This window comes from Eschscholzia californica, unplaced genomic scaffold, assembly GCF_041429995.1.
Source record: "Eschscholzia californica isolate CP2 unplaced genomic scaffold, dmEscCali1.0.p SCAF_1, whole genome shotgun sequence".
Lineage (NCBI taxonomy): Eukaryota > Viridiplantae > Streptophyta > Magnoliopsida > Ranunculales > Papaveraceae > Eschscholzia > Eschscholzia californica.
In genome coordinates, this window is record NW_028238198.1 from 11,012,961 (window position 1) to 11,154,810 (window position 141,850).

The 141,850-nt window shown below is 35.8% G+C and overlaps 13 protein-coding genes, 1 long non-coding RNA gene and 4 pseudogenes across 45 annotated transcripts; 6 read left to right on the forward strand and 12 right to left on the reverse strand.

Moving 5' to 3' along the window:
* Window positions 1-8,223: 8,223 nt before the first annotated feature.
* Window positions 8,224-13,026, forward strand: LOC147564072 (protein indeterminate-domain 4, chloroplastic-like). Its single transcript, XM_086643167.1, has 3 exons — window positions 8,224-9,040; window positions 9,313-9,709; window positions 11,321-13,026. Exons 1-3 carry the CDS (start codon window positions 8,920-8,922, stop codon window positions 12,732-12,734), a joined length of 1,932 nt encoding a protein of 643 aa, XP_086499293.1. The 5' UTR covers window positions 8,224-8,919; the 3' UTR covers window positions 12,735-13,026.
* Window positions 13,027-17,521: 4,495 nt separating this feature from the next.
* Window positions 17,522-22,209, reverse strand: LOC147564073 (uncharacterized protein At4g15970-like). Its single transcript, XM_086664649.1, has 4 exons — window positions 22,120-22,209; window positions 21,148-21,204; window positions 18,121-18,483; window positions 17,522-18,031 (listed from the first exon to the last, which is right to left on the reverse strand). The coding sequence occupies exons 1-4, from the start codon at window positions 22,207-22,209 to the stop codon at window positions 17,522-17,524; spliced, it is 1,020 nt and encodes a 339-aa protein (XP_086520775.1).
* Window positions 22,082-36,502, reverse strand: LOC147564074 (CCA tRNA nucleotidyltransferase, mitochondrial-like). 26 transcript variants are annotated; one of them, XM_086643086.1, is made up of 11 exons: window positions 36,299-36,496; window positions 36,045-36,137; window positions 32,473-32,605; window positions 31,980-32,098; window positions 31,688-31,740; window positions 31,433-31,482; window positions 31,253-31,351; window positions 27,411-27,455; window positions 26,905-26,988; window positions 26,638-26,771; window positions 22,082-22,640 (listed from the first exon to the last, which is right to left on the reverse strand). In XM_086643086.1, exons 3-9 carry the CDS (start codon window positions 32,528-32,530, stop codon window positions 26,984-26,986), a joined length of 429 nt encoding a protein of 142 aa, XP_086499212.1. In that variant the 5' UTR covers window positions 32,531-32,605; window positions 36,045-36,137; window positions 36,299-36,496; the 3' UTR covers window positions 22,082-22,640; window positions 26,638-26,771; window positions 26,905-26,983. The 26 variants fall into 26 exon arrangements, with proteins under 26 accessions (XP_086499212.1, XP_086499202.1, XP_086499189.1 ...); XM_086643076.1 differs by having other exon boundaries at window positions 32,473-34,355; XM_086643063.1 differs by having other exon boundaries at window positions 32,473-34,517.
* A 2,529-nt stretch (window positions 36,503-39,031) lies between these two features.
* LOC147564075 (uncharacterized protein At4g15970-like) lies at window positions 39,032-40,900 on the reverse strand. Its single transcript, XM_086643052.1, has 4 exons — window positions 40,561-40,900; window positions 39,965-40,330; window positions 39,358-39,842; window positions 39,032-39,245 (listed from the first exon to the last, which is right to left on the reverse strand). The coding sequence occupies exons 1-4, from the start codon at window positions 40,771-40,773 to the stop codon at window positions 39,188-39,190; spliced, it is 1,122 nt and encodes a 373-aa protein (XP_086499178.1). The 5' UTR covers window positions 40,774-40,900; the 3' UTR covers window positions 39,032-39,187.
* Window positions 40,901-46,361: 5,461 nt separating this feature from the next.
* GSTF12 (glutathione S-transferase phi 12) lies at window positions 46,362-47,676 on the forward strand. Its single transcript, XM_086643057.1, has 3 exons — window positions 46,362-46,616; window positions 46,976-47,024; window positions 47,128-47,676. The coding sequence occupies exons 1-3, from the start codon at window positions 46,470-46,472 to the stop codon at window positions 47,574-47,576; spliced, it is 645 nt and encodes a 214-aa protein (XP_086499183.1). The 5' UTR covers window positions 46,362-46,469; the 3' UTR covers window positions 47,577-47,676.
* A 2,612-nt stretch (window positions 47,677-50,288) lies between these two features.
* LOC147564077 (uncharacterized) lies at window positions 50,289-53,414 on the reverse strand. The gene is made up of 6 exons (XM_086643161.1): window positions 52,878-53,414; window positions 52,705-52,781; window positions 52,567-52,603; window positions 51,752-51,929; window positions 51,253-51,595; window positions 50,289-50,664 (listed from the first exon to the last, which is right to left on the reverse strand). The coding sequence occupies exons 1-6, from the start codon at window positions 53,002-53,004 to the stop codon at window positions 50,350-50,352; spliced, it is 1,077 nt and encodes a 358-aa protein (XP_086499287.1). The 5' UTR covers window positions 53,005-53,414; the 3' UTR covers window positions 50,289-50,349.
* A 12,877-nt stretch (window positions 53,415-66,291) lies between these two features.
* LOC147564078 (uncharacterized) lies at window positions 66,292-71,513 on the reverse strand. The gene is made up of 2 exons (XR_015225904.1): window positions 71,372-71,513; window positions 66,292-66,549 (listed from the first exon to the last, which is right to left on the reverse strand). It is a non-coding gene; the product is annotated as an uncharacterized LOC147564078 (long non-coding RNA).
* SDG40 (SET domain group 40) lies at window positions 71,333-76,167 on the forward strand. 3 transcript variants are annotated; one of them, XM_086643174.1, is made up of 9 exons: window positions 71,333-71,919; window positions 72,447-72,585; window positions 72,736-72,817; window positions 72,906-73,145; window positions 73,260-73,410; window positions 73,622-73,753; window positions 73,855-73,995; window positions 74,880-75,116; window positions 75,499-76,167. In XM_086643174.1, the coding sequence occupies exons 4-9, from the start codon at window positions 72,973-72,975 to the stop codon at window positions 76,153-76,155; spliced, it is 1,491 nt and encodes a 496-aa protein (XP_086499300.1). In that variant the 5' UTR covers window positions 71,333-71,919; window positions 72,447-72,585; window positions 72,736-72,817; window positions 72,906-72,972; the 3' UTR covers window positions 76,156-76,167. The 3 variants fall into 3 exon arrangements, with proteins under 3 accessions (XP_086499300.1, XP_086499305.1, XP_086499308.1); XM_086643179.1 differs by having other exon boundaries at window positions 71,346-71,919; window positions 72,913-73,145; XM_086643182.1 differs by lacking the exons at window positions 71,333-71,919; window positions 72,447-72,585 and having other exon boundaries at window positions 72,651-72,817; window positions 72,913-73,145.
* A 4,122-nt stretch (window positions 76,168-80,289) lies between these two features.
* Window positions 80,290-83,863, forward strand: LOC147564080 (sucrose synthase 7-like). Its single transcript, XM_086664669.1, has 13 exons — window positions 80,290-80,393; window positions 80,470-80,602; window positions 80,693-80,847; window positions 80,943-81,135; window positions 81,222-81,340; window positions 81,431-81,647; window positions 81,748-81,843; window positions 81,939-82,112; window positions 82,208-82,324; window positions 82,401-82,567; window positions 82,670-82,894; window positions 82,989-83,558; window positions 83,671-83,863. Exons 1-13 carry the CDS (start codon window positions 80,296-80,298, stop codon window positions 83,861-83,863), a joined length of 2,457 nt encoding a protein of 818 aa, XP_086520795.1. The 5' UTR covers window positions 80,290-80,295.
* Window positions 83,864-84,472: 609 nt separating this feature from the next.
* LOC147564081 (sucrose synthase 7-like) lies at window positions 84,473-89,368 on the forward strand. 2 transcript variants are annotated; one of them, XM_086643192.1, is made up of 16 exons: window positions 84,473-85,116; window positions 85,219-85,351; window positions 85,442-85,596; window positions 85,713-85,905; window positions 86,008-86,126; window positions 86,219-86,435; window positions 86,523-86,618; window positions 86,701-86,874; window positions 86,974-87,090; window positions 87,173-87,339; window positions 87,447-87,671; window positions 87,740-88,306; window positions 88,445-88,583; window positions 88,680-88,756; window positions 88,866-88,889; window positions 88,986-89,368. In XM_086643192.1, exons 1-16 carry the CDS (start codon window positions 85,019-85,021, stop codon window positions 88,996-88,998), a joined length of 2,514 nt encoding a protein of 837 aa, XP_086499318.1. In that variant the 5' UTR covers window positions 84,473-85,018; the 3' UTR covers window positions 88,999-89,368. The 2 variants fall into 2 exon arrangements, with proteins under 2 accessions (XP_086499318.1, XP_086499314.1); XM_086643188.1 differs by having other exon boundaries at window positions 89,057-89,368.
* A 461-nt stretch (window positions 89,369-89,829) lies between these two features.
* Window positions 89,830-90,432, reverse strand: LOC147564082 (histone H4). The gene has a single exon (XM_086643197.1). It carries the CDS (start codon window positions 90,334-90,336, stop codon window positions 90,025-90,027), a length of 312 nt encoding a protein of 103 aa, XP_086499323.1. The 5' UTR covers window positions 90,337-90,432; the 3' UTR covers window positions 89,830-90,024.
* A 732-nt stretch (window positions 90,433-91,164) lies between these two features.
* LOC147564083 (ALA-interacting subunit 5-like) lies at window positions 91,165-98,040 on the forward strand. The gene is made up of 9 exons (XM_086643213.1): window positions 91,165-91,741; window positions 93,868-94,025; window positions 95,030-95,088; window positions 95,218-95,292; window positions 95,373-95,489; window positions 95,597-95,667; window positions 96,345-96,642; window positions 97,130-97,419; window positions 97,788-98,040. Exons 2-9 carry the CDS (start codon window positions 93,950-93,952, stop codon window positions 97,852-97,854), a joined length of 1,053 nt encoding a protein of 350 aa, XP_086499339.1. The 5' UTR covers window positions 91,165-91,741; window positions 93,868-93,949; the 3' UTR covers window positions 97,855-98,040.
* Window positions 98,041-98,738: 698 nt separating this feature from the next.
* LOC147564084 (beta-1,3-galactosyltransferase pvg3-like) lies at window positions 98,739-99,723 on the reverse strand. The gene has a single exon (XM_086643217.1). The coding sequence runs from the start codon at window positions 99,647-99,649 to the stop codon at window positions 98,771-98,773; it is 879 nt and encodes a 292-aa protein (XP_086499343.1). The 5' UTR covers window positions 99,650-99,723; the 3' UTR covers window positions 98,739-98,770.
* Window positions 99,724-99,958: 235 nt separating this feature from the next.
* On the reverse strand, window positions 99,959-101,068 carry LOC147564085 (short-chain dehydrogenase reductase ATA1 pseudogene; annotated as a pseudogene).
* A 466-nt stretch (window positions 101,069-101,534) lies between these two features.
* Window positions 101,535-109,955, reverse strand: LOC147564086 (uncharacterized; annotated as a pseudogene). The gene is made up of 8 exons (XR_015225913.1): window positions 109,632-109,955; window positions 109,373-109,444; window positions 109,162-109,251; window positions 109,040-109,078; window positions 102,731-102,835; window positions 102,472-102,649; window positions 102,246-102,355; window positions 101,535-101,627 (listed from the first exon to the last, which is right to left on the reverse strand). The product of XR_015225913.1 is annotated as an uncharacterized LOC147564086 (transcript).
* A 4,350-nt stretch (window positions 109,956-114,305) lies between these two features.
* LOC147564087 (uncharacterized) lies at window positions 114,306-118,613 on the reverse strand (annotated as a pseudogene). The gene is made up of 8 exons (XR_015225909.1): window positions 118,271-118,613; window positions 117,735-117,806; window positions 117,524-117,613; window positions 117,402-117,440; window positions 116,700-116,804; window positions 116,441-116,618; window positions 116,150-116,364; window positions 114,306-115,867 (listed from the first exon to the last, which is right to left on the reverse strand). The product of XR_015225909.1 is annotated as an uncharacterized LOC147564087 (transcript).
* A 6,494-nt stretch (window positions 118,614-125,107) lies between these two features.
* LOC147564088 (uncharacterized) lies at window positions 125,108-127,085 on the reverse strand (annotated as a pseudogene). The gene is made up of 7 exons (XR_015225912.1): window positions 126,791-127,085; window positions 126,532-126,603; window positions 126,321-126,410; window positions 126,199-126,237; window positions 125,497-125,601; window positions 125,238-125,415; window positions 125,108-125,161 (listed from the first exon to the last, which is right to left on the reverse strand). The product of XR_015225912.1 is annotated as an uncharacterized LOC147564088 (transcript).
* A 12,953-nt stretch (window positions 127,086-140,038) lies between these two features.
* On the reverse strand, window positions 140,039-140,560 carry LOC147564089 (uncharacterized). Its single transcript, XM_086664682.1, has one exon. It carries the CDS (start codon window positions 140,558-140,560, stop codon window positions 140,039-140,041), a length of 522 nt encoding a protein of 173 aa, XP_086520808.1.
* Between the last annotated feature and the right edge of the window lie 1,290 nt (window positions 140,561-141,850).

Here is a 141,850-nt window from a genome sequence, read left to right on the forward strand (position 1 = left end):
GTTGTTGGGCTTTAAGCCTCTTTCATTAGTGGTTGAACTTAGGCAGTTATCGTGTCTATCACATCTTCATAATATATCAATGCCTTGTAACTACTAATGTAGATCTTAGTCGATATCTCAAAAAAAAAATTTATCATCCCATTGGAAAACACGACAACCCATTGCAAACCCCAATGCAATATACACATTTTTGAAATTGACTGTTGTCATGCAACCCACTACAACCTATTGCAAGCCCGCAACCAATTGCAAATCCATCAATAGATAATCAAATTTATCTTATCATTTACGCATCCTATAAAACATCTTGTCGCCATCTTAAAACTATTACTAGAAATGAAACCCTCATCATTTATTTTACGAGAATTGGAATAAGAAACTGAAAAACTAATAATATATTATTGGCTAATTCCAGTGCGAACAACAACATACGTCTCACTAAAATCTTTTGGAATCATGTTTATCTCTCTTTCATTTTTTATCAATCAAAGTTTGAAATGACCTAGAATTTCTCCTCGATTGCAATAGATGGTAATTGTCTTTATGAGAAAATGATGTTGGTTATTTTCCTTTATGTTTTTTTCTTCCTCTCAAAATTTGGGGGTTTAAGGTTAATGTTGCAGCTTTTATCGTAAGATCCGATTACTTAATTGATTATGGGTTTTTATTTTAGTTTATGTGAATGAAATTAAAAGAAATATCTTGAGGTCAATTAAACCTTTCTTTATTTTATGTTTAAGTATTCCAAGCCCAACTAATCCCTTTCACGGCAACACTTGGTTGCCAAAGTGGTTGATAGTGTTGACACAAACTCTAAAAATTTTGGAGGTCTCGTGTTCGATTCCCAGAGGAGGTGGAATCCATAATTATTGAATTTGGATTGTTAAAAGTATAAATAATAATAATAATAATAAGTTTGTCGATCTTTAGGCCCCTCTCATTCTTAGTTTAACTTAGGTGGTTATCGTGCTTATCACATCTTGTTGATGTAGCAATGCCTTATAACGACTAACGTAGACAGTAGCTGATTTTTCAAAAACAAAAAAAAAAAAACTAATCCCTTTCACTTAAAGATCTTTAAGTGAAGAAAATAATTCACTTATATTCACAATCAACGTATTTATTTTTAGATTACTTTATGTTCAGCAAAAAATCTTTTCATGACTAACAAAATCGAAATAAAACCGTAACTTTAAATGTTTCCAACTTCCAAATGGTTGTTAAATTAAATTTTCAATGCTTCAATTTAATGTTATATTTATTATTTGCACGAAATTTCATTGTCCTTCTATTTTTCACTAATAAAAAAAGAGGGAAAAACAGCCACAAAGTTTTTAAACCACTGAATCTGAAAACTACTCTACCGGTAATTTTTTTTTTGAGGAGGCAAAAGAGTATCATCCATCAAGAAACTCAAAGCGGGGGTGGAAGCCAAGATGGCTAACCAACCCCTACAACCAACAATACAAAACAAATATCATTTACAAATGACTTAAAGCCTACATATGGCATCCCCATCTCCAGTTAATTGACTAAAGAGAGTATTTTTAAGACAGATTTGAGAAATAATCCAGTACTCTAGTAGTAGATGAGACTTTTAACAAAACAATTAGTTTCTATCTGGTAACTTTACGCTGTTATCACTCCATTAGAAGATGACGGATTAAAATGGTATTGTTATGAATATTAAAGTTTAAGTAGATAGCTTCCCAAACCTTGGCAGTAAAGAGGCACTTGAGGAAAAGATGAGTTGAAGTCTCACATTTATCTTGCAAAGGGAGCATTTGTTGGGGCAGCAAATCCTCTTCTTATAAGCCCATTGTAGGAACACCTTCACCAATCAAAGCCCAAAGGAGGAGTGAGACTTTCGTAGGAAATTCCTTGTGACAAGGTTGTTTGTGGACTTTTATTTGAGAGAATGTCGATTATTTTTTGAGTTCTTGATAGATAGCAGAAAATTCTCGACAATCAGGGAGTCAAACTCGAGAATGTGAGTTTGATTTGAGTCAGATAGTAGCTCCAGATGTATCAGTAAGGAGAGTTTACAATTTTCAAATCTTTGAATTCTTGATAGGACGAGAGAAGTGGAAGTTCCATGCATCATCACTGAAAGAATCCCCTACATTTTTTCTATGATTGTATATATTTTCCTAGTTACTCTCTATCAAGTGGGAAATATAGGTTAGACTCCACTTTAATAGCTTCTCAAAATCCTCACATCATAAACTCGAGGAGCCTGTGTAGCCAAGAGACAAATTTAGGACTCCATTTTAATAGCTTTGGAGGTTATCGACTCCATTCCCAAATCAAAATCTCCGGGTCTGATTCTCAAGTTGGATATTGAAAAAGCTTTTGACGATAAATAGATAAAATACTCGATAAGATGGGGTTCAAATTGAGATGGAGAATATGGGTCAAACAAGACTCAGTTTCAACTCATTTTTAGTGCTTCTTAATGGAGAACAACTAGATTCTTTAAAAGCTACAATGGGCTAGGCTGGGAGAAATCTTTTCAGAACTAATCTATGAAGCTCTTGCCTCTAATAACATTCATGTTGCCAAGGTCAATGAGCAATGTATGGAGATATCTCACCTGCAATTCGCAGACGATACAGTTATGTTCCTGCAAGCTAACACAGATCAGATTAATGCTTTGTATTTAATATTATTACAGTTTTAAGTTCTCACTGGATTGGGAATCAATTGAATAAAGCATCGATATTGAATTAACTTTGCTTAATGATATCCAGTACTTAAAAAGAATTGCCTATCACCTACTTTGGCCTTTATTCGTATAAGTCTTTGATAAGAACCTTTAGGTCTTACTTAAGGTCAGCCAAAGACAAACATAATATTAATAGAAAACTTTATTAATTCCTTCAAGATTCACTTTATTTCTAGTGACAGATTCAATTTGAGAGAAAGTTGAGTGCATTATTCGTAACTTCCGATTGAGAACAACTTTTAACAAGAGGAAGCATCATTGGGTGGTCTAGTCAAAAATCAAATTGAGCAAGAAGTCAGAAGGTTTGGGTATAAAGAACATGAAATTGATGAACATAGCTCTCATTGACAAATGGACGTAGAGATATGATAATGAGCCCCTAAGGCTATGGAGAAAAATCATTGATGATAAGTATAAGATCACGACATCTTCTTGGTTCCCTAAAAAACAGAAAACATCAAAGCATAAAGATTCATGGAAAGCCATAACTTTTATAATTCTTGAAGTTAAAAAAAACACCTATAGCTTGAGATTAACGAAGGAGACAAAATTAATGTTTACATTGATAATTGGACTATCAAATTGAAGTCCCTTCAAAACCCGTAAATTTTTTTTGATAGGTAATAAGGGTTTTATTATATTATGATGATTTCTATATGTTTTTAATTGCTTAGATCTTATTATGGTTAAATACTTTTAAATTACTAGTTTATCATTTTACGGTTAAAAAAAATTAGTTTTAAGTTATTATATAAAGGACTCCAAATAAAATTGAGTTTTTTGAGGTTATTCCCTCAATACTAACAGGTAATTGAGTTTGTCCCCGTGGACATGCTATTTTTGTTAAAACACAAAAAAATATATGTCGCGTGGAAAAAGAATATGACTACCAAGAATATTGATTGCATAACGTGATTTTATTAATTGTAATACATTACTTTAGTGTGAGGTTTAGTCAAAAACATAATTCTTAAAAAAAAATTGTCCCTAAATTATCTAATTTAAAATTAATTCGAGTACATTTATATCAAACATGACTCTAGTATTTTACTAAAAATAATAAGTCTAAAGAGATAAACTCAATTATCAATTATTGAGGAGGATAAACTTAATTACCAATTAGTGTTGAGAAAATACCGTAAAAAAAAACATTTAATTTGACAATTCAAAATTCTAGCAACCAACCTGATTACAACTTCATGAAAGAGCGTTTCACATTTTAGAAGTAAATCTCGTCTACAATATTAGGTCCCATCCAGTTTTATTTTCATATATAATTCATATTATATGCGTTGAGAAAAAGTATACAGGGATTATATATGGATTTGGTAAAATTAGTAAATTCTGTTCACTGTTGGTGGGGAATGGTGATGAAGGTGGGTTTGTCTTGACATGGATGAGAAGATACGATATTAGTGAAGATAGAGAGAGAGAGAGAGAGAGAGGGGAGAGGGTAAGGCCTACAGGTCGGTGGCCCCAATCAGTCGCACATAACGACATACTAGCCTGCGTGAGAGTAGCATGAATACCCAACACCCTTCTCTCTCCACCCCTTCTGCCCCATCACCACTCCTCTCTCTCTCTCTCTCTTACCAATTGATATGGCTATTGTTATTTATAGAGCTCACTCTTACACTCGGGGAGCTAAACGAGTTCACGTACTTTTTGTTTTAACGATTGTTTGTCGGAATCGGAGCCGATTTTGGCTCGACCTGACTCGTCAAACTCAAGAGGCATACCATTGCGTTTGTCTCGTCGAGCTCTTCAATTTAGAGCCAAAAATCACTCGAACCCCATTCCAGATGAATGAGAAATTCAAGTCTAAAGTTTGGAAGATGATCGGTTAAGTTAGAAACTAAAACGTCAAAGGAGACAAGTTAGATTGGGGGTCATCTGGACGAAATGAGCACGTCCAGATCTGGACGTCTCGCGCTCAACCCGCGCGTTAGAAGAAAATCTAACGGATGCGCGCTGATAGCTTCAGGATTTCCTCAGACGGTGCGAAGAGCGTTCGATCAGCAAGTATCCAACGGCCCGCGTCATGCCTGCTTCGAGATAAGAGTTGGTTTCATTACATTTCAATCTAACGGTTGTTTCCTTCATCTGTTGGGCTCTATTTAGTATAGATCTAAGGGCAGGCGTTCCACCCGAGTTACTGAGCCGAATCCGTTGTTTCAGATTGCCACCCACTCTAATATGGGCAGTTATTTCAAGTTAAGTCCACCATTTTAAAGAGATATGTCCATTGACCCCAAAAGACACATGTACCTATTCAAATTCTATTTAAACAACCCAAACCCACTTCATTTTTCATTCAATTCATTCTCTTCTGAGATCAGTATTCTACTGTGTCTGGAATTCCGAAGAGAGAAGTATCCGAGTGAAGTTATAACATCCAAGTGTCTAGAAGATTTATTCACATCAGGCAAAGAGTTCATATTATTTATGAAGGTTCGTCCGCTTTCAGAATATAGAAGTACCAGCTTAAATTCTGAAAGGATAGTCGTTGTATCCCGAATACATACACCCTAACTATTGGTACCATTACGGGGGTGTAAAATGTCTTATGGAAAGAGAATTTATTCTCGCCCCGACTCCATAAATTCTTCTTCTTACCCTCCATTAATTTTGTCTATATCGGTTAATCTGAAAGAAGGATTACTGATAAGTCAGTATTTGCTTATTGTCCCTCTCTATATAGCTTAGAGAAAGAGAAGTTCCCTAATTCAACCCAGACTTTGTCTTAATTAAGACAAGACAGGGATAAAGTGAACTCGACTCATAAGCAGATGAACAAATTTGTTTCGATAAAAATTGTTATTCGAAGATCTAATGTAGAGGCCTTTGCTGCTTGAACAAATACTTAATAAAAAAAATCTTCTATAGGTTTCTCTTTTTACATTTGGATTTAATCTTTTTAAAATCCTCATCACATTCGTTAAGATCATTTAAACTCTCAAATTCCACTATCTTTTGGATTACTGTTATCAGAAGAGTAACACGTCTACTAAGCGCATTTGGGGTTTGATCAAAATTCAGAGCATCACCATCAACTTTATCGTTTTAAGGCCATATTATATCGTTTAGACCTTCCAAAATGATATTTTTATGATAATTAATATTATTGTTAGTCTCCTATTCTTTTTTTTTTTAGGCTCTGCTATATTTCATTTCTTTAAAAGTTAATAGAAGTTGTTCGGATTGGCGAATCCAAATAACATATAAAGAGAGTCCTCTAGTAGTTTTGTTCATTCAATTCAGTTAATAAAATTCAATAGTTTCTCTGTATTTGAGTCAGTTTTCGAGTTTTAGCTAACGTTCTAAATTTTTTTTAAGTTTTTCCTATGTCCATATCAACAAAGAGGCTAGAGTAAGAATGTGAAGGGCAAACCCAAATTCTAATCGAACCTCATTTGTATAACTTGCTAGTCAGGGAAGTCATCAGAGTCCTTTTCCTCCTAGTTTTTTTTTTTCTTTTTCTCCCTCCGCCCTCCCTTCATCTTCACCTAATAAAAGAAACCTTAACGAAGAATTCCTTCCATCTACTTCTAGAAGAAGAAAATCGTTACGGGAGAAGAAAATAAAAAAGGTTTTTTCTTTTTCCAGGTAGACAAAGGAACGATTTGCCTTTTAGTCATCAAAGGCAAATAGAGAAATTGAGATAGGCAAAAAGAAAGCCAGAAGAGATCATGATTGAAATTATTGATGATGTCTAAAAATGGCTAGGTTATCATTCAGGATAAAAAAAAAAAAGATTGTTGCTTATGAACTTCGAACTGCTTCGTGTAATTCAGGGACAAAACCTACAAGGAACTCGAAACCCTCTGAAATTTTATCCAGTTAAGGGTTCTTGCAGTTAAATAACTGAATTGAAGTTAAGCCCGAAGTTAGAGTTTTAACCTTTTATTGATTGCTTACCAGTTTAAGGTGAACCTGTTTCTTTATATAGACTCGTTTAGCCTACTGAAGATGAGTGGCTGTGATGAGGTGGTGAAGATCCACCATCTTATGATGAAATTACTATTTAGTAGTCGTGGTAAAATAACTTTCTTTGTTTGAAGATGTCTCGTATTTTTGATAGATTGTGATGATCCAAAAGTGGTCATCTGTAGACTACAGTCAATAAGTCAAGAAAGACCTAGAGCCTAACGGGTCAACCAGTATCAAGTTAACAAGGATGTTGAATCCGAACGAGCTATGTCACTCAAGCCAAGAACTGGGGGGTCGGTATGATCATCCTAGGCGCCTAAGTCGTGCCTTGACTCAAATAAAACCAGATCTGCCCTAGGATTTAAGAGAAGACTAGGTGGGTCATCGTAAGTGGGGTCGATACCCCAATTTCGAAACATGGAGAGCATAAACGTGCTTAATGGTTTACCGACTTAGTCTTGAATCTTATCAAAGATCTCAGGCGGTGAGGATCGGATCTTAAGTATTTATTAAACTTGGACTTCCAAAGCCCCGTAAGGTAGAAACTTCTTCTAAAAATCTACAAGCTCGGAAACACAATCTATCAAGTATCCTTGAACAAGGTAACTTCTATAACTAAACATACAGAATAATCCGAAAGAGGAAATTTAATATCTGAAGACTATGAAATATTACTTTCAATCCAACATAGTGGATCTCAACCGTCTCATCAACATCGCCTATCAACAGTCGGTCAAAGAAGCCTATAAAAGGAATCGAATCATCTCAAAGCAGACACACAACGAGTAAGTCACAACTCCTTAACTCGAGTTCACTCAATAGTCAATATTTTTTTTGCATAGAAATAGTCAATATTTTAACTGCAAGGAAAATCTGATTGTCTTGAGCGTCGGAGAGGTTTCCGAGTTCCTTTCAGGTTTCACCCCCCAGATTGTGAGGAGCTAAGCGGCATTCAACATAGCAGTCTCAACACCTTGACTGATTCCAAGAAGACAAATTTTGACATCAGTAAATCATATTGATGTTCTTGTAGATTTCGTGGGAAAAATTTCTTCCTATGGGCTTCTTGTGTCCCAAGTTACTTAAGGTACTTTCCGTCTTGAATCTTGGATCGAATTCAGGCTCAGGATGGGAAAGTATTAGACATGCTTCTGTCCCCATATTTCGGGATTAAGGAATCGGCCCCACTTTCGCATACTTCCCTTACTTCTCCAAAATCCAGGATAAACCTGATTATATTTAAAGTCAAGGTAAGGCTTAGGCGCCTAGGATACTCATACTCACTCCTAGTCATGGGATTAAGTGCAGAGTTCTTTCAAGTTCACCTCTCTGGTGACTTGACGCGGATTGATCCGTTTGACTTTTGGTCTTTTCTTGACTTATTGACTTAGTCGACTGGTGACCAATATTTCGATCATCAATTATCACCTGTGAAAGAGACAAAACTTTAGGTTTGTAGGATTGTTGTTACATCCCTAGGGTAATGAGGCCATTTATTCTCATTGGTAAATACTTTTAGGTTCATTTGGAAGAGATCTTTAAATATTTGTATATAAGGAGTTCTCCAAATACAAGAAGGAGCTCTGTAGATACCTACTGCCATTAATATTAATATATTTTTTTTCATCTTAATTTATGGCTGAAAGGATAGCTGATATATGAAAATTAAGAAAGAAAAAGGTAATTTTTAAAATGAAAGCTGCTAAGTGAATATACATCTAAATTAGCAACACATGGTATGTATATCAATTCATTTTATGTATGTATGGTTACCAAACCATAGATGAAGAGAAGATGCTCTAACACATCAACAACAACCCTCTAGTTTGCTTCTCCTTACAACAAACAAGAGAGAGAGAGAGAGAGAGAGAGAGAGAGAGAGAGAGAGAGGACTACACAGAGGATTGAGGTAACTGCAGGTCTTCTGACTAATTATAGTGTATATCTAAGCTAGCACATCCTCATGATGCTTTTGTGATCATCAATCAACTGTACTTTCCCTTGGATTTTCATCACATATCAACTTTTTTTGGTTGAGAGAAGAAGTTTGGAGGTTTTCTTATAAGAGGGAAAGAAATTACTTTAACAGCAGTATTGAGTTAATACCCTAGATATATAGTCATATAAGCAATATACAAATTTCAATTCTTCTCAAGAGGAAGATAAGGTCAGAAACAAGAAGAGATTTCTTTTGGTTGATTCAAGATTTGAGATAGAGAAAGAAAGATAAAGATTGAGAAAAACCCAAGGGAAGATAATAGAAAATGGAAGATCAGAATAACCAGATGATTAGACAACAACAGTCTTCAACTACACCAACTTCATCAACAGCTCCAACCACAACAGCACCTCAGAAGAAAAAGAGGAATCTCCCAGGAACACCAAGCAAGTAGCTATAACTCTTCATGATAATATGACCAACCATAAAAGGAAAAAAAATGTCAACTTATTATAAAAAAAAAAACAAGTACCTTAGTCTTTTTCTTCCATAATCCACTCAAAAAAGGGTTTTAATTTTGGAACTTAAGTGATAGATAGAGATGAGTAGAAATGGGTATTTGTTTTTTCCTAAATTTTAATTTTTTCTTCAAACTTTTTAATAAATTTTTTTTGTTTTTCTTTGGCTTCTTGTTTGAATTATAATTTTTTAAAAACAGATCCGGATGCAGAAGTGATAGCACTATCTCCCAAGACTCTAATGGCTACAAACAGATTCATATGTGAGGTATGCAACAAAGGGTTTCAAAGGGAGCAAAATTTACAGCTTCACAGAAGAGGACATAACCTACCTTGGAAGCTAAAGCAGAAGACAACAAAAGAGGTGAAGAGAAGAGTTTATTTGTGTCCTGAACCTACTTGTGTACATCATGACCCATCTAGGGCACTTGGAGATCTCACTGGTATTAAGAAACATTTCTCTAGAAAACATGGTGAGAAGAAATGGAAGTGTGATAAGTGTTCTAAGAGATATGCTGTTCAATCTGATTGGAAAGCTCACTCTAAAACTTGTGGTACTAGAGAATACAGATGTGATTGTGGTACTCTCTTCTCAAGGTAATTCTATTCATCTTCTAACCCTATCTTTTTCTTCTTCTTAAACCCAATTTCCAATATTCCATTCATTTCTCAAAATTCAATCATTCATTATCAAAATTCAATCATTCATTTCTCAAAGTTCAATCATTCATTCATAATTACTACTCTTTACTCAGATGTAGTACATGAGTTTTCACCTAGCTAGCTAAGTTTTTTTTTTGAATTGTTCAGCGTGTCTCGAACCCTTGACGTCCTAGCTAGCTAGGTTTAATTTAATTAGTTTGTTGATTGTTGTTGTTGGGTTGTGTTTAGAATTCTTAGATTCTCATCTTACTTACCCATAGAAAGAGAAAAAAAATTGGAGTGAGGGGAAGCCATGAAAGTTAGAGGTTTTTTTTTTAATTTTATGTGTGTTTTTGTTTGGATTCATCATAAAGAGGAGAGGAGTTATATTTTCTTCTTCTTCTTGATGACTTTAAGTTAGCTTTTCAAGATTCTTCCACTAGTAAGTACTATATCTAGGGCTAGTAGTATATACAAGGGGAACTACAAGTTTTATACGTGTAAGTGAGTATCAATAAGACTGCTCACACGTGAATCATTTCTGAAACTTGTAAGGTTAATAGAGGTAGAAAGAAAGAAAGAAAGAAAAAGAGATAAAAATAGGGTACAGTTTTTTCTTTGTTTCTTCTTGGAACTACCGCCCTAATTTATACTATTATTTTTACCCTTCCTCCTCTTCACGTGGTTCCATTAGGTTAACGAAAGGTGGTGGTTGTTTTAGCAGAAGCAGGTTTCATTTGTTCTCTTGTGAATTGGCTAGATGTGATCAGGGCTGAGTTCCTGCAGGTTCCCCTCTTTGATTATATAAGTTTCTAGGGTTATGGATTTTGGTAAAAACAACATGCATAGTGGGGTTACAATTTAAAAATGGGTCATCTTCAAAAATCTGAAACAAAGAACATGGATTCTCTCTATTGCATTACAAGTAAATAAAATATTCTACTAGGGTTTTGGATTAAGTCAAGAAGATGGTTCTAAATTTGGGTTCAAGCTTTGTTTTTCATGGTTTTGGTAAAAAAAAAAATCATGGGTTTTTCTTTTTTGCATTTAATGAAGCAAGTCCTAGAATCTGGGTTGTTTTATTGATGGGTTTACTTTCATCAATTTTGATAAAATTCTTCTGTTACATTTAATGTTGAGTCAGTTCTCTAAATAGGAATTTTTGATTGATTGATTGATACTATATGGTTTTCAAATTCAAGAAAAATTATTATTTTTTCTCTTATTTCTTCTCTCTCTTATTCCCATAATATTCCTTCTTCTTGGTAAGGTAAATTAACCTTATGAACTGTATTTTAATTGTTTCCTACTTATGTATCTAGTATTCTAGGTTTTCATTTTATGTTCTTCCCTCTTTAGTCAATAATTTCTTCCACAAGTTGATATAAAATTTAATAATTTTTCTAAATTTAAGTAATTTCTAAATTTTGATTTAATCTTTAATTAACATATGATTATTCTATTTTCACATTAATATCTTCCTCTACTTTCCTTAAGTAATGTTAGTATTAAATTCTTCTTTATAAATAGTGAAACTAATCATCTCATGTTTTTCGGGTTTTTCAGGCGCGATAGTTTCATAACCCATAGAGCTTTTTGTGATGCATTGGCTCAAGAGAGTGCTAGGCTTCCAACCGGTTTAAGCACCATAGGAAGCCATCTATATGGAAGTAATAGCAACATGGGGTTAGGGTTATCTCAAGTTGGGTCTCAATTGTCTTCATTACAAGATCATAACCAACCTTCAAGTGATCTTTTACGACTTGGAGGTGCCGGGGGAACTCAATTTGATCATCTCATGTCCTCCTCCGCTCCTTCACCGTTTCGAGCTTCACAAACCGGACCCTCATCAGCTTTCTTCCTCCCCAACTCAAACCAAGATTTTCTTGATCAAGAAACTCATCAATCACACCATGGGTTACTCCAAAACAAACCATTCCATGGATTAATGCAACTACCTGAACTCCAAAACCCTAATCCGAACAACTCTTCCACCTCAGCTACCAATGCTGCTGCTAATCTCTTCAATCTCAGCTTCTTCTCGAACAGCAGCACAACTAGCACAAATGCTAATAACAACAACACCCATATCTCCTCTTCTAGTTTGTTATTACCAGCTGATCAGTATAACAATAGTCCAAGCAACCCTAGTGGTGATCATCAAGGAACTACCATATTTACAGGAAATATGATGGGTGATCACCATAACCTAGCTGGTTCAAATGTTTCTTCACTATACAATGCTTCAGTGCAAAATGATAATGTAATCCCTCAAATGTCAGCCACTGCATTACTTCAAAAAGCTGCTCAAATGGGTTCAACTACAAGTGGCAATACTTCTTTGTTGAGAGGCTTTGGCAGTTCGTCTTCGACGAGTGGAAGATCAGATAATAGGCCACATCTGTCTACTAACTTTCATGGAAGTTTTGGTGGTGGTGGTGGTTCTGGTAGTAACGGTGGTGGAGATAGTTTAAGATCACAGATTGAAAATGAAAATAATCTTCAAGACCTAATGAATTCTCTTGCAAATGGGAATTCTTCAATTTTTGGTGGCAACAACTCTACTACTGGGATCAACACATTTGGAGGAAATGGTACTAGCACTGGTATATCTCATGGTCAAGAAACAAACAACTTTGGTGGATTCAATACGAACCGAATTTCTTTGGAACAACAACACCATAATAATAGTAAGCCAAATAACTTATCGAACATGGATGATCAAACTAAATTGCAACAAAATCAGTTTACTATGAGCATTGGTGGATCAGATAGATTAACAAGAGACTTTCTTGGTGTTGGCGGGACGGTAAGAAATACGATGGGTAGTAGTGGTATATCACAGAGAGATCAACAACAACAGCAGCAACAACAACAACAACATCAACAACAACACCACGGTATCGATATTGGTTCTATGGATTCGGATATGAAGTCTGTTACGGCGAATAGGTCGTTTGGAGGAGGGAATTTGCAGTAGTAAGGTTGCAGGAAGAAATTATCTTGATAATGAAGGAGAAACAATGAATGAAATTTCATTAATTAGGTATGTAACCTGATCAACTTGGATTTGACCTACTTTGCTAGTTGTGGTTTCTTTTTTATTTACCTTCATGTGTTTTAATTATTAAGGTTTTCATCATATCTCTCGTATATGTTATGGGAGTTTTATTTAAATTGAATTTTAATTAGTTTTTTTGTGGGTAGGTGTTTTGGTTTTGTAGTAGAATTAATGAAGACTATAAACTAAACTTAAAACAATACTTTATTTATCTTTCTCTCTCTCTCTCTATCTCTCTCATGCATAAATATACATACATGTGTGGTTGCATGCAAGATCATAGTTTCATATATACATGTGTGTGGTTGCATGTTTTGAGAATATGTTTATAGTACAAGTGTGGTCACTCTTGCCATCCCACACTAATTGTAATGCATGTGATTATTGCATGTTAAATTAAAATTATTTTTCAACTAATTAATTTTATGTAGTTTTTTGTCATTTGCGGTTCGGTGACCAGAACCAGCAGAAACAAAATCTCTGCCTAGAGTCTGTCTATTTTTTCTTAGTTCCTATCATTTTTCATAGTTTATTACTATTATATGTTATATAACAATAACTTTATGAAGTTATTTTTATGTTATTTATGGTCTTATTGGTTTTCTCTTCTAGCTCAATTATGAGTATTATTTTGTGATAATTGTGAGAAATAGTTGGACACAGAGAAGACACATAGAGGGAGAAGAGAGAGAAAGAGAGAGAGACAGGGGAGAGGGAGAGTTTAAATGAGGAATTATTTACTGTGATTTATTTCATGAGTTCTGTATGTCTCTTCTGTTGGTGTCTTCTATTGTTTGTCGTGAGACAAGCGGGCCTTACTGGGGATGCATCCCCTCTTGGTCCTCTTCATCTTATCTTTTCACAATACTATATTTTAGAGTTAATTCTATTTTCGTCCCTAAAGATAACAAGTTTACCAAAAATGGTCTCTTAAAGTTGACTACTTTCAATGTGCTGACCTTTTATTTTATTTTTTGGTTAGTGAATAGTAGTCTAACTTTAATAGTTAACGGTTTTTTACGTTCCAATCCTTCCTTTCAAAAAACTTGTCATCCATACCTTTTCTCGTCCCATCGCGGAGAAATGTCATCGGTGACGCCCAACTTACACCTTGCCGACGACCCATCACTAATATTTTTTAAAAAGAATATATATTTCATTCATCTTCCTTTCTCCCCTTCCAACACCACCACCATCATCTCTCTCTCTCTCTCGTATTCTTTCTAATTCTCATTGTCTTTTCTTCTTCCTCATCCGATATCTCTCTCTCTCTCTCTTTTCCTATTCTCTGATTTCGGCGAAGGGGATTTACCATTTGTCGGAACCTCCAAAATCCCAAAGCAGTACGGGATTTGTGAGGTAAACCTAGACCAACAATTCATTTTATATCTAGCTAGATACCCAAACAAACTAGACATTTGAGTTTAAATCCCAGATGAACTAGTTGTCTGGGTTTAAATCGAAGACAGAATGTCTGTTTGAGATAAAAAAAAATTCCAAACAAACATTTCATCTGAGATCTAGAAACCTAGGCAAATTCTTCATCTGGATCTAAACCTTGATGACCAGTTCGTCTAGGTTTACCTCCCAAATCTCAAACTCGTCTAATATTCTGACGAAGAGATAGAAAAGGAGGAAGAGGCAGGGAGAGAAAGAAAGAAGGGAGGAAGAAGAAGAGAAAGATTATCTCAATAGAAGAGAGAAAACATTCGCCACCGAACTAGTTTTTATTTAATATCTTTTTACCCTATATATACTTTAACGCAAGAGAAATGCTAAATGACGTACAAAAAAGGGGGCCACTACAGGTCGATGTTGATGTGGTGGACTGTCGTTGGACAAATTTAGAGAGAGAAACAGTTTGTTCAATAGGGGCTAGACACACCGATTCAGGATATGTTCAACTTCATTTTTTCGAGTCAAATAATATTATCGATTATCAAAATTTACATTACAAAACTTTTAGCAACATAACCTGAGTAAGATAGGTGAGAGATGGAATAAAATTGAGAGATACGGAGTAACTACTATGTAAAAATTTGGAGAGTAGGTGAACTAAACACAATAATGAGGACATTTTCCTCAAGGTCGGGGTGGAATTATGGACTGCGGCCTGAAACCTAACTAAGCCTGAAATCTGCCCACGTTCGAAGGGTCCGTCGGCGCCCAGTAATCGAGCTGGTCAAAATCTGCCCGCCCGATATACTTTAGCGGACGGACGCGGGCAATGGGGCCTACCCGTCGTACCACCATAGTCCGTCATGTTAGGTTGTTTGTTTACTCGTCTGTAATACCCACCCAGAAGTTAGAATCATTATGAACCATTAGATGTTTAGGGTAAGATGGTAGTGTTAGATTAGATTAGGCTATGATATAACCCTCAAATCAAAAGAAGCCCAACCTTTTTTTTCCTCTTTTCTTCGACTATCTTCCACTCTTGTCTTTTTTAGTTTTCAACGATGAAATCTTAACCTTTAATCATAATCGATGTTTCCCTCTCTTCTGATTTTTCTCTAAGATGTTCCTCTCATTGGAAGTGTTGAATCATTTGTTTACGTGACTCTCTACCTCCCTAACTCTAAAATGTTGACACCGTGCATTTTTATCATCACCAAAGGATTTTATAATTGATGATCTTTTTATTTATGATTTTTTTAATTCTGTTGTTAGTGTTCCCTAAGGTCATGAAATTGATGATTTTTCTTGCATTTTGTTATCAAATTATGGGTATACTTCAATACTTGGTACATGACCAATCAATGTCCAACATGTCTGACAAGATAAACGAACATGATCATGCACCTCCACATAGAAAACCTAAAATGTATGTCCGACTATGCAAGCGGACAAGTCTGAATTGTATCCGTTCCGACGGACCAGATGGATAGTTGTTCCAAGACTCTGTTTGGATGAATTCCAACCTTATCGAGGGTGATAAGTTGAAAAAAAAAAACTCTAATGATTAGTATATAAAGTTTAGATTCAACAAAAAAAAAAAGTATATAAAGTTTAGAATACCCCTGACGGCCAAATGACTTTCTCTTTGCTTTTCTCCAAGTTTATTGCTCCAATTTTAAGTAGATATTCTGAATAATTTGAGTATTTGACCATGAATGGATATACTTCAACAACTTTCATTCTTTCTCTTTTTTACTCAAATATCCTTGATGAAGTTAACTTTTCACCAAAACCACCTTCATCTTGAAAGTGATTTAACTTTTCAAAATAGTCAAAGTCAACCTCAATTTTTTATCTAAGGATATTATAAATTGATAAAGGAGGCCCCTAATTTTATACCATAGTAATAAACTCCTTAGGTCAGACATAATTTACTCCTAAGTTCACTATCTATCAAGTTATCTCAAATGAAAATTATACTATTTGTTAATAATTGAGACCTGACAGTATAAAACAATTCTGTCAACCAGTATCAATAAATTATATATTTTATCTGATTAACTAAGCAATTAGATTATCTAAATGAATTGTGAAATCATTTATTTTATTTATTATTCCCAAAAATTAAAATAAAGTTAGAAGAATCTGATCCTCATGAATCAAAACAACCACTAGAAACAAAATTTGATCGATCACAATCTAATTTGGGCTTTTTATAAGTAGAGGAAGTCATAAAAGTGCTTAATTGGGAGTCGTAAAGTATGTTATATTAATTTATAAAACTTATTTACGTGCGTATGTCGCTAATTAAGCATATTTTACGCTGAATTTTTTATTTAAATAGACGACAGCAAGAAGTTTGTTTTTAGTTTTGTTTTCATTAATTTTGGATTATTTCGTGAAGTAAGTATTCCCCAATTTAATTATATATAAAAGAATTGAAGCTTAAAATTTCTTTCGCTCCTATTCTAGATCTACAAATATTTATTTGAGGACATAAAAGTCCAGGAATTATATTAAAATTGTCATGTTCCAAAAACCAAAATCAATGGGTTACAAAAGGGAACCATGAGGCTCTTCTTACTTTACATTATTCATCCCCATTAACAGAATGTGCTATAACAATTTAGAAAAATGACACTATGCCCGACCACTCTCGTGGGTGAATTCGTTTCAGGTGACATGATCGGGCGAGATTTAGAGAGATAATAAATCTTGCCCAGATACGTCATCCGGCTGGGATTCATCTGCGAGTGTGGCCTTGTATCATGGTTGAACATTTATCATTTTACTTAGGATTTTTTCAATTTCAATGTTTCTATTTAATGTTTTTATCCTCTCTTTTCCTAACTTCTTTTTCTCTCTAATTATTTCTTGTACATTGTATAAGAAGAAAAAGAAATGAAGTGACTTACAAATGGGAAGAGGAGGAGGGGCAAAGCTGATTTAATGGGCCGGGCCAAATTATAGACTCCAAATCTGTACATATTTGTAGGCACCACTAATACCATTTGTTTGTTGAATCTAGTCCACCCTAATTTTTCCGGGAGAGTGAGTTTTACCTTAACAGATATTGTAGTAGAAGAAACAGAACTATACCCTCAAGTTTCTTCCTTTGAAGTCGAAAACTCTGCAAGGAATTGAAGCTCATAAGCTTATAAATTAATAATATAAGAAAGAAGAAAAATACCAATGAACAAAATTGAACTTTTACTTGTTAAAAATTAAAAAAAAAACATTGTAAACATAAAAGAACATGACACAAAAGAAATATATAAATTACATAGAATAAAATAAATCGAGCATATTCAATTCAGTTTCCACTTAATATCGTCTTGCTTGCACTTTTGTGGTATGCTCGATGTCGATGGTCCCTTAAAAGACGGTTTTAATGACAAATATTTTCGCCAATCTTGGAGCAAAACCTTAAGATCATGAAGCTTATTATCTAGACCGAAACAACAATTTACGTGCATGGTATATACTTCTGTCAACTTAGGTACTGGGAGGCTGCATAATCCGCCAAAGTAAGCAGTATCGAGATATCTCATTTTCACACCAATTGTTTTGAAGATTCTGCCGTGTCTTATAATATCAAGTACATCTTGCTCATTCAAACTAGGGAAGAGTTCTTTCGAGGAACACCAATAATTGTAGAATTCTTTAGTTCTGTTGTTGGATTTAGCATAAAAGAACCCTGCATTTGGCTTGTTGTTTATATCATCAGATTTGCCGTAGTAAGCATCACAAGCAATTTGAAAATCTGCCTCCTCAAGAAATCTTTTGAATGGATCTCGAAGCCACATTATATCGGCATCCTATACATTAAAACAAAAACGAGAACAAATAATATTTTAGCTTGAGCTGAAAATCTTTAATTTTATGTGAGAATATAAAATAAAATTACCGTAAAAACAAAGCTAAATCCCATATGAAGAACACTTCGAAGAAATTCGGTTCTTGTCCACATCATCTTGAAGTAACGGTCGGACATAAAAGATGCCTCGGCAGTAAAATTGACACCTTCTGTGGTAAGTCGAAAGCAATGAGGATGAATTTCTGAGCAACGATTATATGCTTTTGGATCCACTGCTATTATCACTAAATGCTTTAGCAACTTCTCAGTGTCATTTCCAATTCGAAAGCTTTCAAGAAACACATCAAATATTGAATTAGGGGCTGCCCATGCTTCATTTAATGTTGTTAATATAACAGTATTATCTTTCATGGCTGCCTCCTTCAAAACCCTCTTCAATTTAACTTCATTTTCCTACAATAGGGGTATTATAGTTTAGTAATAAAATCGAATTAATATACAGTATGTTTTTCTTTGTTTGGTATATTCCCATAGTCGGCCCAGGTGTTTGGGGTCTCTAAAGTGGGTATTTTTTTATAAAATGTGTCCCGACGAATATTTGGTAATAACTGTGATGTTCTGCCCGACCAATATCCTTCGACTTTGAACAAAAAATATCTTAGACGTATATATAACAAAAATGGTGGGTGCACTTAAACTTTCCCAGGATATGCCCGAATGAAGTAGAGATTTGGGCCTTGAGTCTTTCTCTAAAACAAAACTTACACTATGAAAGTTCTATGGGCACTTCACTCTGGTGTTAAAGGCGTCTTCCGCTCCCAATTTGTGTGAGTTGAGTGCGTGAAAGAGGCGCCTTTTAACAATAACTGGGGCAACTATAAGCCCTGTAGCCTATCCTGATCCCATCGGAACAGACAGAAATCGAAAAGATCACAGAGAAGAAACATAGGACTTACTGGTGAAGAAAGAGAAGAGAGAAATACAGAAGAATATTTCGTGTTGTATAAGACCAGAAAATGCAATACTATAACGGCGAATAACACAAAGAACGTCAGAACACGGCGCCTATATATATGTCTTTGTTGATCGGAAAGCTTTTTGGAGGTACTTTCGGTGCCACCCAACATAACTATTTGATTTTAATCTTATTTTTGGTCTTCTTCTCTAGATCAATCAAAACATATTAGAGGGGAGGAAGAGATAAAATCTGTTTCCAGCCGAGGGATTTTAGGGGTTGGTGGCGCAACCTCCTAATTCCTCTCCCGGAGCAGTTATTGGCTGTTTTTCGTTTGAATCTTTGATTTTTTCCCTACAATTCCTCAAACCGACTCCAGAATCTATCCCTGGTCTTCCATTTCTATACATCTTCTCAGTTAATATTCACTTTAAACTTCATGATTCGACAGAAATAAGTTCCAAATCGACAACTCTCCATCAAAAGTTAGATCCATTAAAAGAGAATCGATTTTTGCATCAGTGTTGAACGAAGATGAAGATGAACTTTAGAAGATTGTGGTAAATCTCTCTAATTGAAAATTGAGATTGTACTCCTAGAGAGAGAAAATAGATCTATCAAAAGAGGCACATATTGTGTATAAAAAATAACGAAGATCTGTGTTTCAAGTATAAAATCACTAGAAGATAATCGACATCATAATCTCTATGTTGGATGGCATTCATTCTAGTATCGTCATATTACTACTTATTTAGTATAATTTTATTATTGTTGATCTTATATGATCCTTAATTTGTGACCTTTAGGGTCCTTGATTCGTAACCTTTAGAGTTTTGTTACTTTATTGTTGCTATCTTGTAATTCTTAGAATCTCTTTTCTTTTCTATTGAACTCCAAAATTCTGTGGAGTTTGGGGTTAGATTTAAAATAGGATCAAGGAATTCAAAAGATATTTTGAAGTCTGATTCCAAAGATTTGGTATTTTCTTCCTCGGACGGCATATACAACATCCCTCGGAGATAACGGAATGAAACCAAGCGTTGAGAATCTAGGCCTTCAATTACCATTCAATTCACCAGAAGAGCAAGCACCACTGACGCGTTTTGATTTAGCGCATTCAACATAAGTCCAAAATATCGGCAACATGTGTTTTTGCCCCTTTCAAGTTCAATTATTATGTAATCCTTCATGTAATGTTACTAATTGTGGACATTGTTCTTTGATGAATGAAAGGTTTATTCAAAAAAAAAAAAAATCTGTTTCCAAATTGGTTTATTTGATTCTGAAAGAGATGGAAGGAGGTTTCGGATTTGAATGCAAGTAAATGCTTCTCTCTTATGTTACAAAAGAACTTGCATGTTTATTGAGTTCGTTTCTCGAATTATTTAGTTATATAAATAAGGGGAAATGCTACTAGGCCCAGGGGCACGTTTGAGGGGGTGCCGCCGTTGCACCGGATCCCTCAAATTACAAAAATTTTCTCAAAGAGCAATGGGCTCCTAAATATCAAATAATTTAACATACTAAAATGTTTTAGGATAAGAATTTCTTTTACATAAACTACAAAAGTCATTATAAGGCAATGATACATACTGAAGAAATAATACAAGGTACCTCAAGATTCATGAGTTGGATAAGCAATTTAACAACCTGATTTAAAACATCTTGAGCACCTAAAGGTCATATAACAACTCTTAAACGTCATCCTAAGGGATATAAAATATGTGATCCAAATGGACGTGGTATTCATAAAAAAAAAATAAAAAGCCTCCATTTGTTTACCCATATATATATTACTTCAAGAGATTTTTACAAACAATATTATTGTGTTTCAATAGCTTGTTTGGCCACGCTAGGTGAAAAGTGTTTTTACAAGTGTTTTTACATCTCAAGAAACTAGAATATAGTCCTTACTCCATAGTAGAAAAAAGTTTATTTTCAATTGTTCGTGTTGTGGTAGTGGACGTTTGTTAGTGCATGGTCGAGGTGGTGGTTAGGGTGGTGGAGTCGGGACCATGACATGTGTCAACGGAAGTGTAGTGAAGGTAGTATAGGGGTTGTCGTAGAGGTCGTGTTGGTTTTGTGGTGGTGGCGTGGTCGACAGAAGATATATTTTAAGAAGTAACAATAAAATTATCATTATGAAAGTGTGTAAAACATACCTTTGATATTAAAGGAATAGCAAGTAAGTTCACTTGCCAATTACACAGAAGGCAGACCTAGTAATTCATTTATGGCAGAGGTTCAGTAATCATCATTGAATGCTGCGACTTTGAGGCATCCAAAATATTTTTTTGAGCTATAAAGACTTTAGTCAATCAAATTTGACTTAAGGACAACCTACTACATAGTAATTGAGTAGTTGTTTGTTGATCAATTCTATAACAAAACGTCGTACATAGAAAATTGAAGATTATTGCGAACATAACAGAATTGACAAATGAATTTTTTTACATTATCAATCCTTTGCTTCTGTGATTTTCTTGGGTCGGTAATGATGGTCAATTTGCAAGAACTATTGTAAGACAAAAGAAACAAGAATTGGAAGAGAAATCTGCATTAGAAGCTTAATGATCTTCTGTCAAGGTTCTTGAATAAAAATGAGTTGAATGATGATTTTGTGATAGATATTGTTATTAGTTTTATATTAGTAGGTCAGGACACAACTTCAGCAGCTTTGACATGGTTTTTCTGGTAAATTTCTTGCCACCCGAAAGCAGAAGAAGAGACAATAAAGGAGATAGAACATATATCAGAAGAACAAGACGGCTACAACGATGTGAGGACATGATATACATCCACACCTCGCTCTATGAGAGCATGAGGTTGTACCCACCTGTTCCGGCTGACAGTAAAAGAGGCGGTCGGATACTATGTTTTACCAGATCCCCTGTGAGGATTGGAAAGAGGGTTTGAAAGTTCATGGAATTTGGATAAGTCATCTATGTATGAAGTTCTGTTGGTTTCTCTCTATAGTTTTGTTTATATTGTTATATGATTTCTATATTAAAGATATTTCATACTGTAAGTGTATGAACCTTGCCCTACTAAGTGGAAGGCTTAAGTAACTATCATTTTCTGCTCGGACTAGAAATATCCGAACTACGTAATAAATTAAGATATTATCAAGTTACCACTACGAAAATCAATTCCCTCTCCATGGCAACTATTTCTATGACCAAGACTGTTCTGCGTCTTAAGCCATGGTTCTTTGTCTTCAGCATTGTAACGGTTTCTCTACAAACCTTGAAAAGATATATATATATATATATATATATATATATATATGTATATTACCTGCAACCTAAAATGGATGTCGTTAGTGCTAGAAGACCAAATAAGTTAGCTCCACAGAAGAAATCACCGCCAAGAGCTGCTGCATTGTGAAATCACCTTTTTCCCATTAGCACGACTTTGTCGAAGTAGAAAGGAGGTAGTTCGGGCATGTTGGCTTTTTGATGTAAACAGCATCAGCGGAGATAAATCAAGTTCAAGAGTTGAACCATCTTGGTACGTTTCAAATGATACTCTCTCATCCAATCAAGGCATTCCTCTGAAGTGCCAGAGGGATGAGCAAGCTGCCAATCTAGCTGCAAAACATTATTGATTTCTTTCGCATTAACCAACGGTTTCATTTCCCACACATTTTCAAGCCCTGCACGTAATATATTTTCACATCATATGGCTTTTATGACACATGTACAAGGATAGTTGATATTTGAAGGCTGAGGAAAAGAAGTTAGAATCGCCGAATCCGGATTAGAACTGCCGAATCTGGGTGGGTTGTCCACATAGACTTTTGAATCACAAAGACCAAACAGATATTATAGTGATTATACCTTCTAAAGTCTGATCTCTCCTTTTCAAGGGTCCTTTCTCGGATTGTGTTGATTCCTAAGAAGAAAAGCAGCTCTTCTTCATATTTTCGGCCCATAAGCTTGGTAGGTGGGACTTTCAAAATCATTTATAAGATCCTTGCATCTAGAATTGCTAAAGTTATGGAGAAGCTGATCTCTCCTTTCCAAGGGGCCTTTGTGGGTGGTACGCAAATCCTAGATGTAATGATAGCTAATGAGCTAATCGACTCTAGGAGAAGACAAGGCAAGAAGGGTCCCATCATTAAAGCAGACTTAGAGAAAGCTTATGATCGTATCAACTGGGATTTTGTCTATCACATGATGGACCGTATGGGGTTCGGGTACAAGTGGAGAACCTGGATTTATTCGTGCATCTCCTCGGCTACTTTCTCAGTGATAGTCAATGGAAGACCTTCCGAAGTCTCCCAGAGCCCGAGAGGAATCAGACAAGGCGATCCCATCTCTCCCCTCCTTTTCCTTCTGGTGGGGAAGGTGTTAAGTCAGTGTATGCAGCAAGCAGAGGATAAAGACTGGATTAAGGGGTTCCAAGTGGGTTCTTCGGGCAGGCGAATCAACCACCTTCAGTTTGCGGATGACACACTATTTTTCCTTGATGAGGACTTGACCAACATCACGAAATTGAGGGATATCCTCATTTGGTACGAGCTAACGTCGGGCATCAAGGTAAACACGAAGAAATCCTTCATTTATGAAGCCACTAAGCAAAGCTTGAAAAATCGGAAATCGGGAATAGTCGGTCGACCCGGGCCTAGCTACTAGTCGGGACTACAACGGGACCAGTCGGATTTAATCGGTTAATATAAAATAATAATATATACTATAATATATCATATGTAAATTATGTATATATTATAAATTATATAATAGAGATTATACATAATATATGGAGTATATATATAATATATCATATATAAATTATATATATACATAATATAAATTATATAATAGATAGATTACTTCCATAATAAAACTAACTAAAATTTGTGCTAAAACTCATCCTCATTTTCCTCCTAGATTCATTACTAAGTTCAGAAAAAATTGCTTTCAAAATTGACAACCAACAATAAAATAAAATTGGCAAGAAATTTAACTAATATTGACTTCAATATTTGTTTCCAAATTCGAAATCTTTCAATGTTAAAGATAGAATTTTTTTTTTAAAATTTTAAATTCAAAAGGGTATATGGTAATTACAATTTCTAATTTAGTGCACTCTCGTCAAGATTTTCTACCAAAGTTGGTCAAGTTTCTTTCCAAATTCTTATTTATTTTAGGTTTAAATATGATAATGGTAGCCTTATTTTTCCAAGAAAATTATCTTTCCAAATTCTTATTTATATTAGGCTTAAAGAGAGGGTTCTAGAGAATAAAAAATATAAAGAAAAAACAGAAGACAACTTTCTTCAGCTGTAGAGAGAGAAAGAAGACAAAAAAAGAAAGAGGGAGAGAGAGAAAAAAGAGATCGAGGATGAGAAATAGAAAGAGAGATCGAGGGAGAGAAGAGCAGATTGAAGACTTCTTCATGTTTCTCTCTCTATAATAATGAGGTAGATTGAAGATCATACTAACCCTTGAGAAACCCTAAACAAAATAAGGGTCGTTTTTTTTTTTCTGCCCAGCCGAGTTATTCGACGCCTAGCCGACTAGCCGTTTCGGCCCTAGTCGACTCCAGGCGCTGACTAACTCGGTCTTGGAAATCGACTAGGGCTTCATGCCCTAGTCGATCAGCTACCTTCCGACTACCGTGTGATCGGCGCCTAGCCGCCGATTTTTAAAGCATAGCCACTGAGATTGCAAAAGGGGGGATCTGTCCATCAGTTTGCTATTCTCCTCCCAAATTGGAAATGCTTTAATAATCGGCGCCTAGGCGGCGGCTAGGCGCCGATCACACGGTAGTCGGAAGGTAGCAGATCAACTAGGGCATGAAGCCCTAGTCGATTTCCAAGACCGAGTTAGTCAGCGCCTGGAGCCGACTAGGGCCGAAACGGCTAGGCGCCGAATAACTCGGCTGGGCAGAAAAAAAAAAACGACCCTTATTTTGTTTAGGGTTTCTCAAGGGTTAGTATGATCTTCAATCTACCTCATTATTTTAGAGAGAGAAACATGAAGAAGTCTTCAATCTGCTCTTCTCTCCCTCGATCTCTCTTTCTATTTCTACTCCTCGATCTCTTTTTTCTCTCTCTCCCTCTCTCTTTTTTTGTCTTCTTTCTCTCTCTACAGCTGCAGAAAGTTGTCTTCTGTTTTTTCTTTATATTTTTTATTCTCTAGAACCCTCTCTTTAAGCCTAATATAAATAAGAATTTGGAAAGATAATTTTCTTGGAAAAATAAGGCTACCATTATCATATTTAAACCTAAAATAAATAAGAATTTGGAAAGAAACTTGACCAACTTTGGTAGAAAATCTTGACGAGAGTGCACTAAATTGGAAATTGTAATTACCATATACCCTTTTGAATTTAAAATTTTTAAAAAAAAAATTCTATCTTTAACATTGAAAGATTTCGAATTTGGAAACAAATATTGAAGTCAGTATTAGTTAAATTTCTTGCCAATTTTATTTTATTGTTGGTTGTCAATTTTGAAAGCAATTTTTTCTGAACTTAGTAATGAATCTAGGAGGAAAATGAGGATGAGTTTTAGCACAAATTTTAGTTAGTTTTATTATGGAAGTAATCTATCTATTATATAATTTATATTATGTATATATATAATTTATATATGATATATTATATATATACTCCATATATTATGTATAATCTCTATTATATAATTTATAATATATACATAATTTACATATGATATATTATAGTATATATTATTTTATATTAACCGATTAAATCCGACTGGTCCCGTTGTAGTCCCGACTAGTAGCTAGGCCCGGGTCGACCGACTAGTCCCGATTTCCGATTTTTCAAGCTTTGCTCAGTGGATAAAGAGGCAACAGTTAATCTCATGTTCAATAAGGAGTTCAATGCGTGGGAAATCATCACTAGAAGGACCCTAAATGATTGGGAGATTCGGCAATACTTCGAACTTCTAGAGGTGATTCAAGGGTTTCAGATCCGTGTTTCGCCGGATAAGAGGGTGTGGAGATCGGTGGATAGTAAGAAGATGTCAGTAAAGGAGTGTTAATTGTTACTGGAACCAGAGGATCAAATAATACATCCGAACCTAACCAAAGTTATCAACCGTAAGATCATCCCTCCAAGAGTCGGATTCTTGTTGTGGGCCACTTTCATAGGCAGAATTCCTTCGGTGGATCTTTTGAAGAGAAGGGGCTTTCAACTAGTTAACTGGTGTGTGTTGTGCAAATCAGAAGAGGAGTCCATAAACCACTTGTTTCTCCATTGTGGAGTTGCTGATAATCTATGGTCTTACTTCATAGGGTCTTTGAAGACTCAATGGTGTACAACAAATTCTATCAACGACATGCTCGATCAATGGGAGGGGATTCGCAAGCCGAAATCTAAGAAGGATATATGGGACTTAATTCCAGTCGCTATCATTTGGAACCTTTGGAAGAATCGTAACGACAAGATATTTAAGGACTCTAATGCAAACTCAAATCTAGATGTGGACGACGTAAAAGGAACGATCTATAATTGGATTAGTTGTCTTGATAAGTTTAAACTCGTGTCCTATGTAGATGTTGTCGGTAACTGAGAGGCGTGGATTCCGTGTGTTTGTCCATGATCCACTCTCTCCCCCTTGTATAGTTCTCTCTTTGTTTTAATATTAATTCAAATTTTCAAAAAAAAAATAGTGATTGTACCTGGTCCAATGACGGTCCTTTCGACATTGTTGAACAAACTCTGCTCGTCTAACTCAATCTGCTTGTCTGGAGAAACGTTGGTTAAATCAATAGAGCAACACGCCAAAAACCTTCAATTTTTCGTAAAAGCAATCCTACATAACCAAAGGAATAAATGTAAAGGGGGCCCATATAGACAACCTTTAAACCACATGTAAATCATCAATGAGAGATCAGAATAGCTAAACTAATATCAAAGAAATAAGAAGAGCTAAACTAAGATCTTACCTTTTTCGCTTTGTTGCCTAAATATACTCATTTTCGAAGAGGAAGAAACAGGTTCAAGTACAAGTAACGCCTTGTTTGCTCATTCTACAAATCACACAAAAATTACAGAGATTCTAAGTAATCTTTAGCAACCATCCCATATATGTAGATATAAATTGAGATGAAAAACAATGCAACTTGGTAGATCATAATTGCTCTGAATATAATAAAGGTAAAGATAAATTAGTCGTCAAGGGTAACCGAATGAGCCGACAGAAAGTTACATGACCTATACCACATCTCTTATCCACTCTGTGGTGAAACACAAGAGACTTTCATAGTAAGTAAATACTCAGCTGTTCAACATTTTTAACGTTAACAGCTGCAGGATGTGTTAGTCCATATGTGCAAACTATCACCCATAACTTTCTACTAATATTCTCAACCGTACTCATGAGGAATTCTGTGACTTCAAACTAAATTTCAGATACCGAAAAGCAAAATAGCAACACCAGGTAGTTGCAAACCCGTTGGATCCCTCTGATAATGCAGGCTCGGACTTGGGATGAAGACTGAAGACAATCCACAAATCAATATCACCAAAGGAGGCCTAAGTGCATATCATGATAAATAAAATGAATCTACTACTGAAAATAATAGATTAAGATACATAGTGAAGTCAATAGAATCTAACAGTCACATGTCAACAGCTATTATCGATGGCAGAATGTGTCATCTTGATTTAGGTGATGAGTCTGGTGTACAAGTTAGCCGAGATTGGCGTTAAAATGTATTATCAGTACAGCTCAAAAGTATTATGAACTATCTTAGTATTCACTTTAGAGAAACATTTGTTTAGAGTTTGAATGAATATTTTACCCTCGCAAATACCATGAAGCATAGCTGTTACAACTGCAATTTGCGTTCAAGTTTCAACACTTGGTCACCCAAGTGGTCGGAAGTGTTGACATAACTCCAAAATTCTGGAGGTCCCGGGTTCGATTTCCAAAGGAGGTGGAATCCATGGTTATTGAATTTGAGATATTAAAGGTATAAATAATTGATGTAGGACAGAAATGGGAAGTTGGAAATAAGGAAGAAAATAACTTGATTATATTATAGATATAAGAAATATCGCACTAGTATCACACCAGTACAAACTAGGAATCACTCCTAGAGCCCTTAGGCATCACACCTTTGGGGTATTTGCATCACACAAACACATAAAGCTTAACTAGCTGCTGGAATACTCTCTGTCTGTCCTCAAACAGCAGAATACAACCCTTATATATAGCCTAAAACTGACCCTTAATATCCCATACTTATAGACTTTTAAACTTCTAAACTCCTAGGACATAAAAGACATTAAAGAGACACTAGATGACATTAAAGACATTAAAGAGACACTAAAAGACATTAAAGACACTTAACCATCCTAATACTTAGAAACTAGTAGAATCTCCACAAAGACATGTGGATCAGGCCCGCATTATTCAAGGTTCTAAGTGGGCCATTCATGCAAGACACGATAAATCAGAATTTCGATCTGGCAATCCTTCTTTTGACGTCTCCCATATGCCTTAAACAGTTGCTGCCATTCATCTCTATCAATTCTCCCGGGCTTGAGAAAACTCGACCCCGACGAGTTAAATGCATAAAATTTCTCATCAAGGTCCTGGTCAAGTACTTTGGACTCATCATCTCTATCAATTCTCCCGGGTTTGAGAAAGCTCGACTCTGGCGAGTTAAATGCATAAAGGTCTTCGTCAAGTACTTTGAACTCATCATATCTAATCCTTGTATAGTCAGTAAGTGGGTGCCCCTTCCAATTAATCCAATATCCTTGATGGGAATCCACCTCGATAGAAACACTTTGATGATCAACAATGTCTTTAGTTTCTTCATTTTCCACTGTTAGAGATGTGGTAACGAGTCCAACAACAGATACATGGGAACTATTTTCTTCCTCCTCTAGGTCATTATCCTCATAGATTCCATAATCAAATAAAGTTTCATTTTCTAGAGTTTTCTCTTCATTATTTCCGGCTTGCTCATCTCCTTTTGCAGTTTCAGGATGTTTAGCAAGATGGTGTGTTCGAGTTTCCATCTTAGCTAGTCTGGTTTGCACGTCTTTGAGTCGTTCTGTAATTTCAAAAATGATATCGTCTCGTTCATTCTCAGTTAATCTTCTCCTAAGTCCGGATCTAGTTGCCATCATGTAACCTCGCTCTGATACCAAACTGATGTAGGACAGAAATGGGAAACTGGAATTAAGGAAGAAACTAACTTGATTATATTATAGATATAAGAAATAACGCACTAGTATCACACCAGTACAAACTAGGAATCACTCCTAGAGCCCTTAGGCATCACACCTTTGGGGTATTTGCATCACACAAACACATAAAGCTTAACTAGCTACTGGAATACTCTCTGTCTGTCCTCCAAACAGCAGAATTACATGCCTTATATAGGCCTAAAACCCACCTTTGCTATCTTTACTTGTAGACTATTGAACTTCTAAACTCCTATAGCACTAAAAAACATTATAAAGGACATTTAAGGCATTAAAGAGACACTATAAGACATTAAAGAGACACTAAATGACATTAAAGACACTTAACCATCCTAATACTTAGAAACTAGTAGAATCTCCACAAAGACATGTGGATCAGGCCCGCATTATTCAAGGTTCTAAGTGGGCCATTCATGCAAGACACGCCAAATCAGAATTTGGGTCTGGCAATCCTTCTTTTGACGTCTCTCATATGCCTTAAACAGTTGCTGCCATTCATCTCTATCAATTCTCCCGGGCTTGAGAAAACTCGACCCCGAAGAGTTAAATGCATAAAATTTCTCATCAAGGTCCTGGTCAAGTACTTTGGACTCATCATCTCTATCAATTCTCCCGGGTTTGAGAAAGCTCAACTCTGGCGAGTTAAATGCATGAAGGTCTTCGTCAAGTACTTTGAACTCATCATATCTAATCTTTGTATAGTCAGTAAGTGGGTGCCCCTTCCAATTAATCCAATATCCTTGATGGGAATCCACCTCGATAGAAACACTTTGATGATCAACAATGTCTTTAGTTTCTTCGTTTTCCGCTGTTAGAGATGTGGTAACGAGTCCAACAACAGATACATGGGAACTATTTTCTTCCTCCTCTAGGTCATTACACTCATAGATTCCATAATCAAATAAAGTTTCATTTTCTAGAGCTTTCTCTTCATTATTTCCGGCTTGCTCATCTCCTTTTGGAGTTTCAGGATGTTTAGCAAGATGGTGTGTTCGAGTTTCCATCTTAGCTAGTCTGGTTTGCACGTCTTTGAGTCGTTCTGTAATTTCAAAAATGATATCGTCTCGTTCATTCTCAGTTAATCTTCTCCTAAGTCCGGATCTAGTTGCCATCATGTAACCTCGCTCTGATACCAAACTGATGTAGGACAGAAATGGGAAGTTGGAAATAAGGAAGAAAATAACTTGATTATATTATAGATATAAGAAATATCGCACTAGTATCACACCAGTACAAACTAGGAATCACTCCTAGAGCCCTTAGGCATCACACCTTTGGGGTATTTGCATCACACAAACACATAAAGCTTAACTAGCTGCTGGAATACTCTCTGTCTGTCCTCAAACAGCAGAATACAACCCTTATATATAGCCTAAAACTGACCCTTAATATCCCATACTTATAGACTTTTAAACTTCTAAACTCCTAGGACATAAAAGACATTAAAGAGACACTAGATGACATTAAAGACATTAAAGAGACACTAAAAGACATTAAAGACACTTAACCATCCTAATACTTAGAAACTAGTAGAATCTCCACAAAGACATGTGGATCAGGCCCGCATTATTCAAGGTTCTAAGTGGGCCATTCATGCAAGACACGATAAATCAGAATTTCGATCTGGCAATCCTTCTTTTGACGTCTCCCATATGCCTTAAACAGTTGCTGCCATTCATCTCTATCAATAATGTAGTAAGTTTGTCGGGCTTCATGCCTCTTTAGTATGTTGTTGGGCTTCAAGCCTCTTTCATTCCTAGTTTAACTAGGCGGTTATCGTGCTTATCACATCTTGATGATGTATCAATGCCATGTACTGACTATTCTAGATAGTAGTCCATACTAAAAAAAACTGCAAGTTGCGAAATTTGTTTCCCAGCTCTGTATGGACACCCAACTTACACCTAGTTTCAGACAATAATCTCTAGTGAATTTATTTCATGATCAACCAGAAGCTAATAAAATATAGATAAAATCGATAAGTATTATTTTCAAAGAAATATGAATGTCACAGCATTTTTCATATATATATATATATATGAACAACAAAGCGAAAATAGGAGCATATAGTACCGAAACGGATAGCTCGAAGCACTCGTAGAGGACCATCCAACAATGTTTCCTTTGGAGGTAAAGGAGTCACTATCTTTCCTGATCTTAGATCCATTGCACCTGAACAAGACGATGTCTTAACAAACCAATTTTATAAAATTTAAGTGCATACATCATATAAGAAAGTTCACCAACTCTAACCTCGTCCAGTGAAATCTTCAACTGAATCAACGTTGATGTTATAAAACAAACTATACGAGAAACAAAAATGTGTATTATTAATTTACTATCATGACAAATCCACAAGTGAGCATTAAGTAGTCATAAAATTCTGGATAATAATGCCTCTCTTTTATGAGTAAGGAACATGCACTATCTGTTTCTACAGATTTCTGCAGGATAAATCAATTATGTAATCGACATATTTCACGGTCAGAATCAGTATAGAGCAACAACCTGTTAATCGTTAAATCCCTTCGGTATGCATCCTCTTTAGCAGTGCCAAACTCCTGAAGTAATTAGATAGGCATGTGTCAATTAAGCTCATATACTGTCTGGAAAGAATAACACTAACATCAATTACTAATATCAACTAAACCACAAGTTCCAAACATGGAAACCATGTAATATGTTAGAGATCAACAACTTACAACAACTAATCTTAAGTATTCGGCAAAAATACTAATTTATAACCGTGCCACGAACAGGTAACTAGAAATTCAAAATGGTTATTTTCCTGTGTTCTTACCATTGTAGGAATGCGACTGTTCTCACTATAGCTTTCAGATCTAAGGTTCGCAAAATCAATCCACACATCAAACAGACGCATCCTCGCTGTTTCCAAGTTTTTGTGACTGGTCAGGATTGCTACAAATAGGGAATACATTCATGATATAGTGCTACATTTGCAAAGTAGAGAAAAAATAAACAAGGGGATATAAAAGCTTGTAGACAATCAAACTACAAGTTAGTTGCAGAACAAGCAGCTTTCCAAGAAGCAGTATAACGGTAATCACCGAATCTTTCAAAACTGAACCGATAGAAAGATATTTGGAGAACAATAATCTTCTGCCTTCTTTAGTCGTTATTATTGTGAACTCTAAGGAAGGTCACCAGAAACAATAAGGTTGAAACTATTTGAAGTGTAAGAATGTACTAGTAACTAAAAATGACAACATGTCATATTAGAAGAAATTGTATGGCCATATCTTACGGAAAAACAAGAAGGTTGAGTTACTAACAACCATTGGGTGACACCAATTCCTTGTGGCTCTTCCCCTGCAAATGACAAGTACTCATTGATCTTTTCACAGCATTCGCATCCCAACATGTTGTCTAATGCAATATCAGTTCATAACAATCCTTGCCTAAAAGCTGTAAAAATGAAAACCAATAAGTCCATTATCAAGAATTGAAGAAAGTTCCGAAGCCACACACCCTGATTTGTTTGCGTCAAAAGAAAAGGGAAAAAGGGAACCCATTGAACATGATATATTCAAGAATACAATACAAGAACCTAAAACTAGAGGAGTACATTTATCATTTATGTCGAAATGCAAAATATAGTGAACCATAACTCGTGGCATATCAGGAAGGGCATTGGCTTTTACATCTACGTCCACAAAATAGGTACAATTGACAGGAAAGTGGTGATTCGGACCTTCCAATATCAGGAATCAGGATATCAGAAGTCAAGCATAACTGCATATGAAAATAACAACCATACTCCATCAAGTACATGACAAGGCCATACATTTAACTAAATTCCCATGCATTTGAGATGACCAACTTAAAAATGGAAGCTTTTTACTAGCCCATGATTAAGAGTTGATCAAACTGATATTTGAATAATCCTAAACTTATCAAGAAGCCCACATTATTTAGTGATCAGATTGTGGAATTCCACTCAAGTTAATATTAAATAAACAAACCCACAGAACTTTTAGCACATAAAAGCACAAATCTTGTATTAATAACCAATTAGAAGACGAAAACTTTTCAAAAATCGATGCTCATAGTTGTAGTCCCATTATTAGGTAACGAAAGTTAAGAACTTGATACTACTGAAAGCAATTTCTAACTACTAAGGTAAGCAAAGTATCTGGTAGGATCCAACAGAGTTGAAACGTGAACTGAGATACAACTGATGCGCCATTAAGTATTCCAAACTCCGTACAGCTCTTGCGTCATAAGGGGTTTTGTTGAATCGTTTCATCCATAACACCACATGAAGAGAACAGGAAGTAACCCGGAGATGTCAACTTATCATAGAATGCGTTTTCGTGTCTAAAGCTACTGGTAGAAGCCAACATAGTTGAAACCAAACTGAGATACAATTGATGTGCAATTAAGTTTCCCAAACTTCGGTAGCTCTTGTGTCATTTAGGGTTGTGTTGAATAGTTTCACCCATAACACCACATAAAGAGAACAGTAACCATGAGATGCCAACTTGTCATGGAATGAGTTTTCGTGTCTAAAGCAACTGTTGCGTCAAGTCAATTAACGAACAACCAAACAGAAACACTAAAAACAAAATTAATGTGAGTCAGTTGGTGTCCAATGAACTCCAGCCCGAACTGATAAATCATCAATGGACACTCCAATGGCTCCAATGATATCTTGTAGTAGTTGCTGCAACGAGCTCAAACATGACCATCACACTAACTCAAGCGACATATACCCGCGTATACAATTTTGCACTATCAGATAACTTAAATTTGACTGGCTTTTACACGTTACTGTATCACACAAATGGAAGCCTTTACCTCGTCGCACACAAGCTTCTTCATTACTCTTCGCTTTCAAATGTTATGAAAATGGAAAACCTTCACCGCTGTCCTCCCATATGTTGCATTGGAGGAAGAGTGTACGAACGACTCCAATGGTAGGTGTTCAGTCGATGAGAGTCTGACAGACTGCTCAGCAAGTTATGTTCGGGTGAAATCAAAGAGTACTGACGGACGGAATCGTCAATATTTTGGTAATATCTTGCAGAACTTGGAGGGAGTATTGGTGTCATTAAGATCAATACAATTTGGGCACTATGTCAAAAGGAAGTATATTGTAATGATCAGCTATGACCTCCAGGAATATTTGTGAAATCTCTCCATTTAGCTTTCTCAGCTGTAGAATCAACAAGTGGGCAACTTTTAGCTAAGCCTCTCCTTATCAATTGGTGCAATCTTACAAAATCGACCGAGTTGAAACCCAAACAAAGATTAGAAAATGAACCACCAAAAGCGACTCCACTAGCTCTATTCATATTTTGCACTCTTGCATTAGTTGCTGCAACAAGATCCAAACAATAGACAAATTTGTGTATTAAATAGCCCACTTTTATATGCACCAACATGAATTTTGTGTATAGTATTACCCACATTTAGATGCTCCGACATCGATTTTATGTATAACATTGTCCACATTTATATGCACCAACATATTTTGGGTATAGAATAGCCCACATTTATATGCACCGACATAAATTTGGTGTATAGAATAACCCACATTTAGATGCACCGACATAGAAAATAGAATTGCCCACATTTATATGCCAACATATTTTGTGTATAAAATAGCCCATATTTAGATGGATCGACATCGATTCTATGAATAAAATTGCCCACGTTTATATGCACCAACATAAATTTTGTGTGTAGAATAACCCACATTTAGATGCATCGGCATAGATTCTATGTATAGAATTGTCCACATTTATATGCAACAACACATTTTGTGTACAGAATAACCCACATTTATATGCACCGTCATCGAATTTATATATAAAATTGCCCACATTTATATGCAAAAAAACACATTTGTGTATAAAATAGCCCACATTTAGATGCACCGACATGATTCCGTGGATAAAATTGCCCACATTTATATGCACCGTGTATAGAATAACCCACATTTAGATGCACCGACATAGATTCTATGTATAGAATAGCCCACTGCCCACATTTAGATGAACCGTCATCAATTTTATTCGTAAGAATCGCCCACATTTATATGAACCAGCATATTTTGAGAATAGAACCCACATTTAGATGCACCGACATCTTCCTATGTGTAGAATTGCCCACATTTATATGCACCAACAAATTTCGTGTATAGGATAGCCCACATTAGATGCACCAACATAGATTTTATGTAATTGCCGACATTTTTGTGTATAGAATAGCCCACATTTAGATACACCGACATCGAGCGTATAGAATTGCCCACATTTATATGCACCAACATATTTTGTATAGAATTGCCCACATGTATATGCACCAACATATTTTGTATAGAATATCCCACATTTAGATGCCCCGACATCGATTTTATGAATAGAATTGCCCACATTTATATGCACCAACTTAGATTGAGAAATTTCTCAAATAAAAAAAACTCAGATTTGGAAATTTCTCAAATAAAAAAAAACTTAGATTTGGAAATAGAACTGCCCACTTTCATTGGCACCAACTTAGATTTTTTGTACCTTAGAGCCCACAATTATATCTGGTACAGTTTTTTCAATCAAAATCTCACGTGATCGTACTCAAAATCAACGACGAAAACAGAAAACTATGAAGCCTTTGGAAAACAAGAAGTTACAGTGAGTGGATCAAGTAATAAGAAATCAATTATTAAAACCTAGAAGATTGAAATCAATTGCTTGGATTTTGAAAGAGTTTATGATGTGTTTAGTCTTTTTCATCCACACCAAAATAACACGATTAGGTCACCCTTACAAAATCGAAGGCAGAAGCACAGAAACCTTTTGAAAAACAAAAATTATCTGAATCGAATTAAGAAAAGGTGACAAACCTAAAAGATTGAAATCAGTAACGCCGTATTCATTGTCTGGAACTGTTTGATCGCTAATATTGAGTTCTTGAAGGTTTCTTGATGTGATAAACCCTATTTCACCCACATAAAAAAACAGTCAAATCATCCTATCGAAAGAGGAGGAAGTCTCGTGAAAAACAAGAAATATGATCAAATATAATTGGAAAAAACGACAAACCCTAAAAGATTAAAATCGAGTAAAATTGTTAGTATTAAGAGGAGAAGATTCGAACCGAATTAAAAATCGACAAACCCTAAAAGTCTCTTGAAGTTGATAATTTCAATAACATTCCTTTCAGACAACCGGATTTCGATTTCGCTTGCTTCGCGAACTCGAACTGCCTCTGCAAATCAAGACTCCCTCGCTGGCGAGTTCTGGCGTGGATTTTTCTTGAGAAACAAGTAACTCGTTGGTTTGTGTTCTTTTTCCTTTTTATGTTGGTTTGTGTATAGGTTTTCTTTTTTAATTGTTAATACTCCCTCCGTCCCATTTTGTTTGGGTGTTATTCCTTTTGAGGAAGTCCCAAAATGTTTGTCCACTTACTTTAAATAAGACTCATTTATTACTAGTTTTAGTGAGGTTTCCTAAGCTACCCTTACTTTTAATACTAATAAAAAAATTCTATTGGTTCTACACTAGTTCCAATGTAGTTTTCAATGTAATACTCTAAAGTAAACATGGGTAATTTAGGAAAATACTTTTAGTTAGGAAGCAATAAATGGCAATCCTTAATAAGTTGGATCTCCCAAAAGGTCAAACAAAATGGGACGGAGGGAGTAGGTTTTTAAAGAAATCATCAGGGAGCGGCCAAAAGCCCCCAAAAATTGTTGTTAGCACCCCCAAGGAGAATGACTAAGGTTAATATCCCTTGACTGCAAACATGGCGCACCCGGGTATAAAAGATATAGATCGACACGTCCAAAGCCCAAAGCAAGATTGTGGAATGAGGACCAGTCCGGGACCAAATCTAGATCCCCAAGAGTATTTTTAAAATTTCTTCTTATCCTCCTCCTACTCCTCATCTCTTTGGGTTCCCCTTCATTGGAGGTCTCATTTTCTAGACTCGAAGGTTTGGTGAACCAGTCGACGGTTAGGTCGTGGTCGGAAGGAGACTTTTTGTCAGAGGGAGACAAAAAGAAGTGGGTGGTAAAAACACCTTCAAAGGGTGAAAAACACATTGTCCTTAACAAGTTCGGGCATGCCTACAAAAACTTCCCGAAAGATGCATGGTTCACTTCAATTATAGACCAAAGACTTAAAAAAATTGATTCAGTTAGCAGTCCAGAGAGATGGCTTGTCCTGATTGTGTTTTAAGTCGATTTGGGTGAAGCAATATAGTTAGACAATTCAGAATACTTGGGTTCATTTGAGTCAGTCGATTCCAGATAGATAAGTCAAATTAGACATTTCCACACAGACAAGTCAAATTTAGAGAAGAAAAGACGAGCATAAGTCGATAACCCAAGTCTTTTTGTCATTTAAGGATATTCCAATATTCCATATAATGGTATCTTCATCTAGACCTACTTTGTCGACTGAAATGAACCTAAAATCAGATTGAGTTGAACAAAAAGATAAACATTCAAAAATCAGAGCAGTCAGATCCAAGTTCATATACATGATTGAACGAAATCGCTCACGGAAAGCTCTCTGAATGCTCAAATGAATAATAAAAGAACGAACAAGGCATCAGAGAATAGGAGTTCCTTGATTCAACTGAAAAGAGATCACCACACAACAGATCCATTCAGCAAGTGTCTGACTGCTTAAATATACTACAATATTATATGTAACAGACATTATGTATTTGTCTGTGAAATCGTAAAAGAAAGGAAATCGTTCCTTTTTATATATTAAAGGAGAATCTCTATCAGTAATCTCCGTGCTTGAGGGAAGATGCTTTATTTACCAGCATCACCGAAGGGTAGCCCAGAGACAATCCACCGCTAGGGGCAGCATGGACTTTAGTCGAAGGACGATTCTGTACCATCAGGAGGAATCAAACAAAAGAACGGTTTAGAAGAAATAACGTAATTTCCGAGATGAAAAAATGCAAGGGAAGTATGTTGACGTGAAACGAGAACCAAAATCAAGACCAATCAACTACCCTGAGTAAACCTGCCACTGTTGGTACCAAAAGTTTCATTTCCGATATTCATTCAAGGAGAGAAAAATAGGAACTATGTTTGCTAACTTTATAGTTTTATTTTTCTCTCTGCTGAAATCCATTATTGTAGACACATTAAGGCAAAGATATATGTTTATTTGAAGTCTAACAACTGTTCGAAACAGATACTAACGAAAATAGGAAGAACTTAAACAAGATAAGAAACATAAGTGAGGAAGTTGCCGGTGTTCTGACCATCTGCCCTGTGGTAATTTTTTGCAGGGTTTCCATGGATACCCGCCGGAATCTGCTTAGTGACATCCACTTGCTGCGGAGTAGGAGAAGACCTCTTTGGAGGTTCATTATCCGCAGGCTGAGAATCCGGAGCGGATGCCTTTGGAGCTTCGTCGCCTCCACCACTACTAACTCCACGGCCCATTCTTTCTTATCTCTTTTTTTTCTAGTGGATTACTTTTATCTCAACAAAAATCATTTATAAAACTATTCTTTTCAAGCTTCTAATTTTTCCTTCACAAATGAGTTATTCCAATTTATTTAAATTGAAAAAAAATTGATCGCTAGTAAGATCATTCCAATGAAAAAACTTTTAAAAGTAAGAGGACATAAGATTGAGATTTTCTTTCAAAAATTTGTTCAAACAAAATTCAAATTGGATCTATGTGACCATTTGGTGGTAGTTAAATAAAAGTATTCCAAAAATACATTCACTTTAATATCATGACTTTTAAGTAATTCAGTTATGGGCTTATGGGCTATGGCATAGATAAATTCAACTACTAGTATTTATCATTGAAGGCCTTGACTTACTTTGAGGCATCCAAAATATTCTACGAGTCGTAAAAACTTCAGCCAATTAGATTTGACTTAAGGACAACCTATTACATATTAATTGAGTTGTTGTTTGTTGATCCATTCTATAACATAAAGTCATGCATAGAAAAATGAAGATTATTGCGTACATAACCGAATTGACAAATGAAATTTTTTACATTATCAATCCTTTGCTTCTAGGATTTTCTTGGGTCGGTAATGATGATCAAAAGCTCCAAGACTGCAAGTAACAATGAAATATAATGAACGACAAATATTATATTAAGATACAAAATACATACATAGATTGTTAATTTTGCCTAATTATATATAAAAAAGAATTTATGAATTACCTGCAATTTTGGGGCACTCTCCAAGTTGAGTTCCATGAGGTCTTAAGAGATGGGGACAAAGCCATGAAATCTCTCCAATCATCAAGCATAATCTTGAGATCATGAATCTTGGCATCTAAACCAAAACAACAATTTGCATGCATAGTACAAACTTCATTGAAGTTTTTACTTGGCTCACAAAATCCACCAAAGTAGAGTGTGTCTAAAAATCTAATTTTCAATCCAATTTTTTGAATGAACGGATCATGTTTAATTAGCATAAGCACAGCCTGGTCATGTTTATTACGATACGTTTCTCTTGAAGAATACCAAAACTTGTAAAATTGTATGGATCGTTCATTTGATCTAACATAAACAAATCCTCCGTTAGGCATATTGTTTAAACTGTAAGAATTGTTTAATGCATAATTATCACTTGAAATCTGGAAATCTGTGTCTTCAAAGAAGCGTTGAAATGGATCACGAAACCACATTATATCTGCATCCTGAACGACAAATTAAAAACCAAAAATTATATAAAATTTGATAGAACTGTCTGTGCTGCCGAACACAGGTTATACCCTCGTTATACTATAAAAGTTAAGAGTAAGAATTAGAGTTTAATTACCGTGAAAAGAAAGTTATATCCCAACTCAAGAACAGTTCGAAGAAAATCGATTCTTTTCCACATCATTTTCAAATAATCACGACTCATAAAATAAGCCTCCACTGAGAAATCAACTCCTTCAGCAGTAAGTGCATAACAATGAGAATGTACCTCCAAGCAACGTTTATATGCCTTATCATCCAAAGCTATTACCACTAAATTCTTCAATAACTTCTCTGTTTTATCTCCTATTTTAAAACTTTCTAAAAATAAATCAAATATTGAATTTGGAGTTGCCCATGCCTCGTTTAGTGTTGTTAATATTACTGTTTTATCTTTCGTCGATGCCGATTTTAACACTCTCTCTAGTTTTCCTTCTTCGCTATCCTACACAAACATTAAAAGTTCGAAAAATTCAACGAGAAATATTAAAATAATCTAAATAAGTAAAAAATTGTGAATTTTTCTTATCACAAATTCGCCAATTCAGTCCACTAGTTAGATAGATTCATGAGTCAATCAACTTTGTTAGATTACTTAGCATTTTTTTATATTGCTTGCAAATTAATCTCATAGTGCACCAACTTGATTAAATGGATAAAATAGTAAAAGCTCACCGGAGATGTGTCGATCATGCTTTTAGAAGAACGGCCGAAAAGTTGTAGTGGGAAAGCAGCGTTGTAGAGGACGAGAGTAGGCAGTGCGATCATTGCGAATAAAAGAGTGAAGACCATAATCCGGCGGACGACGTTACTAGAGCCGTGGAGAACATCGGAGTTTTTACCAACCAAAGTCATCGTCATCGATGTTTTTCGTTGTATCATTGTCATTGTTATGTTATGGATGATTCTTTGTCCAAAGAAAGAACCTGACAAGTAACAACTTTATCTTAGCTAGACCAAAGTAAAACACTAGAGATGAAGAGATTCTCAAGGAAAATGTCTAGTGATCAGATTAACTTGAACTTGGTTAGGCTAGGTTTATATATAAAAGATGCAGAGAAAGAGATTTAATGGTTTAGTAAACTCATGATGGTTGCTTGGCTTGCACCCACACCCACTGCCTTTTTGACTTGGAATGTAATAAGTCAATGGGTCACTTATTCATTGTGTGTTAGGCCTTTGGCCGAACTCTCCCATTAGTCAATTTTACTTGAGAAGAAAAATCTTAACAAAAATAATAATAAACCAACAAAAATAGATTGCTACTTTTTTGGAACGGTAAACTAAGAGAGGCCTAGACTTTTAAATTTACCCCAAAATCTATGTTTTATGTATTTACACTTTCCATGAGAATGGAACCTAGTACCTAATTGCTTATTTCAACAAAAAAAAAAAATAGTACCTAATTGCTTTATTTTTTGAGTGGGTTTTTTTCTTATGAGTGAAAAACCCAAAAATCTAGACCCTAATAAGAAAAAAACCCACTCAAAAATAATAATGTCAAAAAAACCCATTTTTTTAACATTTTTCAAAATGTTCACAATATATGTAATTATGTTGTTAACAAGACAACATATTTTTTTCATAATTCCATTTTTACCCTTATATGTTGACAACATATATCATTGTGTTGTTATAAAATGTTGACAATATCTATAATAATGTCCCGACTTATTATAAAATGTTGGCGTCATATATAATTATGTTCTTAACAACATATATAATGTATTAGTCAAAATATTATTTGTTCGTTAACGGATTTGTTAAATACAAAGGATAATATGCATAACATTTTAATTTTTGTAAAGGACAAATAAAAAATGCTTTAGTCTTTATATTTATGTCGAAAGCAAAACAGAAAATGCGAAAACCATTTATTTTTTCACAAGACAAATCGAAAAATGTTGTAGCCAAAATGTTTGTGTTTGTTTGTCTATGTAAAATGCAAAAGAAAAAAATGCGAAATATTTTGGCAAAACAATGTCTAAGCAAAAACGAATTTGTTCAAAAATTTACAAATTGTTGAGACAAACTAAGATTTGTTCAGAAATTTACAAAATTGTCGAGAGCAAACCAAGAATTGTTCAGAAATGTTCAGAACGCTGATTTGGGCGGAAAATTTCATTTTGGAGGGTAAAATTGTATTTTTACCTACTGGATTTTTTCCTCATTATTATTTAGTATTGGGCCTGATTCTCTTTAACTTCCCCATTTTGGGCCTTATAATTACCGGCCACATGGGTACACTATAAGCTCACCGGAGATGTGTCCATATATTTTTAGCATTTTTACCCATATGATCTATCATCTATATAACAAAATTTCAGGGGTTATTTTCCTAATAGCCCCTAACTTTGTGACCAGCTTCCTGCCTAGCTCCTAATTTTATCAAAAATTCTCAGATGACCCCTTTTTTCAGTTACCGTTAGAAACCGTTAACCAGTCATCAACTCTCTCCTACATCTCTTCCTTTCTCTCTACCACCTCATCTTCTCGCCACCTCATCGTCTTCTCCAGTGAAGGTCGTCGGCCGGTCAATTTTCCGGTCGGCGACCTTCAAACATTAAAAAATATATTTTTTTCTCTCTCCTCTCTCTCTCTAAAAAAATTTTTTTGAGGTGAGGTTTTTTTTTTAAAAAAAAAAATTTTTTAGAGAGAGAGAGAAGAGAGAGAAAAAAATTATGTTTGAAGGTCGTCGAAGAAGACGATGAGGTGGCGAGAAGATGAGGTGGTAGAGAGAGAGAGGAAGAGATGTAGGAGAGAGAAAAGATGACTGGTTAACGGTGTTATAACGGTAACTGAAAAAAGGAGCCTCTGGGAATTTTCGATAAAGTTAGGGAATAGGCAGGAAGCTGGTCACAAAGTTAGGGACTATTAAGGAAATAACCCTTTATTTTATTTAATTATGATCCGTATTAATTATTGTTTTAATACTTTAGTCCATGTAATTTTGTCCCCTTATTGAGTATAAGTCAACTAAGTGAAGCATAGTTGAGGGTCCAAAATAGCTGTCCATGTAAGATATTTGATTGTCCATATATTGACCATTCTATTTTTAATCAATTTGTACGTGACCTAGCTAACGACATAAAATGTAATCAAATTTGATTTACAAAAACTAAAAATTATTTTGATATTGAAAGATTAAAGTGTTAACTTTTTTTCGTCTCCATTTTTCATTTATTTCTTTTTCCATTTTGTTTATTATTAATTGTCATTGGTGTATTTTACATCGAAAACAAGCCATAAGCTCGTTGTTTGTGCTGGCAGCCTGGCATTTGACACATGATTCAGGTGACTATACGTTTTCCGGTTGAGTAGATACAACTCAAAAAATAAATTTTAGTTTATATTTAAAGCTATGAGCTACCTTAATATATAGGTATAGGATATAATATTATATATGCTTTACATAATATAATAATAGTCAGGAAAGAAGTCATCAACATGTTGTAAATTTTCTAAATTAGATATATATATATATATATATATATATATATATATATATATATATATATGTGTGTAAGATTGAATACATTTGAAAGCAAAGTGGTTTAAACAATGAAGCTCAACATTGCAAACTTCAACATATGATTTGATCCTATCTTGGAAGAGTATAAGATGGGCCAGGTTATATGTTAGATATTACTTGAGTTTTGGTTGGAAATAAAAGAACTTCTTTAAGCCAATTCCTATTATAAAAAATGATCCAATAAATTTTTTTTAGGCTTTAAATCCCTTGTGCCGGTCAGCTGAGGTTTCGTTAGGTTTGTGCACAAATCGCACTTTTTACGGTTGAGTCGCCCCGGTTTGAATAGGTCTATAGAAGTTTACGCAAATTTACACTGGGGACTCAACCTTAAAGAAAGTATTGAACAAGGGCCCAAATCTAAAAATTATTGACCTAGAGACCAAACTGAAGAAGTATGGGCAATTCTTTTTTAAAGAAGAGCTGGTCTTGGGTCTAATTCACCATTTTTGGTTTGCTGGACCCTTATACCATCTTAAATAACTAGTTAATATTTGAGATCTTGGTCCGAAAGATAAACAAAGTCAGCAATTTGGATTCTAATCAACTCAACTTAACCACTAATCAATTCACTCAATTGGGTATTCCTCCAATTGAGAGACGTGAATATGATTACAGAATAATTACTTAGATACACTAGTTTAGCAATTTGACTTTGATATATCTCTATATCATGGAAGATCACATGTATTAGAATACTTTGAACTAGAGTTACCAGTCTTAATTACTCTAGAGAGATACGTGGAATAATTAACATTTTCATATTACCAGTGGTTTTTGTGTACCTTGGAATAAGAGATGGGATTTATACACATGCGCTAGGATAAGTTCGAATACCCAAAGTCCGTATTCATACTGAGTGTATTATTACAACAATTGTACGAGAATCTTTTGTGTAGACAATGTTTTTCTAGTTCATTTTTGTTTTATGTTTAGGTTGTGTTTGATATCAGGGAAACAATTTCATGAAAATAAAAGAGTTTCATGGAAAGTCTTCCACGGAATTTAATTTGCGGAAATAAGAGTTCTTTCATTTAGTAGTCATTTATTATTCCGTAGAATTACGAACTCGGTTATTTAGTTGACAACTAACTTCTACGAGTATAATATTAAATTAGGAATATTTATTTACTCTTTATGTAGTCAAAATGACATTTTTACTTTTATGTTACCAAAATTACATTTTCTTCCTTATGTTGTAAATTATAATTTTACCCTTATATTTTCAAAATATATTTTTACCCCTATGTTGTAAAATTATTTAACCTTGCGTCACTTTACTAATTTAAGAGTAAGAATGTCAAGTTGTGAATAAAACAAGATAAAAATGTAAATTTGACAACATATAGATAAAAAAAGAGATTTTACTAATATAAAAGGGTAAAATTGTCATTTCAATATAAAAGTGTAGACGTGTCATTTTACAAGATAAAGGTAAGAATGTCATTCAAACCACATAAGGGTAAAAATGTCATTTTGATATTATACGGGGTAAAAATCTCATTTGGACAATATAAAGTTAAATATGTCAATTTGATATTATAAAAGAATGAAAATGTAATTTTGACTATATAAGACCAAAATGTCATTTTGACAACTTTGTACTAATGTTATTTGGTAAGAAGGGTAAAAATGTCATTTGCCCAATGTATAAGTAAAAGTTTATTTTGCTAAATTTTATGGGTAAAAATGTCATTTAGAACATATATGAAGATAAATATTAGGTTTCAAGTATCCGAATATATTAATATATTTTTATTTTGGTTTTCGACTTTCTGCTGAAACTAATTCCTAGGGTGGAGCAAGGAATTAAAAGTGGACTATTTGATGGAAATAGATTCCCCAGGGAATTAAAACCACAAAATTATACTTTGTATTAATTGCTGGAAATACCTAATTCCATGGAAATTCTTTTATTTCCATGGAAATAGGAGATATAAAAATTTACAGTTTTCTTGTAAAATTATTTTAATACAAGTCCAACATGTGGCTATCGTTTTGGAGAAACGAGAAAAATTGTAAGTACAAAATTTTGAATAAAATTCTTGCGGTTTTTATTTTCCCCCGCCCCCACCAATCTTCTCGGTCCACTCCAGAAAAGGACGTCAGCATTTATCGTCAACCTTTAATGTCTTCAAATCCTTCCTCTCCAACGAACACCACCATAATTTCTCTTCTCTTTCGTTTCCCTCCATCTCGTCCTTCCTTTCTCTCCCTTTCCTCCTCTCTGTCTCTCCTCCTTTGTCGCTCTCTATCAATATCAGCAGAAGGTAGGGTGTCCTTCACCGGATCCCCATATTGGTTTGGGGGATTAATCTCCTAACCAAGTTTCTATCTAGTCCATGGAAACACTAGCAAGATTGGGGTTTTCGCGAAGAGGACCTTCCCCTTTGTCAGAATAGATAGAGAGAATGAGGAGGAGAGAGAAGAGAAAGATAAGCGGTGGTGAGAGGAAAAGAGGAAGAAGAAATGAGGAGAAAGAGGAGAGAAATAGTGGTGGTGGTGGTGGTGGTGGTGGTAGGAGGTGGTAACTAGAAACGGGTAGTCGGAGGTGGTGGCCGAAAATAGGTGGTCGGGGATGAGAATAAGAATAAGAAGTTTTGTTGCTCCAGAAAATTTGACAAGAACTAAAATTTATCGTTCAAATTTTGTACTCCCAAAAATTTGACAAAATCCACCGTTTCTCTTTTAGAATTTCCCTTAAAAATTTTCACCACAATCATTTCTTAAAGCATATGTCACCACTATCAATTCTTAACTACCAAACAAGTGGATAGCCAGCAACCAGTAGCTTGAATGATAAATATAACCCATCCCCCATATGAAATAAAGAGCTCTGAGCCCCCATTCAAACTAGTACAACTTGTTGGTCAAAGGAACAGAACAAGCCAAGGGTCATACGCCAACCCCCAGCCAGTATTGTACATAAAACCCAAAAGACCCCTTCACTATAAAATGTCTTGGATAAGCTTCAAAAAAAAAAACCATTCCCTCTTGTTTTTCTCTGTTGAATTGGTGATATAACTAGTGAGACTTAAACAAGAATTAGGCAACAATGGCGGTGAAAGTTTTTGGTGCCGCTAACGCTGTTTGTCCGCAGAGAGTGATGGTTTGCTTGTTTGAAAAAGATGTCGACTTTGAACTCATTCATGTAGATTTGCCTACCGGTGAGCATAAAAAACATGAGTTCCTCAATCGACAAGTAAGATTTGATCTTGCCTCCATTTAATGTTATTTCTTTCTTTTCCACCTTCAAATCCTAAATTTCCACATATACTGTGAAGGGCACATTCGTCTTTTGCTACCTTTATCATTGTTCCTTCGAAAGTGAATAGACATCATGTGAGCAACGGCACTAACGATTTATCAATTTTTGCTATGACCAGTCCGAACGTACAATTGTATGCCTTGGTGGTGAAACACTTATAACTTTATAGATTGGTTTAGTCAAGTGGTGTGAGTGGTACTAAGCGATAATTCTTTTATACATGCCTCGTTTGCCAATTCTGTATATCTGAACTTCTTTTGCATAATTTTTCCACAATCTTCTTCTGCTTGTAGCCATTTGGGCAAGTTCCTGCTATAGAGGATGGCGATTTCAGGCTCTTCGGTATGATCGACCTTTAAAAATTAGAAGAGCTAAAATCAATTCTAGGTTTAAGTTTGCATTTAATATTTGCCCAAATGACATACTAATGGTATATTTTCTATAGAATCTAGGGCGATCATACGGTACTATGCAACAAAATATGCGGACCAAGGTTCGAATCTTATAGGTAACACATTGGAGGAGCGAGCATTGGTGGATCAATGGCTTGAAGTTGAAGCACACAATTACAATGACTTGGTCTTTACTATCGTATTTCAACTCGTAATTTTGCCCCGAATGGGTCAACCCGGTGATGCATCCTTAGCTCGAACATCTGAGGAAAAGCTTGAGAAGGTGTTCGATATATACGAAGATCGACTATCGAAGAGCAAGTATCTTGCTGGAGAGTCATTCACACTTGCTGATCTGAGCCATATTCCTAGTATTCGATACCTAGTGAATGAAGCTGGGAAGAGTCATCTTGTGCAAGAAAGGAAGCATTTGAATGCTTGGTGGGAAGACATCTCTAATCGGCCTTCTTGGAAAAAAGTCATGAAACTTATGGGAAACTAAATATAATATCAACCGTGCACAAGGAACATGTATCATTAATTGGTTGTAGTTGTATTTGAGTCTTGAGACTTCTTGAAATAAAAGATTGGATTTGGGTTTATTGAATTTTTGTAACCAAAGTACAAATAGAGTGTTAGGGGTACGACTTAAAGAGATGGATTGACTTTTTTTTAAGAGATGGATTGACTTTTATAGAGATGTGCCTTTAGTTTTGTAGGGGCGTCTATAGAATTTTCCTTGTCTTTGGGAGTTTTTAAGGGTACCAATAACCATTGCGTGTCTGTAAGAAAACAGACATCTATAGGGGACCCTAAACTAAAATGTCTGTAAGGAAAAGAAGGATAGATTATAGGGAGACACTACAATTACTTAGAGGATTACTTAGAGATGACATAATGACTCATATTTCACTAAAAGACTGGGGCTTTCCGAAGTTTGACTACGAAGTGGACCGATTTTTTTATCGAGATGAAGAAACATGTCATCTTCTAAGTAAGAAATTCTAAATAACTTGAAATTTATATAAAAGAAGGGAAGATCAAAATAATGCAAGAAATACAACCTTCTACGAATTGCACAACTTGAAAACATAAGGGACGAGAAATTCTAAGAAAAATCATAAACTGGAAGTTGAAACAGAGACGCAAAACCCCGTCGAATTTGATTAAACAGGGTGGAGGTTTCATTTACTGAACTGGACCATCATAGTTGACCCAGTTCAATCCGTTGTGTCCCATTCTTTGTCCGACTCGCATTTGAAGGGGTGTGATGTCATGCCCAAAAATTTCTGCCACACGAAATAGCACGGTTAGAATTCGAGAGGTGGAAAGGAAAATTCTAGAGGTGGAACGGTTCTAAACATTCTAGAAGACCATGGAGAACTCGAGAGGAGACTGAAAGATTATGGAAGCTTCATGAAGACTTTAGAGTATTGGAGAATGTTCCTGAAACGGGTCAGAAAATCCCTTTGTAAATATCTTATGCATGACCACAGTCAAATAAGGGTGAGAGTCTTTGGACGAGCGACTTAAAGCGACTTAAAATGCGCACAATTATAGTTTGCTTTATAGTTCTCGTTCGCTTAATGAGGAAGTTTTTGTGTTCGGTTGTCAAGAGATGATTTTGGTTGCCTTAGTCTGATAATATAATTTGGTCAATCCGTGGTAAAGACAGACTTGTACAAGACAACCCAAGTCTGAGTGCAAGCGTCACACATGAAGATGGTGGCGAGTCATACTTTTGCACGTCATGGTAGTTCCCCAAATGTAATGGATTTTAGCGTCTCGTATTAGAAATACAATTAACCCTTTCTTTTCTATTTCAGTACTTTGATATAAAATTTGTGCAGTTTGGAGAATAAATTTGTCGCCAATAAAGGTTCATTCATAACTAGCAAGTGAGACCTTATAAATGTATATGTTCTTGCTATAATCTCCGTATAATCAAATATATCAAAACACGCACCATTCTCCTATATATAGATGTAGACTAAAAGCCTAACCACGTGTTTCTCTAGCGTGAAAAAAATCTTATCGTAGGTGCTCAATTCGTTGCTTATTTCCAACCAAAAAATTGTACCAAAATTATTACTTCATTGAAAACTTTGAATTGAAACGGTTTCTTGCCTCATCTCAAGTGTAGTCTTTTGATTTTACGATATTTTCATACACAAGCAAATATTCAATATTCCTTATTCTCTTAGGCGTGCAAAGAAATTTATGGATTCTAGGAAGATGGTTCTTCTATTGAGACAAATATCATGATATATTTATGTACAAACAAGAGAACAAAATAAACCAATACTCATAATATTCATGCTGACCTTAATATATTCTTGTACCTTCAAAAAAAGAATTGATTCTCTCTCAAAATTCCTTCCCCCTTTTACATCACAAATATGCCTTTATATGATGATGTATTTGAACCCCAAAAAGTCATTTTTCTTTCATCATATTGATTCCGTTAGTAAACACAAAGTCTCTCATACTATGATATAAACATTTAAATTTAGATTTTTTTTCATGTAAAAAGTGACCTCCCATAATTTAATAGCATGCAAAACATGCAATAAACAAGAGAGATAAAGTGAGTAATAATAAAAGAGAGGTCCACCACTCTTTCGTGTAATGGTTGGACACCCCTCTGAAGACCATGAGGTCGTGGAATCGAGTCTCGGTGGAAGCAGTTGCCATCAAGATTTATCCTATGTAATTTAGGCAGGGGTGGCCCGTGACCAAAGCCACCAAAGGAGTCGCTTTGGACCCCAAATAATCAAGGGCCTCATATTTCATATTTCGCATATAAGTTTCGAAAAAGTAATTACATTTTAAACCAGTTTCAAACATAATTTAAGGTGTAGGTTGGTGGTAAAGAGTTTAGATCTTGAATAAAAGGTCAAGGGGTTCGACTCTTACACTTTGCATTGTTTAAATTTTATTTAATTTTTTCTAATATATATTGTATGGGCCCCAGTTTTTAATTTCGCTTTGGGCCCCCAATATACTAGGGCCGGCCCTGAATTTATTTAGGCTATGAATAATGTAATAATTTGTCGGGCTTTAGGCCTCTTCGTTGTCGGGCTTTAGGCCTTTTTCATTCTCAGTTTAAATTAGGCGGTTATCGTGCCCATTACATCTCCATGATGCATCTATGCCTTGTAACGACTAACGTAGACCGTAGTCTAATTCTCAAAAAAAATAATAAACAGAGAGATGAGAAAAATTAGTAATATTTAAGTAGATAAATAAGAGATTTACAAAGGGTTCTAATATATTTAAACACCACAAAGAGATATAGAGAGATCTAAATTTATATCTTTTTGTTGCATTGAGGAAGAAGAGCCTGCAGAATAGTCTCTAAAATTCAATCTTGAATTAGTCGAAAAAACGTCACTAATCTCACTAGTTGATGATGCATTACTCCTTTGAGTCGATGGAAGCAATGAAAGTGATAGTGACAATTCACAACCAACTCTTTTTTCGTGTTCTTCGTTCTTGGGTCGTGTCATGCTAGAAAATGCTTGGCTTTCAATAAACCCGAACTTCCGCTTTCTTGCAGATGCAAGTAGTTGTTCCTTTCCTTGCATTAACTATAAATACATGAAAAATAAAATCCAAACTAATCACATAAACGAAAAATAACAAATAAACTTGTAAGAGACAAAAATACTTTCTACAATAAAAATGTTGCTAGTATAATGATACAACTAGTAGCTTAACTTAGATTATATTTAGGATTAGGTATACAAAATGTATAAATACATTCTCCAATGCGTACGTATATAGACTTATGAGGCAGTATTAATTTGTACCGATGATTTCTATAACTCTTAACAATCTCGAAGAGATCAACAACCCTAAACTCGAAATCCTAAATAAATAACATGATTTGTGATGGGTTTGCTTGAGAGTGACACAAACTAGGTCAACAAAATATTCTTGACAAGAAAATGTCATATATATCTACATGATTTCTGTGCCTGTATGGTCTATTTTCTCTATCAAAAATAGAGTGGTAAAGTGTCATTTCACCCAACTATATCCCATGACTATAAAAAAACAAAGAATAAAAATGGACATATCAAAAAGTGATTCAAGAGAATTACCAAAACAAGAACAAATCACAAAATGTAGACAGAAAGTTAGAGAGAATAAAAGGTGGGGGTACATTATAGTACCTTGTTGAACTCAGATTCTTCAGGGTATCTTAATGCATTGAGCTTAACAAGATCATCTGGCACATGATAAGGAGAAGAAGAAGAAGAGAAAAGTGTGGTGTTTGTATTTGTATGGGGAAACTCATTCTCTGCCACTAATGGTCTCAATAAACCATTATTCTCTTTTATTCTTCTACTACCTTTTGTTTGATCATCAACCAAATAGTGATTTTGTTGTTCATAATTATCACAATAGTATATTGAAGAAACTGCATTATTTGTCTCACATAATCTTCTCCTCTGATCATCACTGAATTCTTGCTGACATTTTTCTGATTTGGATGAACTTGTTTCCATCATTGCTCTTTTGTTTTATTGTTTAAGAGACAAACACAAAACCAAACAGACCCCCCATATCAATAAAATAAAAGGATCAAAGAGTAGAATTTAAAAAAAAAAAAAATACTATTCATGAAAGTTAATAGTATATATGATATGGTAAATTTATAAATATAAGTACCTTTTTGGTTGGAGATGGTCATTGTAAATCAAAGAGTGGTGATGGTTGGAGTCTTGATTAATGGGTTTTGATATTGATGAAGATGCAAAAAAATCCATATCATTATGATCATTTTCTTCATCAATACACCCATCATGATCATCAAATGAGTTATCTCTAAGTTGGGATTGATGAAAATCTGCAAAGAGTATAATAAAAAAAAAAAGTTGGGATTAGCACTAATTAATTATTCTTCTATTATGGTTTAGATAATAATAGTAATAAAATGAGCCTATAGTTAACTACTATTTGACAAGTTTTGATGTGAGGGTAGTTCAAAGGGATCAAGAAAGAGAATTTAAAATCATATAGAGAGAGAGAGAGAGAGGGGAAGATGGGTTTTTGTTTGATGAGTGATTCAAATTAGGAGTACTAGCTAGTTTTAGAAGTGTTTGAAAGAGATATGGGTTTTCTTTTTATCTCAACAATTAAGGAAATGAAAACAGCTTTATTACCTACTAACACTTGTGAAGAAAGTAAGAAATAAAGGGAAGAGAGAAAAAAAAAAAAAAAAAGCAAATGAGATGATGACAATTGATAACTTAAAGACAAGGGACACACTATAGATAGTTGAAACATTTTCTTTAAAAGTAAGGATTTTACTAACAGTAGAAACAATAAGAAAAGATTTGAGTTTACAAACTTGACTTATAAAATAACCTTTAATGGAAACCCTAGAATGAAGTAGTGGCTTTAATATGAGAGAGAGAGAAACAAAGAAAGTAATTAATAGTTGAAGAAGATCAAAATCTCTTGTATGAAAAGTCATCTCATACCTGGACTAGTCAAGTCATTCTTCATACTTCTATACATCTGATAGTAAAAGTAAAGAAAACCCAAATCAGAAAACTCATGAAATAGTTAGTTTGATTTAGAAGATGAAGATGAAGATGAACAAAAATATACTAGTATACCTGAAGATGGCTTTTGACATGAGAAATAGTTAACCCTCTAACATCCATTAACTGGAGAACAAGCTTAGGAGTAGCCTCTACATAAAACAACCACCATATATAATATATGCTCATTCCCTTCATCATGATATTGTCATCAACAGAGAGAGAGAGAGAAGAGAAAAACTACTTACTGTCTTGACCACCAAGTCTTTCAATGGCATGAACAAAACAATGATGAAGATCAGGAGTCCATCTCAAACGAGGAACTTTTGACCTAACATATTGTCTTACTGCTCCATTCCTTCCACAACTACCCATTTTCTTCTATAATCTTTTTTATCTAATTCCTTTCAACCCAAAGAGAAGAAATGATCAAAAAGAAAGAAAAAAAAAACTCTCACAGATAGAAATGAAGAGGATGATAGTTAGGGAGAAAGAGAGGTAAATAAATAAATGGGGTCCTTGGGTTTCGTCTAGTAACTTATTTAAAGAAGATAGAAGAAGCAAGCAAAAAGAGAAAAAACAAAAAGTGTAGAGAGAGAGAGAAAACGATCAAATCACGAGAAAAGGAAGGGACGAAGGAAGGAGGGACTGTAAATTCCTTTGGAGGGACTGACGATCTGCTGTTGTTTCCCTGCAAAGAAAGAAAATTCTCATCACGAGCTTCTGATCTTCTCTCTTTTCTCTTCTCCTAATTATATTTATTATTTATTTATAAGCTTTGACCCTCTTCCTCCTTTCCCCCTACCAGTTTTTCTTCTCATACCCAAAATTACTTTATTACCCCTCTTTCTCTCTCTCTCTCTCTTTCTCTCTCTCTCTTTCTCTCTCTCTCTCTCTCGGTTGCTGCCTTGCTGGTATAGGGAAGCCTAAGTGGTGGTGTTTGTGACATCATTTGTATGAGGACATCTCTACTTTTTATAAGTGAATGATGTTGCTTAGTCAAATATCATTATCAAGCTTTGACCAGTCAAAGAAGTCAATTGATTAACATAAACGGCTGGATTTCTAGATAAACATCGATGAAACTTTGTATAAATCAAGAGAGAGGTGGAACGAAAAGTACTCTACTACGTGCACCTAAGCTCAATCAAGACTTAAAGGCTAGTAGAAGTGTGGATCCGAGTCAAGCTCTACAACCTGATCCCAAACATGGGGGTCTGCAGAAGTATGATTGACACCTTAAACTCCTCCTTGTTTGAGAGAAATGTTGGTTACATTGGAAGTTAGCTAACTCCAGATATTCGCTTGTCTTGTCGTAAGATAGGATTATATCCGCTACGATGGAAAATATTATAATACCAACCCTACCACATGACGCCATTTAAGCCAGTGATTCAATCTGCAACATTGAATCGACTAGATATAATGTCATCTTTGCACGTACGGTGGAACACTAACTCGATATTCAAAGACGAATCACAGGAAGTCACTTTCCGTCATCATCTGATGTTATTTTACACGTAAGTGCATAAAATTTTTAACAATTTAATGACCTTACCTTCTCAATACTATTGAGTTTACCCCTTGAAGTAAATTTTGAAGAAAAAGATTACAATTACTAAGAACCACATTAGAAGTAGCGGTAATCACGAATTTACAATAATAATGACGGTGGTAATACAGACCCTATGCCGATGGTGAAGACGTAGACGAGAGGGTGCTTCCTCTAAGAGAACGAAATAAAGGGGTAATAGTGAGATTTTCCTTCACCATTTGTTAAAAGGGACATAACTTCTTAAGATTAGAATTGAGTTAATTCCTATATGACCCCCTACTTTGTAACCAGCTTCCTTTATGGCCCCCTTTTTTTCGTAAATTCAAATATGACCCCCTTTTTTTTCGTAAATTCAAATATGGCCCCCTATTTTCAAGTAAATGTCATTACTACCCTTCTTAATTTTAAATTTAAAACATTTAAAAAAAGTTATTTCCACCTCACCCCTCTCTCTCTCTCCACCTCATCTCTCTCTCCAACTCGCCCCTCTCTCTCTTTCCAACTCACCTCTCTCTCTTTCCAACTCACCTCTCTCTCTCTCTCCAACTCACTCCTCTCTCTCTCCAACTCACTCCTCTCTCTCTCCAACTCACTCCTCTCTCTCTCCAACTCACCTTCATCTTCTCCGATTAAAGTCGCCGGCCGGAAAATTTTCCGGTCGGCGACCTCCAAAAAAAAAAAAAATTTCCTCTCATCTCTCTCTCTAAAAACTTCGGCGAAGTCTGTTCACGGCTCCGGCGAAGGAAAACCCCCTTCGCCGGAGTTTTAGAGAGAGAGAGAGATGAGAGGAAAATTATTATTTTATTTTTTTTTAGGTTGCCGGCCGAAAAATTTTCCGGCCGGCGACTTTAATCGGAGAAGATGAAAGTGAGTTGGAGAGAGAGAGAGAAAAGTGAGTTGGAAAGAGAGAGAGGGGTGAGTTGTAGAGAGAGATGAGGTGGAGAGAGAGAGGGGTGAGGTGGAAATAACTTTTTTTAAATGTTTTAAATTTAGAATGAAGAAGGGAGTAATGTCATTTACTTGAAAATAGGGGGCCATATTTGAATTTACGAAAAAATAGGGCCATAAAGGAAGCTGGTCACAAAGTAGGGGGCCATATAGGAATTAACTCATTAGAATTTGGTAAGTGGCCGAATACATACCAAGGTGTCCCTTTATATATAGGTGACCTCTCTCTATTAGTTTCTCTTTCTCTATAATCTCTCTATCTACTTTTTTTTTTAGTTTCTCTCTCTCTTCTCAAATAAGAACAACGTCGTCATGATCACAAAACGTTTGTTATTTGAAATAGGCTACTCATTTGTACTTCAAAATATAATTTTATACGCATGCATAGACAGTAGAGAGAAGCAGTCTGCACTGTCGGCCAGCTTCATCCCTAGTCGTTTCACAGTCTTTCTTTCTAGTTTTCTCCTCTTTGATAATTTTATAATTAGTTTGTACTATTATTCTAATTCTAATTAATTAACCTTGGATCTCACCCTAGCTTGTTATAATACAACTTTTTTGTCATTTTGACGTGAGACATTAAACTTCCATTGTTTACTCGTTTTATTCTCTCTACTTTCTCACTCTCCTCAAAAAAGAATAAATGCATTCATTATTTGCCTACTAAGATAAATCTATATTTTAATGTTGTCTTAATAAAATTGTCACTTACTAAACATAATAGTTAGGTCATTTCTAGTCACCTAATGACTTTAAATTTGATGTCTACAAACTTAACATAGTATATTCACATTTTTATAGGTTTAAAGTCCACCAATGCTCACATCACTTAACAGAAAGGCAGTTACAAAATATCACACATAAATAAATTAGGACCGACTTAAACATTTAGAAGGTCCAAAGCAGAGTTAAAATTTGGACCCCTTCGGTCCCTATTTGGTGCAAGGTAGGAAATTAAATGAAATTCTCAATATTGCGTAAAAGAGAATTAGAACTCTTGATCTCTTGTGCAAAATTTTATCTCATAATCATTGATCTACATCTAACATTATGTTATGAATTTTATTTAAAATATTATTATTATTATTTTGAGAAAAACATGTGATATTCAAAATATAAGACCCTTGTAGAATTATGTCCAGGTCTAAACCAATAGTTTTGGTGACTTCGAGCCTTCGAGTCCGGTGCACCTTTAAAGAGAAGTGTTCAAAGAGTCGTGATGCTATGCTCCACCAATATCCCGGCCAAAATCTTGTCTGGATACATGGTCGGGGATAGCATCATTAATGGTGTTTTAATGGGTGCTAAGAAGGCAGTCAAAATATTACAGAGAAATACATAGAAGACGATAAACGACTCAAATCCACTGACAAGCAATTCACAGGTTTACCTATGTACTAATAACATGTGGGTACGATCATTTCAACTTTGCACATTAAGTTAATGAGTACGTGTTATCGAAGTCAAACAAATTTTACTTGGTCGTGTGCACAAGTACTCGTGTGTGTATTGTGGCAGTGTGCAACTATGGGTCACATGATTCTTTAGAAAAATACATTGTCGGTGTACAAGTGTATTTTTCTTTTTTTCTCAAATCCAATTGACAACGAGTGAAAATGATTAAACGTTGTATTTTTATTTTTTTTACTAAATCGAACATCACGGGCGACTATTTTGACAAATTGAAATAGTTGATATATGGAGACATGTAAATTTTTTAAAGCCGCTTATATGCCATTGCGAGCAGCAATTTAAAAAAAACAGTAATCAACTGAATTAAACAAAAACACACAAATGCAAGTTTAAACTAGTCATAACTTTTTTTTCGATGAGAAAAACTAGTCGTAACTTAAGTAGTCGGTCTTTGAACAAAAAATAACCCCGAGCAATTAAAATAAAATAATAATAATAACTAGTAAAATCCAAAATAACACTGTCAGCTTTTTCCACGGGTCATGAAAACCTAGACTCTTTCTCCTTACTGCCTGTGCAGGCACCAAACCTAACATAATAGTTGAGTCATTAAAGAGACTGAAAAGAGTAATTAAAATGTGAAGAAATATATTCATAATTAAATCTATAATAATTAAAAAGAGTTCTAACACTCTTTCCCTCTCTCTAAAATCTTCCAAATAATTTGAATAGGTCAAATTCTTATTCTTCTTCTTGTTAATTAGGGTTATTTCTAAATGACCCCCAGTTTTGTGACCAGCTTCCTGCCTCGCTCCTTACTTTAGTAATAATTTTTGTTTGGCCCCCTTTTCCCGTTATCTTTAACATTCCGTTACTCTCTCTCCTCCATCTCATTTTCTCTCTATGCACATCATTTGAGCACGCCACATCATCGTCTTCACCGGCAAGTCGCCGGCCGACCAAATTTCCGGTCGGCGAACTTCAATTTTTTTTCTTTTTTTTTCTCTCTCTAATTTTTTTTTCATTCCTCTCTCTAGATTTGTTCTAGAGAGAGATAGAGAAGAGAGAGAAAAAAAAAGTTTGAAGGTCGCCGGTCGGAAATTTGGTCGGTCGGCGACCACTGTCGGTGAAGACGATGATGTGGCGTGTTGAAATGATGTAGCGGAGAGAGAAAATGAGATGGAGGAGAGAAAGTAACGGAAAGTTAAAGATAACAGAAAAAAGGGTTATACGAGAATTATTACTAAAGTAGGAGGCCAGGCAGGAAGCTAGTCACAAAGTTAAGGACCATTTGTATTAAATATATAAGAGAAAAAGTAATAATCCTTACTGAAATTCTTCATCTTTCTTGTCAAAAAGGTCAACGATTAGATGAATAAATTGACCAGCAACAAGATAAGAAACTCACAAACCTAGCTATGTAGGAGTATATAATTTCAGACCTATAAGTAAGTTTATGGGCTGTAATTATGCTTTCAATATATACCCACTCCATCAAGAAATCAATTTCGTATATAATAAAGACGGTGCCGACTTTTGAAAAGAAAACCCTAATTTAAATTTGAATTGTCTTTCTTGGCGTAGCTAGCTACTATAGCTTTTCAGACATTATTTTCTTATTACTTGTGAGTTTCTCTCTCTAGAATGAAGTTGTATGTAGAGAGAGAGAGATGAGTCAGAATGGGGAGTCTGAACATGCTCTAAAATATCACTGAAACGTCTATCTGTCTCCCCTGTGGAAATGTACTGGTCAATAAAATCATCACCTCATGCAGACGTTTCAGAATTCTTTCTCTCTCTCTCTCCTCTCTTTTACTTGAGATATGATGTGTTTCTTCTTGTAAGTTAGAAAATTATCCCTTTGGTTAAAGAACAGGTCCCCCTTTAATTAATTCACCTTTTTGTACTGGTTTCAATTTGAAAAGGACTCTGTTTTAATTTATTTTAGAGTTAATTCCTATATGGCCCCCTACTTTGTGACCAGCTTCCTTTATGGCCTCCTTTTTTTCGTAAATTCAAATATAGCCCCCTATTTTCATGGAAATGTCCTAACTACCCTTCCTTAAAATCTTTTTTCAAAATAAAATCAAAGAAACAAACATAATTCCACCTCACTTCCCTCTCCACCACTTATCTCTCTCCACCTCACCTCTCTTCCCAAATCATCTTTCTCTCTCTATTTGAATTTACGAAAAAAGGGGGCCATAAAGGAAGCTGGTCACAAAGTAGGGGGCCATATAGGAATTAACTCTTTATTTTATTTTGTTGAAGAGACTCTGTTATACTTCAAGAAAACAAAATGGTTAATTCAGATATTTGATATTTGTTATACTTCGTATTTTGGTTCATAATACAAGTTCTCATAAGTTATATTATTTTTTGCAAGGTTACAAATCATTGCAAAGTTGTCGAAAGGGTGTTGTAAAGTTGTCGCAAAGTATTGCAAATTAAAAGCGTAACGAATAAGTTGAAGACTAAAAAGTTGGACTGATTCTTTTACACCAAAACAAAAAATTTGTAAGAAAATTAGACCAAATTTCCCTTTTGAAAATCCAGAGAACTCTTCAGTGCAAATTGAGGCAAAAAACATTAATATAAATTTACAACCATGAAAAGAACAAGTACTCATGAGAACTTGTATTATGTATTTACATATGTGATTTCTAAAAGAATATGTGTTCCCTACTAAACCTTAACATTAATTATTTTTATTTTTTGATAATAACGAGCTAGTGTTTTACTTCCTCTTCACCTATTAAGATGAAAAAATCTAGTCTTGTCCAACAAAAAAGTTTAGTCTGTATACCGTAGTTATATATTTCTCCGACATGCATGATTGGTGGCACATTTAAACTTGAAATTCCAATCAACATGTTTTATATAAATGGTAGATAGATAAATGTTTAAATAAATAGAGATACAACTATCTCAAGCAAATGTCACTTATAATCCAAATTGTAAAAAACAAAATCCCCTTCTCCATCCTTTTATCTTTACTAAGGGTAATTAGGAGAATGTAGAAAATATGTTCACTTTCTTTGGAAGGATCATCCTTTTCAACTTGGCCTTCATTGACACAAGTCAGACTTTATTTATGGGTGGATTTATTTTTACATCTAACTTACACTCATAAAGTAAAACAACTGGCCATTTTGGCTATGACCAAGTAGAGGTGGTGAAAAGAACCAGGCAGGCTCCTTGACATTGTAGCAAAAGCTAGGGATTTATTCTGCCATAGGTCCAAATTTTGTACTAGGGGAAACCAGGGAGCATTCATGAGGGGTAAATTTGTCAAATGCCAGAGAGGAAGAAAGTCATAATCAAGTTTCTTTGACTAGGAGGGAAAGAAGACAACAAATTTATTCTTGTTTTTGCAGTAAGTAGAAACAGAGCCACAGATAAACTGCAGCAATAAGACAACTTCAAATGACCATATTACCCCTCTTCTCATCTCATTAACTTTTTTATTTTGACTTTATTACAGTTTACTCAAGAGTTGGGACCAAATTTTGTTTCGTCTCATAGTGTGATCTCTTTTCAGAGTTTTCACCACAAGGGAACCAAAACAAAAGTTTCATAAATGTGGTTAAATTTTACAAGAAAAAAAACAGTTGTTATAAGGTTTTTCTAGAGAAAATTGGTTAATACTAAAATCGTTTTTTAGACCATAAAAGAGCCCAAAAAGGTCTACTCCAACTTATTTGTAACAACCATAAATACAAAAATAAAGTGAAAGGTATTATGGGTGTGGGTCATAACTTAATTATAAACAAGACTTGCAACAACTACGTAAATGACATTTTCAAGAAAATTTTATGTTAACATGTGTTGTAAAATCGTCTCAACAACTTTCTATGCCCATAAATCTTCAAAAAAAGCATCCGTATTACAAAACATTTAGGTACTCTTGTCTTAAAAATGAATAAAATAAACATTTGTTCATTAAGAGTATCTTTCTCTAAAAGTAACATTACTTAAAAAATAAAAACTTCAACGTTCTTCAAATACATAAATCTTTTGCAGAAACCTTAGTATTACAAGACATTTAGATAGTTTTGTCTAAAAAATTAATAAAAATAAACTTTGGTTCATTAAGAGTATCTATCTTTAAAGGTAACATCGCTTGAAAAATAAAAACTTCAGCGTCTTTCAAAATTCAAATATGTGGTTGATCTTCACATTTCCTCTTCTAACCGTCTAGTTTGATATACTGATTGGTTATGATTAGTATCAGTACCGTAACTTATTTAAACTAAGTCAGGATATTAAATTATTGTGTCGTTTTTATGATAGATATATTGTTTTCAACTCACACCTTCTCATGAGAGGTTAGGAAGAACCTCAACTAGTTAAAAAAGAAAAGAAATTCAATATATATTCATCTTCAATGTTACTCGAAATACACTTATTTTATTTAAAATATGCATCTAATCGATATATATGATGCGTTTTAACTCCATACTATCTGAATTGGTTGTGTATAGCTTGTGTTTCAAAAGAGAAAACAAATTTATTGTAATATACACCACATGGTAGTTTATCTAGTATTTGGATCTTTGATCTAGTAGAAATATATGTATGGGTAGGTATGTGTGTGGTTGATACATCTAAAAATGTCATCAAATATACCCTTATGATGTTGTTCTAGTTCTTTGTCTATGCCAACCCTTCTTTACCCAACCGGATCCACGCCAACAAGTGTCATGATTCGTTGGTCAAAGGTCTAGTGATCGACTCGTCGACCACAATAAGTAATTTCTACCGTTGCATTACCCTCATATTGACCATCAGAAAATCCAACGGTCCTAGATGAAAGAAGAAATGATCAAAGTAACACGTGGCAATACGTGAAAGAGGAGCGAGCAGCTTGTATTAGTAGATATAATTAAGAGCAAAGACGGCGCCGTGTCAGAAGAAATAAAGAGGAAGTTAAAGAAGGGACGTTACAAAGTAAACCCTTTTCCCTCTTTTTGCCTCCCAATTCCAAACCAAAAACCCTAATCTACAAGTAATAATCAAATTCCCCTATCCTATCCTATTCTATTAACACTAGAGAGAGAAAGTGTTTGTTAGAGAGAGAGAATGCCACGTAAACACGCAAGTAGTAAATACTACATACTAGAACAAGACTAGTATAAGTAATAATAGGGGTAAAATGGGGAATATGAGAAAATGGAACAAAAAGAATATTTATAAGTTAAGGTCCTTTATTAGGGAGATAAGACAATAAATGAGAAAGTAGGAAGGGGGTAAAAGAAAAGAAATCAGAAAAAGGCAGGGAGGGCAGGCAGAGGGGGTAGAAGGGAATGATGGAAAATTCCTGACAAAAGAAAGAATGATGATGAATGTATTTTTTTATATTTCCCAAAATACCCTTAGTTTTGTTTGTTACTATTATTATTATTATTATTATGGATTGAGAGGAGGAGGAGAGCATCGAGGACGCCGGTTTCATTGGCGTGTGTAGCAGGAAGAGAAGCAGGAGGAGTAGTGAATGAATGAATACCTAGAAAAGTGTGCAATTTATTTATATTTACATCTTTGGGGGGTTGGGTATCTAGAAGATTTTCCATTATATCTAGCATTCATTTCATCTTTTTTTGTCTCTTTCCACAAAGAATCCAGAGTAAGTACTCACAACCGTCGGGTCGGGTCGGATCGATTTACCCCGTTAGCCAACAATGCGTGTTTCGAAATAGTCATCGCCAACTGTCCGGGATGCAAACCAGGCGGTGCGTGGCAGTCTAAGTAGTTGGCCGCACTCGCTAGCCAAAACACAACCCTGAATCTTCCAATCTGCATCTCATTTAGTTTTTATCTTCTTTAAGTACTTTGCCCCAGTGTTCATAATGGGTTGGGGCGGAGCCGTATAAAAATTCACCGTAGAATAATCCGACCCGTTTGGGGATGGTTTGTGGTGCTCAAAAGGGGTTGGCAAGCTTTTGTATCTTGATACAATTTACTAGAGCATGAATGTCAACATATGGTTGTGAACCTCATGATGTGTGTCATCAAGGTTTAGCCACACCAACCCTTTTGGGACCATACTAGCTGAGTATGTGGCACCATTGACACACTATATATGGTTGCTAGACGTTTCATGTCCCATGAGACGATCTATTGTGAACCACTAAACAAACTATAGAACTATATTAGGTTTAAGTGTATGCAGAATATTAAGGTGTCGGTGAGATTAGACATTACAAAATAAATTTACACTTATCTTGATATTGTTATGATTTCTCAACTACCTATTTAGGTGTAATGTGAAAACAATCCGTGTAGGAAAAAAAATATGCTAAATCATACTTCTAAATGACTTGAGTTCCCCATTAGAAAGACTAGGTTCCTTGTAGGACGGGGAAGATCCCTCTTGACTAACGCCTTCGAGGAGAAGAAAATAAATTTAAATCACAACATAAGTCAGATAAAATTACAGGAGAGAGTGATAACCATGTGTTTGAAGAGTAGAGAAGGTGAACCGTATTTATACAATTTTGAACTGATTTAGAAGTCTAACCGAATCACTAAAATTAAGGGGAAAGTGGATGTGCAATCGCGAGTGAGAAGATGCCTGAGATATAGTTATTTTAGGGAGATTGTTACCGAATATTCAAGATAATTAATTCTTTACACTAATACCCTTATTTCTTAAGACAAATTACATTAAAGAGGATTTTATATCAGTCGTTCGATCTAATCAAAGGTAAATCTCGTAGAGAAAATGAACGGTCAGACTTATCCCCTGGATAACCAATTGAATTGTTTTAATATAATAGGTAAGAAATCATTTTCAACCAAGTCAAACATTAGATCACGTAAATTGACATTATACATGACTAGAAGCCATACTTTTGTCATTAGCTAGGTATCTAATTCAGTTTTTCTAGATGGTTAGAAAACACATTTGTTTGGAACATACGTAATTGTTTTTCAATTCAGCGCTCCAACTGCGTGTATAATCAAATATCATAAGACTATATCTACATTAGCAATGAGATAAGAGTCTATCATTGAAGTTAGGTAGGACAAGAAGGGAAGGGGCTCAGAAAAATGAGGGGTAATTAGGAGCCTTTTGTCTCCATAATTCTCTTGGGAGTCCTTGATAAGTTGGCAAGAGATGCATGGCTAATTGGTGGTCACCTAACTCACAGATAGAAAAAGTGTTTAAGAGAGTAAGTGTTCAAGAATTTTATACCTTCTCCATGTAATTCTTTTGACTATGGGGAATAACTATAGAGAGAAAGAAAGTCATGCATGATTTGTATAATTAATTCATAAGTTAGTAAAATAATATCCTTTTCACATTGTGGGTCATTGACTATATGGAATTTAGAAAAATCTAGGGATCTATAATTGATGTCTACCTCATATGCCAACTTCTATATAATATATTATGTGGGAAGAATTGATTTGAGATAGAGAAAGAGATACCCAGAGAGAAAGATGGAATGATGTGGAAGAATGAGAACGGAAAGGTCATACATTAAATATTTAATTTAGGGTTTTGATTTTGTAACATTTGTAAGGAATTAAGAGAGTCAAAGATCCGTATTATCATCATATGCATATCATTACTTATATTATAAGGAGACAAATTTTTATTATTATATTAATACAAAATACAAATAGCATGAGACACATGCATTATGATCTTGTCCCAAAGAAATTTGTTAATTACCAAGAATCTTTGAAAACTTTTATGCTTTTTATGTGTTTTTTTATTGGTTTGTCTATCTTTAGCACTCATTCTCTCCACAAAATTTTTTTTTTTTGAATAATTTGATTAAATTAATATGAAGGCCGAAACAGGAATACAAATAGAAAACGCACTCGGCAGAGAGGCCAAGGGCAAGAGAGGACAAAAACAAAAACAAGAAAACCCTAAAACATAAGCGAAAACAAGCGCAAAAAGGTCACAACAACAAACAACCCCGCACCCAAAACAGATATCAGAACTTTAGAGCGACTTAACAAAAGCATCCCACGCCTCAACTATGCAATTAAATGAAAATCCTTTAGCCCACTTATATGATCTACTCCAGTGGTAAATAACACATTTAGCCGCGAAGAAGATGTATTCTGGTGATCGGGGTTTATCTCTGAAAATTCCATCGTTCCTAGCATTCCAAATCGCCCATATGATTACTTTAGGGATAATGTTGAGGATAGCCTTCTTGTGTTCTCTACAAAAATTTAGAAGGTTGTTTAGTATGTATTAGTAATTTTTTTTAATTGCAGATCTTAAATTTGGAGTACTTTCTTTTTTCATTTAATGAATCAATAAATTTATTTGTATTTCTTTCTCATCGTTTGAGAACAATAAAATAGAATGATATTGGCCCATGTTTGTTAATGTTATAGCCAAAGGATTTATGATATCAAGAGGAGTGTTACTGTTTTGTCACTCCATTCCATATTAAACGAACAATGAAATTCAGTGAGAAAATCTTAGATAATCTTTTTAATATATCTTTCCAGTGGAAGTACACGCTTGTTTGGAAGACTCACGGATACGCGTTTTTTACAGAAATAACCTACGATCAATTATCAGATTATAGAAAGCTTTATTGGACAACTAGCTAAGATTTGTTTTCCTCTATGTAATAGTGTAATTACGTCATGGAAAGTGATTGATATCATAATTTTCAATTTAACAACAGGAAGTTACATTTTTCAGACTCATTTTCTTTATCTGTTATTGCCAACGTATTTCATAGTCCAAAATGAAATTCCATTGGGACAAAGTAATCAATTAGAATAGATTGAAACAAAAAGATTGACTAATTCTTTTTACCAACAATTATATCGAGCTTGGGAGAGCTGTATGCCTAATTTCAAACTGCTAACCTAAAAGTAGATAAGTATTAGGCTAAACTGGAAATACTTTTGGTACTTTTAGATAAAATCAAGAAGATAAGGATGTGCCTTTTCCCTCTTTAGGGTTTCATTCTACATTCCTCTATACTCTCATAGGCTTCATAAATGTCTATGAAAAGACATCTTCTTTGACATTTCTCATATTAAATTAGGTAGGTAAGATTATCTTTGAATATCTTTCTTTATTCTCATTTTCTTTTTTGGTTTCTTTTGAGATCTTGTGTGCTCTTTTATGCATGGGATTTCCAAATCCTTTGTTATAAAGTAACATGCATATTTACAGGCTGGTTTGAAAAGTGGGGTCATTAGACTTATAACCTTTCCTCTGGTTTAAGACTTTCATTCCCAACTTTAGGTAGAAGATCAAAAGTTTCAAACATTTTAGGTATTCAAAACTTGCAGATACATTGCATGAATAAATTAGGTTTTCTTGATTATTTTCTTCAGCTTTCTAATTCCTCGGTCTTTACACGTAGATTACCGACTAAAAGAAGTAACTTGATAGGCCAAAAATCGAATGGTTATGATATTCAAACTTGTATAAATGCTGACATTGTCTCACCTTCAATAGTTATCTCAATAATGGACCGCCTTTTAGGTAAGTAGGTGAATCAACGGTCTAATAACAAACCACAATATCCGACCACACAACGTAACATAACAGAACGATTACAGCTAAAAGACCGATGGTTAGTGTGAGCCCTAAATCTTAGAAAGAAAAAACAGTGGTTAGCCTTGGCTAGTCAAGCTGATCATTCACATTATTGTCTATGGTTATAGTAACCAATCATATGTAACCAGAGTCAAACACGTCGAGCCCATAGAATCAAAAGCCCAATTCAAGTATCTGCGGGGCCACAAAATCATTTTCCCTCAAATGAAGTTTATTATACGAGAAAACTCAGATTTCAGCACATGATAATTCAGTATGAGTTTACTTATTCCACTAATAAACTAAAAAGTCAGCAAAACCCAACAAACCAACAGAAGATCATTCAAGAAAAACAAACAAATTAAAAGAAGATCGTCGTTTCATGAATACTAACAGTTCAAAATAGTCTCCAATCATAGATGGTGAATAGATACTCAAGGATCCTTCAATTTTAGATGTCAAACCCGATTTCCTGTCAATAATGAAATTCCATGTTAGCATATAAAAAGAAATCGTGCTGTCAAATAGTATCCACCGATTTACATCGTAAGCAACATAAGTATTGCCAGTATGAATAAAATGTATATGTATGTCAAAAACATCATGAGAATCTGCTGCATCACGAGAATATCGAATACGACGATAGATTATATATAATGTGGGTATACAACTGCAAGTCCATGGAGTCCAAGTCTTATACGCGTAGGACTATGTTGAAATCAGAAGAATCCACTGCATCATACGGTAGAAGCAAACACATACTTATGTATCTTATAATACATTAAAATGACCGACCCCAATGCTTTTGTATGTATCGTGGTCTTCAAATAAATTCTAAGAAATCTTAAGACACTTTTGCAGCAAAAATTCAGTGATGGGATCCACCTAAATCATTCAAAAATATAATAACACAATGATTGAAAGATAGATACCTAAAGTCAAAAAGGAACATAATTCCAGAAATAATTCGGCAATTAGCAGCAGTGATCACAGATTGATAGGGCCAAATTTAAGAAACTTCCGGTGACCTTTTCCCATTCCGACTGCTTTGAATATTTCTTTTTTTATTTGGACAGAATGTGAACCAACGCCAACATATATTCTCCATTTTTACTTTTTCAGCTTTCAATAGAAGTCAATTTAAAACTAATCTAGATTCATTGTGACTAGTTTCCATGTATCTATCTAAAGTAATGTCTTGTTTCTATCTCTTGACTTTTCCGGGTCTCGGGCGCTTTGATCAAGGAGGAAAAGGTAATGATTGATAGAGTGATACAAATACACAATAAGTCTATTAAACTTTTTAGTGTCTTCATATAATAGTAGATAGCATTTTGCTTTGTTGTTGTTAGGGAGTTACGAAACTATATACCTTCCTAAGCTCGGGCCTTGAGAGAAAACATGGAGAGTATATCCAAAGGGGGATGTATGTATGGGGCCTACTGACCTAGCACTGATGGATTAAACGAGGCATATGCTAGTGTCGCATTAGTGCTTCGCAGAGACTAAATTTCGCCTTATTAACGAACCGCTTCTGGACTTAAAACCATATTTAAACACTCGAATAACCTTAATGCGACTTCCCAACAAAACCATCGTACTCAAAACCAGGAAAAAAAAATTGTCTCTATCCCCTGATCAAGCTCTAGTGAGAAAGTAAATACTAGCAGGACAAACAGAGAAGCACTACCTGTTCTGTGTAACTCGGTCACCAAACAACACTAGGAAATACTACAAGTTAGATTTAGGACAATCACAACACATGCTTGTGGAACGTGGAACTGCAATAATTTAAGAAATCTCGTATCCAGAACTAGCCCAAGCTTGATAAGTTATCAGAGCGGGTGACCTTGGGCAGTCAGGCAGTGAGCTCTTTTACTTACAACTTACAAGTTTGGTTGGTAATATATTAAAGAGGAAAAAAAATCATGTGTGGCTTAAAAGCATGTTGGTACACTTTACAGGAATAGAGGGTCAAGTTATCGAGCAATATCCTGCTACTTCCAACCACCAATGTGATAGAGCGGGCCAGAGTAAACTTCTTTGAGATGGAAATCCATTTTAAAATATTGATGAACGAGATAAATGGAGAAACCCAATGGCTCTAGCGAGAGAAAAAGGAGAGAGATGGTGTAAGAAAAATACTGAATATCCACCATTTGTAAACGGCAGTGACAAAATTGTTGTTTGTTTTAACATGGAAGCACTGTTACAATCATGTTGAACTCCGAACAACTGGACGACCAGCAATCACTAGCTTAACCACAGCAGCACAAATATCAAGTCCTATAGGAAAATCTATTTGTTCTTGTAACTCAGTACTGCACGGCGGCACATAGATGCACCTGCATCTAATTCACGAATTTCTTACACGTACCTTTTGAGTAGAAGTTTTGCTACCTCCATAGGTAGCCCATACATGAAAAGGGTCACAGGAACGACAGTTTGTTATTGTGTGAATCAGTGGAAAGATAGTGAACGAGCGGAGAGAGTGAAAGAGAGCACACTAAAACTAATACCTCCAATTGACTAAAGGTGGTTAGTTTAGGTGGACTGGGCCCTTTTTCTCTTTCTTTGGTAAGGTTAAACTCACGGCCTCATTCTATACTACTGAGTAATCTAGGTATAAACCAGGCTCCACTGGAGCGAGCAATACCTTACAAAAATTAAATCAAATCAAATATAGAGGTATAACATGTATTTATTAATCAAATCAAGGAGGAGAGAGCAAAAGTAAATATAAATTAAATGAATAAAGTCCCCATAGCATATAACGCTAGTGGGTCACTTCTCTGGTCCAGGATAGAGAAAAGAAAGTTAAAAATGATATTTTCTCTTCGCCCCTGAAATAACGGGGAAGGGTAGCATCTCAAGATAGCCTATATAAAGATGAGGGAAGCAGAATTAGGGTAGAGAATTATGGAGGCAACTTCAATGAAGAAAAAAGGCCGTCATACAAAAGAATATAAAGATGAGGGAGAGACAAAATTGTGAGATATATTGAGCCTGGGATTGATTTTAGGGGAGATTACTAAATCGATTGAAGATGAAAGAAAGGGGTTATATTCTCTACATACATATAGATACGGCCATACGGGTGAGAATATGATCTTAAAGTGAGGAAATTGTGCGACTAAACTTGTTGGTATAGTTAACTTTAAACTTAATAATTGTTGAGTAGTTGAGGATTTTAAAGGAGATATTTACAACTAGAGATTTGTTTGATATTGTGACCCTGGGGATTAACTCTAAATATTTGAACTGGACAGCTCGACTTTTCCAGTATAGATTCAATGGTCTCCCACAAAAGTCCAAGTCCATTGTGCTCTAATGCTCTTTTATGAAGGTTTACTTACAAATTTTATATACTGCGAGACATCACAAGGCCCATGCACCCTAATAAACATAACCATGTTAGGGTTTGATATAACCAGGTGATATAAGGGGTACGAGTACGACACAACCAGGTAGTGTTAATATAATCAAAATATGTAGTGGTATAATACAACCCAGTAATATTTTAATTTTAATATAACTAGGAGACACTTATAATAGTCACCAAGTACACTTTCTTGAGAAGCATAGTTTTCCAGTTTTCCTCAATCGGTAGATTACTATCTTTACACGCACAAAGGTATTACCTACGACAGGGTAGGTTTATCCCTAGTTTTTATACACTGATGCATCCCACATGTTTTGATCCACCTTATTAATTGCACATTCCCCACACTCACCCCACTTGTCGCCCTTGACGACATCGTCCAGAAGCACGATTAATTTTACCTCAGTGCTAGTGTACCTATATCTATCTCAGGGACATTGCTAAAGATCCTCATTTAAGCGAGAAAAAGGAAGAAAAGAGAATCCAGTGGGTAGTCTAGGAGACGATCTGTGGACTGCTGAAAAGAATGCTTAGGAGTGAAGAACTTGAAGGTAATGAACTATGCTCTCAGATGGATTTGGACATTTGGGAGGAAAAGGGTGCCTTCTGGACTAGAATCCTAGTTGAGAAGTATGGAGAGCATATGTAACAAGATGAATAGATTCTTTGCCTTCTCCCGAGAAAAGGTGGGAGACAGGGAGAAAAATCAAATTCCAGCATCATTACTGGTAATACGAAGCCCCTCTCAAGAACCTCTTCCCCTCCTTATTTGCTCTGTTGACCAAAAAGGAAGGATAGATTTTCGAGTTCTGTCCTACATTCACAAAGTAATCAGATGGAATCTGCACTTCACAAGAAACATCAAGGACTGGGAGATCGAGCAAGTTGGATAGGTCCTGAAGATTTTGGAATGAATAAGCATCTCTACTAAATAGGATAAATGCAGATGGAAGAACATTGATGATGAAAATTTCACCATTAAGGCATAAAGACATACTACGGATTACTCGCCCAACAGGAACATATACGGAATGTGTGAGTCAGGCTGAGCAAGTTAAGCGAAGCCAATTCCCACCGAAGTAGGCTTCACATTGTGGGCACCTGTCTGGAAAAGCTCCCAGCTGTGGATATGATGACCAAGAGAGGTGAGAACCATGTAAATAGGTACTTTGTGTCTGACAAGGATTCGGGACCGGTCAACCAACTAATGATACATCCCACAGTGGTGAATAAGGTTTAGAAGCTTCGGGAAAAGCTGGTGCATGTCGGGAGGAGTAATAAATTGCTTGGATCAGTGGGAGGGATTGACAATGGTGAAAAAATCAAAAAAAGACACAGAAAGTGAATCCGCAAGATGTTGCACGGTTCATCCGGAAGAGAGGGTACACGTAATCTTGAAGGACAAAAGAATCACAGGCGTACTCATAACAGAGGGAGTTCAAGTGGTATAGGTAGCACCAATACCATATGCCCATAACTACAAATTCTTTCATAAGCATGTTGAGGCAATAAAAGAGAAGTCTCCCAAGCTAAAACAACACCTTCCATGTAACATTACAGTAGTCAAAGACTCCAAATTTCATATTTCATCAGTTTTTGAGTTGCGATTTTTTTTAATGATTTGTTACTAGGTCAATACAGAATGTATTTTCCTTCCAGAAACAGATTAAATCAATACAGAACTGAGATAAACCGATCATTTAGACGATAATACATAGACCTAAAAACAGAACCTTTCCAGATGATATAAATCATAAACCTAATATTACATAAATAGATCAAATTGAACAACACTAGAGTGAAAAACCCTAAAAGTATATGATTGTCAAATAAGTAGGGGTTGTATATAGTGGATGCCTAACTAAAAGTTATTGAATTAGATCGAATAAAGAGGGAGAAGGGGCTCTATTACCTGAAGATGAATCAGACATTGGCAGTGGTGGGAATGAAAGGGATTCCTTGTTTTTTCTGCTGCTCTTGTTGTTCACGGATCTTCTGCATCTTCAGTAACCTTTCCATGACAAGTTCGTACTCGCACTTCTCGTAGATGTGGCGTTCGTTCTCGCACTTCCATGGAAGATAGAATTCAGATTGTCTGCATTTGTTGAGTGGGATGAGAAGATGAGCACATTGATCTCTGTATGGTATCGGAACCCTAGCTTCCACCATCTCTTCCTGTGTTGCTATCATCTTCTTCGATGATCCTTCTACCTCCATTTTCTCTCTCTCTAAGTTTTCTTTCTCCTACTCGATACCAAACGCTGGAATTTGACGAGAATCAATCTGTGAGAGTTCTAGTTCAATGGACATTCGATGGACTTGAAACATAAAGCTATGTTTGGCGAACCAAAATAAAATGTTCTAAGAATGAGTAAGAAATTGGTTTTCCCGTGCAAAAAGTGGGAAAAATATGTGGACACCTTTTTTTCCCCTTAGAAATTGACTTTCATACACCTAAGAGCAGCTCCAACGTGGGTGGGGCTGGGGCTCCCAATTCAAATTTTGGGAGCCCCAGCCCCAGCCCCAGCCCCAGCCCTCCAACCCGGGAGCCCCGGGGCTGGGAGCCCCATGCTCCCGGGCTCCCAATATAGCCGTTGGGGGTCTCCCAACGGTTATTTTGGGCCCACCTTATTTTATTTTTTTTTAATTTTTTTAATTTTTTTTTAAACTAATTTTTTTTTTAATATTCTTATTATTTTAAATACTACTTTTTTAAGTATTTTTCTCTAATTTTTATTTTTGTGTTTATCTTTTTGAAATTATCTCTCTCGAATAATATCACATTTTAATTCATAGTCGAAATCTAATAATTTATAGTCGAAATTTAAAATCAAAATTTCGCACACATACTTCGCACACGTATAATATATTGATTTGGGAGCCCCGGTTGGGAGCCCAACGTTGGAATTGAGGAAAACCCCGGGGCTCCCAAAATTCAGGGGCTCCCAAAATTGGGAGCCCGAACCCCACGTTGGAGTTGCTCTAAGTACCTACCAAACAGTGTGAGAAAATCTAATTTCCAACTTGATTTTCACACGCCGCAACTCAGTAAAGGTTTTGGTGGCCTTCAATCGTCTTCATCAAAGAGGAAGCAGATAATCATGGAAATAGGATGTATTTTCCCCAGTAAGCCCTATTTCTCTATGTGTATTTAAAAACCCTTTTAGATTAACATATAGTAGAAGATTTTACTTCGCCCAAATTGGTTTTTTTTTTTTTTGAGTTTCTAATGTTTCAGTTTCTCTTATATTCTCACCACTGAGATTCTTTATTCAGCTTTTCAGGTGCTTTCTAAGCTATTGAATCAAAATGGGTACTTGTAATTTTATATCTTCCTCAAGATGAAGTCTTTGAAAAGGTTAGTTTTTGTTTGAAAACATCATCATATCTTTCCATTTCTTTGTAAGTCAATGTGATCAATCGGTATAAATTTTAAATATGGGTAGTTTGTAGCTTCTACTTGTGAAGGGTGTATACTGTATTGTGTGTGTGTGTGTTGAGAGAGAGAGAGAGATGGAAGAAAAGCAAGAAGAAAGCTTGGTAAAATTTCTGAAATGGGCAAAAGAGCTTGGAATTACAGATTCTCCACCAAATCCTTTGCACTCTGAAGCTCTTCTTACATCTCCTTCAGTATCATCTTGTTTGGGCAAATCCCTCTTCATTTCACAGTTCCCGGAGGCCGGAGGGTAAGTTTTTCGAGTTCTCTTGCTCTCACTTGTTTTATCGTCACTTTTCGATTTAATCCGTGTTTTTGAAGTGCATTATATCTAACAGTCGTGACCGTGCTTTCGCATATGCAGAAGAGGTTTAGCAGCTGCTCGTGATCTTAGGAAACATGAACTTATCCTCAGAGTACCCAAATCTGCTCTAATGACTACTCAAAGTCTCATGTTAAGAGATCAAAAGCTATCTATTTCTATCAAGAGATATCCCCATCTCTCCTCTACCCAGGTATTTTCATTGTCTTCTTTCTCCTCATCGAATATCCTAGCTAAACCCTGTACCTGTATCTCATGTTGGATGATGATTTATTAGTACTTTTGTTCTGAATTTTTCGTATATAATTATCAAATGTCGAATGTTCTCGAAACCCTATACGTAAACCTATTGTTGTTGCACGTACAATGGACTAATGTTGTGTTTACTGTTGATGTAAATACAGATTTTGGGTGTATGTTTATTAGCTGAAATGGGTAAAGGGAAGTCTTCTTTGTGGTACCCTTACTTAATGCAGCTTCCACGCCAGTACGAAACCCTACCGGGCTTTACTCACTTTGAGACTCAAGCTCTACAAGTACAGTTCAATTATGAAGCTTTTGTTTTCATTTTCGGAATTTGAAGGTTGAAATGAATTGTTGATAGAGTGTTTAGTAACTTTACTTGTTGGTTTGATAGGTTGATGATGCAATCTGGGCTACAGAAAGAGCTATATCTAAAGCTGAAAGTGAGTGGAGAGACGCTATTCCTCTTATGCAGGAACTCGAGCTCAGGCCTCAACTTCTAACTTTTAAGTCATGGCTGTGGTCAACAGCAACGGTGAGTCTTTTCTATGTCTAGTGGCTCCAGTCAAGGTCTTAGTTTTCAGTATAAACAAATACGATTTGCCCGTGATTTGGATCTGGCCAAAAAGTGAATGGTTATTTTAGACCTTTGGTATATCTCCGTAGCCTTGAAAAATAATGCAATTCTGGTAATTCAATTGATAGTCTGTATCTTTTTTGTAGTTTGATAATCGATTGAGTTCAAGTTTATTTTGGTTACTAATATTAATCACGAATTGAAATTCGAAGTCCTGGACGAGCCAAGAAAAGTGGACCCTTCAATAAATCTAGAAATGGTAACTTTGTTACATTCTGGAAAAAAAAAACTTTCGATGACCTTAATCTCTAAAAAAATATTATGTCCTTTCTTTCTCTTCTAACCGGGTCAACTACTGGATTACAAATGCACAAACTTTTCGGGTCTATCCACTTTCGACCTTCTACATCTGATAGAATCAAGGTTACCAGATTCGCTGGAACCCCCTGCGAACCGCGATCTGGTTCGCGCGAACCCTTTTAGGGTACGTTTGCGAACCAGATCGCCCGATCTAGCGAACCGATTCTCATGAAGAACGGTAGGAACACAATCGAAATTTTTTGTGATGAACACAATCGAAAAATGGGAGAATTAGATACAAATACAATTATTGGTGAAGAATTTTGGGAGAAATTTTATATTAATCGAATTATGTACCGAATTATCGTACCGAATGGGTATACCCCCCACGTACCGGATACACTCTAATAGGCGTACCGCGTACCCGTTTTCGTACCGCGTACCGGAGCGTACCGCGAATCTGGTAACCTTGGATAGAATAATGAAACCATTTTGGCTTTTTATATCGTTTTCTCTCATTAAACTCTTAATTTTGCTTGAAGATATCCTCTCGTACATTGCATGTACCATGGGATTGTGCTGGATGTTTATGCCCTGTGGGTGACTTGTTTAATTATGCTGTCCCTGGGGAGGAATTGTTTTATGCCGAAGAGATCGATAGTTGGATAGAAAATTCCTTCTCTGGAATCAGTTCACAGAGGTTAACTGATGCTGGTTATGAGGAAGATGTTCAGGCATATTGCTTTTATGCCAGGAAGAGCTACAGAAAAGGAGATCAGGTACAACCTGAATGATTTTCCTCTTTTAATTTACGCTACCATGAGAATAGATCTAGAATCTTCTTCGCAATCTTTAGTGGGGAACTGTTTTCAGTCAAAAGGCTAAGGCCGGGCCGAAGCCATGATGCTACTCAGAACGGTCGCTTTCATTACCTTTTACGTATTCACGCCATCCGAAGTTCCTAAAGGCGAGGAAGAAGAATATGTGTAAGGGTATGCTCGGCTTACGGAAGAGCTTAACTATGAGCTAAAGTTTCTCAATTTATGCGAATAAGATTAATACTTTATAGTTCTTCAAGTTTTCTTGTTACTATTAGAGAGTAGAGCAAGGTTATGAGCTTATGTTAAAGAGCATTAATGTTCAAACTTGTCATATTTGCAGGTTCTATTAGGCTATGGAACATACACAAATTTAGAACTACTTGAGCACTATGGGTTTCTGCTTAAATCGAATCTGAACGATAAGGTCTTCATTCAGTTGCAACCAGACATGAACTCCAATTCATGGCCTAAAGACTCAATTTATGTCGGACACGACGGAAAACCATCGTTTGCTCTACTATCAGCCTTACGCTTGTGGGCAACTCCACCAAACAATCGAAAATCTGTTGGTCACCTTGCATACTCAGGAGCTCAACTTTCCACTGAGAACGAGATATCGGTTATGAAATGGGTGAAAAAGAATTGTCATATTCTTCTAGAAAAATTGCCAACTTCAATTGAAGACGATATTTTGCTTTTACAATACATCGAGAAAATTCAAGATCAGCCTTCATTTCATGAAGTTAAAAAGATGATCTTGGCTTTCGAAGGCGAAATGGGTGGTTTCTTTCAGGCCACCAATTTGCCGAAGCCGGGTGATGTCGACGATTTACAATTGTCTAAGAAGGCTATAAGGTCAAGAGAGAGATGGAAGTTGGCAGTTGAATGGAGGATCAGGTATAAACAAATCCTTACTGATTGTATTTGTTATTGCACAAATGTTATTGATAATATTTCTGTCCATCATCTTTCCTCCATGAGAACTAATGAAAACTAGTTTTGGAACCTCCATCTACTTGAATTCTCTAGCAATTGAATACTAAGGAATAGTGTTGTTAATTTTTTTTTTCCCCCAGGAATAACCAAATGCCATTGAACTTCGAAAAATTTGGTTAGCAAAATAAAGTTTTATAAGGTAATTAAGGAAGACAGTTAGTATTGGGCAAGAATTGATACACATGAAGATTGAAATTGCTGTGGGTGGAAACCCTAAAAACAAATACCAGGAGCTACCATGGGACACCATCATGTAGTAGGGGAGTTTTATAATCATTTTGAGTTTGATTCCATACATTAGTTGCCAATGACATGCCTTTAAATTTCAAAACTGTGTGAACAATACGGAGAATCAACTTTTGAGTCAAACTTTGAAGAGGGAAAAAAATCATTTCTCGTCTAAATTTTTTGAAACCTACTGATGGAACAATTGAGAAACAAAGAAGCAGGCTGGTCATACTTTTCCGGAAATTTATAGCTTATGTGACAGTTGCAACGCTTGGAGGTTAATTTTTTTTTTTTTTGAAAATCCAACAAATTTATTATTTATACCTTTAATAACAATAGATTACACCTCCTCTACAAATTTAATTTGGAATCTCTAGGATTTTAAAGATTTGGGTCTAACACTTTCAAAACCACTTGAACAAGGCCAGCGCTTTGGGGAAAGCTAAATAGTTTCCGGGGTGTGAAGACTTGGTCAAAAATTGGTCAATTATGTTTGACAATTTTATTTAGGGGGAAAGCAAAATAGCTTCTCCACCTCAGCTCTCTCTCTCTCCACCTCATTTCTCTCCCTCCACATCATCTTCTCTCTCCACATCATCTTCTCTCTCTCTTCTCCGATAGGTCGCCGGCCGGAAAATTTTCCGGCCGGCGACCATGAAAAAAAAAAAAAAAATCACTCACTCTCTCTCTCTCTCTCTAGAAACTCTGGCGAAGAGGTTTCCCTTCGCCGGAGTTCCGGTCTGTTCTTCAACCCCTTCGCCGGAGTTTCTAGAGAGAGAGTGAGTGAAATAATTTTTTTTTTTTCATGGTCGCCGGCCGGAAAATTTTCCGGCCGGCGACCTATCGGAGAAGAGAGAGAGAAGATGAGGTGGAGAGAGAAGATGAGGTGGAGGGAGGTGAGGGGGAGAGTTTTTTGTTTTGAACCATATTCCTCATAAAATATGTTTCCCCGGAAACTTTTCAAAATTTTGCATATTCCCTTTAAAATTTCACACCCCGGAAACTATTTAGCTTTCCCCTAAAGCGTTGGCCCTTGAACAATTAAGAGTTGATAAGAGTAAAGCTATTTGTCAATTAAAATTTGAAACATATTCAATTACCAGTTTCTAAACCCTTGGTCCAAACATTTTGGCTCGCAACTCAGTCGAGTCAGATTTAGACAATCAGCGAAACAATCACGCAACACAATGGTCTGGATGTAACATGGGTTTAGGCTTTGAATTTTTTTTTTTTTGTTGAGAGGTTTAGGCTTTGAATTTGCTATGGGGTACATGAAAAAATTGAATCCGTATGGGTACATAAAATTTGTTATGGTATGATGGTTTTATGGGGACTAGGTAAGATTTCTCTACTTTTGGAGGGACTGAATGTTTAATGGGCCATAGATTTTAGATATTCTAGCTTATCCTTTTTCTGCAAAAATACCACCATCTTCCCCGCCTTGGAACTGTAACCATTATTTTTAGGCCAGTGTTTTGGAGAAATAAACAAAATTTCCGGGGCAATTAGGTGGAAATAAATTTTTTTGTTTCTTCCAAACACTACCCATTTCTTCTTCCACCATCTTCTTTCTCACCAACATCAACTCCGGCGACCATTATTTCCGGCGATAACTCCGATCATCCATCTCTCTCTCTCTTCATCCCTCTCTTTCCTCTATCTCTCTTCATCTCTCTCTTTCTTCCATCTTCTCTCTCTTTCCTTTTTTTTTTCAGATTCCGGCGAAGGGACCATTCCCTTCGCCGGAACTTAGAGAGAGAGAAAAGAAAAATACAGAGAAGAGAGGGAGAGGAGAGAGAAAGAGAGGAGAGAGTGAGATCCGGTCGCCGGAGAGGGAGAGTTGGCCGGAGAAGAGAGATAAGGTGCGTTTGGATGAGTTTTTTTGGTTTTCCACCGTCTCCCCCAGAAACTTTTTAGCTTCCCCAAAGCGGTGACCTATTTTTAGAGTTAATTTCATTTTAACCCCTAAAGACTAACTGGCCAAAATGACTTTTTAAAGATAACCAACTTCTAATTTGGTCTTCTTTTTTCATTTTCCTGGCATTTTTTCGTATGGTGGTGAGCTGGCTTTTTATAACATATCAAACTAATCATTTACTTTTTTTCAATTTTCAAAAATCTACTTTTCTTTTTCTTTCTACCTTCTCATCAACTTACTCTCCATTTCCTTTGAACATTTCGTTTGAACTGACAATGTCGTTCGATACAATCATTTTAATTTGTCTTGTAAAATGCATTACAATGACCTAAAAGTTCTTAAAATGAGATACTGCCAAATGCCAGTGACTCGAGTGAGTTAAGTTCCAAACTTCTTTGAAGCTGAAATGGGTCTTCATGATTTTTTTTTTTTGTTGAGGGGGGGTCTTCATGATTTGGTCTCCATGGTTCTTTAAAGTATGAGACAGTAGTACCAAATGCCAACGACTTGAGTGAGTTAAGATCCAAACTTACTGGAAGCTGAAATCCATCTTCATGATTTGGTCTCCATGGTTCTTTAAAGTGATAGGGTTTTCCAATTGACACAAATATTCTTCTTCTTCTATCTCACCCTGACGAAGGTCACGAAGAAGGGGCATTGCCACTAAAACTTCCAGGGCGCCTTTGACCAAGTCTTGGGTGAAAAACATTGTTTTTAACATGTTTGGACATTGCCCCTAAAACTTCCAGAGTATTGGCGGCTCGCTGTATTTGGTATGGCTCAACAAAAAAGAAGGATTTGGTGTAAGTTGCTTTGATGTGTAATTCCACTGTGACAACTTAAGGCAGGTTATTGTGACACACACCAATAATACTTAGCCATTAACTGATTAACCAATGGTGTGTACAACTACGGGTGGTACTGGTATCGGCCGGATATGAACGCCCGCGGGCATTTGAAGCATCGGGTCGGACATATCGGGCACTGAACTTCTTTCGTTATTAGGGTAAGCGGGTCAACGGACACTTGAAGCATAGGGCCAATTGTAATATCCTACTAATGTTTGTATTAGCTGGTAAAGAGATAAAGGGTTAACCACTAACCCAAATAAGAAAACAATGAAAGTGGAAAACAATTTAAAACCAAAAAGGTCCAATCCTATCATTATCAAAAAACACAAGTTAAAGCAAAATGGATGGGACGCCCTCTGATTACTCAGTTAAAGTTGAATTCTTAGTAATAGCATTCTCACTTGTGGGAGGGAGTCAAAAAGATAATTTCGTAGTCAAGCATATAACACGTGAAAGGTTTAAAAATCACATACGTGTTCCACGTGATCTAAAAAAAAGTGTTAGGCTCAAACAATGTCACACGTGGAAGAGCGTGTGACAATAGCCCCACGTGAGAAAGAGATAATCTCTTAACCAAGAATATATTGTCCGGATCCTTCCACGCATTGCCAATTAGTTTTATGTTAGGTGACTACAAACTTAACATGGTATCAAAGTTAGACCCACACGTACTCCACGTTATCCATAAAAAAGAAAAAAAATGTGCTAGGCTCAAATAACGTCATACGTGAAGGAGCACTTGAGAATAGTCGTACATGAAAAGGGTGATCTAGTAACCAAGAATTAAATTTCTATGTCCTCTCAAGTGATTACCGATTAGATTTGAGTTGGATGACTACGAACTTAATAGAAGTGTCGTGCTCCTTATAAGAAATTAAACACCATTTTCTAGAGATGCATTTTAATGTCGTGAGACCCTAAAATACCAAAGCGGCCATTGTCGCTGGCACGCTGATCAACACAATTCTACTACAGAATTTATTTAATTCCTCAGAGATGCTTCTTTGTTTTCCTATAAAAAACCATTTCTATAAATTTTCATTTCATAACTGAGTTTCTTCTTAAAAGCTGACTCATCTCTTCTTCCTCATGAACTTACTACCTTTCAGTTTTTCAAAGCATTGGATACTCACTTTCTTCTATAATGGCTTCTTGGACATTTAAACGGTCGGACTCCATTGCGGATACTATGCATGAAGCCTCGAGAAAGAGCCAGTATGAAATGAAGACTTGTTTTACTAGGTGGTTTTCCAGAAAAATTCATTAACTTTTACTACTAAATTTTTCATCATTCTTCTGATGTTATATTTATTTATAGATATGTTGCAGAAGGGAGAAGACTGATGAAACCTCAGAATATAATGGATGAAATGGAGGAATCCGTAGACGATGAGATTGAAAGGGCAAGGGTTATAGAGAGTGAGCTTGGTTACATTCTTTGTTCAACTCAGGTATCAATATTTTTTTTCTTTTCTCCAATTTTGTTGAAGAAAGAATTAAGAAACTAAATTCACAACATACCAAGTCTTTCTCTGTTGCAGGAGGCAGCAGTTGTTCCTCCATATATTGCATTTGCAGTGAGACCCAACCCCGGATTCTGGGAATTTGTAAAGGTTAATTCTGATGATCTAGCAGTTGAGGAAATAACTTCTTCGGAATACCTGAAATTCAAAGAAACGATCTTCGATGAGGAATGGTAAGTATATGAATATAAACTCAACGGATTGTCGAAGACGATAGAACGATAAATGGTGTTTACTGCATCGTAACTAATCAGAAATTGACTTACAGGGCACAAGATGATAATGCATTCGAAGTAGATTTCGGAGCATTCGACTTTACCATGCCTACTATTACCTTACCATCTTCAATCGGGAACGGAGTGAACTATGTCACAAAATTTATGTCTTCCAAACTGGGTGGAGATCACGAGAACGCAAAACCATTGCTAGACCACTTGCTTGCATTATATCACAAAGGACAAGTATAGAAAAATGAAACCTGATTACAAAACAAGAAGAATAATTGTTAGCGTAAGGAAATCTAACAAGTTAATCTTACAATTTGCAGAAGCTTATGATCAGCAGCACTCTTGACACTGTTAACAAGCTTCGGAAAAGTTTGGTAGAAGCAGGAGTATTTGTCTCTTCACTTCCCAAAGAAACACCTTATCAGGAATTCGAACATCGGTACCCTTCTGATATGTTTTTGCATCAAGGTATCTAGATTAAAATCAGATAATATGCGTAAAAAGTTATTGGGTTTTCCTATGATTTCAGGTTTCTCGAGTGGGGTTTCGAGAAAGGTTGGGGTGATACAGCAGAAACAGTTAAAGAGACTGTTCGTTCACTTTCCGAGGTACTTCAAGCACCGGATCCTCAAAATATAGAGAAGTTTTTTGGAAGGATTCCAACAATCTTCAACATTGTTACATTTGCACCCCATGGATACTTTGCCCAAGCCGGTGTTCTTGGCTTGCCTGATACCGGCGGTCTGGTGAAAATCGATTACCCTGTTCACTATATAAATAGTATCTTGTATCTAAGTTATGAAACCCATCAATTAACTTCGCAATATTTTGCGTGCTATTATACAGGTTGTATATGTCTTGGATCAAGTGAGAGCCATGGAAGCGGAACTGCTAATTAGAATTAAAAGGCAAGGACTGAATGTAAAGCCCCAAATTGTTGTGGTGCGTTAAATGTCACAATCTAAAATGCTTTGTCATGGATTAAAAAAAAATAATTAGGTGGCTCACGGAGACTCATTCTCTGCACTTCCACACAGGTTACACGACTAATACCAGATGCTAAAGGGACTAAATGCAACCAAGAATTGGAACCGATTCTCGGTACTAACCATTCCCACATTCTCCGGGTTCCATTTAGAACCGAAAACGGTATTCTTAGACAATGGATTTCTCGCTTCGATATGTATCCTTACCTTGAGAGGTTTTCTAAGGTAAGTTATCTAACTAACTTGACATACGCCATCCCACCTATTTATCATTTGTACATAAATTATTCATTTGTGGTGTTCTTTCTTCTGTACTATAGGATGCAACTGAGAAAATCCTTGAGTACATGGAAGGGAAACCAGATCTCATAATCGGAAACTACACCAATGGGAACCTTGTAGCCTCTCTAGTGGCAAGCAAACTTGGAGTAACTCAGGTAGGATGGCGTTCATCAATTGAAAAGAATTAGTGGTGTAGTTACTTTTACTGACATCTTATTTCTCCTAATATAGGGAACTATAGCTCATGCTCTAGAAAAAACTAAGTATCAAGATTCAGATGTAAACTGGAAGGAACTAGAGCCGAAATATCATTTCTCATGCCAATTCACAGCTGATGTGATTGCGATGAATAGCACAGATTTTATCATCACTAGCACATACCAAGAAATCGTGGGAAGGTAAAATCTTACTTCACAGGACCTAATCCACGAATATTTGACTCTGATTCGACCTTGTTATAAACCAAAATTGATTCTGAGTTCTGATACCTGTTTCAACAGCAAGGAGAGGCCAGGACAATATGAAACACATTTTGCATTTACAATGCCAGGTCTTTGTCGAGTCGTATCAGGCATCAATGTCTTTGATCCCAAGTTCAACATTACTGCTCCAGGGGCTGATCAGTCTGTCTACTTTCCCTACACACAGAAACAAGAGAGGTTAACCGCATTTCATCCAGCAATCGAAGAACTACTCTATAGCAAGGATGAAAACAACAAACACCTGTGAGTTCTTTACAGTTAAAATCGATTTAAACCCGTTACAAGCTAATATAAGTTTAGTAATTAATTTCTAAGACCTAATCTTCTCTTGGAACAGTGGCTTCCTTTCAGACAGGACAAAACCCATCATCTTCTCGATGGCTAGACTTGATATAGTGAAGAACCTAACAGGATTAACCGAATGGTATGGAAAGAACAAGAGGCTAAGAAATTTGGTTAATCTTGTCATTGTTGGCGGCGGCTTCATTGACCCATCAATATCAAAGGACAGAGAAGAAACTGCTGAAATAAGAAAGATGCATTCAATTATTGAGAAATATCAACTCATAGGTCAAATGAGATGGATAGTTGCTCAGAACGACAGAGTTTGTAACGGAGAGCTTTACCGTTGTATAGCAGACACAAAGGGAGCTTTTGTGCAGCCTGCTTTAAACGAACCATTTGGTCTTACAGTTATCGAGGCAATGAACAGTGGACTACCTACTTTTGCAACTAATCAAGGAGGTCCAGCCGAAATTATTATCGACGGTCAATCAGGAATTCATATTGATCCAAATAATGGAGATGATTTTAGTAACAAAATTGCTGATTTCTTCGAGAAATGCAAGGAAGATCCTGAACACTGGAACATAATGTCCATAGCCGGTATCAAACGTATCAATGAATGGTAAATTAACAAACCTAATCATCGAAATCGAATAGTTGTACAATCTAGATACTTGTTTGATCTTTGTGTTTAGACTTGTTATTTTTACTAATTTTCGGAGATTGTTTTGCAGTTATACTTGGAAGATTTATGCAAAAAAAGTATTGAACATGGGATCAATCTACGGCTTCTGGAAACAATTGAACAAGGATCAAAAGCAAGCAAAACAAAGATACATTCAAATGTTGTACTACAATCTGCAATTCAAGAAGCTTGTTAGTTCTTGTGACCATGTTTTAGGTGAAGAATTTGGCTATTGCAAGTGACATATACCACGGCCAGAAATTGAACCTCAGATACAACCGTGGGTTGTGATTAATTTCTTACTAGGTTTTGTTTGGTACTATCAATGTGAAAGTGAATGTTCAAGAAAGTGCGGATGACAAACCTAGAACAATTTTTAAAAAATTTAGCAACTATTGAAATTAATGCAAAAGATACCTGAATGAGGCAAGCATGTGGAATTCATGGATGTGGTATAAGGACGGACGGACCTGATCGATCTGCTCTGACTCCACAGTAAATGGACGAATAGAGCTCGATCTTTTATGAACATTAAGCAGCAAACAAGCGAAGCCATTAATGGCCACTGTCTTTGTGTTCCCAGTCACTCTAAATGTCCACAAAAGTCCCAATCCACTACCCTAAGTGTATAAATGATTTCATCTTACCCACGAAAATTGGTGAAGACATCAGACAGACAAATGTATAAAGGAAAAGTGAAAGTGAAAGTGTTAGGGTAAAAATAGATTTAAGTGTGAGTTTGAATAACCGTAACAACTTCCCTAGTCCTAATCCGCTACTCCGAAGTCGATGTGATTTGATATGGGTGCCTTTAGTAGATCAAAATGGTGGCGTAAAAAGGAATACAATGATTTAAAAAAAAAAAAAAAGGAAGACCTTATCAACTTGGTCTGACCTAGGATAGGAAGTTCATGAGCCCCTTCAGATTGGTGTCGATTATATACCCATGAACCATCCGGGTCACCCAAAGTGATTATATACCCAACAAATTTTGCTAGTCACACCCCACCAACACTTGAAATGGTGCGTATAAAATTTCCCAACTGTGCAATTTGGGCTCGTAAAGTTTAATAAAATATGTGAAAAGAAAGTTAAACCAAAGAAGAAAAGAATGAAGATAACAAAGAATTCTTTCCCTCTTACAAAATTGAAAGCAAACATGAATTTGGTTCAAACTAAGAATTTCTTCTTCATGTTGAATTCCTTTCTTGCTTCAAGATTGGTTCTTTCTTATTCCTATCAAATAAAAACTAATAATCTTTCAATCCTAGAAAACATCAATTTCTCTATAAATTCTCATTTCATCTCTTGTTTCTTACAAACACTAACTCATCTTCTCTTCCTCAATTCAAGACCTTTAATCTTTTCAAAACTTTGGGTTTTCCCTTTCTTCTTTAATGGCATCATCCGCATTTAAACGGTCGGACTCCATTGCCGATAGTATGCCCGAGGCCTTAAGACGCAGCCGATATCAAATGAAGAGATGTTTTACTAGGTGAGTTTCCAAACTTCATCAACCTTTACTTGATTTTTCATCACAACAATTTCCTCTTTATTTAAGTGTTATACTTTCTGAAATTTCACTCTGTATATTTAGATATGTTGCAAAGGGGAGAAGATTGATGAAACTGCAAAATTTAATGGATGAAATGGAGAAATCAATAGATGATAAGATTGAAAGGGCAAGGGTTTTAGAAGGGGAGCTTGGTTTCATTCTTTGTTCAACTCAGGTATCAACTTTTTTCGGTCTTTTCTCCACTCATTTTGCAGAATTAGAATCACAGTAAACCGATTCTCTGTTTTTACGCTGAAAATTGCAGGAGGCAGCTGTTGTTCCTCCATATATTGCATTTGCAGTAAGACCCAACCCCGGATTCTGGGAATTTGTGAAGGTTAATTCTGATGATCTAGCGGTTGAGGAAATAACTTCATCGGAGTACCTGAAATTCAAAGAAACGATCTTTGATGAGAAATGGTATGTTATATATATGATCATCTGAATATAAACTCGTGGAATTATGAAGAGACAAGAATGATAAATGTAGTTTACTACCTCATAGTTAGTAGATGATAAAATTATTCAATATACAGGGCGAAAGATGATAATGCATTGGAAGTAGATTTTGGAGCATTCGACTTTTCAATGCCTAGTGTTACCCTATCATCCTCAATCGGCAATGGAACAAATTATGTCTCAAAGTTCATGTCCTCGAAACTGAGTGGAGATTCAGAGAAAGCAAAACCATTGCTAGACTTCTTGCTCGCTCTGAATCATGAAGGACAAGTATAAACAAAAGAAACCTGCTTAAAAACAATAAAAATAGTCGTTTTACTGGAAGGAAACCCAACAACTTGATGATATTAATTTTCTTTTTTCAATTTGCAGAAGCTTATGATCAACAACACTCTAAACACTGTCAACAAGCTTCAGACGGGATTGATAGTAGCAGAAGTATTCATATGTTCACTTCCCAAAGAAACACCTTATCAGAAATTCGAACATAGGTACTCTTTTAATGAAGTTTTCCTTCAGAGTATAAAGACCAAAATCAGATGATTTGGCCTAAAGAGATAATGGGCTTTTCTATATTTTTCAGACTTCTTGAATGGGGTTTCGAGAAAGGTTGGGGTGACACTGCAGAAACAGTTAAAGAGACTATTCATTCACTTTCCGAGGTACTTCAAGCACCGGATCCTCAAAACATGGAGAAGTTTTTTGGTAGAATTCCAACAATCTTCAACATTGTTATCTTCTCACCCCATGGGTACTTCGGTCAAGCAGATGTTCTTGGTTTGCCTGATACCGGTGGTCAGGTAAAAAGTCGATCACCCTGTTCAATATTAAAAGATCTTGGATCTAAAATCTATCAATTAACTTCACAGTATTTTGCTATCAAGCAGGTTGTATACATCTTGGATCAAGTGAGGGCCATGGAAGAGGAACTACTAAATAGAATTAAAAGACAAGGATTGAATGTGAAGCCTCAGATTGTTGTGGTGAGTTTAAGATCACAATCCTTTCTATATAGAAAACTAGTTAAATGGTCGGCGAGGGCTCATTTTCTGCACTTCAACACAGGTTACACGATTGATACCAGACGCTAAAGGTACTAAATGCAACCAAGAGTTGGAACCCATTCTCGATACCAAACATTCCCACATTCTTCGGGTTCCATTTAAAACCGAAAATGGGGTTCTCAAACAATGGGTTTCTCGGTTCGATATCTACCCTTACCTTGAGAGGTTTTGTCAGGCAAGTTATCCGACCCATAACTAACTTGATATACTTCATTTCACCTAGTTGTCATCTGTGTATGCGTTATTCATTGATGATCTTTCGTCTCAACTATAGGATGCAACAGAGAAAGTCCTTGAGCACATGGAAGGGAAACCGGATCTCATAATCGGGAACTACACTGATGGGAACCTTGTAGCCTCTCTAATGGCAAGCAAACTTGGGATAACTCAGGTGGGATATTGTTCTTGTATCAAAAAGAATCAGTGGCTATTGATGAAAGTTACTATTACTGACATCTTATTGCTCAATATAGGGAACTATAGCTCATGCTCTAGAAAAAACCAAGTATGAAGACTCGGATGTAAAGTGGAAGGAACTAGACCCAAAGTATCATTTCTCTTGCCAGTTCACAGCTGACATGATTGCAATGAATAGCACAGATTTTATCATTACTAGCACATATCAAGAAATAGCGGGAAGGTAATACCTTACTTCACCGGGCCTAGTCAATAGGCATTTGACTACGAGTCAAGTTCGTTATAAAACAAAATCGATTCTAACAACTGCCCCAATGCTTCTTTTCACAGCAAGGATAGGCCTGGGCAATACGAAAGACATGCTGCATTCACAATGCCCGGTCTTTGTCGAGTAGTATCCGGCATCAACGTCTTTGATCCCAAGTTCAATATTGCTGCTCCAGGGGCAGATCAATCTGTCTACTTTCCCTACACACAAAAACAGAAGAGGTTAACCGCATTTCATCCAGCAATTGAAGAACTACTCTATAGCAAGGACGAAAACAGCGTCCACATGTAAGTTCATTATAATCAAAATCAATTTTAAGCCCATAGTTCTGACAGCTAAACTTCTCTTGGAACAGTGGGTTTCTTTCAGACAGGAAAAAACCAATCATCTTCTCGATGGCTAGACTTGATACAGTAAAGAACATTACAGGATTAACCGAGTGGTACGGAAAGAACAAGAGGCTAAGAAATTTGGTTAATCTTGTGGTTGTTGCCGGTTTCTTTGACCCATCAAAATCAAAGGACAGAGAAGAAATTGCCGAAATAAAAAAGATGCATACCATTATTGAGAAATACCAACTCAAAGGTCAGATAAGATGGATAGCTGCTCAAAACGACAGAGTTCGTAACGGAGAGCTTTACCGTTGTATAGCAGACACAAAGGGGGCTTTTGTGCAGCCTGCTTTATATGAAGCATTTGGTCTTACAGTTATTGAGGCAATGAACTGTGGGCTACCTACTATTGCCACTAATCAGGGAGGTCCAGCTGAAATCATTGTCGATGGTGAATCAGGGATTCATATTGATCCCAATAATGGAGATGAATCTAGCGACAAGATTGCTAATTTCTTCGAAAAGTGCAAGGAAGATCCTGAATACTGGAACCAAATGTCCACAGCCGGTCTCAAACGTATCTATGAATGGTAATTTAACAAAATCAATCATCGGAATCGATGAAAACCAAAAAATTCTAGAATCTAGATATAATTTACATATTTCAGTCATTATGCTTCGACTTCTTAAGTTTCTTTAATTTTCCCTTTAACGGGTTAAATTTTTAGTTATACTTGGAAGATTTACGCAAACAAAGTATTGAACATGGGATCAATCTACGGCTTCTGGAAACAACTAAACAAGGATCAAAAGCAAGCAAAACAAAGATACATCCAAATGCTCTACAATCTGCAATTCAAGAAGCTGGTTAGTTCTTTTTACAATGTAGTAAACATGAAACCAAAAAAAAATTAAGGAACCCGGAAAAACAATAACATTCTCTCTCATTTGAATATTTTGTAGGCAAAGAATGTCGCTATTTCAAGTGACGTTCCTCAACTACCAGCACCAAAGCCAGAAATTAAACCTCAGCCAACAAGGCATGTTTACATTTTATTAACTCTTACTAGCTTTCCTAGACAAGCTCTTAATCCTCATTCTTGTGTACGACAATCATACTAACATTTTAACGTTTATGTTGAATAACAGGCGATCAGAATCTCGACTTCAAAGGTAAGACATAAGCCGACTTATTTAGAATCTGGGTATTACTCCTGTTTAGATACAATTTGGTAAAATTGCTTATTTGAAACATACAACTTATTTTAGGATATTCGGTTAAATTGCAAATGGTCTTAGGCTCCTGCAATGCTTCCACTCAAAAGAGCCTTAATTCGCAGGCCTAAAGAAGCTGCAGGTGTTGAGACTACAGATATCATACAAGGTGAAAAGAAGGTCGGCAGAGTTGGCTCATTGAGTGGGAACCAAACTCGTTTCTTTTCGCATCGATGGTTCATCTTATTTCTGTGTGGTTTTATTCTTTCTTACCTCATTAAAAAATTGCATTAGTTTCTTGTATTGATATAGTCAAATCCAGATATGTTGTTGGATTTGGTAAATAAAACTTGTTTCCCTCAATTGTTGGGATTCAAAAGTAAAAATTGTTCTTGGTTGTGATTGTTAATAAAATTGTCCTCTTTTTGTTGATAAAATTGCTCTACTTTGTCGGGTTTGCAAAATGCCATTCTTGTTCAATAACAACTACAAATAAATTGCCTAAACTATTTATACCAGCTTGAATGTTCAAGCAATGTGGGATTATGCTATTACCTTCTCTCAGTGGCTCACCAATGCTAGAGTTGAATCCATGAGTAGTAGGTGTTTAGTTCTGGAATTGAATAGAAATTTCAATGAACAAACTTGTAATCCAATAAATGACAAATTTATGAAATTAATCAACATATGAAATTTAACAAGTACCTGAAACAAGCATGTTGAATTCAGGTGTGTGAGATTAATTAATCAGGATGGTGGTGGTTATGCGGGTAGCAAGGTTCAAAATAAACCCTAATTTTCCATGAAGACCTCCAGGAGGGTGAAGGACGATGAAAAATTCAAAAAATAAAACCCTAAAAGTAACTCGAATCCAAAATGAGAAACAAGAACACATAAATTAAAGAGAATAAAACTTCATTTTCATTTCATTGAACATTCAAAACTTCATCAACATCACAGATCCTTCTCCACGAATCTAGATCTAAGTGAAGTTTTTAAACAAAATCTAAAATTCATAAAAGGAGATTCAACTTAACCCTAGATTAAACCATATACATGATCTTGACTGACATGAATAAAGAAAATCAGAAACTTAACCACCGAAACCATAAAGAGTTCTTCCTTGACGTTTTAGGGCATACACAACATCCATGGCTGTTACAGTCTTACGACGAGCATGTTCAGTGTAAGTGACAGCATCACGGATGACATTCTCCAAGAAGATCTTCAAAACACCACGAGTTTCTTCATAGATCAAACCACTGATCCTCTTCACACCTCCTCTTCTTGCTAACCTTCTGATGGCTGGTTTTGTGATTCCCTGGATATTGTCTCTTAAGACCTTTCGATGACGCTTTGCTCCTCCCTTTCCTAAACCCTTACCTCCCTTACCACGACCAGACATCTTGTGTTTCTAGAGAGAGAAGAAACTCAGAGAAGAAATTCTAGAGAGAGAAAATGAGATGATTGAGGAAGATGAAGAAGAGATGATGTTGTGATTTGGAAGGGGAAATGGGGTTTTTATAGGTGATGACATTTGGGGGAGATTTCGTTTGAATATTTGGTTTGGCGGGTTGAAGCTCTCTTTTTAGGCGATCCGTGTCAAAAAACATTTGAACGGTTGGATTAGTAGTAAACGGCTAGGATGTTGTTTAAAGTATTTGCGCGGATCGATGACGTGTATGTTTTGGCGATCTATTTTCATGTGTTGGTGCTCTGTGGGTGCTTGTAGAGTATGTAACCAAAAACTCGGAATAAATCCACAGACGCACCCAATAGCCCTGAAAGTCCACATGAAAAAAAAAAATTTGAAATCAGTCCAAAAGTCTACTTGGGGATTTTGTCAAGGTGATTAAAATTGTCAAGTTCATAGTGGGTTTCTTTTTTTGGGTGAAGGAAAGTTCATAGTGGGGTTTTTTTGGTTGAGAGTTCAGTTCATAGTGGGTTGAGCTCAATTTGAAGGTAATGTAAGTATGTCACATCTCCAAGGTAGAAAAAGGTACTTTCAACAAAAAAAAAAAAAAGGTAGAAAAAGGTAAATCATATTAATTGCACAAAATCTACGTGGATTTAGCGTAAATAGATAGGTAGTTTTAAAGGGGGTTCCCTATAAGTGTTATAGGCGCCTCCTTCGAAGTAAATTTGAGGAGGAATTTGTGAAGGAGGTGCTTATAACACTTGTGGGAGACTGCTATAAAACTTCCCTAATTAGATTTATGTTTGTGGTGACTTTATATCAAACACCACATGATGTGAAACGGCATTTGAAGATGCATGTTGCATGGGCACTATACATTGCGTCCACTTTTATGCATTATGAATCAGCCCTAATACACAAATGCCTTGTGTTTAATGTAAAATGCAAAATATTGAATGCACGCTACATTCAACATTGTCTGATGTTTTTTTTTTTTGTCGAACTAACATTGTCTGATGTTGTAATAGAAAATATGTTATCTACAACAGTTTATGTTATATTCAGCATTGTCTTTGGGCCCAGGGCCGGGCCCAAAACTCCCTACCTCTCAAAATTCTCTACCTCCTCCTTCATCTTCTCCCCTAACAAATCCTCTCAATACTTGTATCCCAGCCATTGATTCTCTTCGTTTCGCCGGAAAAATTAAAGGAGTTGGCGGTGTGAATCTCTTCCAATCGGCGAATCCTATTATTTTCTTTGGCCAATTTAATTTGAAATCTTCATTTGATCTCTTCTTAACTTCGTCTATGTTTCGATTTATGAACTTGTTCTTTAATTTGAGAAAGAAGTGAAAGATCTCACCTTCCCCAAATCAAATCTCATCATAATCAAGGTAACAACTCTTTATGTTTTTCAGTTGACGCCGACAAGGTTTTTATTTCTTTCAATTTTGTTTGTGTTCTTACGGATTGAATGTTCTTCAGTAAGTCTGGGTCCAGATTGTTTAGCGATGTCACCTTCAAAAACAACAAATTAAAGCATAAACATAATCAATTTCGATTGAGTTTCGGTTCATTTTAGTGTTCTTCGTCAAAATTGAGTTTTGCTGATGACGTGTTTGATGAAATGTCTCATAGACGAATTGTTGTACCAATTTGAAGTGTTCCAAAATCCAATGCTATTTATTTACCTTTCACTTTAAATTTAAATTAAACTCTTCCTATGGAATTACCAATGGTTTATTAGTGTAAATGCTATTGAATAACCAATGGTTTATTAGTTATTTGTCTCTTCTTAATCCCTTTCTTCTCTTGCTGCTGCCGCTCGGTTGGAATTGCTATGGTTTGTGCCCTATCTATTTTATTTGAATACCCATTCTTTTTTGGCAAATGCAATCTTTGTTTGGGTTGTCAGGTCAATGAGAGTTACTTTTTGTGCGGGAGAAAGACTTTGGTGTAGAATTATGTATATTTTTCTGCTTGATAGAAGATTGAAAAGATAACAAGAAGGAAGAATAACAAAAAACAGAGGATCTATGATAATTTAGATTGAATTTGGAGTTGTTTATTGGTTTGAAAGAGAGTCAATAAATATTTTCAATGTTATTTTGGCACTACTTTTTGGTTTATTTCTTTTGACCTTTGAATGTCAAAATATAGATTAAGTGTTTGGTTTCTTCTGTTGTTGTTCTTTATAGCAACACTGTTTGCTCACAAGATCTGGTATTCCAGAAATTAAGGATTATTTGAATGGTAAATCTTACTTGCCTCTCAGTTCTTCATATATGTTGAGACTTGAAAGAGTTATGATTGTCACATGAACTTTAGGGGTTGATGCACATGGCATCCTTCTTTTTTGTATCTAAGTGTTTGAAATCTTTACAGCCTTAATCCAATAACAACGATCTTTTGTTTTACAATTGATTCTGTGATAGTACAAATATGACCTTCAGGTACAACAAGTAAAGCCTAAACATAATCAATTTATATTTAGTTTCGGTTCATTTGGAAATCCTATAACTTACGAGTTCATCAAATAAATCATGTTATAGAAGGCGACACCATGCCATATTTAGAGTTATCTCATACAAATAGATTGGGACAGTAACGTTAACTTCCAAGTTATATACGGGAAATGAATAGATTGTAGTTTCCTTCTTCGTTATACTCCACATATATATATATATATATATCTTGAAACACGGGAAATTTTTGTACACCAATGACTTTACTTATCGATGTGAGTAATCCTACCCATGTCTGAAAATTAGGCAACCGATTTTAGTGTTTAAGGCCACATTAGAAATCCATGGACTGAGTAATGCCTTCGGTTCAGAGTAAAAAATCGAGATTTTCTTGAAATTAACTATCAAAGTTTAGAATGAAATTAAGAGCATACGAGTTGAAAAAAACTACAATGAAATCTGTGCCCACCTTGTCCGTTTGTTTTGTGTACTCAACGCACGATTAGTGCGCTCATGTCCTCATTTATTGTTCCCATAAATTGGAGTATCCTTATTTTTGACATATTATATTACTTCATTCTAAAAGATCATCTTAAGTAGTTTGTGGGATTTTAGTTTGTCATAATTTCATGATTTTATTATTCCACTCAAAACATTGTTCGATTTTCATGGTAGTATAAAAAAAGAGCGTTAGAGCTTCAAGTTATTTTATGACTTTTGCCTTAGGCTTAACTAATATCCAACCTAGCTATATGTTTGTTTATTAACGGATGATATCACGAGCGTTTTAAGGTCTATACACCATGAAGTAGCTTATGGATATAAACACAAACCTATAAAATTGGTACTTAGTCAAATATCCAATTTATAGATTAAGGTGGTGTATAGTTGTTCTTTAATCTGTTGGACCGCCTCATGGAATCACTTCTCCCTTTATTTTTCTGTTCTTTTTTGGCTGATATTAAACTTGAAGACAATTTCCTTATTCTGGTTGGTATTAAAGTTTCTTATGAAAACCTGATGCATTGGATAACAAACTTCTATCTGTTTTATAGAATCTTGGTTTTCACTGCTCACCGGCTCAGTTTACCTGAGAGATCGCCAATTCCTGGTTTCGAGTTTCAAATCCTTCGCGAGATGAGTTCGACACCGAAAGGAACAGACGGAGCGTCTGATTCTTCAGCTCCAAATCGAAATTCCAAGAAACCCAAATGTTCGATCCCTTCCCCCTTCTCTCTCTGTGTGCAATTTGCGTAGATTTTGTACTTCTTGTGTAGTGTTTTGTTCATGAATTGTTCGTCATTTTTGTGCATTTTATATGATGATTTAAGCACGTTAGGGCATTCAATAAACACATTTTAAAATGCCCCAAGTAATAATACTTCTTCATATCATGAAAATCTATGTTCTTCAAGTTTTGGGTGTGCATTTCTGTATTTGACGAGTTCAAACTGAAACCCTGAAATCATATTGTAGTGTCATTTCTGACAAATTTTAAACCATAATGATGTTATTAGGTTTGTGATTTGAAACTTTGATTGAATTGGGGATGAGGGATACGTTCTGATTATATTTGTCTCTTTTAGAAGGAAACCAGTTTGTAATTTTGGTATGTGGGTGATGGCTTTAATTTGATCGATAGATTTCGTTGTCTATAAATTTGATTGGTGCATTAACTTTAACAACCCAGAACCTCACATAGCTTCAATAGACCTAGATACTTGGAAATGTTTTCTTGGCGATTTTGGATGTCGTAATGTATGAAAAGAAGGGTCAATTTATGCGAACATTGGCACATTTAAACATGTGAAACTGCTACATTGTTATCGCTGCTGTCTTTTTTCATTTTCATGTTAACTGGGTTAGTTGAAATCTGAAAGCATCCTTAATCTACGGCTAGTTGGTACTTCAAAGCGTATTCCATCACAGGGAAGATCTCACGAAGAACTTTACCAGCAACCGGTCATCAATTTGAAACCTTCTGTGTCTAATGGTTTGGTTGAGATCCTTTATAGTGGGAGAACTTCGTAACCCACAAGATTTATGATCACCTTTAATGAGGACCTTGTTCACTTTGAGTTCTACCATGTTACCCATTTCTGTAGTTTCTGAGTTCTTTTCTTGATCAATGATAATGATATAACAATTACTTTTTTTCTCTGACAAGTAAAGAATGACCAAGTATAAGCTGAAAGCTGGATTCTTCTTTTATTCCAGATTCTAGGTTTACCCAGCAAGAGCTGCCTGCTTGTAAGCCAATTCTAACACCGGGATGGGTAAGTTAAGATAATGTCTTGCTGAACATGAAGACTATCAATATGAGATACCATCTTATTTGTGGCGCTATACGTTTTCGGTTAATTGATTCTGAACTTGGTTCTTATTATTTACTTGAGTCTTTTCAGGTTATTACAACTTTCGTATTTGTTGGTGTTGTCTTCATTCCAATCGGTCTTGCTTCCTTGTTTGCGTCAGAAAAAGTAATACATATTTCATTCCTGTCTCCCTATAACACAGTTGCTTTTTATGATTCTTAACATATTGTAAGGTTCACAAGCAGGTGGTTGAAATTGTAGACCGTTATGATTCAGAGTGTCTGCCTCCAGATTATAACAGCAAGCAACTCGCGTTTATACAAAGCAGTGAGACTAACAAGACTTGCACCAGAACTATTATTGTGAGTTCATTTCCTATTCGATTCTTTGGTTCTAAAAGTGATTATGAATAAAGAAAACTACTATAGTATTCATTTACAAAGATGGATTAAATGTCTTCACTCTTCAGGTGCCCAAGAACATGAGTGGTCCAGTCTATATTTATTACGAGCTTGATAACTTTTATCAGAACCATCGCCGGTATGTATTATTTTCTTTAAGTTTTAGTTCTTAATTGCATTCTTTGATTATTAAGTTAGTAACTGGCTGGTGTATTAGGTGCTGTAGATGTGGAATACTTATTAATCATAAGATACCTTTATGAGGTGTATGCATTTAACAAATGAGACAGCTTTTGATGACTGGTATCTTACCCAAAATATCTATATTTTGATACACACGCTATCCTTTTTACAGCGAGACAGCCTCAAAACCGTTTTCAGAATATTGGCGAAGGATGTTTCAAATCCTTTATAACCTGTGTTTTACATAGTTAACTACTTATACGAATTGTACCTTTATTGTCCTGTGTTTATAATACTTTTGCGTGTATTTATCACATAGATATTTCGTTATACACTGGACTGCAGTAGGCATATGAACTCCCATCTAGATGGAACATATTATTATGTGCTTAAGTTATGGAGGATTATGGAAGTTGGACCTATGTCAATGGTCTGTCAAGATTCAGCGATTAGATTACCTCAATAGAAGCTTCATATTTTGATGGCTTCTTGTGAAATTTAATGATCTCATTACAATGTTATTATCTGCATGGCTGTGATATCAATGACTTTGTATTCCACTTCATCACTGATAGATCTGAACTTTGCTTGTGTTACTGTGTATTAAGTTGTGGTTCAAATATATGTTTGTAGATATGTTAAAAGCAGAAGTGACAAACAATTGCGTGATACAAACTTCAGAAGTCCATCGAAGGATTGTGATCCTGAGAGTTGGAGAGGAGGAGGAGCAATTGTTCCTTGTGGACTCATAGCATGGAGCTTGTTTAATGATACGTATAGCTTTTCAGTGAATAACAAGGTGTTAGAAGTAAGCAAGAAAAATATAGCCTGGAATAGTGACAAAAATAGCAAGTTTGGTAAGGATGTCTATCCTCAAAATTTCCAAGCTGGAGGATTAATTGGGGGTGGCAAACTTAATGCCAGCAAACCAGTAAGTTATTATCTTTTTCCGTCTTTCGTAGATGGGTGAGAACTGAGAAGGATGTAGCGCGGTGTTCTTTTAGTGTCTGAAATTGAGTAGCCTGAGTATGACTAGTCTGAATCTTAGACGTCTGATTCTGACTTGTTCCAGTTAGGGGCACTATAGTCATTTCAGGTTATTTAAGAAAATGAGATCTTAATTCAGACTTATCTTTTTGTCTAACTCATTTGGACTTAAAATATGTCAAGCCAGTCAGCCATCCAAACACAGGAGTTAGATGAAAAACAAACATTCTGAAACCTTACTCGATCCAATTCAGATCTTCACTTAGCTTTCAGATCTATAACTGAAAGAACACAAACACCACCTAATAAAGGATGAAAGGATTATTGGCAGTCTCTTGCTGTACTTCCCCTTTCTTTTTAGTTTTCTTTCTTAAAGTTTTTCTTCCCGTGATAGTTCAACTATAATTGGTTTCATATGTTGACTTTGTCAGTTGAGCGAGCAAGAGGATCTTATGGTTTGGATGCGAACTGCGGCACTGCCGACTTTCCGGAAGCTCTATGGGAAGATAGAGTCTCCACTTAAAGCTAATGATAAGATAACAGTAGTGATAGAAAACAACTACAATACCTATAGTTTTGGAGGTAAAAAGAAGTTGGTTCTTTCAACCACAAGTTGGATCGGCGGGAAAAATGATTTCATGGGCATAGCTTATCTTACAGTTGGCTCTCTGTGCCTTTTCCTTGCAGTAAGCTTCATCATTGTGTACGTGGTCAAGCCAAGGTGAGTCGTTCTCTTATGATAGTTAATATCTGTTTACACTGATAGTCTACTTCAGGTTATGTTCGAAGTAAAAAACAATATATCTAAGGAAAATTTGAGTCAGCTTTTACAATGGAGCAAATAATCTGCCATTCTTTTGGATCATTAAACAAATTCATTCATGTTGATCTTCTTTTTACATCTTTAGGGTTCCTCACTCACCATTTCAGCTTGATCAAATGTTTTACTTCTGTAAATGCCTTATAAATTTTAGTGTGTCTACACACACACATATTATATATAATATATGGTATACATATATATATGTTTGTTGTCGGTTAGAAAGTTCGGAGCTAAGGTATTTTTGTTTTGCCTTTTTGTTTCTGCAGGCCTCTAGGGGATCCATCCTTCTTGTCCTGGAACAGAAACCCATCTGGTCACTTGAATTACAACTGACAAATCTATTTAAATAACATGTTGGATACTGGCAGTCTGTAGTCTTCTATCATTAAGTAATATTATCCGGTCGACGTTTGTAACTGTTAATGCTCGAGACTTCCAATATATGAAAGAATGAAAAGATATTTGGAATCATAATGTAGATAAGTTTACTATTATGGAATATATCATCTCATCTTATTATGTTCGTCTTCCTGGGCTGGTGAATCTGTGTTAGCTTTCCCATTCATGTTTTTTTTTTTTTCATAATCTATGATAATAAATCATGAAGGCTGAAGAACTTCAAGATGGTTCTATAATGATTAATGAGTCCTAAATACTATATTTGTTTCTCATTTTCGAACTTCCAATAACATTTTTATGCTTAAATTTACCACATCTGACCATCTGAGGAGAGTAGGGGCTTAAGCAGCGGATATCTTTTGAAGATCTTGTGATGGTTCTGTTTATCTTCTAGTAGGCAGCATCTCCTGAAACCAACAGTTAAGCTCCGTGTATGCGTTTTCAGACTGGATGAAGGTTTTTGAAGACAAAAGGAACTAAATCCACCATAAGGCATTCACTGAATTTCGTTCAACTATTTTCTCGTGGAAGTTCCTGCAGCTATTTTCTCAGGGTATGCTCTTAACTATAAGTTGTGATTTAGATCTTTCTTGCTGAAGTCCTTTTGACTTAGTGATGACTTGGGTGGTATTTTATTTTCTCATTGTTTGAAACTGAATCTTTTGACTGAAATGGCCCAAATCAACGCAAATTAGTCACTCAGACGAGTCAAACATCACGAGTTAGGAAAAAACAAATATTCTGAAATCTGGCTGATGTGATCAAATTAGTCTATAGTGTAATCCTAAATCAAGTCTCTATCGTCTTTACACAGGATGTAAACAATGTAGAGAAACAATGTCGTAAAACTTCAATCAAGATGATACAGTTTTGAAGGTTTAAGCGACCTAGTTACATTAAAGAAGGTTAGTACATTTAGCCACTGATCCCACCTCTTAATCCGATGAACTACCACAGTTTCGGGTATAAGTTGGTGCGAACACTTACCATTTGTACCAGGATAGTCATACATAGCAGGTTTATTTGAAAACCTGTTCTTTCCTTTATTCCCCATCTTCAACCATTTCCCAACTAGCTTATCTTCTGGTCCGTTTGTGTAATTAGCCGGAATACTAGATTCTCTGATCCATTCGACTAGATCCCACGATAACAAAAACCCCATTCCTGACATGTAATCAACAAATGGGTTTTGACTAGTACAAGGAATTACAAATCCATAATATAAGTCTGTTCTAGGTAAAGGTTTCAGAGACAATCCCAATGGAACCATTCTTACGAACGCATCATCATCGACTTTCATCACGTAGTCATATCTACGAGGTAGAATTTTAGATAGAGAAGAAAAGTACGTATAGGTTTTACCGGAGTTCATATTCTCAGTGCAGTTTAGTATAATAATATCATCGAATCGGATTATCTCTAGACCTATAAATACCCGCTGTTCGTTCTTTGTTAAGTTACAGAAAACAAATCTGACGTCGACTTCAGCTATAGGAGATGATTGGATGCCATAAATTAGGCGTAGAAAATGTCGACGATCATAGGAGTCAGGCCTAGTTAGTATCCCGAGTAGGATGCTGAATTGGGTTTGTGATCGAGCCGAATTATGAATGAGAATGGCATTGTTGGAGAGTAATAACAAGGGGGATTTGATTTTGATGGTGAAACAGAAGAAGAGAAGGAGAGAGATAGAAGGTAAGACACCTAAAACCACCCAACAGTTTGGCATTATACTTGTTTCTTTATGCTTCTATGGTTGAAGAGAGAAGTTTTGCCCTAAACGAGTTCAAACATGGGGTTGTGTTAAAATCCATATAGTTCTTGCTGTTTCTTTTATTCATGCTTCTGATGTGACTCAGTAGGGAGAGTTGTTAGGTGGTCGATACTCGTGCATGAAAAAGGAAGAGAGAGAAAGAGAAAGAGAAAGAGAAAGAGAGAGAAGAGAAAAACATTTCTTTTAAGTGATTCGAGTCAGATTTTAGACGATTTAGGTTTATATTTTTTTATTTGAGTCCGACGAATCAAATTCAAGTAAGGGGAAAAAATAAACATCACCTCGTCTCTACCTGCTTCTTGCAGTAATTTGTCTTTTGCCGAGTGCCTCAACTTAACACCTTCTAACTTAAAATTCTAGAAATTTTATTTATCGATGTAAAAGAAATAAATATTACTTCAACAAGTAGTTCGATAAGACATAATTGTTACTTATATATCATGTTTAATTTCATATAGGACGAAGTAAATCCCCCATCAACCACAAGATTACGTCCAGTGACAAAACCAGCTGAATTATCGCTCGCTAGAAAAGGGCCGCTTGAGCAACATCTTCGACACTACCACTTCTTCCTCGTAATAAACTTCCCGATTCGCCAACTATCTTACTAACCTCCTCTGCCCTAATATCCTCGTTCCCTGGAAATTTCCTATAAGCACTCACTAACATCTCTGAGGGTACATGAGGTGAAATACAATCCATGAATGCCCAACTCACAAGCTGTGCTTCTTACTAACCCTAACATTGCAGCCTTTGATAGTGTATAGCAATGAGAAGCTAAACCTCCCATAACTGCAGCTGAGCTTGAAGTACAAATTATCGAACCTCCTTTTTCTCTTTCTTTCATAGCTTTAGATGCATGTTTGATGCCATGAACAACTCCATATATTACTGCCATGATGTCTTTAACGACGTTCATATCAATGGTTGAGATGCTACCGTTTTCACCCGATATTCCTGCATTATTGAACATTATATCTAGTTTGCCTTTCCATGTTAGTGCTAAATGAAAGGCTGATTCGACGTCTGATTCTTTTGTGACGTCGCAATAGCAACCACCAATCGAATCTGCTAGAGTATGGCCCAGGTCATCTAGGATATCGGCTACAATTACAGAGGCTCCGTTGGTTGCAAATAACTTTGCTGTGGCTGCTCCTATCCCTCTGGCTCCTCCTGTTATAATTGCAACTTTACCCTTCAACCTAACAATTATGGTCATAGTTATATGGGGTGTTCTTTACTAGTATAAGAAGATGAAAATGAAGTTTCACGGTTTACTCAAAGTATACATTTTAGTGATTGTGTAACGATTTTGACCCATCAATCCATATAACTTAACATCGAAGAAATTATTTTGTTAATATGTAAGCTAAAGTCAACCGAGACCGCAACACTATCAACCCATACCACATACCACAACTAAAGACGATTCAGTCAACTCCCATGGGCTAGGGCGCGGTCTAACTAGTTGTGTCTTCGCTACACAACTAATAGTAGTTCCTCTTAAATTTAAGACGTAGGTCTTCTTTTTGAAATTTCTCGCTAAATCATTAATAAAAAGAAATAATATTTGGTCCGAAATTTTAGATCGATCATAGGCTGAAGAGTGATGTTACTGGCTCTCATTGCTCAGGGCATTTCTCTCTTCACATACCCGACCAACTGACTACATCAGCCTTCGGCCATTGATCGACTCAGGGCATTTCTCTCTTCACATACCCCGACTGACTGACTACATCAGCCTTCGGCCTTTGATTGATTCCTACATAAATACTAGTTACACACCCTTTTCATGCACTAAAATAAAATAAAATAATGAAAAGTTTGAATAATGACATGACATCTTCATGGCTGGCAAGTAACCATTATAGGTTCCATTGGTTTAGAGCTCTCTATTGCACATCTCTGGATCAATTGTTAATACCTTCTCCTCCTGTACCACACACAAAAGAAACATAGTCAGAGTTTAATGAATAATACACACGCGCGCGCACACACACAAACACACACACCAAGATCGGCCGATCTATCTTAGTAACTCAGGGTGGGTTCAGGCTCGGGATTAGACTGTATCGATCTTAGCCTTAGCTCCAGCTTTCAGATTAGTTGTATGTCTGAAATTATGAACTTTGGAGTTTAATCCGAATTATTCGCGTAGCTGTTTTGGGCTATGTATAAATATTATATTGACACGGGGGGTTTGAATATAGATGAGTTAGTGACATCGAACTCTGCCAAATTGCTAAACCCTATACAGTGGGTCGTGTTGTGCCAGCATGCCAACGCTTCGCCAACGGGCTATGCAGTCTCACCGTGCCATAGATGATTACACATTTTTGTGTGCGGCTACGACCCAAAACTACCCGTTTTTGAGTCGCGCCATTGGCACGCCAGAGACTTTGTCATGGAGAGACGTTACCACTAGACGGACGGGGAAGTGAGAATGATCCCCTGGAAAATCCGGAGTCGATCCCCCCAATACATCTTAATGGTAATATAATTGTTTATTTATATGTCTCAAACTTAAGTTATTGAAATAAAATGTAATAACCTTGGCAAGGTTTCTCAAGTAAGTAGTTGTGTAGTTTCCTGTAGGGAAAAAAGCTTCCAAGAGATCTGCTAGAACATGCTGAGGCTGAGAGACAGCACCATTGAACCAATCTGCTTTCCCAAGAAGAACCAAAACTTATACCCCAACTAATTTTCCTATCGAAAATTTAAAGGTAGAATGAACTAGTTTTACAATTTATGTTCATGAAAAATATAATAACACTTACCAATAGAATTTGAATCTTGAGTCCTTTTATCATATCTCCAAAGACTTTGCTTTTCAAGAAAAGTAAAATCAAATTGATCTTTATTTTCATTATCAACTTTGATATTTTGAAGAAATGTTGAGAGACTATATTCAAGTGGATGTGAAGTATAGGTCTCATCAATCACTACATCTACAGTCTGAAAAAAGAGGCAAATAAATTCAACAAAAATAATCTATTATACAAATAATAAAGCTGTTTTTTTATTCATATTACGTACACATAAGATAGCATGGAGCTCGTCCAAGTCATCGGGGGTCGAAATGTTATATATATTTTTGTTTATTGATTCGTCTACGTATTCTCCACCTGCATCTGTCACATACTGTTTTTTGTTTTTAATTAATTTTTCGTATATAGCATAGAGTATATTGCAGTAAGATAACTTTAAGGGAAAACCAAACTAATTTTGCCAAGTTTAATTTGACAAGGGACTAAAAATGAGAAATGATAGAGAATAAGAAAATCCAGACATACTCTAGACATACATACTATGTGGCTTGCCGTGATTCGTTGTCCAGTGAATAGAATCATCAAAAACACGAATCACAACAAGTCACATAGCATATATGTTTAGAGTATGTCTGGATTTTCTTGTTCTATCATTTTTCACTAAAAATACCCTGTAGGATAAAATGACATTGACTAAGGTGGTATTTTATCTTAACTCAGATCTAACTCGTGTTTGAGAGTAATTTCAAAATGTTTTTTCTTTTGGCTTGTGTGTTTGATTCACTTGAAATACTGATTTAGATCGATTTTAAGTCTATCTAAATCAAACATAAAACAAAATTGAGTTAAGAGTTTATTATCTCAATGAACCTGAAATGACTACCGACTCTTGATCAAAATAAGTTAGATTACGAAACTTGCGACAATATAAACACAAAAAACCACCTAAGAAAATAAAATGAAATTCATACCTTCATTTTGTATGGTTCATTAGCGAAATACCAAACATCCTACATACTCCAATAAAAGGGGAATGAGAGAGATGGACGATTAGTTAAGGATATGTTTGGATTCAATAATAATTTGCACCAACCTGGCTAAACCAAAGCCAAGCTACAACTGGTTTGAAAGAGGTGGTTTTGCTCTCTCCAACTTTTGTCAAACACATATAATTTTCTTTAACCTAATTCAAATACATCCATTCAAAAATTCACAATTTCATAAAACAATAACAAAAATAAATCAAAATTTCATAGCCAAATTCTCAAAGGAGAATAAATAAAAATGAGAGATTAGGACTTAACTGCCTGGTAGACTTGATTTGCTCTATCTTCCAAGTTTGCGAAAACTCCCAAGTACTTGATCCACTCTGCTCGCTAAAAAAGAGTGTAACATAAAATAAGTCTTAACTAGAAGTACATTGTTTGAAATAACCTAAAATGAATTTTGAGCTCTTTACTCAAATAAGTCAACCTCGGACGGGTCTAGATTAAGACAATTCAGACTCGGACAAGTCAGATTCAGACAATAAAAAAACACAGATACTGTTATTGAAAAAAGTACCTGGAGGGGTGATGAGACATGAAAATGTCTCATCTGAATCTCTTAACTCGGGTTAGTTAGTCCAGTGCGAGCGGTTAGTCTGATGATTTGTTTGATTTTCTTTCTCAGGTGTCTTTTACGGAGTTCGGTGAGAAAAATAGTCAAGATCGGGAGAAAGACATGCATGAGGGGCAGTTTGGTCATTTGTTGATTTTGGAAATTTTGATACTCGGATGAAAGGAGAGTCCATGACGAGTCCGTAGGTGAAAACGGAAGTCAAATCGGAGTCCGGACGCGCAATTTAGGCGAGGTCAAAGTTTAGGTCAAAATCCGATATTTCCGTAACACGTGGCGCTGATTCAATGGGGTCCCGTGATAATCTCTTACAACGTACCATGATACACATTATAATTCTCTTGACAGCCAACAAATCAAAACAGGAAGTTGTCATCTATCCTTATCACCTCTTTCCTTTAATAATTAGTGTCCCTTATTAGTTAGGATTTTTGAGGGAGAGGCCCAAAAAATGGAGGGTAAATAAGCATTACCCCCAGCCCAAAAAAAAAATTAGAACCCAGTCCAAATTGTCAGGACAGCTCACAGTTTCCTGGTTTTTATTTTATTTATCCCTCTTTTACCCCTCCACGGGAAATTTCTGTGTTTTCTGACAATCTGACGGACGACAGCGAATCAATTAATTCCCCGTACATGACGTCATGTCAGAGAAACATTCAGATTTTCTGAAAATTCAAAAATGGCGCCATTTTTTGACGAAATTTCAGCCAATTTTTTTGGATCCCTCCCATTATATTTTGTTTCAACTCCTTCTTTCTTCTTATTTATACATCCAAAAATCTTCTTTTCATCATTCTTATTTTGTTTTTCACATTTTATCTTCTTCATCTCTTTCAATCTCTAAAAACATAAATTTTCTTTTCTTTCTCTCTCTAAAAGTTTTATTTTCTTATTTTTGGATGTCCATCATTCTTTTTTGTTTCACATTTTATTTTCTTCATCTCTTTCAATCTCTAAAAACATCAATTTTCTGTTCTTACTCTCTCTAAAAGTTTTATGTTCTCATTTTTGGGTGTTCATCATTCTTATTTTGTTTCACATTTTATCTTCTTCATCTCTTTCAATCTCTATAAACATCAAAGTTTTCTGTCTCTCTCTCTAAAAGTTTTATGTTCTTATTTTTCTTCTTCATCACTCTTATTTGTTTCACATTTTATCTTCTTCATCTCTAAAAACATCAAAGTACATAACCAAATGTCCAGTGCACAGAACCATTTCCGGTACAGGAGAAAATTCTCAGTTCAAAAGTGTCCAGTACTAAACCAAATGACCAGTACATAGAACAATTCCCGGTGCACAAGAAAATTCCCCAGTACAAAAATGTCTAGTGCATAACCAAATGACGAGTACACAGAACAATTCCCGGTACACAAGAAAATTCCCACTACAAAAATTTCTAGTACATAACCAAATGACTTGTACACAGAACAATTCCCGGTACACAAGAAAATTCCCAGTACAAAAATGTGTAGTACATATCTAAAAAATGACCAGTACACTAAATAGTTCCCGGTACACAAGAAAATTTCTTTATACAAATCAATGAAATACTACCAAAAATGAAGAAATTTGTTGAGATTGGAAAGAGATCAGAAATAAATCTGGAAAAAAAGAACGAAATTTTTTGAGATTGGAGAGAGAAATATGTGTGGGAGAAAATAAAAAAGAAATAAGAAATAAATCTGGAAAAAAGAACGAAAATGGCAAGTTGGTAAATTTTGTAATGGCAATTCTGTAAATTCATGGAAAGTACAAGGTTTAATGTCAGGTGCGTCAGACTATTTTCCAAAAAAATTCGAATTTCCCGGGAATTTTTCGATGGCAATTTTGTGAATTTATGGAAAGTACACAGTCTGATGGGAGGCGTGTCAGATTACTTGTCAGAAATTTTCGAGTTTCCCGGGAATTTTTCGATGGTCGTTTCGTAAATTTCAAAAAGAAGAAGGGTGTTTCGGAAATTCCACCCCTAGCCTGACTTTTTTGGACCTGCCCCTCATTCTTTATCTGCAGTGGGCCTGATTCATATTGTTGGGCTGATTTTGGGCCTTTTGCCCAACCCCTCTTGTGAATATGGGGGCGCCAAGTGTCGCTTTAGAATTAATGCATTAGGTCTGTCGTTACTTGTCTCCAAAGCTGGGAAATTGAGCACTATTGTGTGAGCTGATCCACGCTATTAAGTTGTGCCATAGTCAGAAGCCGTCCGATTTAGAATAGCACGGAGATGAACGGCCCGGTTGGACGACACGTAGCTGGGGCCACTGAAGTACGTTGCTGCTGGAAGTACCAAAGCTGTCATCCCTCAAAGTAGCTAATACGCTTCGCGCTACACGGAATTAACTTGCGCCCTGAACCAGAGGACGCCACCACATCCTTTGTTGTCCCACCTGCCCGAATTGAACCCGATTTTGTCCCACTTGGTCAAATGCAGTTGACTGAAACTTTGACTTAGCACAATTAACTCGTCCGGACTCCGATTTAACTTCCGTTTTCTCCTACGGACTCGTCTCGACCTCTACTTTTCAACCACGCACTGACCTTAGCCAAATTACCAGAATGTCCTTGACCTCAAATGACCAAAATACCCTTTATGCATCTATTCCTCGTTTTTAACCATTTTTTACACCTAACTCCACAAAACACACCTAATCAAGAAAATCAACCATTTTATTATAATAAAGACTCGAAACGAACTAACTCGACTAAATTAAACGACTTAGATGGGACATTTTCATGACCCATCACCCTCAAGATGGGAACCCATGGATCTTCCCAAATACGAATATTCGCACCATCTCCTACCGCAAAACAGAATCTTTCCTTAATGAACTCTCTCATTGATAGCATACCTTTCCAAGTTTTTGAACAAGGAGCTTTGGATTTATGTCACCAAAAATCAGAGCTTTTAAGATATTTGGCTCTCAATAGTTGAACCCATAAAGCATTTGGTTCTGTGATGAATCTCCACACCAATTTGCCAACCATTGCTTTGTTCATCAAGCCCATATTACGGATTCCTAGTCCTCCATTTTTCTGACTGGCTTGTAACTTCCTCCAACTAAGATAATGCATTTTCACGGATTCTGTATCATGCCCCCACCAAAAATTTCTTTGGTGTTTCTCAATATTCTCGATCACCCCTTTCGGAACAATATTAGTAGATAGAAAATAAATAGGTATGGAGGACAACTCACTTTTGAGAAGGACCGTTCTTCCCGCGTGTGAGAGTGTCTTCCTTTTTCAACCCGTTAATTTATTTTCAATTTTGTCCACGGTAAAATCATATGATTTGAATCTTGAATCCTTTCTAGTAGACTCTTAGTTCCTACTAAGTTTCACAGATGATTTCTGATAATTTATAAGTTGTCCCGAATAAGACGCATAAGAATCCAGGATTTGCTTTAACTGTGTAACATTAGTTTCCGATGCCTTGCAAAAAAAAGAATAAGTCATCAGCGAACATCAAATGATTTACACTTGGAGCGTATCGATTTAATTTCAGCCCACAATATAAACCGTCAGTTTCTGCCTGAACCACTAATTTGGTGAGTGTTTCTGAACATAATATAAATAAGTAAGGGCTTAATGGACATCCTTGTCTTAATCCCCGCTCACTATAGAAGAAACCTTTAGGTATTCCATTCAGTAAAATAGAGAAAGATGATGTCGTTACAAAATTCATAATAAGAAGTAATGATTTCGTTATAATACCATATCGGGTTAGAACATCATGTAGAAATTTCCAATCTACCCGATCATATGCCTTTGCCATATCTACCTTTAGTGCGAAGTATCCATCTGCTGCTGAGGTATTAGCCATAGAGTGAAAAATTTCCCGTGCCACAATAATGTTATCTGATATTTGTCTACCAGGTACGAAAGCATTTTGGACTTCTGAAATCAGACTTTCCAGTAGGGGTCGAAATCTACAAGTCAATATTTTTTGTAATGACTCTATACAGTTTTACAATTTATATTCATGAAAAATATAATAACACTTACCAATAGAATTTGAATCTTGAATCCTTTTATCATATCTCCAAAGACTTTGCTTTTCAAGAAAAGTAAAATCAAATTGATCTTTATTTTCATTATCAACTTTGATATTTTGAAGAAATGTTAAGAGACTATATTCAAGTGGATGTGAAATATAGGTCTCATCAATCACTACATCCACAGTCTGAAAAAAGAGGCAAATAAATTCAACAAAAATAATCTATTATACAGATAATAAAGCTGTTTTTTTATTCATATTACTTACACATAAGATAGCATGGAGCTCGTCCAAGTTACCGGGGGTCGAAATGTTATATATATTTTTGTTTATTGATTCGTCTACGTTTTCTCCACCTGCATCTGTCACATACTTTTTTTTGTTTTTGATTAATTTTTCGTATATAGCATAGAGTATTTTGCAGTAAGATAACTTTAAGGGAAAACCAAACTAATTTTGCTAAGTTTAATTTGACAAAGGACTAAAAATGAGAAATGATAGAAAATAAGAAAATCCAGACATACTCTAGACATACATCCTATGTGGCTTGCCGTGATTCGTTGTCCAGTGAATAGAATCATCAAAAACACGAATCACAACAAGTCACATAGCATATATGTTTAGAGTATGTCTGGATTTTCATGTTCTCTATCATTTTTCACTAAAAATACCCTGTAGGATAAAATGACATTGACTAAGGTGGTGTTTTATCTTAACTCAGATCTAACTCGTGTTTGAGAGTAATTTCAAAATGTTTTTTCTTTTGGCTTGTGTGTTTGATTCTGAAATACTGATTTAGATCGATTTTAAGTCTATCTAAATCAAACATAAAACAAAATTGAGTTAAGAGTTTATTATCTCAATGGACCTGAAATGACTACTGACTCTTGATCAAAATAAGTTAGATTACGAAACTTGCGAAAATATAAACACAAAAAACCACCTAAGAAAATAAAATGAAATTCATACCTTCATTTTGTATGGTTCATTAGTGAAATACCAAACATCCTACAAACTCCAATAAAAGAGGAATGAGAGAGATGGATGATTAGTTAAGGATCTGTTTGGATTCAATAATAATTTGCACCAACCTGGCTAAACCAAAGCCAAGCTACAACTGGTTTGAAAGAGGTGGTTTTGCTCTCTCCAACTTTTGTCAAACACATATAATTTTCTTTAACCTAATTCAGATACATCCATTCAAAAATTCACAATTTCATAAAACAATAACAAAAATAAATCAAAATTTCATAGCCAAATTCTCAAAGGAGAATAAATAAAAATGAGAGATTAGGACTTAACTGCCTGGTAGACTTGATTTGCTCTATCTTCCAAGTTTGCGAAAACTCCCATGTACTTGATCCACTCCGCTCGCTAAAAAAGAGTGTAACATAAAATTAGTCTTAACTAGAAGTACATTGTTTGAAATAACCTAAAATGAATTTTGAGCTCTTTACTCAAATAAGTCAACCTCGGACGGGTCTAGATTAAGACAATTCAGACTCGGACAAGTCAGATTCAGACAATAAAAAAACACAGATACTGTTATTGGAAAAAGTACCTGGAGGGGAGTATCTTCGTCAAGGGTAAGAACGTAGCAAAGTTGCAAGCTAGTTGATGTTGCTGTTGTTGTTGATCATTGGTGCTAGTAAAGTAAGCAGAGAAGGTGGAAAGTTGATGTGAGGCAGTGTTGTTTAGAAGTTGAATTTCTCCGTCCTTATATGATTTTTTAATACGCATTCAGACGCCACTGACTCAGATGTTATTCCCTTCAAACTTCCTGCCACTCCTAATAGCTGCATTCAATTCATTCTTCATCATTCTTGCCCATTTGCATTACAACAACAATACTACTCAAATTTGGTTGAGTCAGACATTCAGACGAGTCAGATAAAAATATTCTGAAATTTGACTTGAGTCCAGTCTCAAGCTGTCTTAAAAATTGGTAAAATATCGTCCTAAGCAATGTGAGTAAAAATTTCATGTATATGATATTTCAGTGTCTCAACAAGAAGTGTGCAATTTTTCTCGGGTAGCCCGTCCCCTTCGACTGCACAACCTTGAAGTTAAAACTTCATGTTTGACACAAATCTTTAAGTTTGGCATAATTCAGATATTCTTTATCGGATATCTTCTTATCAGATATCGGATACAGATACACTAATATTCGATCTGATAAATATCCGTATCCGATAAGTAATATAAAAAAACAATTAAAATTAAAATTTATTTATAATAATATATAAAATGTATGGTTGAGATTTATTATTTACATCTAATGGATAAAACTTTAAAGGAAAGATTTGAAATTTTGTTAAAGTTTCGGAATTATCGGATTCATATATTGATTTATAATATCCGTCGGATAATTATCGAAATACGGACATTCAGATAGCTTATAGGATTGATGTGCATCCCAATTCCTCCCTCTACCACTAACTACTCCCATATCACCCACCATTTCACATACATAATACTAAGGACTCCGTTTTTTAAACAAAAGGACTCCGTTTTTTAAACAAAAATCAAAACCAGAGTCCGGTTTATACCGACGAATTTTAATTGGATTCGTCCACATTCGAAGTTTCTTATGTGGACCAAGTTCTTTTGGTTGGAGTGATGAACTCATATTTAGTTTGCAACAAGGCTACTCAATCCGCCTCCTGAGACTCCCACTTGAACTGCATGTGACTGAACATGTGATAAGGGAAAAAAAATATAATGCTCAAAATTTGCTAATCTTACATACACCCACAAGTTTAAAGCATGTTGATATAAAATTATGCAATTCCTAATTCAAATCAGACCTTAGTGTTCAACTTTGGAAGGTCATCTTTTAGGCAATGATATATCATCAATTCAATGAAGCAATGAGCACAGATGGAACTTATTTTCTTTCAGCTTTCATACTTCAACAAGCATTTCTTGCACTAGACTTGATGTTTATCTCTTGCCCCTCTATTACTTGTCTGTTTAACTTCATAATTAAGGGATTTAGACGAAGCTATGCTTGTGTTGTTTATTTCCACTTCGATGTGGTTGCCACACTGTCCTAGTTCTATAATTGACAAACATTATATCTAAGAGTTATAGTGTTTAATACCACAAGATAGGTAAGCTAGAAATATTGTCACAAATTTTCATAGTTCAAATTTATCAAAAGAAGCATAAATTGCATAAACAAAAATAAGGCATGAAGAACATTGAACAACATTAAGAAAAGTACAAAAGATTAGTAATTTAGAGTCTCTGGTGGATTAAAAACTCTAGATTGACAATTGAACAACATAAACCATAACTACAAAGGATTAATAACTTAGAGTTCTAGATTGACAATCGAACAACATAAATCTTTAGTAGAAATATGCAAGTAATTTAACAGAATGAAAAAAAATGTATTACTTCTTAATTCATACTAATTTGCTTCTCAAACCAATTTAGAGAGAGATGGAATGTACAAACGAATTTAGAGAGAGAGAGAGATGGAATGAGAAAAATGTAGAGAGAGATGAAATGAGACGAATTAGGTTTCTTGCCCTAAAATTCGCTTTTCCTTTATTTCTAAAACCAGCCTTGATTTTCTTCCTTTTTTTTTTCTTATTTAAGTTATGTTTTAAATAAGTAAATAACTTATTTAAATGAATATGCCGCAATTTTATTTAGTGAGAGAGAGATGGAATGAGACGAATTTAGGTTTCTTTTTCTTTCCTTTTTCAATTATGCCGGTTAGTTTAAATTAGTAAATAAGTCATTTCAATTTTTGTAAATTTATATGTTTTCAATTTTTTGTAAATTTTAAACAGGACTGTACTATAGATTGAGAATGACTTCTAAACAATATGTATAATTAAAAAAGGACGTTTTTCCCAGTCATCGTTTTCCCTTCTGTTTTATATAATAGATGAGCTGTTTTATTATAATAGATATAATAGATATAGATTCTAAAATTAATTTCTATAAAGAATCATATAAGTATTTTCGATTGTTTCTTTTCAAGTCCAATAATTTCATCATAGACAATAGAATTAACTCAAATATGATAAATTTTGTTTTACCATATATAAAATAATTTCTATAAAGAATCATACAAGTACAGGTGGATTGTTTCTTTTCAAGTCCAATAATTTCATCATAAACGATAGAATTAATTCAAATATGGTAAATTTTGTTTTACCATATATAAAATAATTTCTATAAAGAATCATATAAGTATTTTCGATTGTTTAGTCCAATAATTTCATCATAAATAATAGAATTAATTCAAATATGGTAAATTTTGTTTTAGAAAGATCCTAATTTTAATCAAATAATATTTCCAATATATACATAAATCTCTATATATATTAATTCAAATATGGTAAATTTTCTTTTTAGAAAGAATTCTAATTTTAATCAAATATTTCCAACTTCCATACCCATAATACAATATATATACATGTAATACTTTATTCAATAGAAATAAAGTAGAGAAGCCAAAAGAATCAATAATGAATATTGAGTGGCCAATAGAAAAGAGATTAACAGATCGAGAGATAAGCTACAATCGTGTTGTACTTCCTATTAATGTAGTAAGGTCACATGTGTTGCCCTTGTTGGGTACTACAACAGAAGAGAATGTTAAAGTTCTTCTAAAGGATTATGATCTTGATTGTGCATATGATATGCTTTTACATAGAGAAAATAATTACTTTCATTTGAAGAAAAGAGGTGGACCAGCACTCAATGATATCAAGAAGTTTCGTAAAGGTCAAATCTTTAGAATGGGTTGGAATGAAAAGCTTTCTCTTTTTCACTTCTGTGTTAGGGACGAATAGAGAGACTAGGGATGAGAGAAAGAGAAAGAGGTATTTGGGTAGCTAGAAATATTATTAGTATTAATTAGTAGGATAAATAATTGATAGGATCAAAGAACATGTGAAGATTTGAATCCTGAGGTATATGCTTATGGTTAATTTTAATTGAATAATGAAGGAATATATACTTCTATTTTATGTTTTTTGCATTGTGATCGATGTGGATTTTTAAACAACGCTTTTATTTACGGGCTAATAGAACAACTGATAATACATATTTTTTTTTTATGAAAGGCTGAAGCCTAATATTATTCAAACGAAATATTGGCTAAATCCGTCGCCAATTCACTTACAATGCAAGATGGAATGTCCGAAGACTCCCAACTATGAGTGACATTATTTGAAAACGCATATTTTGCAAGTAAATGGGCAATAGTGTTTTTCGTCCGGCCACAATGCCCGAATTCAATATCATCGAAGTTCTGAACCTCCAACTGTATATCTGAAATGATATGCTCAATACGCCATGGGGGCTTTTCTTCCATTCGTTTACACGCCGAAATGACCTGTATCGAATCCCCCTCCAAATTTACATTCGTGTAGTTCCAATTCTTGGCTAAAATGATTGCCAATTTAGCTGCCATTGTCTCAGCCACTAGGACACCAGACACCATATAGCTTCTGTCATAGCAGCTAAAAACAATCCTTTACAATCTCTAGCTACCACCGCGAGTGCAGCCCTGCCGTCTTTCACTGCTGCGTCGAAGTTAATTTTAATCCCACCTTCTCGGGGAGGGGACCCACGTACCGAGTTAGATGGTAGCCTCGGTTCCTTCGCAGGAGCCCCTTTAAAGACCAACAAGTTGTCGTCATCTCCCATTTTCGTAGCTTGTTGGACTATAGTAAAAACACAAGGTAACACTCCATCGAATATTCGTTTATTTCGAGCTTTTCATAAACACCACATAGTGTAAATTCTCAGCTTCACTTTGCACTCATCTATTTCTTCTTTGAACCAGGTTAGTAACACCTCTTGGATGCAAGAGGCCTCTTCTAATCCTAGAGACAATAATGAACAATTCCAGACCTCTCTTGTCAGTATACAAGATCTGAATAAATGATCTATAGTCTCCTCCTTTTGATAACAAAAAGGACAGAGCTTCGAAACCACAAAATTGAACCTAAGAGCCCGGTCTTTTGTGGGAAGAGCTTGTTTTAGTTGTTGGGAAAAACGGGCACTTAGGCGCAGCGGAATATAAATTTTTTCCCTTTGTGCTAGTTACGAGGATAATACAGAAGAATATGTGGGAACAATAAGCAAAAACTGAAAGTAAATAAGACAACGATTTTTAACGTGGAAAACCTCCTCAACGTGAGAAGTAAAAACCACGGGACTCGTAGTCCAACCAAATCAACTATAATAAGAAAAGTAGTTACAGACTACGTCCAACCGAGACTCAGACCCTTCTTAAAAGAATCAATCTTAAACATGAAGAAACACGGAGAAACCCTCACAAGAAAGAACAAAAAGACAACCCAGAAATTTGCAGTCCAAAACGACCCTAAATTCACTAGGATTCCAGCGATCAATCAACGATCCCTCTGTAAAAATACTAGATGAATATGTCAAGAACAGTTCTGCCAAATTTCAGCTTAATCGAAGAAGAACTCACCGTCGGATTTTCTGAACAATGAAGACTACCTGTGCTGAAAAAGTTCTGCCCCGCTCTTCTCGGCAACCTCCTTCTCTCCCTTCTTCTCTTGTGCGTTTATAATTGTGTTCACCCCTTTTGGTGCTTCACGCACACATCTAAATTAGGTTAAGTTAGTATTTATGGATTCTCCCTTAATCCTAATTCCACCGTCATAAGTAACCGATCCAAAGAAACTCGACTCGGGCCCGGGTTTGGTTTCTTAATCCAAACCCAACTAGGTTTCCCCACTAGGAGGAAAATCCAACAGTAGTAACCTCCAAATGAAGAATTTGACTCTTGGTAACACACATAATTTTTTCCAAAAAAGAATGCCAGGAGAAAGTTGAAGATAACTAACAATTTTCGGCTGATGAGGGGATAACTTTCTCAATTGATTTGTAAAGTGATTTCGTCGAGGAAGTTCCTATTTCTGTATGCACCCATATGGCTTTGTCAATCCTTCTTCATGTACTCAGTTGAATTTGAAGTGTAGCTCTCGCTGAGATTTCATCGAACACATCGACTATTACTTCCTTCTTCCACTCTCCGGATGAATTAATCAAGTCCTTAACTCGAAATAGTTTTGGTATGCCTTGTTCCTCCACTCTTTTTCCTGGCTTGAAACCCCTCAAGATGGGAACCCATGGATCTTCCCAAATACGAATATTCGCACCATCTCCTACCGCAAAACAGAATCTTTCCTTAATGAACTCTCTCATTGATAGCATACCTTTCCAAGTTTTTGAACAAGGAGCTTTGGATTTATGTCACCAAAAATCAGAGCTTTTAAGATATTTGGCTCTCAATAGTTGAACCCATAAAGCATTTGGTTCTGTGATGAATCTCCACACCAATTTGCCAACCATTGCTTTGTTCATCAAGCCCATATTACGGATTCCTAGTCCTCCATTTTTCTGACTGGCTTGTAACTTCCTCCAACTAAGATAATGCATTTTCACGGATTCTGTATCATGCCCCCACCAAAAATTTCTTTGGTGTTTCTCAATATTCTCGATCACCCCTTTCGGAACAATATTAGTAGATAGAAAATAAATAGGTATGGAGGACAACTCACTTTTGAGAAGGACCGTTCTTCCCGCGTGTGAGAGTGTCTTCCTTTTTCAACCCGTTAATTTATTTTCAATTTTGTCCACGGTAAAATCATATGATTTGAATCTTGAATCCTTTCTAGTAGACTCTTAGTTCCTACTAAGTTTCACAGATGATTTCTGATAATTTATAAGTTGTCCCGAATAAGACGCATAAGAATCCAGGATTTGCTTTAACTGTGTAACATTAGTTTCCGATGCCTTGCAAAAAAAAGAATAAGTCATCAGCGAACATCAAATGATTTACACTTGGAGCGTATCGATTTAATTTCAGCCCACAATATAAACCGTCAATTTCTGCCTGAACCACTAATTTGGTGAGTGTTTCTGAACATAATATAAATAAGTAAGGGCTTAATGGACATCCTTGTCTTAATCCCCGCTCACTATAGAAGAAACCTTTAGGTATTCCATTCAGTAAAATAGAGAAAGATGATGTCGTTACAAAATTCATAATAGGAAGTAATGATTTCGTTATAATACCATATCGGGTTAGAACATCATGTAGAAATTTCCAATCTACCCGATCATATGCCTTTGCCATATCTACCTTTAGTGCGAAGTATCCATCTGCTGCTGAGGTATTAGCCATAGAGTGAAAAATTTCCCGTGCCACAATAATGTTATCTGATATTTGTCTACCAGGTACGAAAGCATTTTGGACTTCTGAAATCAGACTTTCCAGTAGGGGTCGAAATCTACAAGTCAATATTTTTTGTAATGACTCTATACAGTTTTACAATTTATATTCATGAAAAATATAATAACACTTACCAATAGAATTTGAATCTTGAATCCTTTTATCATATCTCCAAAGACTTTGCTTTTCAAGAAAAGTAAAATCAAATTGATCTTTATTTTCATTATCAACTTTGATATTTTGAAGAAATGTTAAGAGACTATATTCAAGTGGATGTGAAATATAGGTCTCATCAATCACTACATCCACAGTCTGAAAAAAGAGGCAAATAAATTCAACAAAAATAATCTATTATACAGATAATAAAGCTGTTTTTTTATTCATATTACTTACACATAAGATAGCATGGAGCTCGTCCAAGTTACCGGGGGTCGAAATGTTATATATATTTTTGTTTATTGATTCGTCTACGTTTTCTCCACCTGCATCTGTCACATACTTTTTTTTGTTTTTGATTAATTTTTCGTATATAGCATAGAGTATTTTGCAGTAAGATAACTTTAAGGGAAAACCAAACTAATTTTGCTAAGTTTAATTTGACAAAGGACTAAAAATGAGAAATGATAGAAAATAAGAAAATCCAGACATACTCTAGACATACATCCTATGTGGCTTGCCGTGATTCGTTGTCCAGTGAATAGAATCATCAAAAACACGAATCACAACAAGTCACATAGCATATATGTTTAGAGTATGTCTGGATTTTCATGTTCTCTATCATTTTTCACTAAAAATACCCTGTAGGATAAAATGACATTGACTAAGGTGGTGTTTTATCTTAACTCAGATCTAACTCGTGTTTGAGAGTAATTTCAAAATGTTTTTTCTTTTGGCTTGTGTGTTTGATTCTGAAATACTGATTTAGATCGATTTTAAGTCTATCTAAATCAAACATAAAACAAAATTGAGTTAAGAGTTTATTATCTCAATGGACCTGAAATGACTACTGACTCTTGATCAAAATAAGTTAGATTACGAAACTTGCGAAAATATAAACACAAAAAACCACCTAAGAAAATAAAATGAAATTCATACCTTCATTTTGTATGGTTCATTAGTGAAATACCAAACATCCTACAAACTCCAATAAAAGAGGAATGAGAGAGATGGATGATTAGTTAAGGATCTGTTTGGATTCAATAATAATTTGCTCCAACCTGGCTAAACCAAAGCCAAGCTACAACTGGTTTGAAAGAGGTGGTTTTGCTCTCTCCAACTTTTGTCAAACACATATAATTTTCTTTAACCTAATTCAGATACATCCATTCAAAAATTCACAATTTCATAAAACAATAACAAAAATAAATCAAAATTTCATAGCCAAATTCTCAAAGGAGAATAAATAAAAATGAGAGATTAGGACTTAACTGCCTGGTAGACTTGATTTGCTCTATCTTCCAAGTTTGCGAAAACTCCCATGTACTTGATCCACTCCGCTCGCTAAAAAAGAGTGTAACATAAAATTAGTCTTAACTAGAAGTAATAGATAAGAAGTTATAATATGAATTGTGAGAACTGAGAAGTACTGGATCATGATGAGATACATGGGATCATACCCATAAGTTGTTAAGAGTTAGTTATAAGTTTGTTAGTAGTTAAAAGTCAGTTAGAGAGTTAGGTAAAGTTCTGTTTTTCCTTCTCTATATAAACTTGTACTTCCTCTTAACAACTTATGGGTATGATCCCATGTATCTCATGATGATCCAGTACTTCTCAGTTCTCACAATTCATATTATAACTTCTTATCTATTAAGAAGTACATTGTTTGAAATAACCTAAAATGAATTTTGAGCTCTTTACTCAAATAAGTCAACCTCGGACGGGTCTAGATTAAGACAATTCAGACTCGGACAAGTCAGATTCAGACAATAAAAAAACACATATACTGTTATTGGAAAAAGTACCTGGAGGGGAGTATCTTCGTCAAGGGTAAGAACGTAGCAAAGTTGCAAGCTAGTTGATGTTGCTGTTGTTGTTGATCATTGGTGCTAGTAAAGTAAGCAGAGAAGGTGGAAAGTTGATGTGAGTCAGTGTTGTTTAGAAGTTGAATTTCTCCGTCCTTATATGATTTTAATACGCATTCAGACGCCACTGACTCAGATGTTATTCCCTTCAAACTTCCTGCCACTCCTAATAGCTGCATTCAATTCATTCTTCATCATTCTTGCCCATTTGCATTACAACAACAATACTACTCAAATTTGGTTGAGTCAGACATTCAGACGAGTCAGATAAAAATATTCTGAAATTTGACTTGAGTCCAGTCTCAAGCTGTCTTAAAAATTGGTAAAATATCGTCCTAAGCAATGTGAGTAAAAATTTCATGTATATGATATTTCAGTGTCTCAACAAGAAGTATGCAATTTTTCTCGGGTAGCCCGTCCCCTTCGACTGCACAACCTTGAAGTTAAAACTTCAAGTTTGGCACAAATCTTCAAGTTTGGCATAATTCAGATATTCTTTATCGGATATCTTCTTATCAGATGTCGGATACAGATACACTAGTATTCGATCTGATAATATCCGTATCCGATAAGTAATATAAAAAAACAATTAAAATTAAAATTTATTTATAATAATATATAAAATGTATGGTTGAGATTTATTATTTACATCTAATGGATAAAACTTTAAAGGAAAGATTTGAAATTTTGTTAAAGTTTCGGAATTATCGGATTCATATATTGATTTATAATATCCGTCGGATAATTATCGAAATACGGACATTCAGATAGCTTATAGGATTGATGTGCATCCCAATTCCTCCCTCTACCACTAACTACTCCCATATCACCCACCATTTCACATACATAATACTAAGGACTCCGTTTTTTAAACAAAAGGACTCCGTTTTTTAAACAAAAATCAAAACCAGAGTCCGGTTTATACCGACGAATTTTAATTGGATTCGTCCACATTCGAAGTTTCTTATGTGGACCAAGTTCTTTTGGTTGGAGTGATGAACTCATATTTAGTTTGCAACAAGGCTACTCAATCCGCCTCCTGAGACTCCCACTTGAACTGCATGTGACTGAACATGTGATAAGGGAAAAAAAATATAATGCTCAAAATTTGCTAATCTTACATACACCCACAAGTTTAAAGCATGTTGATATAGAATTATGCAATTCCTAATTCAAATCAGACCTTAGTGTTCAACTTTGGAAGGTCATCTTTTAGGCAATGATATATCATCAATTCAATGAAGCAATGAGCACAGATGGAACTTATTTTCTTTCAGCTTTCATACTTCAACAAGCATTTCTTGCACTGGACTTGATGTTTATCTCTTGCCCCTCTATTACTTGTCTGTTTAACTTCATAATTAAGGGATTTAGACGAAGCTATGCTTGTGTTGTTTATTTCCACTTCGATGTGGTTGCCACACTGTCCTAGTTCTATAATTGACAAACATTATATCTAAGAGTTATAGTGTTTAATACCACAAGATAGGTAAGCTAGAAATATTGTCACAAATTTTCATAGTTCAAATTTATCAAAAGAAGCATGAATTGCATAAACAAAAATAAGGCATGAAGAACATTGAACAACATTAAGAAAAGTACAAAAGATTAGTAATTTAGAGTCTCTGGTGGATTAAAAACTCTAGATTGACAATTGAACAACATAAACCATAACTACAAAGGATTAATAACTTAGAGTTCTAGATTGACAATCGAACAACATAAATCTTTAGTAGAAATATGCAAGTAATTTAACAGAATGAAAAAAAATGTATTACTTCTTAATTCATACTAATTTGCTTCTCAAACCAATTTAGAGAGAGATGGAATGTACAAACGAATTTAGAGAGAGAGAGATGGAATGAGAAAAATGTAGAGAGAGATGAAATGAGACGAATTAGGTTTCTTGCCCTAAAATTCGCTTTTCCTTTATTTCTAAAACCAGCCTTGATTTTCTTCCTTTTTTTCTTATTTAAGTTATGTTTTAAATAAGTAAATAACTTATTTAAATGAATATGCCGCAATTTTATTTAGTGAGAGAGAGATGGAATGAGACGAATTTAGGTTTCTTTTTCTTTCCTTTTTCAATTATGCCGGTTAGTTTAAATTAGTAAATAAGTCATTTCAATTTTTGTAAATTTATATGTTTTCAATTTTTTGTAAATTTTAAACAGGACTGTACTATAGATTGAGAATGGCTTCTAAACAATATGTATAATTAAAAAAGGACGTTTTTCCCAGTGATCGTTTTCCCTTCTGTTTTATATAATAGATGAGCTGTTTTATTATAATAGATATAATAGATATAGATTCTAAAAATAATTTCTATAAAGAATCATATAAGTATTTTCGATTGTTTCTTTTCAAGTCCAATAATTTCATCATAGACAATAGAATTAACTCAAATATGATAAATTTTGTTTTACCATATATAAAATAATTTCTATAAAGAATCATACAAGTACAGGTGGATTGTTTCTTTTCAAGTCCAATAATTTCATCATAAACGATAGAATTAATTCAAATATGGTAAATTTTGTTTTACCATATATAAAATAATTTCTATAAAGAATCATATAAGTATTTTCGATTGTTTAGTCCAATAATTTCATCATAAATAATAGAATTAATTCAAATATGGTAAATTTTGTTTTAGAAAGATCCTAATTTTAATCAAATAATATTTCCAATATATACATAAATCTCTATATATATTAATTCAAATATGGTAAATTTTCTTTTTAGAAAGAATTCTAATTTTAATCAAATATTTCCAACTTCCATACCCATAATACAATATATATACATGTAATACTTTATTCAATAGGAATAAAGTAGAGAAGCCAAAAGAATCAATAATGAATATTGAGTGGCCAATAGAAAAGAGATTAACAGATCGAGAGAGAACCTACAATCGTGTTGCACTTCCTATTAATGTAGTAAGGTCACATGTGTTGCCCTTGTTGGGTACTACAACAGAAGAGAATGTTAAAGTTCTTCTAAAGGATTATGATCTTGATTGTGCATATGATATGCTTTTACATAGAGAAAATAATTACTTTCATTTGAAGAAAAGAGGTGGACCAGCACTCAATGATATCAAAAAGTTTCGTAAGGGTCAAATCTTTAGAATGGGTTGGAATGAAAAGCTTTCTCTTTTTCACTTCTGTGTTAGGGACGAATAGAGAGACTAGGGATGAGAGAAAGAGAAAGAGGTATTTGGGTAGCTAGAAATATTATTAGTATTAATTAGTAGGATAAATAATTGATAGGATCAAAGAACATGTGAAGATTTGAATCCTGAGGTATATGCTTATGGTTAATTTTAATTGAATAATGAAGGAATATATACTTCTATTTTATGTTTTTTGCATTGTGATCGATGTGGATTTTTAAACAACGCTTTTATTTACGGGCTAATAGAACAACTGATAATACATATTTTTTTTTGATGAAAGGCTGAAGCCTAATATTATTCAAACGAAATATTGGCTAAATCCGTCGCCAATTCACTTACAATGCAAGATGGAATGTTCGAAGACTCCCAACTATGAGTGACATTATTTGAAAACGCATATTTTGCAAGTAAATGGGCAATAGTGTTTTTCGTCCGGCCACAATGCCCGAATTCAATATCATCGAAGTTCTGAACCTCCAACTGTATATCTGAAATGATATGCTCAATACGCCATGGGGGCTTTTCTTCCATTCGTTTACACGCCGAAATGACCTGTATCGAATCCCCCTCCAAATTTACATTCGTGTAGTTCCAATTCTTGGCTAAAATGATTGCCAATTTAGCTGCCATTGTCTCAGCCACTAGGACACCAGACACTATAGCTTCTGTCATAGCAGCTAAAAACAATCCTTTACAATCTCTAGCTACCACCGCGAGTGCAGCCCTGCAGTCTTTCACTGCTGCGTCGAAGTTAATTTTAATCCCACCTTCTCGGGGAGGGGACCCACGTACCGAGTTAGATGGTAGCCTCGGTTCCTTCGCAGGAGCCCCTTTTAAGACCAACAAGTTGTCGTCATCTCCCATTTTCGTAGCTTGTTGGACTATAGTAAAAACACAAGGTAACACTCCATCGAATATTCGTTTATTTCGAGCTTTTCATAAACACCACATAGTGTAAATTCTCAGCTTCACTTTGCACTCATCTATTTCTTCTTTGAACCAGGTTAGTAACACCTCTTGGATGCAAGAGGCCTCTTCTAATCCTAGAGACAATAATGAACAATTCCAGACCTCTCTTGTCAGTATACAAGATCTGAATAAATGATCTATAGTCTCCTCCTTTTGATAACAAAAAGGACAGAGCTTCGAAACCACAAAATTGAACCTAAGAGCCCGGTCTTTTGTGGGAAGAGCTTGATGTAGTTGTTGGGAAAAACGGGCACTTAGGCGCAGCGGAATATAAATTTTTTCCCTTTGTGCTAGTTACGAGGATAATACAGAAGAATATGTGGGAACAATAAACAAAAACTGAAAGTAAATAAGACAACGATTTTTAACGTGGAAAACCTCCTCAACGTGAGAAGTAAAAACCACGGGACTCGTAGTCCAACCAAATCAACTATAATAAGCAAAGTAGTTACAGACTACGTCCAACCGAGACTCAGACCCTTCTTAAAAGAATCAATCTCAAACATGAAGAAACACGGAGAAACCCTCACAAGAAAGAACAAAAAGACAACCCAGAAATTTGCAGTCCAAAACGACCCTAAATTCACTAGGATTCCAGCGATCAATCAACGATCCCTCTGTAAAAATACTAGATGAATATGTCAAGAACAGTTCTGCCAAATTTCAGCTTAATCGAAGAAGAACTCACCGTCGGATTTTCTGAACAATGAAGACTACCTGTGCTGAAAAAGTTCTGCCCCGCTCTTCTCGGCAACCTCCTTCTCTCCCTTCTTCTCTTGTGCGTTTATAATTGTGTTCTCCCCTTTTGGTGCTTCACGCACACATCTAAATTAGGTTAAGTTAGTATTTATGGATTCTCCCTTAATCCTAATTCCACCGTCATAAGTAACCGATCCAAAGAAACTCGACTCGGGCCCGGGTTTGGTTTCTTCATCCAAACCCAACTAGGTTTCCCCACTAGGAGGAAAATCCAACAGTAGTAACCGCCAAATGAAGAATTTGACTCTTGGTAACACACATAATTTTTTCCAAAAAAGAATGCCAGGAGAAAGTTGAAGATAACTAACAATTTTCGGCTGATGAGGGGATAACTTTCTCAATTGATTTGTAAAGTGATTTCGTCGAGGAAGTTCCTATTTCTGTATGCACCCATATGGCTTTGTCAATCCTTCTTCATGTACTCAGTTGAATTTGAAGTGTAGCTCTCGCTGAGATTTCATCGAACACATCGACTATTACTTCCTTCTTCCACTCTCCGGATGAATTAATCAAGTCCTTAACTCGAAATAGTTTTGGTATGCCTTGTTCCTCCACTCTTTTTCCTGGCTTGAAACCCCTCAAGATGGGAACCCATGGATCTTCCCAAATACGAATATTCGCACCATCTCCTACCGCAAAACAGAATCTTTCCTTAATGAACTCTCTCATTGATAGCATACCTTTCCAAGTTTTTGAACAAGGAGCTTTGGATTTATGTCACCAAAAATCAGAGCTTTTAAGATATTTGGCTCTCAATAGTTGAACCCATAAAGCATTTGGTTCTGTGATGAATCTCCACACCAATTTGCCAACCATTGCTTTGTTCATCAAGCCCATATTACGGATTCCTAGTCCTCCATTTTTCTGACTGGCTTGTAACTTCCTCCAACTAAGATAATGCATTTTCACGGATTCTGTATCATGCCCCCACCAAAAATTTCTTTGGTGTTTCTCAATATTCTCGATCACCCCTTTCGGAACAATATTAGTAGATAGAAAATAAATAGGTATGGAGGACAACTCACTTTTGAGAAGGACCGTTCTTCCCGCGTGTGAGAGTGTCTTCCTTTTTCAACCCGTTAATTTATTTTCAATTTTGTCCACGGTAAAATCATATGATTTGATCTTGTGTTTTGGTTTGAGAAGAAAATTCCCTAGATACTTATCATCATTCTTCATTTCCTGAACTCCTAACCCATTGGTCACCATCTCCTTTCCAGTGTTTTGGTTTGAGAAGAAAATTCCCCAGATACTTATCATCATTCTTCATTTCCTGAAGTCCTAACCCGTTGGTTACCATCTCCTTTCTAGTAGACTCTTAGTTCCTACTAAGTTTCACAGATGATTTCTGATAATTTATAAGTTGTCCCGAATAAGACGCATAAGAATCCAGGATTTGCTTTAACTGTGTAACATTAGTTTCCGATGCCTTGCAAAAAAAGAATAAGTCATCAGCGAACATCAAATGATTTACACTTGGAGCGTATCGATTTAATTTCAGCCCACAATATAAACCGTCAGTTTCTGCCTGAACCACTAATTTGGTGAGTGTTTCTGAACATAATATAAATAAGTAAGGGCTTAATGGACATCCTTGTCTTAATCCCCGCTCACTATAGAAGAAACCTTTAGGTATTCCATTCAGTAAAATAGAGAAAGATGATGTCGTTACAAAATTCATAATAAGAAGTAATGATTTCGTTATAATACCATATCGGGTTAGAACATCATGTAGAAATTTCTAATCTACCCGATCATATGCCTTTGCCATATCTACCTTTAGTGCGAAGTATCCATCTGCTGCTGAGGTATTAGCCATAGAGTGAAAAATTTCCCGTGCCACAATAATGTTATCTGATATTTGTCTACTAGGTACGAAAGCATTTTGGACTTCTGAAATCAGACTTTCCAGTAGGGGTCGAAATCTACAAGTCAATATTTTTTGTAATGACTCTATACAGTTTTACAATTTATATTCATGAAAAATATAATAACACTTACCAATAGAATTTGAATCTTGAATCCTTTTATCATATCTCCAAAGACTTTGCTTTTCAAGAAAAGTAAAATCAAATTGATCTTTATTTTCATTATCAACTTTGATATTTTGAAGAAATGTTAAGAGACTATATTCAAGTGGATGTGAAATATAGGTCTCATCAATCACTACATCCACAGTCTGAAAAAAGAGGCAAATAAATTCAACAAAAATAATCTATTATACAGATAATAAAGCTGTTTTTTTATTCATATTACTTACACATAAGATAGCATGGAGCTCGTCCAAGTTACCGGGGGTCGAAATGTTATATATATTTTTGTTTATTGATTCGTCTACATTTTCTCCACCTGCATCTGTCACATACTTTTTTTTGTTTTTGATTAATTTTTCGTATATAGCATAGAGTATTTTGCAGTAAGATAACTTTAAGGGAAAACCAAACTAATTTTGCTAAGTTTAATTTGACAAAGGACTAAAAATGAGAAATGATAGAAAATAAGAAAATCCAGACATACTCTAGACATACATCCTATGTGGCTTGCCGTGATTCGTTGTCCAGTGAATAGAATCATCAAAAACACGAATCACAACAAGTCACATAGCATATATGTTTAGAGTATGTCTGGATTTTCATGTTCTCTATCATTTTTCACTAAAAATACCCTGTAGGATAAAATGACATTGACTAAGGTGGTGTTTTATCTTAACTCAGATCTAACTCGTGTTTGAGAGTAATTTCAAAATGTTTTTTCTTTTGGCTTGTGTGTTTGATTCTGAAATACTGATTTAGATCGATTTTAAGTCTATCTAAATCAAACATAAAACAAAATTGAGTTAAGAGTTTATTATCTCAATGGACCTGAAATGACTACTGACTCTTGATCAAAATAAGTTAGGTTACGAAACTTGCGAAAATATAAACACAAAAATCCACCTAAGAAAATAAAATGAAATTCATACCTTCATTTTGTATGGTTCATTAGTGAAATACCAAACATCCTACAAACTCCAATAAAAGAGGAATGAGAGAGATGGATGATTAGTTAAGGATCTGTTTGGATTCAATAATAATTTGCACCAACCTGGCTAAACCAAAGCCAAGCTACAACTGGTTTGAAAGAGGTGGTTTTGCTCTCTCCAACTTTTGTCAAACACATATAATTTTCTTTAACCTAATTCAGATACATCCATTCAAAAATTCACAATTTCATAAAACAATAACAAAAATAAATCAAAATTTCATAGCCAAATTCTCAAAGGAGAATAAATAAAAATGAGAGATTAGGACTTAACTGCCTGGTAGACTTGATTTGCTCTATCTTCCAAGTTTGCGAAAACTCCCATGTACTTGATCCACTCCGCTCGCTAAAAAAGAGTGTAACATAAAATTAGTCATAACTAGAAGTACATTGTTTGAAATAACCTAAAATGAATTTTGAGCTCTTTACTCAAATAAGTCAACCTCGGACGGGTCTAGATTAAGACAATTCAGACTCGGACAAGTCAGATTCAGACAATAAAAAAACACAGATACTGTTATTGGAAAAAGTACCTGGAGGGGAGTATCTTCGTCAAGGGTAAGAACGTAGCAAAGTTGCAAGCTAGTTGATGTTGCTGTTGTTGTTGATCATTGGTGCTAGTAAAGTAAGCAGAGAAGATGGAAAGTTTATGCGAGTCAGTGTTGTTTAGAAGTTGAATTTCTCCGTCCTTATATGATTTTAATACGCATTCGGACGCCACTGACTCAGATGTTATTCCCTTCAAACTTCCTGCCACTCCTAATAGCTGCATTCAATTCATTCTTCATCATTCTTGCCCATTTGCATTACAACAACAATACTACTCAAATTTGGTTGAGTCAGACATTCAGACGAGTCAGATAAAAATATTATGAAATTTGACTTGAGTCCAGTCTCAAGCTGTCTTAAAAATTGGTAAAATATCGTCCTAAGCAATGTGAGTAAAAATTTCATGTATATGATATTTCAGTGTCTCAACAAGAAGTATGCAATTTTTCTCGGGTAGCCCGTCCCCTTCGTCTGCACAACCTTGAATTTAAAACTTCAAGTTTGGCACAAATCTTCAAGTTTGGCATAATTCAGATATTCTTTATCGGATATCTTCTTATCAGATATCGGATACAGATACACTAATATTCGATCTGATAAATATCCGTATCCGATAAGTAATATAAAAAAACAATTAAAATTAAAATTTATTTATAATAATATATAAAATGTATGGTTGAGATTTATTATTTACATCTAATGGATAAAACTTTAAAGGAAAGATTTGAAATTTTGTTAAAGTTTCGGAATTATCGGATTCATATATTGATTTATAATATCCGTCGGATAATTATCGAAATACGGACATTCAGATAGCTTATAGGATTGATGTGCATCCCAATTCCTCCCTCTCCCACTAACTACTCCCATATCACCCACCATTTCACATACATAATACTAAGGACTCCGTTTTTTAAACAAAAGGACTCCGTTTTTTAAACAAAAATCAAAACCAAAGTCCGGTTTATACCGACGAATTTTAATTGGATTCGTCCACATTCGAAGTTTCTTATGTGGACCAAGTTCTTTTGGTTGGAGTGATGAACTCATATTTAGTTTGCAACAAGGCTACTCAATCCGCCTCCTGAGACTCCCACTTGAACTGCATGTGACTGAACATGTGAGAGGAGAGAGAAACATTTTTCTCTCACATACGATTCAAGTGAGAGTCGCAAGAAGCGGGTTGAGTCTGTTTTTTTTTTGTTTAGTTTGTGATTGAAAATTCTAATCTTTTATAATTTTCAGAAGACTGCTTCTACAATGTATATCACATGAAGCAAACAGAACTATTAAAATAAATTTTAACTGCCTTAGGAACATATCTGGGTTCTATGGTGTAGTGGTTAGCACTCTGGACTTTGACTCCAGCGAACCTGGGTCCGACTCTTTGTTGGACCTTTTTTCTTTTTCTAATTCAAACACACAAACTGGAGCTTCCCCATTACATTCCGTTAGTTAATTAGGGTTTTGATGTGTATATTATTTGCTTCCACTGGTTTTCCATCCTTACCTGATATATAGAGAGAGTGACACTTGTATCAATCGAATGTTACGAAAATTATTGTTATATTTTATTGTGAGAGGGAGATTTTTATTAGTTATTATTTTTTATTATTTTTTTTTGTTTATTTTCTCTTAAATTAGTTATTATTTTTTTGAAAGAGAGAGATTTTAATTTCTTTTTTTAGCCCTTCAAATTTATTTTGTTACTTTTTTTTCATTAATTAGTATTTTTATTTCTCAGAATGAAACGATTATTGTTTTTTAAATAGGTAACTTTATTTCTACGAAGGACTATATTTTAAATTTTGAGAAGGCCTTCTAGACAATATCCTTTATGAAAAAAGGATGTTTGTCTCAGTCATCGTTTTCCCTTCTGTTTTTATTATATAAACTAGATTATAACCCGTGCCTACGGCACGGTAAAATTCTTTGAATATTTTATGCGGTGGTATATATTGCAGTAAAGACATTTTGCGTCTTTATAGATATTAGGTGATGAACAGTTAAACAAAGAACAATACGTTTATTTGTAGTTCAAGCATTGTAGAACTTTGAGGGATGTATATGAACCAAACTTAGCCATTGGTAGAAATTTTAGAAGTAAATGATAAGATAGTATCCAATTACAACCATATTTGAAATCTAAACCCTTAATTCCCGTAAAAGTATTCAAAATCTCCAACTTCTATTTAAATCCTCAAAGCTCAATTCTTCTTCTTTTTAAGGGAGTCCCCAACACGGTTTTCTCTTCTAACCTTCATTCTCCGAGCGTCAAAACCTAGAAGACAGAAACGTATAAAGAAGATTTAATGGTTTGTCCACTTACCTTCTCTCACCGTAACAAAATTATCTTTTGTTAGATTAAGTGACATTTGAGACAAAATCTTAGTTTGAATAAAGAAGTCTTTTCCGACGGCTTTACCTTTATTTTCGACGGACCCTTTCCGTCATAAATGGTCTTCGTTTTTGTAGTGCTCACAAGTAAGTACTGCTAAGGCCTGATACTCTGCTTCAGCAGAGGATCTGGAAACCGTTGGTTGTTTCTTAGATTTCCAGGACAAGAGACTAGAGCCCAACATGGTAAAATAACCAGTAGTTGATCTCGTGTGGAAGGGCAACTAGCCCAGTCAGAATCACAGTATCCCGTAAGGTGAGGAGAATTGGAAGATGATAAAAAAATACCGTTACCAAGGGAGCCTTTGATATAACGAAGGACTCGATGTGCAGCGTCGAGATGTGTAGTCATTGGATGTTGCATGAATTGACTCAAATTATTCACTGCGAAAGTAATGTCAGGGCAAGTGACAGTTAGATAGAGAAGACGACCAATGAGGCGACGATAAACAGAAGGATCTGGAAGTGGATCCCCATCAGTGGGTTTGAGACAGAGTTTTTGCTCCATAGGAAAAGGAGATGGTTTGGAAGCAGTTAAACCAGAATCTTTGAGAATATCTAGTGCATATTTCCGTTGACATAAAAAGAGTCCATGAGAGGATCTAGAAACCTCACTACCTAAAAAATATTTAAGTGAACCGAGGTCTTTAAGAGAAAAAGTGTGGTCGAGGTAACTTTTAAGTTTGGAAATTGCTGATTCATTATTTCCTGTAATAATTATATCATCTACGTATACTAAGACGTAAATAGAAGTGGTGCAAGAGGTGAAGGTGAAAAGAGAGTAATCCGATTTGGATTGTTTGAATCCTTTGTGAAGGAGAACAGAAGAAAACTTAGAAAACCACTATCAAGAGGCTATTTAAGGCCGTATAATGATTTACGAAGATGGCAGACAGATGCCTCCCCCTGTCGTGAAAAACCAGAGGGTAATTTCATGAAGACTTCGTCATGTAAATCGCCTTGAAGAAAAGCGTTGTTTACGTCTAGTTGATGAAGGGACCATCCCTTGATGGTAGCGATTGATAATAGAACCCTAACCGTTACTAGTTTAGCAACAGGATCGAAAGTGTCAGTATAGTCTAGGCCCTCAATCTGAGTGTATCCCTTAGCAACTAAACGAGCCTTATAGCGCTCAATAGAACCGTCGGACCTAAATTTTATCTTATAGACCCATTTGCAGCCAATGGGTCGTTTTCCTGAAGGTAATGGGACAACGGACCATGTTTTATTTGATTCTAATGCTTTAATTGGACATTGCCTCACGCCAATGAGGAGATGTCATTGCTTCAGAGAATTTGAAGGTTCTCTGGATGAAAGAATGGAAGTTAATAAGGCCTTATGAGGAGCCGAAAAGGAATTGATGGAAAAAGTGTGTTCAAGAGGGTATACGATAGAAGAAGTACTGGAACATACGTAATCACGTAGGTGGTCCGGTTGTTTCCTGGTGCGTTGTGGTCGGGCAAGTGTGGTGGTGCCTGTAGAATCTTTGATAGGATCTAATGGTATCTCGGCTGAGGAACCAGGTGAAGAGGGAGTGGGCGCCTACAGAGAATGAGATGGAGATGGGTCATCTGAAGGCGCGCCCGGAAGAACAGTAGGAGGCGTTATATGCACCTCTTGTTGCGGAAGCATGAAGTCAGTAGAATGCGAAGAAGCAGGTGGAGGAGACCTAGTCCCTGCTGATTGAGGTGTGGGAAAAAAGAAAGACCCGTTGTCGGAAATGGACACGAAGGGAATGTGTGGCGGTGGTGAAGGTGAGGTAGTGTTGGTAGGAAACGAAAGAGGAAAGTAATTTTCCCTAAACACTACATCTCGAGAAACAAATATGCGATGTGAATTGAGATCGAATATACGGTATCCTTTTTGTCCGTTTGGGTAACCAATGAAGAGACCAGGTGAAGCCCTTGGGTCCATTTTTGTTTTTGGTAATGGGATATGTGCGTAACACAAACAACCAAAAACGCGTAAATGAGAAAGATCCGTAGGAGAACCTAAAAGACGTTCATGAGGTGATAAACCATGAAGGATAGGTGTTGGAAGTTTATTTATTAAATAAACTGCTGTAAGTACACATTCTCCCCAAAAAGAAAGAGGGAGATGTGCTTGAATACGGAGACATCGTGCGACTTCAAGTATATGACGATGTTTTACGTTCTACTACTCCATTTTGTTGAGGAGTATACGGGCAACTTTTTTGGTGTATGATTCCATGATCAAGTAGCCAAGACTGAAAATTGGAATTTACGAATTCCGAACCATTATCGGAACGAAATTTTTGAACGGTGGTGTGAAATTGTGTATTATCATATGTGAAAAAATTAATGAGTACTTTAGTGGTCTCGAATTTGGAATGTAATAAGAACAACCATGTACAACGAGAGTAGTCGTCTACTAGAGTAAGGAAATAACGGAAACCCGAAGTAGACGGGACCGAAAAGGGTCCTCATAAATCACCATGAACAAGTTCAAAATAATGAGAAGAAGAAGAAGTGCTAGAAATAAAGGGTAAACGAGTTTGCTTTGAACGAGGACATATATCGCACAGAATCTTATTATCATTAAAATTCAAAAAATTCATACATGGAATCCTTGAACTAAAATACTTAAAGCGACAAAGGGATGGATGGCCTATACGCCAATGCCATACACTAAAAGAAACATTGCTAGAACTAGAATCAACTAAGCTAGAAACTTGAAAAACTTGATTGTCCGTGCGAAGGAAGTAAAACCCGTCATAGAGATCACCATGTCCAATCGTCACTTTCGTTATGCGGTCTTGAAAGACACAAAGTCCACAATCAAACATCACGGTACAACGAAGTGAGCGAGATAATTGAGAGACGGACAGTAAATTAAAATGAAACGAAGGTATATGTAATACTTCTGTGAGATAAAGCGTATTAGTAAAAAATACGGAACCAATGTGAAGCACTTGAACACGTGAACCATCGGGTAACTTAACAAAGTAATTGGGATGTGCTTTAGAATAATTTGAAAAACGAGAAAGGGAAACACAAATGTGTTTCCCTGCTCCTGAATCTATCACCCAAGAAGAAGAAGGAAACGTCATACCTGCTAGGTTAATAAATGGAGCTGTGGTGCCTGCAGTGGAGGTGCCTCCAGTCTGTTTTTGTTGGTCCAACATAGTAAGGAGTGATTGATATTGGTCTGGAGTAAGCGAAGTTGCTAGAAGAACCTGCTGGAGATATGACGTGGATATGTGGTGGCCATGTTGTTTGCAATGATCACAGTAAGGTCTTGCTCGTTTAGGTCTCGGTTTCTCAAACTTGTCAAACCGAAAAGGTTGACTATCATGGTGACTAACCGCGAGGGTAGCAACTTCGTTGCTTATGGGAAGAGGAGCACAAATATTTTGTTGCACCTCCTCTTGCTTCACGAGTGAGTGGATACGTAAGATTGATGGGAAAGGGTCCATCAAAATAATCTGGCTACGAATAGCCGAGAAGGGATCGTGCAATCCTTGGAGAAACTCCATCGCACGTTCCTGATTTGAACGGTCCAAGATGGACTTCCCGTGACCACATATACATGGTTCGATGACCATGAGAGAATAAAGTTCATTCTGTAATGTTCTCAAATGAGTAAAGTATGATGAAACATCGAATCCCTCTTGTTTGAGGGAAGAGATAGCTCTTTTCAATTGGAATATCTTCGGAGCATTAGTCTGGAAATAGCGATCGTGAAGATTTTGCCATATAGCGGCTGCATTGTTATCGTACAAAATGGACGAGCGAATATCTTCAGATACAGAGTTCATTAACCAACTCGCAACAAGATCATTGCACCGATTCCATGAATGAAGTTCAGAGGGAGGTGATGGTTGAGGAATGGTACCGTTAACAAATCCAAGTTTGTCTTTTGCACGTAAAGCCATTTTCATGGCACGAGCCCAAGACGAGTAGTTATCTCCGGATAGGAGAGGAGTGATGAGGACAGTGGTTGGTGAGTCCGAATGGTGGACATCGAACACCGGTGATGATTGAGTGGAAACAGGTGGTAAAGTAGTACCAGAAGAAGTGTCAGCCTCTTGATTAGTGATAGTGAACCGAGAGATAGAAGAGAGAGAACAGTGTTGGAAGGTCCACTCCACTCGGCCAAACCGAGTGGACTTGGTCCAAATAGGAATCCTACTACAACTAGGATTCCTTAGGTATTAGGATTATAGTTTAGATTAGTTTAGGATTAGTTTAGATAAGTTTTGATAACTTAAAACTCTATCATGTAAACCTATATAAAGAGATCCATACATAATGTAATGTACAAGTTGTAGTGTTAATAAACAAGGTAATTACCTATCTCTCTCTCTCTCTCACACAACAACCAACAAGCTCACCGATCTTCATCTCTCGGCTTCAACCGAGATCATCATCAACAATCCTCGGTTATAACCGAGAGCTCCACTCATCTCTCTCTCGGTTATACCCGAGCTTCATATCATCACTCTCGGCTTCACCGAGAGTTGTCACATACTCTCTCGGTTATAGCCGAGACTAATATCTTTCTCACTCTCTCTCGGTTATCAACCGAGAAGATCATCACCTTCATCTTCACTCAGTCATACTCGAGTGAGTTTATCAATCAAAGCTTTAACCTTTTCACATGGTATAAGAGCCTTCAAATTTTTTTTTTTGAATCATGACTACTCCCGAAACTTCGGAAACTTCTCAAATTCACACTAATCTCAATAGTGGGCCGTTTGATGTTCACCATTCGGATTCTCCTACTACTATTCTTATTACACCACTTATAACCGGTGATAATTACTCCTCATGGTCTCGAGGAATGTCAAAAGCTTTACGGGCAAAGGGCAAACTAGGTTTCGTAGATGGAAGCATCGATAAATCCACCGATCCTAATGAATTAGAACAATGGGGACGATGTAACGATCTCGTTTCTAGTTGGCTTATTAATTCGGTAGACCCACCTCTTCGATCATCTATCTTATATGATGAGACGGCATCCGATATATGGAAGAATCTCTTTGATAGATTTCATCAAACCAATGCTCCTAAAATCTTTCAATTAAAGAGAGCTATTTCTTGTCTCAAACAAGAGAATTTAGACGTTTCTACGTATTTTACACATCTCAAGGCACTTCAAGATGAACTCAATTCCTTGCTAATCACCGAGCCTTGTATATGTGGTCATGGTCGCTCTTTGGTAGAAAGAACCAACCAAGATAGAGCTATGGAATTTCTTCAAGGTCTTAATGACCGGTTCTCATCAATTCGGAGTCAAATCTTGTTAATTGAACCCTTCCCTTCAATTCTTCGAATACATTCACTTATCAAGCAAGAAGAGGTTCAACAAAATCTCATTACTCCCATGAATGTTGACTCTAATACTGCTGCCCTTGCGGTTGGTTCCAACGATTACTCACATAACCGATTCAACGGTTCCGATAGACAACGTACTAAACGTCCTCGACCTTTTTGCGAAAATTGCAAAATTCATGGACATGATGTTTCCTCATGCTACAAATTACATGGGTATCCACCCAACTATGGTCAACGTGAAAGGAACCGAACATGACAAGATGCCGTGACTGCCTCGGTTATGGACAACAATGGTTCGGCCATGAACCATAACGGTTCGGGGGTGCCTGCAGCGTCATCTTTTACTAATGAGGAATATCAAGGTATTTTAGCATTATTGGACCGCAATAGGCAACCAACCGACCACTCTAACGGCACCAACAAGGATCCCCTCATCAATCTCACAGGTAAGTACTCTTCTTCTTCTCATCCTCCATGGGTTATTGATTCGGGAGCCGCTAAACATATTTGTTCCAATCTTTCAAGATTCTCTTCTTATTCCCTTGCACCACCGGATTTATATGTCCGATTACCGGACGACTCCTGGTCAAGGTTGATCATATTGGTACCATCTATTTTACGAATAGATTTTATTTAAAGGATGTTCTTCACATCCCTTCTTTTCAATTTAATCTCATATCTATATCTCAGATTTCTAAATCACTTCGTTGTACCGTCCTATTTGACCGTGATTTGTGTCTTTTTCAGGACCGAAAAACGAAGACGGAGATTGGGCATGGTAGTCTTCATGACGACCTTTATTTCCTTCGCACGGAGCGTCCCATCCTTTCAGTTTCAAATCTAGTTCGAGATAATTCTAGTCATGAGTCTTTTGTTTTATGGCATTGCCGTCTTGGCCACCCATCTTTTTCACGTTTTCAATATTTTAATTCTAGACTTCCATGTATGAATTTTAATTTTTTATCAAATAAAGTACCGTGCGAATTATGTTCTCTTTCAAAACAAAGTCGCTTACCTTTTCCAAATAGTACTACTACTTCTTCAAGTATATTTGACATAGTACATATGGATTTATGGGGTCCCTTTCCGGTCCCCTCCACCTCCGGGTGTCGTTATTTTTTAACCCTTGTTGACGATTTTTCACGTTGTACTTGGATATTTCTCATGAGTTCCAAATCGGACTCAAATACGTTAATTATGAATTTCTCTAATTACGTTCACACACAATTCAATTGTAACATTAAAACAATTCGAACGGACAATGGATCCGAGTTTATGAATAATTCTCTACAACGTTGGTTTCTTGAAAAGGGAATTTCCCACCAACGTAGTTGTACCTATACACCTCAACAAAACGGAGTTGTTGAGCGCAAACACCGTCACATTCTTGAAGTGGCACGATCTTTACGTCTTCAAGCTCATCTCCCTCTTTCCTTTTGGGGAGAATGCGTTCTAACCGCCGTCTATCTCATTAACAAGTTACCTACACCTATTCTTGATGGAAAATCACCTCATGAAGTCCTCATGGGTTCTCCTCCGAATCTTTCACACTTACGTGTATTCGGATGTCTTTGTTATGCCCGAATTCCTTTGGTCAAAACTAAGATGGATGCTCGTTCTTCCGCCGACATCTTCCTTGCTTATCCAAATGGACAAAAGGGTTATCGAATCTATGATATCTCCACCCGACGTATATATATTTCACGTGATGTGACCTTTATTGAAAACCGATTCCCGATGTCATCCACACCGATGGTACAACCCTCTATCTCGCGTCCGGCACCCTTCATCTCCATCGACGACGACGACACGTTTGTCTTTCCGGCAAACGATAAAATTCAATCCATCCCACCGCCGGACAGCAGCAGATTCACTGATGAATCTGCTGTTCCTGTTCCCGGGAGTCTGGATTCAGCGACAGGGGTGCCTTCAGACACCCCTGCTGGCCCGACTTCAGGTCCAACTCACAATGAACCGCCTTCCCCAACAGGGGTGCCTTCAGCAGACCGTAATGAAGACCCCGGTCCTGGTGTGCCTCCAGAACGGTCTATTCCACCACCGAGCAATGACTCTTCATTACCGAATCCTTCACCCGACGTCCGGAGCTCCGACTCCGTCGTTGCCGATTCCGGCCGACCGGTTCGGTCTCGCCGCCCACCTAGTCATCTAGACGACTATGTGTGTTCAAATACAAACACTATTAAATATCCTCTTGAAAACTATTTTTCCATTAATTCGTTTTCCAATTCTCATCAACAATTTCTCTCTTCGGTTTTATCGTCTTCCGAACCAACCTCTTTCACTCAAGCAATGAAGTCCCCCCATTGGAAAGATGCCATGGCCAAGGAAATCTCAGCCTTGGAAGAAAATAAAACCCGGACAATCACTGGTTTACCACCCGGCAAAAAGCCCATCGGTTGCAAATGGGTGTATAAAATTAAATTCAAATCCGATGGGTCTATAGAGCGATATAAAGCCCACCTAGTAGCCAAAGGCTACACCCAAATCGAGGGGTTGGACTATAATGACACCTTTGCTCCAGTTGCTAAATTAGTAACCATTCGTGTCCTTCTTTCTCTTGCCGCCATTAAAGGGTGGAATCTCCATCAATTGGATGTCAATAACGCCTTTCTTCAAGGCGACCTTAATGAAGAAGTTTACATGAAATTACCCCCCGGTTTTTCATCTCAGGGGGAGTCTAAAGTATGTCGTCTCCATAAATCTCTCTATGGTCTCAAACAGGCCTCTCGACAATGGTTTTCAAAATTTTCCTCCGTTCTCATCGAACGTGGCTTTTCTCAGTCTAAAAGTGACTATTCTCTTTTTACCTTTAGATCTCACTCCACTCAAATCTATGTCCTTGTCTAAGTAGACGATATAATTATCACGGGAAATAATGATCATGCTATCTCCCAGTTAAAAATATTTCTGAATAAAGCCTTTTCACTAAAAGATCTGGGCCGTCTGCAGTACTTCCTTGGTATCGAAGTATCTCGCTCATCACAAGACATTTTTCTATGTCAAAGGAAATATGCTCTTGATATTTTGAAAGATTCTGGACTCACCGCTGCACGTCCTTCTGAGTTTCCCATGGAACAAAAACTCCGTCTCAGTCCCACCGACGGTACACCTTTACCAGATCCGTCAGTTTACCGTCGTCTCATAGGCAGATTACTTTACTTAACGGTTACGCGGCCGGATATCACCTTCGCCGTAAACAACCTCAGTCAATTCATGCAAACACCTAGCCAAGTACACTTAGACGCAGCTCATCGCGTTCTACGATACTTGAAGGGTACTCTTGATAAAGGAGTCTTCTTATCCGCAGACAGCTCTCTCCATATCACAGGATACTGTGATTCGGATTGGGCTGGCTGCCCTTCAACCCGTAGATCCACTACTGGATATTTCACAATGTTGGGATCCAGCCCTCTCTCCTGGAAATCAAGGAAGCAACCCACAGTTGCCAAATCTTCGGCAGAAGCAGAATATCGAGCTTTAGCCATCCTCACATGCGAATTACAATGGCTCAAGTATTTACTACTTGATTTTGGAATCGACCACTCTGACCCGATGACAGTTTACTGTGACAATCGGGCCGCTCTCCACATTGCTGATAATCCCGTCTTCCACGAACGTACAAAACACATTGAGATAGATTGCCACATCGTTCGTGAAAAGATTAAAGACAACGTCATTGCCACACGCTTCACCAGTACAGAAAATCAGTTAGCGGATATCTTCACAAAGCCACTTGGGGCAGAACCGTTCAAGAACATTATTGGCAAGTTAGGCGTTACTTCCATTCCCGCTCTAACTTGAGGGGGAGTGTTGGAAGGTCCACTCCACTCGGCCAAACCTAGTGGACTTGGTCCAAATAGGAATCCTACTACAACTAGGATTCCTTAGGTATTAGGATTATAGTTTAGATTAGTTTAGGATTAGTTTAGATAAGTTTTGATAACTTAAAACTCTATCATGTAAACCTATATAAAGAGATCCATACATAATGTAATGTACAAGTTGTAGTGTTAATAAACAAGGTAATTACCTATCTCTCTCTCTCTCTCACACAACAACCAACAAGCTCACCGATCTTCATCTCTCGGCTTCAACCGAGATCATCATCAACAATCCTCGGTTATAACCGAGAGCTCCACTCATCTCTCTCTCGGTTATACCCGAGCTTCATATCATCACTCTCGGCTTCACCGAGAGTTGTCACATACTCTCTCGGTTATAGCCGAGACTAATATCTTTCTCACTCTCTCTCGGTTATCAACCGAGAAGATCATCACCTTCATCTTCACTCGGTCATACTCGAGTGCGTTTATCAATCAAAGGTTTAACCTTTTCACAAACAGTAACCCAGAGGGAGAGAAGGAGGATGAACAAAATGAGTTTGAATATTTAATATTCTATCTTATCATTTCATGTGAAGATAATACAAGTATATATAATAATACAAGAAACCCTAAGTTTTGTTAACAAAATATACATAAAATCTTAACTATACATATCCAACTATTGTTCCCATTTGACCGAGTCCTGTGTGGGTCTCGGCTGGTAGTGTGTCATCGGGTGGACTATGGATCGGGTGATCCTAATATTTATGGTTTGGATGCGAACTGCGGGCTGCCGACTTTCCGGAAGCTCTATGGGAAGATAGAGACTCCACTTAAAGCTAATGATAAGATAACAGTAGTGATAGAAAACAACTACAATACGTATAGTTTTGGAGGTAAAAAGAAGTTGGTTCTTTCAACCACAAGTTGGATCGGCGGGAAAAATGATTTCATAGGCATAGCTTATCTTACAGTTGGCTCTCTGTGCCTTTTCCTTGCAGTAAGCTTTCCCATCTCATGTTATCCTAGTATTTAAGAGCAACCTGAAGAACTTAAGGTGGTCTATATGCAGTCCTGAATACTAAATTTGTTTCCACTTCCCAATAAAATATTTTCCATTTTTTTGCTCATGTTTACCAAATCTGAGGAGAAAAAGGTGATTAAATATTAACCTATGTTGATTTCTTGGTCTTCCATCTAATTTTTGTGAATAACTCATGATTGGTTTTATTTATCTTCTAGAAGGTTTTCGGAGACTGAAGGAACTAAAGATTTAACTCGACCTTTCGCTGAATTTTATGCAGCTATTTTCTCGTGGAATTTCCTACAGCTATATTCTCACGGTATGCCCTTAACTACATATATTGTGATCTAGTTTCTTAATCTTGGAATCTAGATTTTCCTTACTGAAGTCATTTCACTTAGGGATGACTTAGGTGGTCTTTTATTTTCTCTTTGTTTGAATCTGAATCTTTTGACTCAAATGGCCCAAATCAACCCACATTAGTCACTCAGATGAGTCAGACATCACGCGTTAGAAAAAAACAAATATTCATAAATCTGTCTGGAATCGATTTCGTTTAAAAGTTCTTGTCATGTGATCAAATTAGTATATGGTTTAATCCTAAATCAAGTCTTTTACGCCTTTACAGAGGATGTAAACAATGTAAAAAAAAAACTATGTCCTAAAGCTTCAACCAAGATGATACAATTTTGAAGGCTTAAGCAACTTTGTTACATTGAAGAAGGTTAGTACATTTAGCCACTGATCCCACCTCTTAATCCGATGAACTGCCAGAGTTTCTGGTATAAGTTGGTGTGAACACTTACAATTTGTACCAGGATACTCATACATAGCAGGTTTATTTGAAAACCTGTTCTTTCCTTTATTCCCCATCTTCAACCATTTCCCAACTAGCTTATCTTCTGGTCGGTTTGTGTAATTAGCCGGTATACTAGATTCTCTCATCCATTCGACTAGATCCCACGATAACAAAAACCCCATTCCTGACATGTAATCAACAAATGGGTTTTGACTAGTACAAGGAATTACAAATCCATAATATAAGTCTGTTCTAGGTAAAGGTTTCAGAGACAATCCCAATGGAACCAATCTTACGAACGCATCATCATCGACTTTCATTACGTAGTCATATCTACGAGGTAGAATCTTAGATGGAGGTGAAAAGTACGTATAGGTTTTACCGGAGTTCATATTCTCAGTGCAGTTTAGTATGATAATATCATCGAATCGGATTATCTCTAGACCTATAAATACCCGCTGTTCGTTCTTTGTTAAGTTACAGAAAACAAATCTGACGTCGACTTCAGCTATAGGAGATGATTGTTAAGTGTTAATGATGATTATGTTAGTGTTAAGTGTGTGTTAAGAGTGTGAATGTTCTTATTTGTTTTTGTCCCTTGATCAAGGGCATTCTTGTAACTCATAACCCTATGTATTCTTCTATATAAACTCAGCTGCCCTACTTGTGAGGGTATCCTTTTAGTCTCCAACATTCTTCGTGGTATCAAGCTAAAAGATCTTAAAGTTTTCAGTGCCATCTTCTTCCTCTCTCCTTTTCTTGCTGTCTTCATCTTCTTCTTCTTGCTTCCATGGCAACTCCAATCGAACAATCTAACCCACCCATTCTCGAAAGTCCAGCTGACCCAATCTCTATTACTCCTTCTTCCCCTGTTCCTTCTGTTGGGATATATCATCATTATAAACAAGAATCAAATATATTATCAAGTCTAAACAATGAAATCCAGGAGTCATATTTGATGAACAGAGAGATGAAATTTAAATGATTTACTAACCTGAATCATTAGAAGCCATGATGATGATGAAGCAAAATCTTCCAAACCTAGAGAGATCTCTGTAGTAATTTTGTCTTAATGGGAAGAGAACAAAATCAGAGTTATATCTGTCTGGTTCAGGGATTTGCCCATTTATGAATCGGAACTCCCAACCAGTTATTGGAAGTTACCCAAATTATTACTAAAGAGCCCATCATTCTTTAGTAATAATACTCAAGGGCTCTACACAATGCATATCTATAATATGCCCCCCACACAATATAACTGATATTAAATAGGTCCACATAATAATTAATTAGACCACTAAGGACCCTCAATCGAAATAGCCAACATATTATATATTATGAACCTCATATTAGGTCCACATAACCATTAGTATTGAAAAATACTAACAATCTCCCACTTGGACTTTATATGATTCTGAGTTATATAATACGAAAAACTTTAGTGCGCGCATAAAAGGCTATTTCTGAGCTTAGAAATATCACGTCCAATCTGGTTCATTAATCACATCAGCAAAGGATCAAAACGGCGTTCGTCGCATTTGTTCATGACTAGACCTTTAATGGTCACATTACTAATGTAATTAACAACATAGATCAAGTGTGGATGTGTAGCTTGGAAATTACATGTTATGTGATCTATACATGCCTATTTCCAACTAATCCAGCGACTCCACAGAGTCCAA

Coding starts and splice junctions, on each gene's coding strand:
- LOC147564077 (XM_086643161.1), bottom strand. CDS start 53,004: ATGGGTAGTTGTGGAAGGAATGGAGCAGTAAGACAATATGTTAGGTCA. Junction 52,782..52,877: donor AAGACTTGGTGGTCAAGACA/GTAAGTAGTTTT, acceptor TGTTTTATGTAG/AGGCTACTCCTAAGCTTGTT. Junction 50,665..51,252: donor AAGAATCTGAGTTCAACAAG/GTACTATAATGT, acceptor ATGTATTTATAG/TTAATGCAAGGAAAGGAACA.
- LOC147564089 (XM_086664682.1), bottom strand. CDS start 140,560: ATGAACTCCGGTAAAACCTATACGTACTTTTCACCTCCATCTAAGATT.
- LOC147564080 (XM_086664669.1), top strand. CDS start 80,296: ATGGCTTCTTGGACATTTAAACGGTCGGACTCCATTGCGGATACTATG. Junction 80,848..80,942: donor ACGATCTTCGATGAGGAATG/GTAAGTATATGA, acceptor ATTGACTTACAG/GGCACAAGATGATAATGCAT. Junction 82,895..82,988: donor GATGAAAACAACAAACACCT/GTGAGTTCTTTA, acceptor CTCTTGGAACAG/TGGCTTCCTTTCAGACAGGA.
- LOC147564075 (XM_086643052.1), bottom strand. CDS start 40,773: ATGACAATGATACAACGAAAAACATCGATGACGATGACTTTGGTTGGT. Junction 40,331..40,560: donor GCATGATCGACACATCTCCG/GTGAGCTTTTAC, acceptor ATGTTTGTGTAG/GATAGCGAAGAAGGAAAACT. Junction 39,246..39,357: donor AGAGTGCCCCAAAATTGCAG/GTAATTCATAAA, acceptor TGTTACTTGCAG/TCTTGGAGCTTTTGATCATC.
- LOC147564073 (XM_086664649.1), bottom strand. CDS start 22,209: ATGCTGAAGACAAAGAACCATGGCTTAAGACGCAGAACAGTCTTGGTC. Junction 18,484..21,147: donor CTATTCCTTTAATATCAAAG/GTATGTTTTACA, acceptor CCCCTATTGTAG/GAAAATGAAGTTAAATTGAA. Junction 18,032..18,120: donor GATTTAGCTTTGTTTTTACG/GTAATTTTATTT, acceptor TTTAATGTATAG/GATGCCGATATAATGTGGCT.
- LOC147564082 (XM_086643197.1), bottom strand. CDS start 90,336: ATGTCTGGTCGTGGTAAGGGAGGTAAGGGTTTAGGAAAGGGAGGAGCA.
- GSTF12 (XM_086643057.1), top strand. CDS start 46,470: ATGGCGGTGAAAGTTTTTGGTGCCGCTAACGCTGTTTGTCCGCAGAGA. Junction 46,617..46,975: donor ATGAGTTCCTCAATCGACAA/GTAAGATTTGAT, acceptor TTCTGCTTGTAG/CCATTTGGGCAAGTTCCTGC. Junction 47,025..47,127: donor TGGCGATTTCAGGCTCTTCG/GTATGATCGACC, acceptor TATTTTCTATAG/AATCTAGGGCGATCATACGG.
- SDG40 (XM_086643174.1), top strand. CDS start 72,973: ATGGAAGAAAAGCAAGAAGAAAGCTTGGTAAAATTTCTGAAATGGGCA. Junction 73,146..73,259: donor CAGTTCCCGGAGGCCGGAGG/GTAAGTTTTTCG, acceptor TCGCATATGCAG/AAGAGGTTTAGCAGCTGCTC. Junction 75,117..75,498: donor GCTACAGAAAAGGAGATCAG/GTACAACCTGAA, acceptor TCATATTTGCAG/GTTCTATTAGGCTATGGAAC.
- LOC147564081 (XM_086643188.1), top strand. CDS start 85,019: ATGGCATCATCCGCATTTAAACGGTCGGACTCCATTGCCGATAGTATG. Junction 86,619..86,700: donor TGAAGCCTCAGATTGTTGTG/GTGAGTTTAAGA, acceptor ACTTCAACACAG/GTTACACGATTGATACCAGA. Junction 87,091..87,172: donor GCAAACTTGGGATAACTCAG/GTGGGATATTGT, acceptor TGCTCAATATAG/GGAACTATAGCTCATGCTCT.
- LOC147564084 (XM_086643217.1), bottom strand. CDS start 99,649: ATGCCAAACTGTTGGGTGGTTTTAGGTGTCTTACCTTCTATCTCTCTC.
- LOC147564072 (XM_086643167.1), top strand. CDS start 8,920: ATGGAAGATCAGAATAACCAGATGATTAGACAACAACAGTCTTCAACT. Junction 9,041..9,312: donor GAATCTCCCAGGAACACCAA/GCAAGTAGCTAT, acceptor TTTTAAAAACAG/ATCCGGATGCAGAAGTGATA. Junction 9,710..11,320: donor TGTGGTACTCTCTTCTCAAG/GTAATTCTATTC, acceptor CGGGTTTTTCAG/GCGCGATAGTTTCATAACCC.
- LOC147564083 (XM_086643213.1), top strand. CDS start 93,950: ATGAGTTCGACACCGAAAGGAACAGACGGAGCGTCTGATTCTTCAGCT. Junction 95,089..95,217: donor CAATTCTAACACCGGGATGG/GTAAGTTAAGAT, acceptor GAGTCTTTTCAG/GTTATTACAACTTTCGTATT. Junction 97,420..97,787: donor GTGTACGTGGTCAAGCCAAG/GTGAGTCGTTCT, acceptor TTGTTTCTGCAG/GCCTCTAGGGGATCCATCCT.
- LOC147564074 (XM_086643089.1), bottom strand. CDS start 32,530: ATGAGTACTTGTCATTTGCAGGGGAAGAGCCACAAGGAATTGGTGTCA. Junction 32,099..32,472: donor ATTGGTGTCACCCAATGGTT/GTTAGTAACTCA, acceptor CCCTATTTGTAG/CAATCCTGACCAGTCACAAA. Junction 27,456..31,252: donor GCTTCGAGCTATCCGTTTCG/GTACTATATGCT, acceptor GATTGTCTTCAG/TCTTCATCCCAAGTCCGAGC.